The sequence below is a fragment of the Haliotis rufescens genome, unplaced genomic scaffold (genome assembly GCF_023055435.1).
Source record: "Haliotis rufescens isolate VD_foot unplaced genomic scaffold, xgHalRufe1.0.p SCAF_5, whole genome shotgun sequence".
NCBI classification, from domain to species: Eukaryota; Metazoa; Mollusca; class Gastropoda; order Lepetellida; family Haliotidae; genus Haliotis; species Haliotis rufescens.
The window spans coordinates 49,046,313-49,190,491 of NW_025964223.1; the positions used below are offsets into that span (position 1 = coordinate 49,046,313).

Consider the following 144,179-nt stretch of genomic DNA (forward strand, 5'->3'; position numbering starts at 1 on the left):
TTACAGTTATATCACGGCGTATCAGCTTAATGTGCGAGGAAAGCCCGAAATGCTGCAGGTCTCAGTCATTTACCACTTCGATGAAACCCACGAGCATGGGTATGGTGCTGACAAACCAAGAAACATTATCGGTGTGAACCGGGATTCGAACCCACAATTATAGGTTTCTCGTGTGCCCAAGGGACGCAACTTTGCACAGCGAATCGCCTTAGACGACTGTGTAAATACATTTATAACTTATGTATAACTTTGTCAAATCTTTTACGCCGCTTTTAGTAATATTCCAGTAATATTACGGTGGTGGACACCAGTAATGGGCTTTACACGTTGTACTCATGTCGGGGATCGAACCCGGGTCTTCGGCGTGATAATGATCATAATCTGTTTTTTAATGTTATATTGGTATTTTATGTTTCATTAGTGTTGAGCTTTGTGTGAGTTGTTTGTGATATGATGGTACTGGCTACAGGATGAATAAGGATGATATTTCTTGATTCTATCTTCAATGGCTTCAGATATGTTGGCTCTAGTATTGAACTCAATCATCTCTAGATTTTCCTTATTTATCCCTTTCCCGTTTTTTCCGTGTCTGTGGTTGTTACGTTTTATTATCTTTGTTTCCCAAAATACTCGAAATGTGTCTCATTGCCATCGTCGTTGTGGCCCACAGGCTGACAATTTCTTTAAAAGACACTCTATGAATCTGATGCCATACCCTCCAAGTCGGAATTCATTCATCACTTTAAGACACATTGCCGTATCCTCTTATTTTTTTATCAGACTTGTTGCAAAATGCAAGGTTTCGGAGGTGCAAGTGCAATTTCGTGTGATTGTGTCATTAAAATAATGCATCGTATTACGAGTATTGGAAATATAATCTGGGGTAATATATGTTGATTCATCCTTTTTAAGTTGAGGCAATATCTAAGTTTTTTTTCTCAACAGTGTGCAACTAATGATGTTACAGGAAGTATACCTGACCAGCTGCAGGGGACTATGAAATGATTAAATTAATCTGTTATTGTTTTGGGTAGAATATAATCTACTTAGATACATTATTTCGAGTATGATACGTTAATATATTGGATGTAAGTAAGTTAAATCCAGAAACGATTCAGTAGGATCATCCTGTAAGAGGTGTCTCCAACCCAGTGAGCCACATTGCTAGGAGAGGCGTTGGCAGGTGAGTCAGGATTCAAACTTGTAGAGGCGGCTTCAACTCCAGCGGTTCTATCGCTTGACGATATGATCACAAGTGAGTCAGGATTCAAACTTGTAGAGGCGGCTTCAACTCCAGCGGTTCTATCGCTTGACGATATGATCACAAGTGAGTCAGGATCTCTGCTTGTAGAGGTGGCTTCAAGTCCAGCTGATCTATCGCTTGACGATATGATCACAAGTGAGTCAGGATCTCTGCTTGTAGAGGTGGCTTCAACTCCAGCGGTTCTATCGCTTGACGATATGATCACAAGTTAGTCAGGATCTCTGCTTGTAGAGGTGGCTTCAAGTCCAGCTGATCTACTGCTAGAATATGTGTTAACAGGTCAGTCACGGTCTCTGCTTGTAGAGGTGGCTTCAACTCCAGCGGTTCTGCTGCTTGACGATATGATCACAAGTTAGTCAGGATCTCTGCCTGTCGATGTGGCTCCAACTCCAGCGGTTCTATCGCTTGACGATATGATCACAAGTGAGTCAGGATTCAAGCGTGTAGAGGTGGTTTCAACTCCAGCGGGTCTACCGCTTGACGATATGGTCACAAGTGAATAGGGATCTCTGCTTGTCGAGGTGGCTTCAACTCCAGCGGGTCTAACGCTTGGCGATATGTTCAGAAGTATATTGCTAGAAGATATGTTCAGAGCTGAGTCCGGATCTCTGCTTGTAGAGGTGGCCTCAACTCCAGCATCTGGATCAATTCAGGCTTTCCTCTCACATTAAGCTGACACGCCGCGATGAAACTGGAATACTGTTAAAAGGTAATGTACTTAAAACTTAACCAATCAGAGATTGCTATGCGTCCCTCCACTATATAAGTAGGTGCAGTTTGACTGCCAAGGCACACTGCATCTGTAAAAATCTTGGAACGCTAGCAACTCTGATGTCATCATTTATCCTCAATTCATCTATTCTATTTTAAGGTAAGACATTTTCATGCCTTGTTTCAATGGTCGTTTTCATATATGTTGAATGTGTTTTATGATTATTGTCTTAGATTTCTGGAACATAGTATATTTTCAACAACATGCGTTGGTTCATTGTCAAGTTATTGTTCAATGTATTTTTTAATCTTCTACAACTTTTTAGGAATGTTTTGAACACTAAAGTAATGCTCACTATTCCAACTATATGTGTCACATAAGGAGGTTGTAGTGTAAAGTAATTTCGATCACCAACATATGAAAATAAATATTCCTGATCAACATCTTGAGAACCATTTGATAAAAAAGAAATCTAGTCCAAGTATCAACAACATCGTAAAGTCATATCGTGAAAATGTGTAGATACATTGCTAGCAGTAATGCTTGACTTAGTTCCATCAGCTTTGTTCTTTATAGGAAATGATGAGATACCTATAACTTAATGTTTGTAGTTAAATGCGAGCTCTGCATAAAATACCTAATAACTCTTGTATTAGAAGAACTACAGTAATGCGTGAAACTGTATTACCGTAATACATCTACAAATACGTCCATCATTAATGTTGCATCATGTCAAGCTGACAATAGCATGGTGAATCATATGTGTTGTCTTGGTTATTGTACCGTTTTAAAAAAAATCCATTCTGATACTATTTATGTATAATGTAATGTATAATTATTTGATATGTTTAAAGGATTCATTGAAACGAAATGCTTATTGATATATGTTCTGCTTATCATGAGGAGTTACGTTATAAGAAACCAAGACGTTATGATCTTCTATCTGTAATAATGTGTTTTAGGATTATTAGATATGTTTGTACGATTAATTGAATTGAAATGTTTATTGAGTGTCACTCACTGCATCTGAATAAATCTTGGAACGCTAGCAACTCTGATGTCATTATTCATCCTCAATTCATCTTTTCTATTTTAAGGAAAAAATACCGTGAGACAGCACGTTCTCAGTATGTCTAAATATGCCTCGCCAGTAAACCACATTGACAAATTGTATATATCATAAATGCATGTGTGTTTTACTTCATAAGAAGCCTTAAAAGTACATGTACTCATCAAGATAAAGACTATATTTTAACCATGTGCTGTTTCCATGTATAACCAAATCGTCCTGTATTTTATATAACCACTAAGATTGATAAGAATTTTCCTTTCATGAGAATTTGTTTGTGGGAGTGAAGATATTTCATAGAACAGTGCCGGAAAAGTATGAATAAGGATACGAACATAATATTATATCCAGAACTTTAATACTGGGTGAGTGGACAGTGAGATAGAAGAATGTGCTGTAAAATTTGTGGTACATGCTTTTTTCGAATTACACAAATCAACACAAGCGTCAGATAAGTGGCATTAGACAGATTCTCTCTGAATATCAGGGTAGGCCATTTTGTCAATTACAAACGTAAAATAGGCGAAAGGCTTGTCTCTGCATTCAGATATATTAAATGCTTTTGCGATGCACAATGGATCTGTGTAGTCTGACATGTGGAGACAAGAAAATATACCTTATGTACACTATCTTATGTTTACAGCCTGAATACTTTCCGTTGTAATTTGTGAATTCCCTATTTTGCGTGCAACACATGCTCCCATGTTTGTTCAGTTGAACTTGGCTTGAACGCAATACAAACTCCAGGACCATAGTCAATTACGTACAGGCTTGTGTGGCAATGCTGGAATATTGCCTTCATAATGAACGAATAAAAATGTAAATATAGTTTAACCATTGTGCGTGTGGCTTAAAGTGTCTGGACACAAGTCATTACTTGAAGACAGTGTTTTGCCGACTGAGGTAATGCTTTGTAAACTTTGTAATGTGCGAAGGTGAAGCAAGGAAGAAGGCGTGTCTTAATCTCAAAGCTATCCGCGAAACACATTTGGCTGACCCTTACAAACTATAGTCGAGGGCGAGCACCGTATCAAACATACCAACCGTTATTTTATTGGTGTTTAGCCCGGCCTTAAGTCATAATCTTCTAAAGGGTTAAGTATCACGCTGTCCACTTTGTATTAGTCTGATTTTGTAGGTGTAAACGCGTTTTTCTCCATACAACAGCTGTACAAGTGAAGCGTGGTCATAGTTGATCCACGTTTGGTCGACAACGTCGGGGTAGTAGAAGTAGTTTTCAGAGAACAAGTGTTAATGTACAACAATGTTTTTATATATATTTTATGAACCTTCCCAATAATCATTACCCATATATTAACATATATAATACATATTGTAGATACAAGAAGGAGATATATTAACAACAGTGGGTTGACATAAGACACCACAATATACACCTCCATATTAGACACCACAATCTCACACAGGTGTCACCGGACAATTTATTGCTTCCATAACAGCAGTGCTATTTAAATATTTCTTCTTGAAGGTTAGTGAGTTAGTTGGTGTAATACCCAGTTTCAAAGATCAGCTGAACGGTTAACACAGTGCCAGGTATACATGTTCATGGTTTCAGTTGTCTTGAAAGACAGTTACATACCCTCTGTAATGTGATCATAGTCTACATGCGTGTATCTACGCCCGTATGTAGCCTGGTCTATCTAGCACCGCAAGAGCCAGAATGTAACGAACTGGGAGAAGGCGGCTGTTTCAAATGACATGGTCAGTTACCGCCAGATTCAAACATTAGTTCCCTGAAAACAGGAAAACACAGTTGGAAAAATGCTAGTTAGAAATGAAACCCGAAGACATAAAGTTGTGGAACCGAGGCGAGCGGGAAAAACAACAACAGGCGAGCGAGCCTTGTACGTTTGCTGTTTCATTCCTTCTCGGCCTTCGGTTTCAAAGGGTAGTTTGGACAATGAATATGCGTGAATGTCGCTAAATGTCCTGTGCATGACGATACACATGGGTAGAAAGGAAATTCCCTCAACTGGAATATTGGGATTCCCCGACATTCCGCATTAACAGTGAGTGAGTAAGGTTTTACACCGCTTCAAGCAATATTCCAGCAATATCACGGCGGGGACACCACGAATGGGCTTCACATCCGCAGTAATAAAAATAGTGCGCCTCGGTGGGCGTGGCTTAATGTTTGTACATTCATTGGGAAGTGAATGCAATAACACGTGACCAGTTCAGCTATTCAGTATGCAGACATTTCAATGAACACAAAGGAAATTCAATAATTGCATGACTTTTATGAGATTTGAAGAAAACTTAATACTATATGAATCCCACTAGGGCCCTGTACAGCTTATATATGTATAGTCGGCAGGCTTTATCAATGCATCTATGCAACCCTAATACAAAACACTGAAACAATATACACAAAGAACATAACTTTATTCTGATACACTTACGAAATAATAATGATGGTACAAGTAAATCAAGGATAATTATTCCTTTTCGAACTTTATACATATGAATTAAAACATGAATGATTAGGTAGTTCTTACTAACATGTATAGTTTTCACACTGGCAGAGTGTTTCTATTGAACGAATACATGTGTTTCCTATTAAGCATTGTAGAACTAGCTATGATACATTTACACATCACAGCTATATGCAAAAGACAAATATACTCCAAAGTACTGTAAAGTATATTAAAAATGAATGTTCCTTTTTTTTTTTGGAAACTCACCATATGCCCCCGAAGATTCTGACATTGACAAAATATACACAACCACTATTAATGACCACTTCATTATTTCATAATTCCTACCAATTACCCAATATTAACAACTTACAAAATATGCTGTGAAAATGTTACATTGGGTGAGGCTGACGAAACTAGACGGCACATCACATGACAAGGTGTCCATTGGTAGTAAGTATGGTTTGCGCTGTCTGGAATGGAATTTGGCGAAGAAGTTTGACTTAAGTTTCAGGTATATCGATGATTTGATCTCAATTGTGGTCAAAGAGTCAATTCCCTTCCACTGATTTACCCAGCTGTCTGGCAATACAAGAGACCAGTGAAACCACCTCGTCCGTTTTATAATTAGATCTACGCATAAAATACATACACATGAACATTGTACAAAACAGTTGTATAGCTTTGCTTAGTAAATAGTGAGTTCAGGAAACGCGAGACTACCAGAACACACAAAAAGATTATTTGAGATTTCGAAAACGATTTAAAGATCATGTCCAGATAGGCTTGACTTTTGTTTGTATTCAGATACAAATATGATAGTAATAAATGTATTTAACACCAACGTAAACTATGAAATTATGATTGTTGGTTCTGTATGAATTTGAGTTAAGTATAGTAAGAAAAACACCTAGCAGGTTTGACAGATTAATACATTTGCATTACATGGTGCTTTTGATGCTATGGTGCTTTTGATACTTTTGTATTGCACATGTTTAAGAAACTTGTGATACCACAAGCAGAAAGCGCTCACAAGATATTTTGGAAATTTACTGTTTACCCACAACATATTGATGCAAAATACATACATTAAAAAGGGTCACTACCCGACGTCAAGATCGTAAGATTGTGCGACAGCATCTTCAAGATCGCTTTGTTAGTCCTGCGGAAATTGCTCGACAGAACCTGGGGACACACCAGCGACACATTAGTGCGGACACCGTGCGTCGACGATTGACGAGCAGACACCTCCACTGTCACAGGCCACACCGAGGACCCAGTCTGACACCACGTCATCGCCGGGACCGTCTTCAGTTGGCAACACAGCACCAGCATTGGCGCCACCAGCGGACGAGCGCCGTTACTGTATCTCAACAGCAGATGGCAGAGAGAGAGAGAGAGAGAGAGAGAGTCTGGCGACGCTGAGGGGAACGTTATTCGGATGCTTGTGTTGTTGAGAGAGACTCGTGGGATGGTCCGAGCAGCATGGTGTGGGGTGGAATTGGTCTTCCACAGAGAGTCTGCCCTGTGGTCTTCCAGAACATCGGTACAGGGAGACGGCAATGGTGTCACAGTAGCTCGGTACATTGATCAATTCTTGAGACCACACACCATACCTCATTTGGCTAGTCACCGCAGCCACGAGTTTCAGCATGATAACGCCCGTGCCCACACTGCGAGAGCAAAAATAGACTTCCTCCAGCAGAATGGCATCAGAACCATGCAGTGACCTGCCCTCAGTCCCGATTTAAATCCCATTTAGCACCCGTGGGACGAGATTCAAAGACGGCTGAATGACGTCCGACCAAGGGTGACAACTGCAGCTGAACTGTGTCAGGCGTTCCCCAGAGTGTGGGCTCAAGTGCCTATGGCCATCATCAAACGCCTCATCTATTCCATGTATCGACGTTGCACAGCAGTCAGCAATGCACATGACGGACCAACGAGATACTGACTTGTGATGCCATTTTCTCAGAGACTAGTGTTGTGTTTCACTTTAAGAACATTTGACACTTAAATGTCTCACTTGATGATCGGTTTCGCCAAGTTTCATCTTATTAATATGTCTCAAAGTATGTTTACAGTGTTTGGACAAATAAGGTTTCTCACATTCACATATCTATCCATGGTGACGTTTCTTTTGCGCTTCAATATATATGTATTTTTGATAATCATTTTAACACTTTTACCACATATAAAATATCTGAAGACAAAATGTCTGAAGGTAATTGACATGTTGAAAGTCGTTTCTCATTCAAAATGGGGAGGGGATCAGACAACCCTCCTTAATTTATATCGTTCTCTCATCCGTTCCAAACTCGATTATGGCTCCATCATTTATGACGGAGCCTGTGAAAGCAACTTAAAATTATTAGATTCAGCACTTCATCATAGGCCTGAGGCTTTGTCTTGGTGCCTTTAGAACATCACCAGTTGATAGCTTATATGTAGAGGCTGATGAGCCATCTCTCAAACAACGTCCAATTAAACTGTCGTTGCAATATGTGACTAAATTACACTCGAATCCGTCGAATCCAGCATACGATTGTGTGTTTAATCCCATGTATGAACATTTATTCTAATCAAAACAAAAACTTGTTACTCCTCTAGGGTTCAGAATTAAGCCACATATTATCGCAGCTAATATTGATCTTTCTACTATCTCACCATACCGGTTACTGTCTACGCCTCCTTGGCAACCAGTCAAACCCGAGGTAGACCTAACACTAACTACCCTAAAAAAGCTGACACAAACCAATTTGACAAGAATATGCCCAAATGCGTTCAAAATATGATACTTATCGCTGTATTTTTACCGATGGCTCCAAGGATGGTGTCAAAGTTTCAAGTGCCACTGTCATTGGATCTAAAATGGTGTCTTCGAGAATCCCAGGTAATAGTTATATTTTTACAGCTGAGGCCAATGCTATTCTTATAGCACTGGACTACATTCAAAACCAATCATCTCAATAGTTCATCATCTTTTCTGATTCCTTGTCATGCCTTCGGGCAATATATAATTGTTCATCAATGACTAATTGACTGAAAACTTCTTCGTTTTAATATTGCTCAGGTTTGTTTTATGTCTACACTGTGATATTTACCTTACTGTTTTGCTGTCTTTTGTCGACGGGAATGTTCTAATAAAAAACTTCTTCTCATCGCGATATGGCTGCAATATTGCCGATGCGATGTAAACTTATAACTCACTCACTCAAGTATTAGATTGATATAAAGACAGGTGACATCGAACAAGTTTCTTTGTATAGCTGCAGATATATGGGGTTTTGTTACTTTAAGTGGATATTCAGGGAAACATTCCTCGAACAAGGAAATTTCCTGATATTATATAGATAACGTTGGTCGGTTGCAATTACGACATTTGGGGCGGTTGGGTAGTCTAGTGGTTAAGCGTTCGCTCGTCACGCTGAAGACCCGGGTTCGATTCCCGACATGGGTACAATGTGTGAAGCCCATTTCTGGTGTCCCCCGCCGTGATATTGCTGGAATATTGCTAAAAGCGGCGTAAAACCATACTCACTCACTCACTCACTCAATTACGACATTTACATTTTGTTTTCATTAATTTGCTGTCACATTGAACAGAATCATTCTTTTCGTTGGGAACTTCTTTGATGGAGACAGATAAGAGTAAGTCGCTGTTTTGACAAACCTTTTCATCACTGGGTGATGAAATTAAACATAAAATTGTTTTGAATTTGTTTTGTTTTCTGTCAATTTGTCAAATAACTAAATATTTAGGTGTTTGATAAAATGGCTAAGTGAAAATGTTTGTCATTTTACACATTAACTATAACAATTTACATACACACAAAAATAGCAATGCTCAGATAAAATATTTGGTTTGTGTGAGAACGTGCTGTCTCACGGTAATGTTTCCTTAAAATAGAATAGAAGAATTGAGAATAAATGATGACATCAGAGTTGCTAGCGTTCCAAGATTTATTCAGGTGCAGTGTGTTTAATAAACATTTCAATTCAATTAATCACATAATCATAAATTATATCATTACAAATACTTGTCATAACGTCGTGGTTTCTTATGACATAACTACTCAGGATATAAATCAATAAGCATTTGGCTTCAATAATCAAATAATCACCATTACATTATACACAAATAGATCAGGATGGAACTTTAAATAACGGCACAATAACAAAGACAACACATATGATTCACAATGCCAATGTCAGCTGAAATAATGCAACATTAATGGTAGACATATTTGTACATGTATTACGGTAATGCAGTTTCGCGCATTACCGTAGTTCTTCTAATACAAGTTTATCAAGAACAAAGCTGTCTGACTATTAACTAAGTCCAGCATTACTGCTAGCAATGAATCTACACATTTTGACGACATGACATATTTTACTTTACGATGTTGTTGATACTTGTACTAGATTTCTTATTTATCAAACGGTTATCAAGATGTTGATCAGGAATAATTAATTTCATATTTTGGTGATCGAAATTACTACAGCCTACATAAGTGATTACAACCTACATAAGTGATACCTATAGTGGCATAGTGCGCATTTAAAACATTCCTAATCGTTATCGAAGATTCAAAATACATTAAACAATAACTTAACAATGAACCAACGCATGTGGTTGAAAATATACAATGTTCAAGAAATCTAAGACAATAATCATGAAATACATTCAACATATTTGAAAACAACAATTAAAACAATCTGAGACAATAATCATAATACACATTCAACATGAATGAAAACAACCATTGAAACAACGCATGAAAATGTCTTACCTTAAAATAGAATAGAAGAATTGGGAATAAATGATGACATCAGAGTTGCTAGCGTTCCAAGATTTATTCAGGTGCAGTGTACTTGGTAGTCAAACTGCACCTACTTATATAGTGGAGGGACGCATCGCAAACTCTGATTGGTTTAGTTTTGAAAACATTATTTTAATTTATTGTCACCATTACTTCCTTTGTTATTTCATGTGTTGTTCCGGGTTGATACAATATTCTCATAGATTACCTAACTAATGTCTACCTATAGACCAAATAGCAAACTAATTACTATTTCCATATATCCACATGAATAAGGTAGCGACCATATATGAGATAACATTCATCAAGTCTGATGGTTTGACAGTGCCATTAGACCACAAGAGAATGTTATAGTTAACACAGAATGTTCTCTCACTGTAAAATGAAAACCGCCGGTCTTTGCCGAGCAGTGCCGGAAATATAGCCATAACAAGGTAAATTATGGCGACGGTGACACCGTGCTTCATAGTAAGTGGTATAAATGATAATTTATTGAAAATATCCCCATAATATACTCTCCTAAAAAGAAACGCACATGTGATTTTCTTTATACAAATTATGCATATTTCGCCTGAAATGCTTGATAAAGTTACTTATTTCACAAATGTTACCTTACAGTGTTTTCTGAATTTCACTTCTTTGGGACAGATACCAAAAGTATGGGTCTATAAGAGATCGCCAAAGATCTGGCAGACCAAGGATCACAGCTGCAGCTCAGGACAGGTTCATCCGGGTCTTCCATGTACGTCATCGGACCGTTACACCGCCTTCAGTCTACCTGGTCTGAACAGGGTGTCGACGCAAACAGTGCGTAATCGTCTTCGTGAGGTTCGACTTCGATCCCGAAGGTCGTATTGCGCTGTATACTTCGACGTCAGCACCGATGTGTACGTGTTCGATGGTGTGTGAACGCCCAGGCCTGCAATCTAAGACACTGATGTAGAGTTTGGTCCAGTGATAAATCTCGTTTTCTGATGCAGCGTCGAGAAAGGCGAACCAGTGTCTACAGAGTCTGACGTGGAAATGAACGTTTTGCTCAAAGGTGTGTTGTCGGAGTGGAAGATTATGAGGTGGCAGTGTCATGATGTTTGTACACCCGTAGAACCAACCTGGTGTACGTACAAGGCGATTTGACAGCATTACATTACCGAGATGCAATTCTCCAACGTCACCTGCTTCCCGTCAACGACCCTCAACGAGAGATTTTTTCATCAGGACAACGCCAGACCACATGTTGGACGTTTTACTAGTATGGAGTTCCATGGAGAACATTACTGTGCTTCCATGGCCATCAATATCGCCCGATTTAAACCCAATTGAATATCTGTCGATGTATCGACAGCGTTAACCGCTCATTCATTTATCTGAACAATGTTTTATTCTTAAAACATCATCGATACAACCCATACCTAGTACATGTAAGGGCAGACAGAGAGACACGCCATAAAAGAGGGGTGGTGTAACAACTCAATTAAAAATGTCAATATTGGGTGTGAACACCATTTGTGTAACAGGCGAGGCAGCAGCGGAGCATTGGAGACACAAGATGATTGAAAACAGCCAGGAGGATGTTGTTCCAAATGTCAACCAATGATTGGCCCAACTGAGCTTGCGTTACAAGTCCTGTCGGGGTCGTCTTTCCATCTCATCCCAGACATGTTCTATGGGGAAAAGGCCCTGAGAAACAGCCGGCCATGGTGGTACAGCAATGCTATGCTGTCTGAACAAGTCAGTTACAACACGTGCAACATGTAGGTGGGCATTATCCTGCTGCAACGTGACGTCGTGACCCTGAATTTGCACAAAGGGTACAACATTTATGAACAACGTTGTGACCTTCGATTGACTAGTTTTGGGCAACGACAAATATTTAAGTACAATTGTTCCGAAATTAGTATTAAAAGTCTCGTATTGTTGAAACTAAACTGCATCGCTTTTAACTCTCAAATGTTTGTCTCGTGTAATTAAGATATACTGGTTGTTTCCGGGTTACTGCTACGATGGGAAGTCAAAGACGTGATGTTTACATCTGTTGTGAACGGGTGGTGTCTTCGCTCTGACCAACGTGAGAACACCAAAATCTCAAGGCTGTGACCGACTCCGTGTTCCGGTGGATAACGCACCTACCAGAACAGCGGTAGGTCTGTGGTTCGCTCCCCTTCCGCGTCATATCAAGAACGTTAAAATATGGCACATGCTGTTTCCTTGCCTGAAAGCTCTCGGCATTAAGGCGATAAAACAAGGACAGGACGGCTGGGACCCAGCGTATTACATCTGAGTGGGGTATCCATTTTAATCTGCTACATGGTATCTCAGTGGGCTAGCACTATAAAACCGGGATTAGTCCGCACAAGTACAAGACTAGAACAATCAGACACACGCACGCACGCACGCACGCACGCACGCACGCACGCACGCACCATAAGTGCAATTATCTTGAACGCAACATTTAAACCTCATTTCACCTCACCTCACCTTAAAGACATCCAGTCATCGGGCACAGAGGCTTTAACTTGTAATACGCCAGTGTTCGTAGTTTCTGGTGAATGTCCAAATATTACAGAGTCGGTGCGAATGCATGATCCTTTAAAATATTCTTCATAGAAGTACATGATCAAAGTCGAATAATAGTAGTATACTAAAACACTATTACTTCAACTATTTAATTGCCTATTGAAAACCGAGCACACCGATGTAGTTGTCTGTTGTATAAATGTTCATATTTGCAACTCTGACATTTTTAAACAGCAGGTATTGTTGTAAACCCTGATCAAACACCTTTGGAGCAAGAGTAATTTCCAAACAAAATCCACTTGAATTGAGCCATTTTAATGATTATGCCTCGTTAATATTGTATGTGGGTACATGTCGTTGTCCAAAACTAATCGAGGTTATTGTCACGCGTTTCATGATTGTAACGAACATCAGTATAAATTCATGACAACATACATTTAAAATGTCTATGTTACCTACATATATTCTACAAACCAAATATGTGCTGACCAGGGACTTACCTACTGTGGCCGTTCCTGTCAATTATACACGATAAGCAGTGCAGGCATTGAACATATCCGACTAAATTTTCAATTGTGTTTGCTCCCTAATATCTAGTCCTGTGAAGCTTATCTCCTCGACAGGTACTGGGGCTACACATTGCTGGGTCAATGTGACCTGCTATTTCTAAGAAAGCCCTTGATTTCCTGGAATTGTCAGTGACTGACTCGCTGTGTATTTAGGTCAGCTCTACTACGTATAGCGCTATGTAAACACACCTTGTTATTCCCCGTTATTCCGCAACTATACAAAGGTCATATCCTTCCAAGCAACAGTGTAAATAATGCCCGCCGCAATGTCATGAACGTGATCTGCAATCGATATTTCAGCATTGTTGCACGCGATCTGCAATTGATACTTCAGAATTATAACGTCAGAAAGCGTCCTGGAACGGAGGTAGAAAGTCGCTGTCAAGAAGTATATGTGTAAACATATGTTAACAGAGTTAAGAGTTACATATGTAGACATTTGCATTTAAATAGTCTGAATTTGTATAACTTAATAACAAATGAATAAAGTGAACTCAATGCAATTGTTTTCCTAAACTCCTGGCATCATCACTCTTTGATAGTGATTCATAAACACACGCTTATGTTATGATCGGAATCATGCAATGGTCTCTGCTAACAGCAGAGATTGCGTCAGATTATGGAAAGAGTTTTGTCGCTTTGTTATGTCGATTTGAACTGTAGTTCAGGTATGTACTGGCGAGGAAATGTTGGAGGAGAGCTCAAAGAGACGCGGGTCGTTGATATTTTTGCGGCCCGACCAAGGGTTATAATAGGATGAGTACGAATCTGTCAGTCGCACCACAACCATGGAATTCTGGAACGGCTCTGCACAGCTACATATAAAGGCGCTGCCTTTAACCCCCAAGTCTACCATGCAACTTGACAACGCTGAAACTAAACAACATTTCTCCGTCAAACACAATTACTGTCGATCAGGCCCAGGGAGATTCGGCTGGGAGGATAGCAAAATAAACATACATAATTATTTGGGAGAGTTACAATGTTAGTCCATATGGATGAATAATCATTAGATTTTTATGTGTAAACTTAAGAACTAGAGATGACCCAATTTTATCAGTTTTGCAACTGACGGCATCATAAAGTAGTAAAAAAACCTGTCTATTTGAGATACACGTCTGTCTTTGTGCTCTTTAGCCTTTTGTAAACTGGACAGTAGTCTAACGTTCAGTCAGTTCAGCTCTTGTTAAAGTGGCGAATCTAATCAGAAACAATGTAACACAGTTACAATTATTGTTAAACAATTAATACACTGTCATATAACATTATACAGTCCAGAATTTTCTTTTGTTCAGTTTTCATGTTTTGAGTGATTGAGTGAGTTGGGTTTAACGCCGTTTTTAACAGTATTCCAGTTATATCACTTCGCATCAGCTTAAGGTGGGAGGAAAGACCGAAGTGATGCAGGTCCCAGATGTTTACCACTTCGGTGAAACCCATGAGCACGGCTATGGTGCTGACAAACCTAGAAACATAATCGCCCAAGGGACGCAACTCTGCACAGCGAATCGCGGCGCTTTAGACGAGTCGGCCACACGTGCCCCCTCACGTTTTGAATCGAGAACGTTTTCAAAATATTTTTAAAAAAGTAGTACCGGGAAGCTCGAGACAGTCGCTTAGTTATTGGCTAATGTCGACTTCCTGTTTGTCATTCCATTCAAAATACGCGAAACCTTGTTCTGACAAGACATGCAATGGGGGTGTTCTCAGATCTTTGTGTGTCGGTAGCGAGCGCCTAGGTCTGATTTTAATGAGATTGGGACTTGACCAGTTATGCGTTCATATGGTCATTAGTTTGTTCACACAACAATTTCAGACGTATTTCACGTATTCATGTATTCACGTATTCAATTGTAAAGCCATATGGGAAGGTTATAGCGTGCAGTTTTATTCGGAGTGGGGCGTCTTTAATAAGGACAAGCAGCAAAAAGCGTTTTGTGTAGTGATCTGTTACTTTTATTCGCATGTATACGCAGGTTTCATATAGTGACCGTTCTTGTAGCCGACTCCAAAAAGTCCTAGGGACTGACCAAACTATCCGTTAGTTTAACCTCGGCTGGCATGGTATGCTTAACAGGACATATACCATTCTGCCCAAGTTTCTCTGTTCCAGTTCAACTTAACAGTTCTGTCTCATTCACCATTCAAGTTCTAGGTGCCAAAGCTGCAAATTTTCCGTTCATTAAAAACAACTACGTACGACAGTACGGCTGCCTGTCTTTAACCCACTGTCCCACTGTAAAGCAATAGCATGTCCCCGTGAGGTCAGATGTGGCTTGTCATACAAGACCTGCATAAATGTTGAGAACAAACCGCTTCAAAGAGTCTAAGTATCAATGGATCTCAACGGTTTTCTTATCCCAAGATGCTTGATGATATAATGTGATCGTCTTTTAACGCTGATAACAGAAACAAATAATCCCAAACATAAGTTGAACTTTACATCTTCAAAATGTGTTCATGTGCTGTTCTTGTTATGAAATAATGGGTTTAAATACTTTGTGGTTTTCGCCCAGAATCAGTGACTGAGGAGGGAATCGGATCCCTTCTTATTTTATCTAAAAATGTTCAGATTCCCCAACTGTTTAGCCGGCGAACTGTCTCAGGTCTTCCAGCTGAGTGAGGTTGGCGAGGCGACTCAGAACATTACTTCAGCGGGTTCTCAAGGCTTTATCATATAAATAATTACAAATATCTAAATAACATTTTCCTCATAATAAAATAGTGAGTGAGTTGGGTTTAACGCCGCTTCTAACAGTATTCCAGTTATATCACGGCGTGTCAGCTTAATGTGGAGGAAAGCCCGAAGTGATGCAGGTCTCAGACGTTTACCACTTCGGTGAAACCCACGAGCACGGGCATGGCGCTGACAAACCTAGAAACATATGGATTCGAAACCACAATCATAAGTTCCTGGCGTGCCAAAGGGAAGCAACTCTGCAAAGCGAATCACGGCGTCTAAGACGACTTGGCATAATAAAATAATCATAAGGCATTACACAGTTCATACTGTGTGATAAAATGCCAAAACTACATCCAAACACTCACATACTTTGTATTTTACAGAAGTGAATAAACTGCTTCCAAGCTCAAGTCTATTTGTATATATAGCCATCAGCAACCAGGACCATCATATTGAATAAAATTAGAAAAATGATTATTGAAGAAATGGATTTCAGTGTAAAGTTATTTTTTAAATATATTGTTTGAGGTCAGTATTATGTAAAAATCTATTTATTCACTTTTGTTTCCACGTCTATGAACAGTTCTCATGGCAGAGACCATATGCTTGCATATGGTTACTGCTCATCAACCGACACATAAAAGTGCACATTGTATTAGTATAATCACTCGTTATAATAAGCAAGGCAGAATGTTTACATACATAAAATGAATGTAAAAAATATTTATTAACATACAGTGTATTGTCATTAACTGAACAGAATTTCACTTAATAGATACCTGTAGGGGTTAAAAACAGCCTCCATTCAATAATATTTGTTTGTTTAGTTTGTTGTTTAGCGCCGCACTCAGCACTATTTCAGCTATATGACGGCGGTCTGTACAGTATCATTATCCAGTGACTGACATCATGAACAAGCAATTGAAATACGATGACATGCATTAACTAAGTCAGCGACCCCGACACCCGATCCTGTTACGCGCCTCTTACGACAAGCACTGTCGCCTGTTACGGCAAGCATGGGTTGATGAAGACCTATTCTACCATGGATCTTCACGGGTTGCACCTATCTACATCACAATCATAACTACAATTCTATCAAAATGGACAGTTGAAGTCAGATTGTGAGATTTAAGAATTTAATATATTTACAAAATATAAATTACTTTTAATGCACGTAAATTATGAACTCTGAACAGATGGAAAAGAAACACACCACTGCATAACTGGATAAGAAAAGATAAGATAATTATTTCTTGATGTTCTATGAAGAGCAGTAAGTGAGAGAGAAAATAAAGTTTTACGCCGCTTTTAGCAATTGTTCAGCAATATCATGGCGATTCCATGAATATACAGAGGCAATATTCTTCAAATCACAAAATATATGCATAGTTAATACAAAACACACATATATTACAGATACAAAGGTGGTAAATTCTAACAGTGTCATTTTAGAACAAATGTAATATAATGATATCGAAACAATTGAGCAAAATGTGGTACTGTTGTACATATGGGAACTTATTTTAAAATGTATATGATAATAGATTTTGGAAATTGTTTTTAGATAACTGATAAATCAAAGACCTCGATGCTTTTACTGTGCTTACCAAGGATAACTTCATTGAATTTATTATGGTTGATATGTAGATTATTAATAGCGCAATATTGTGATAAATAGTTTACCGGTAAATCATTTATAGTTTATTGGTTGAATCTGATAACAAGAGACCATCAGTAAGTAATAAATAGCAAATTTTAATGTTGTCTTGTTTAAGTTCCATTACTTTTGACTTCAAATGTATGTATGTATGTATGTATGTATGTATGTATGTATGTATGTATGTATGTATGTATGTATGTATGTATGTATGTCTCAATCGCTATCTGAATCAGCAAATGCATTTATTACGAAATGGTATAACATAATATATATACAAAAACAGTATTTCTCTTGCTGAAATGTTGAGACATTTCTTTGTTTCCTCAGCAAATTTCGATGCTGTTCACATGATCCCATTATTGAAACTGGACCACAACATAGATATATAAGAGAAGAACTCATTTGTCAATTGCTCACTTTTACAAAATTTGTATATGTAAATTTATCACGCAATGAAATACAGGAAAAGTAACATGTAAGTTATGGACTCCTCTACTCTGAATGTACTGATTATAAGTGTACTATAGGCCTGTGGCCTACTCAGAACAGAAATGAAAAAATGTGACATAATGACAACACTACAATTAATGGATAGGGCTGCTATGAACTTCAATGTCTACAATGTCAGATAAGGGTCAATACATTTTCAACTGATCCTTTCGGAAACTTAATTTATTTGGTGACCCAAACATGGTTTAATCTAAAACTTACAGCCCGTATCTGACGATGTCAGTTGTTTCTCTATTGGTCCTTTCAGTGACATGGTCTGTTTATGTCTGGCAATTAAAGCCAACCAAATATAAATCCATAGACACTATGAAAAAGGAAACTTGTTGACATCGTACTATTGCCTGAAGACGAACAGTTTGCTAAAGTTGGTTGCTCAGCATGTGGGTTGTAACATTTCCAGTATGCTTTGATTGCCATTACTTTGCGCATACTCAATAGGTGATTGTCCGTGGCTATTCTGAGCATGAGCATCAAATCCACGACTAAGGAGTTCACCTACAATTTTGAGATTGTCATCTTTTGATATACATGCAAAGTGGAGACATGTTGACATGTCCCCACTTCTCAAATTTAGATCTGCTCCTTTGCTCAACATCCAATCAAACAGTGCTTTATGACCATTCTTGCAAGCTATCATGACTGGAGTCTGGCCAAGATCATCTCTCAGATTGATGTCGACTCCTGACTGGAGTAGAAATCCTGCCATGGAACAATGTCCTCCTAATTGTGCAACAACATGTAAACAAGAACTTCCATCTGCTGTTTTCTCATTCACATCAGCACCTCGCTCCGTCAAGAGATTGACAATGTGCGTTAGATATTTGTGATTGCTGGCAGCTACCATAAGGGGTGTTTTTCCTAGTTTGTCCTTACTGTCTGGGGATAGACCAAGGTCCAGTAGCATTGATGCAGCATGTATGTTGCCGCTCAATGCAGCATCGTGAAGACACGACGAGCCTGTATTATCTAGGGCGTTGATATCAGCCCCATATGAAACAAGAAGATAAATCACTTTAGGAGAATCAGCTTGAGTAGCATAAAAGAGAGGTGTTCTTCCACTATCATCTTCATCATTTACTCCAAAGCACGCCAGGGCCAGAAGTCTTTCGACAACATTCTCGTTGCCGCCTTTACAGGCAATATGCAGGTATGTTTGATTCAAGTCATTTCTATCATAAGTATCAACATCCAGTTTTAAAAGATACTCAACAATGTGGAGGTGTCCTTTGAGACAAGCATTTCTTAGAGGTGTTGCGCCATTTGTTGCTTTTCTATTAATATCCAGATCTGTGCTGTGTTGGAGTAAGTATTCCAATATGTCCAGATGTCCAGATAGGCAGGACGCATGGATACACGTGCGGCCCATATTGTCACTGCAATTTATGTTTGCCCCCTTCTCAAAAAGAAACTTGACAGTTTCCACGTTTCGTTTACATGCTGCAATCAAAGGAGTCCATTTATTTCTGGTCAAACAGTTTATATCCTGTCCAGTCGCCAAGCATTTCTCAATCAGGGGAATGTTGCCTGCACTCGCAGCAAAATAAATGCACGTAGAATCACCTTTGTCCTTCAGTGATATCTTTGCTCCATGATTTAGTAAGACATCTGCTGTGTCTCTAAAGCCATTGATCAAAGCTAACATTAGGGGTGTTCTATCATAATCAGACAATGGGTCAACCTCCAACCCCATACTTAACAACCATTCGACAACACGAGTGTGTCCCTGCATAGCTGCTACATGGAGACAAGTTAGCTTATTATCATCTGCAACGTCTCGTTTAGCTCCTTGACTGACAAGCTCCATTGCAGATTCAAGACTTCCATTTCTACAGGCAAAGATGATTGCAGTTCTTCCTCGTCCACCTCCTGCCTCAATGTTCATTCTCCCGTTTTTCAACAAAATCTTTACAATATCTATCTCGTTCTTAACACATGCCAAATGTAAACTGTTGTCCTTGTTTGCAAATGTTGACAGATCTGGTTCTGGTGTAGCTCCGCTCTCTAGCAGGAAAGTAACAGCATCGGCTTGTCCATAGTAGGATGCATACATTAAAGGTGTTCTTTCATGTTCACCATGACTGTTCAAGTCCATCTTTAGTGAACAGAATATTTCAATGGTATCCTTGAACCCTCCTCTTGCTGCTAGATGGAGGCAATTGTCCCCTTCTTGGTCTTGCAATGATGGATCAGCTCCCTTTTCAAGCAGCACTTGAACCAGCTTTATATGACCCCTGTAAGTTGCATACATAAGTGCAGTCATAGAGTTTCCCCCACGTATGTCAACCTCTGTTCCAAGCTTTATCAGTTCCATCACGATCTCAGTATGACCATTTGCTGCAGCAATATGGATACATTTATCTCGGCTATTGCCATGCATGCGGGGTGTTTCTTTCTCATGTGTTTTTTTAAGTTCTAATTGACTAAACGTATTTGAGAGACTCCAGTCATATTGCTTTCTTTCTGCCTGATAGTCAGCAATATCTCCAACACAAATTCCTTTTATTTCGTCAAGACATGGGTCAGGATACTGCATCAAAAATTTGAATGAATCTATTGTTCCACTCATGCAACATCCAACATATCCCTCCAGTAGTTCTTGAGTGCTGAATTTTGTAGATTTGAGGGCTCGTTTACAAACAGAATTAACACCTGAGAATGTTGTCCAAAAAAGAAATCCTAAGCCATGATCAGTATCTTTGCCATGTAGGACATCTTCTAGATCTTTGTCAAGTTGTTGAAACAGTTGATTAGCAATGTTTTCCAAGAGGAGTGATGGATGTGAGAGTGGCGGTGCAAGGTTAACAGAAACCAGTTCATGTACAAGGCGCGCAATAAGTACACGCATGCCAGACACGTCAAGGTAAATATTGAAGTCATAGTTGGTGCCACCACTAGGCTTAGAACTGGATCCATGCATGTCAACTTTCACCCTTTCCAATATGAACTGAATGCTACAATGTCTCACCACAAACACAGGGTTGTGATATCCCACCACATAGGCAACTGCATCGTTAATAGTCGGATGATCGAACTTGGTGATGTCCCCACCAGAAAGAAGCATTCCAATTTGACTTCGGGCAGCAATGTTCACTTTCACCGGCAGAGAATCTGAATAGGTAAGATGAGGAAGAGTTGTGCAAACCTTTTTCAGCATTTCCTGAAGTATGGCATGTCCACTTGCTTGGCTGTCCACAAGATCAATAAGGTTCAGACTTCCATCATTCAGCATCATGAGAAGGAACACAGCTGTTGTGCTGGTTTCTTCACAAATCTCTGTAAGCACCTGGACAAGATATGCCAATGGTTGCTGAAAAAACTGTATTGCTGATATTTTGGTCCAACGATTTTTCCCGTAGAGCTCACAAATATGTGGAAAACCTAAGAGGTTGTATTCTAAATTTGAGATTGCTCTGATGTCTTCATCTTTAAGAAATAGACTGGACAGTTCTAAATGTTTTCTCAGTATCCTTTCTTTCTCTTCTGCGTCAAGTTTGGTAAGAGACATTAACCTAGCTACTGTACTTGGCCTGAACAATGAGCTTTGATATTTCCTGATTTTTGGTTCAACTTCATTAAAGATGTTAGTTCTACTATTGAAAACAATTTTCAAAAGCCTTTCGTGCTGTTTGTTCTCTAAATGTTCGTCTTTTCCCGCCCTTTTAGGGGAGTTTTCTCTGTTTCTCTGATATTTAAAATGAGATTCAAGATCATTAAAGAGCTTTCTACAAAGGACAAACTCAGCTGTTGTTGGAGAGAAATGGCCAAAAAGATCATCAAATATCAGCAAGGTATGCCTTTTCAGACTTATGTCTTTAAAATCAAAATCTGAAAGACTTTCAATAAATCTGATATCATACTCTTTCAATCTGTACTTCTCCATCAACATGAGTGACATCACTGTCTTTCCTGATCCCGGAGACCCACAGATGGTCACAACACCCTCAGAAGACAATGTCGAAGAAACATAGTTGTAACCTTTCGTCTGCACAAAAGTCTGCTTGGCATTTGCCATTTTCTCTCTGACAATTTCTGTAATACAAAAAAACACTGATACAGTCTAGCCATATATTGTTTGTAATTGTAATATAAAGTGGGCGGCAAAAGAAAGTATAGGTCGAGTTCCATGATCGATAAAAAATAACAAGAAGAGGTTTTGTTGTGAATGTTCCCTGCTGTTGGTTTTGTAAGAATGGAAGCACAACTGGCTGCAACACTTGGTCTCTGTACTACACAGCGTTCAGGTTTCCCTGCATATTCACCAAATCAGTCTTCTGATCTCCACAAATACCGCCCCACACCATGACACATCCCCGCCAAATGGATGGACCTCTCGAATACACGCCGGAGCCAAACGTTCCCCTCTGCGTCGATAAACTCGTTCTCTGCCGTCATTTCGAAACAAGTTAAACCGACTTTCATCAGTAAGCAGCACTCGACGCCAATTTCTCACTTGCCAGCGTCGAACCTGCCTCGCCCATCGCAGTCTCAGGCGTCGATGTTGAGCAGTCACTACCATACCTCGGAAAGGACGATACGCTCGGATTCCAGCAGCACGAAGTCGTCGTAGTACTGTACGTTGGCTAATGGGATGTCCCAACGCTGTTGCTGCCGTCGCCGTCGCCGTCGCCGTTACGAATCTGTTTCGCAGGTGAATGAGCCGTATCTGACCCTCTTCCAGTGGTGTTGTCACTCGGGGTCGTCCGGTTCTAGGCCTGTCCAGTGTCCAACCTCTCTGCCTGTTCCGTTGAATCAGCTACTGTCAATGGTGTACAACCAAACCTTCTGGCAATTTGGACCTGTGTTGCCCCCATTTCGGCCATACCGATGGCTCCCTCTCTCTCTGCTCCTGTGACAGTCGTGGCATTTCTTTTGTGTGCTTTCATCACTTGTGGTTATACCCTGCAGACGAAACCTGTTTCATCATTTTTTTGTCACCGCACGAGCGCCGTCAAAGGGGGCGCGTTCGGGTGAGTTGTTTTTTGGTACCTGTTCCTGGGCAGTCATATTCCCAGTACCCACTTTCCACTAGTTATCGCTGTTTTTAGGGAAATTACAAATTGTCAAACTATCCTTTCTTTTGCCGCTTTGTTTAGTAAGTGTAATTTAATCGATGTCTCATACATGTGACAAGTGTAACCTCACTTGCTGAACTAATTTGCAACAATATATGATTTATTGAGAGCATTCTTCCAACTTTCAATATTACCGTCCGGTTGCTAGTAATTGTTTAGTTGTCAAGTATTACTGCTTCATAATATTTACAGTTATTTACGTATGTTTTTATTTCGCTATATTGATAGATAGGAATAACAAAATTACTTTAAATACAAAATTGTTTGAGGACTGGACAATAGGATTCCTCAATTATATTTCTAAATCACATAAATATCAGAATCAATTGTGGTAAATACCTGGAATCCCGAATTTTCTTTTGGCAGCTGGCATTTGAAGAACATTAGATACCTGCATTTCCTTGACAAGAGTAATCGATCTCGGGGCTGCAAAAATGTACAAAGTGAAAACATTATGAATGTTTGCTTGTAAATTAGTATAATAGCTATTATATCAGATCAGATGGAAGTGGGATCAAAAGGACTCAAAATCACAAACGCTGCCTCCTTTTCTGACATTATTTAACAATTTGAGATGGCACAAATAATCATTTCGAGCTGCAAAATAACTTTCATTTGGAAAACAATAATTCCGTAAAGGTTTCAAAACAAGCATAACTTTTCTCATCAAACCCTTAACATATGTTCATTGCCAATGTATTAATGAATGTATTCTGAGACAAAAAGTATCAATAGGTTACTTTTGACCAAATAGAGCCGAGAAATCATTTGTTGTGGTCACGAAAAAAATAATGAATTGCAGTAAACAGAAAATGAATGGACCATCGTTGTATCTATAATTGGTGGAAGGATTGATACTTCAAGACTGATATTATATCGTTGTGATGGCAACATAAATCTAACAAATATGTTAATAGTTTCCACAGTTGGCGGTAAGGTGGATATAGAATCTAACAGATGGTGAAGGAACATCTGTTTGTACAACAAAACATATCAATTTACTTAATATACCCATTCACTTTGTGTTAGGTTGCTCTTTTCTGATATATGACACTTTGTTTAAATGTATATTGATCTTTTTTCACGGCAGACATGTATCTTTCATGCAATATCATATTTCGGTTACAACCACAATCGTTTGATAATTATCTGTTATACTGCTATTTGATAGATAGTGATCGTCATATAAATTAATTTTCAATGCTTTAGTGAGGACTGTTTTGATTGTATGCATCGTCTACTAGGGTATAAGAGAAAGCTAATATCTTGGAACGTCTTAGAATTGCAGTGATGTTGTGTATCAGGTAAACGCGTGTCATTTTTGGTATACAAATTCGTTTCCTCAGACATCAGGTACTCATATGCAATGGTGTAAATGGTTTGTATGAACTGGAAGAAAACAAACACTGCTAACTAGTAATAAAGCCTTACTGTTAGCACATCTAAATATGTGAGGAGTGACTCTATATAATACTAAGCCTGCCAGTTTGTTATAGTTACCATCTACTGATTCATCAATTGTTAATAACAGCATCTAAGTAGCAGACTTACGCCTCCGAAAGATATCCATATCTGCGCCAGTATGCAAAACGTCTTCCTGTAACAACAAATATAGACAAACTGATATGCATTTGTCTATGCCCTCGGCTGAGAAAATAAAAACACACACTGACAAAAAAAATTATAATTTCCTTAAGACAACTTTTCTTAGTATGCTTACTTTTTGACACACAATTTCGCAATTAGGTTAGTCTGTATAAACCATGGTGTCATTATTTAGTCTCAGTGCAGATATATTAATGATGGACTCAATATTTTAGTTAATTTAAACAGCTGACAATGAAGACAGTACATAGATGTATTCAATTAAAGCACCGACATTTGAAAAAAAAGCAAGCGGGGTTGTAATGACACAATGTGGAGTTATCTAATGATAAACGCCATTGCCATGACACGATGTGGCGTTTTCTGTGAGGAAGCAGTTATTGTAATGGACATGATATGACGTTTTCTATGAGGAAGCAGTTATTGTAATGGGCATGATATGACGATTTCTGTGGGAAAGCAGTTATTGTGATGAACATGATATGACTTTTTCTGTGGGAAAGCAGTTATTGTAATGGGCATGATATGACTTTTTCTGTGGGAAAGCAGTTATTGTAATTAACATGATATGACTTTTTCTATGAGGAAGCAGTTATTGTGATGAACATGATATGACTTTTTCTGTGGGAAAGCAGTTATTGTGATGAACATGATATGACTTTTTCTGTGGGAAAGCAGTTATTGTAATGGGCATGATATGACGATTTCTGTGGGAAAGCAGTTATTGTAATTAACATGATATGACTTTTTCTGTGGGAAAGCAGTTATTGTGATGAACATGATATGACGTTTTCTGTGGGAAAGCAGTTATTGTGATTAACATGATATGAATTTTTCTGTGGGAAAGCAGTTATTGTGATGAACCTGATATGACCTTTTCTGTGAGGAAGCAGTTATTGTAATGGACATGATATGACTTTTTCTGTGGGAAAGCAGTTATTCTGATGAACATGATATGACTTTTCTATGAGGAAGCAGTTATTGTGATGAACATGATATGACTTTTTCTGTGGGAAAGCAGTTATTGTGATGAACATGATATGACTTTTTCTGTGGGAAAGCAGTTATTGTGATGAACATGATATGACGTTTTCTGTGGGAAAGCAGTTATTGTGATTAACATGATATGAATTTTTTTGTGGGAAAGCAGTTATTGTGATGAACCTGATATGACCTTTTCTGTGAGGAAGCAGTTATTGTAATGGACATGATATGACTTTTTCTGTGGGAAAGCAGTTATTGTGATGAACATGATATGACTTTTCTGTGGGAAAGCAGTTATTGTAATGAATATGATATGACTTTTTCTATGAGGAAGCAGTTGTAATGAGCATGATATGTCGTTTTCTGTGGGTGATAATATGCGGTTATATGTAAAGTAGTTATAATAAGTATATACTAATAATTGTATGGCGTTATCAATGGGGAAGAAGTTATTATGCCACAAACAGCAATTTGATCTTTAATGTTTTTAGACTGTTTCTGGACTACTTTAAACAGTTATCATGGTTTCAAATATAGACAGTGTATTTATAGTACTTACACGTGGAGAGACTGCCATGTTGCCAGCAGTGTGAGGAACCAAACTGGTGGCGGTGCTGTCATCATCTACAAAACGCGCATGAAACTGCGTGTCTGCGTCTACATATGCACCAGCTGCTCGTATTAAGGGAGTGTCTACGGTTGTATATGGCTGTCTATTTCTGGGGCTGTTCATATCTTTGTTTTCTAGTCTGCTTCGCCCCATGCCTACTCCGGGGCTGTCCACTTGCGTGTTTTCTTGATCGCTTGTCCAAGTGCCTACTCTGGGGTTGACTTTTGCTCGCCCCCTACCAAAGCGTCTCCATCCTTCTCTCTCTCCTTTGTTAGATTCGTCGTTTGTGTCGCGTCTCCCTCTACCCCTTCCTCTACCTCTACCTCTCCCAGTGCTGTCACCCACACTACCATCATCAGCAACTGCTGCAGTTCCGTCATTGTCTGTGACTCTGTGATCCATGTTAATGAAGAGGTCTGAAACATGCAAACATTCCATCAACTGAAAATGAAAGCAAAATTCAGTTTATCCTTGTATGCACGTCAATGTGAGCTTCTTTGATATTTTTTTTTTACCTTTTTATAGAATACATAACTATGATCCTCGTTCAGCATACTTGTGTTGGTAAGATTCACCAAAGTCGAAATGACTTGCGCTCACTTTGTTTTCAAAACGAAACTGACACGTCGCTTTATGACTGAAAAACTATTCTTTGCAATATTCTTACAGTTTTTACAACGTTATCTTAATAATTAACTCAATCTCAATAAAATTAGATCTAAGTTCTCGCTACCGCTAAACAAAGATCTGAGGACATCCCATTACGGGTCACGTCAGAACGCCCTTTCGCGAACTTTGACCGACCACTGAAATGAGGAGTTGATTTCTCAAGCTTGGTACCTCTCTCACAATTAGGCAAATGAAGCTCCGTAAAACAGGGGCAGTAACTCTGTCAAAATTAGTCGAAATGAAACGGGACTGCGATATGCGTATCATCAACATGCCGACATCTTGTGTGTAGAGTGTCAGGGATATTCTCTAAAAGCTGGAGGAGGAGTTGATTTCACAAGCTTAGTACCTCTCTCACAATTAGGCAAATGAAGCTCCGTAAAACAGGGGCAGTAACTCTGTCAAAATTAGTCGAAATGAAACGGGACTGCGATATGCGTATCATCAACATGCCGACATCTTGTGTGTAGAGTATCAGGGATATTCTCTGGAAACTGTAGGAGAAGTTGATTTCTCAAGCTTAGTACCTCTCTCACAATTAGGCAAATGAAGCTCCGTAAAACAGGGGCAGTAACTCTGTCAAAATTAGTCGAAATGAAACGGGACTGCGATATGCGTATCATCAACATGCCGACATCTTGTGTGTAGAGTATCAGGAATATTCTCTGGAAACTGTAGGAGAAGTTGATTTCACAAGCTTAGTACCTCTCTCACAATTAGGCAAATGAAGCTCCGTAAAACAGGGGCAGTAACTCTGTCAAAATTAGTCGAAATGAAACTGGACTGCGATATGCGTATCATCAACATGTCGACATCTTGTGCGTAGAGTGTCAGGGATATTCTCTAAAAGCTGGATGAGGAGTTGATTTCACAAGCTTAGTACCTCTCTCACAATTAGGCAAATGAAGCTCCGTAAAACAGGGGCAGTAACTCTGTCAAAATTAGTCGAAATGAAACGGGACTGCGATATGCGTATCATCAACATGCCGACATCTTGTGTGTAGAGTATCAGGGATATTCCCTGGAAACTGTAGGAGAAGTTGATTTCACAAGCTTAGTACCTCTCTCACAATTAGGCAAATGAAGCTCCGTAAAACAGGGGCAGTAACTCTGTCAAAATTAGTCGAAATGAAACGGGACTGCGATATGCGTATCATCAACATGCCGACATCTTGTGTGTAGAGTGTCAGGGATATTCTCTAAAAGCTGGAGGAGGAGTTGATTTCACAAGCTTAGTACCTCTCTCATAATTAGGCAAATGAAGCTCCGTAAAGCAGGGGCAGTAACTCTGTCAAAATTAGTCGAAATGAAACTGGACTGCGATATGCGTATCATCAACATGCCGACATCTTGTGTGTAGAGTGTCAGGGATATTCTCTAAAAGCTGGATGAGGAGTTGATTTCACAAGCTTAGTACCTCTCTCACAATTAGGCAAATGAAGCTCCGTAAAACAGGGGCAGTAACTCTGTCAAAATTAGTCGAAATGAAACTTGACTGCGATATGCGTATCATCAACATGTCGACATCTTGTGTGTAGAGTGTCAGGGATATTCTCTAAAAGCTGGATGAGGAGTTGATTTCTCAAGCTTAGTACCTCTCTCACAATTAGGCAAATGAAGCTCCGTAAAACAGGGGCAGTAACTCTGTCAAAATTAGTCGAAATGAAACGGGACTGCGATATGCGTATCATCAACATGCCGACATCTTGTGTGTAGAGTGTCAGGAATATTCTCTAAAAGCTTGAGGAGGAGTTGATTTCACAAGCTTAGTACCTCTCTCATAATTAGGCAAATGAAGCTCCGTAAAACAGGGACAGTAACTCTGTCAAAATTAGTCGAAATGAAACGGGACTGCGATATGCGTATCATCAACATGTCGACATCTTGTGTATAGAGTGTCAGGGATATTCTCTAAAAGCTGGATGAGGAGTTGATTTCTCAAGCTTAGTACCTCTCTCACAATTAGGCATATGAAGCTCCGTAAAACAGGGGCAGTAACTCTGTCAAAATTAGTCGAAATGAAACGGGACTGCGATATGCGTATCATCAACATGTCGACATCTTGTGTGTAGAGTGTCAGGGATATTCTCCGGAAACTGTAGGAGGAGTTGATTTCACAAGCTTAGTACCTCTCTCACAATTAGGCAAATGAAGCTCCGTAAAACAGGGGCAGTAACTCTGTCAAAATTAGTCGAAATGAAACGGGACTGCGATATGCGTATCATCAACATGAGGGATATTCTCTGGGAACTGTAGGAGGGGTTGATTTCACGTGCTTAGTGCCCTCTGTGGGACGGACAGACAGACGGACGGACAGACAGACAGACAGACGGACGGACTGCGCCACGACATAATCCCCCTTCGGCCATTCTGGCCCGGCGGGGGATAAAAACGCATTCCGACTGTCACTTTCATGATCTGGTTAGCGACGCTTTGATTAGTCGGATACAAGGTCGTTCTGACGTGACACGTAATGGGATGTCATCAGATCTTTGTTTAGCGAAAGCGAGAACTTACATCTGATTTTCATGAGATTGTAATTAACCTGGTCACAGTGCCACCTAGACGACACACAAATTAAGGGAAATATGAATATAACAGTGATTTGAGCCTTACCTTTATGAAATGTGTCGCTATCTCTATATCAATAATGCACCTATGTTCATGTTCAGGGTCCGAGCGTATTCAGTCGTAGAAATCTATTGTACACCTGAATAATGCATCGTGCCAACCGTCGGTTGTAGCAGCCACGTCTACACAACACTTGCGAAACGAATCAATAATAGTATCATCACAAGTAGTCGAATGCTAGTTACATTTGAAAGGGTATCACATATGAGCCCGGCGCAGCAGATAACAACAGGGTTGGCGCTTGTGCTTGTTTAAGAGATACAAAATACAAAGTACACTCACCAGATCGGTAGTATTCTTACTGCATGGGAGTCAGACGTCAGGAGCTGTCTGTTCACTCTGTCTACAGCCTCTCCATACTGTGTAATACCATGACGTCACCTGCCCCTTTATGTAATCGATACAAGAATAGCGAACGATTGAAATTATTCACTGTCAGCAATTCTCATTTCAGTTAGCCGTTCAAGGATATCGATAATCTCTGACCTACATTTAGATACGCATATCATACATGATCCGTGTGAATATAAAATAGTATGATAGTGTCGTTTCTCTCTTTGTGAAAGTTAAAGTGTACTCATACCTGTCAGTTGATTGTTTGTTTGTTTGTTTGTTTGCAGTTTAACGTCGCGCTCAGCAATATTTCAGATATATGACGACTGTGTGCAAATAATCAAGTCTGGACCAGACAATCCAGTGATTGATATCATGAGCATCGATCTACGTTATAGGGATACGATGGCATGCATCAAGGAAATCGGCGAACCTGACCACCGGATCCCGTTAGTCGCCTCTGACGGCAAGCATGGGTTGCTGAAGACCTATTCTCGGATCCTCATGGGTAAACTGTCATTTGAATCACAGTATTAAGAGCGATGGCATCAGTACTATGCCTATGGCCTATCATTACGATTAGATTCATAATGTGTCGGGGAATGCCAATTTTCATTTCAAAACAACCACAATATATTCTACGCCCTCCATGGACATGATGCCGCTGCGGTATTTCGTTTCTATCACGAGTATCATGGTATACTGGTGAATGATAGCCCAAAATGATGCAGGTCGTTGATGTTTACCCCTTTAATTTGTTGTAACCGACGAGTGGATGTATAGTGGTGATAAACCAAGAATCGGTGGTATGGAGGTACGGCACGAGTGGTCCAGTCGTAAAAAGATGCCGCAATTCGCTGAGTCCCATGGGCACGTCAGAAACCTGTGATCGTGGATGTGTATGTTTCTATGTTTGTCAGTACGATGCATTCCCGTGCTCGTGGGTTTCACCAAAGTGACAAACTTCTGGGACTTGCATAATTTCGGGCTTTCATCCCACATTAAGCTGCTGGTCGTGAAATAACCTGAATAGTTTTGAAAACGGCCTTAAACGTACTCACACACTCGAACCCATGGATTCTGGCACGATGAAGGGATGCAACACTTGCAACACTGCATGCATGAGAACTGTTATGTATAGTTCTGGTTGCAGAGGAGATTTTATTTTAGCACAATGGACTAAAAAAGAAGACGACTCTGGTACCATGATTGGAAATATATATCTTTTAAGCGTCTTCTAATGCAGATAAAAACATGTTCTTATCACCAGCATCTTGGAATAACCACACATACGCAAAACCGCTATTAAATAACATTTGCCTCACATACGATGCCCAACTGACTTTTCCATTCTCTTCTAATACTTTAAACATAACATAACTTTGGAAGGGGTAACAGACTGTTTGTATAAACAAATTCCTCTCTCGACTCTCTTAGCTGACTACCGTGTTTGGATTTCACTTTCAGGAACGTCTGTGTCCTTTCACATGTAATGCATTCTGTCTTGAGTTTGTTTCACACACCTGATATGAATCTTGTAAAATGTTCTGTCAAACATAGTTATTGATTAGTTACTAGACATTGGCTCATCTAAGAAATAGAGTCGATCATATTATCCTCGTTTGTCTGTGACTATACTGAATCAGCTATCATACATTTATAAATATGAATTACAGAGAAGATGATTAGTTAGGAACGTTAAATAGTGACTTGTCACGAATGGTCATAAATTGGAAAGGAAGGGAGATAACAATCTTTTGAATGAGAACTATGTACATATTCCTATATTCGTATTATATTAGTATTTGGATATGGAATCAGGTATAATCTTTGGTGCGTTTGTCAGAGTGATTCAGTATTGTTTTACGCCGCTTTTAGCAATATTCCAGCAATATCACGGAAATCAGAAATGGGCTTCACACATTGTACCCATGTCGGGAATCAAACCCGGGTCTCCGGCGTGACGAGCGAATGCTTTAACCACTAGGCTACCCGACCGCCCCGGTGCGTTTGTAATTACGTTTTGATCCCGAATCATATCATGTCATGTCATGTCCTATCGTATCTTATCCAACCTATCACGCCAGGCCAGGCCAGGCCATTCATCATGATGATTACATCCCACTTCTACCTAGTTGCCATTAATACAAGTGTCCTGTTTATTGGATATCAGGACACTTTTAAAAAAAAGGAACTTGATAACTGTCCTAAAACTGTTATCAGTACTTGTTTCGAATTCCTTCATGAAAATTGGAACAGTGATTAAATGTCTCCTTACGTCTTTTGTTTGTGGTTGGTCTGCCAAAATTAACTGCGTCATGACACTGATGCGAGCGTGTGTCACTCGCAGTTCTCGCAGTACTTTCCTGCTCGCAAAACTTTCCAGATTTACAGAGTTTAAACTGAAAACAATTTTTATGCCACATCAACAAGTTTTAGTCAGAAGAAAACGTTAACACAAAAGATATGTTCATATGCAAACAATGACAGAGAGGTAAGTGTTCGTCCAAGTTCGGAGCACAAACCTTGAAACATACTTGGGGTGAACCGGGATTCCAACCAACAATCATAAGTTTCTGGCGTGCCAAAAGGACGCAAATCTGGCCAGCGAATTGCGGCGCCTCAGAATACTGCGCCACCAGCGGCCCAGGTATTTATGATGTACTGTTTGTAGGCATGAAAGGTTATACCCATCGCCAATTTCTCAACAAAATTAACATTCAGCACATGTGGTATTTTCCTGTATTGTGTTCCCATGGGTGTACGAATATTTAATCGTAAATATAATATATTAAAAACAAAAACGATAAATATATTAGTATTCATGTAAAGTATGAATATATTTTTAGTCCTAATAATTATAATTATATGTTTATCTTCATGTTAGGGTGGTCTTAGACATTGAGGCAGGTTCTAAGATATTACACCATGTTTAACAATATTTCCCCAGTAAAACTAATCCAACGACCTGATATCTGAGTAAATATGTACAAGAGAGAGGATTGTTACAGTAAGTATGAGCTTATGAACGGTCAGCCCCTGGAAGCAACGCATCTGAAGCGTTTCCTTAAAAAACATAAGGCTGTGTGATGTTTGGTAAGAACCCTATCACAAACAAAAAAGAAAATTCTGATTTTTTACTTGAATCGTATCTTCTCTTTTGGCAATCTCACACCAACTTTCAGTGAGGGCGCCGATAATAAATTATAACAAATACTTCTACAAGCAATTAGTACCATTAAAACGGAAGATATTTCATGACATACACAAATATAATTCATGAAATTACATTTATTACATGATATTCATGAGATTTGAAGAAAACCTAATACTATATGAATCCCACTGGGGCCCTGTACAGCTTATATATAACAATAGTCGACAGGCTCTATCAAGGCATCTATGCAACCCTAATACAAAACACTGAAACAATATAAACAAAGAACATAACTTTATTCTGACACACTTACAAAATAACAATGATGGTACAAGTACATCAAGGGATAATTATTCCTTTTCGAACTTAACGACCCGTATTAAAACGAACCGTGAAGATCCGGGGTAGGATAGATCTTCAGCAACTCATGCTTGCCGTAAAAGGCGACCGTGCTTGTTGTAAGAGGCGACTAACGGGATCGGGTGGTCAGGCTCGCTGACATGGTTGAAGCATGTCATCGATCCCAATTGCGTTGATCGATGCTCATGATATCAATCATTGGATTGTCTGGTCCAGACTCGATAATTTACAGACCGCCGTCTGTTTCATAATTAGATCTACGCATAATATACACATATAAAATACATACACGTGAACATTGTTCAAAACATTTGGATAGCTTTGCTTTGTAAATAGTGAGTTCAGGCACCGCTAGACTACCAGAGCTCACAAAAAGATAACTTGAGATTTAAACAAGATTTAAAATCATGTCCAGATAAGCTTGAATTTTGACTGTATTCAGATACAAGTATGGTGGTGTTAAATCGTCTCTAACACCATCAGTAGCTATGAAAGCAGGTAGTTGTTTCTGTTTGAATTGAGTAAAGTGTAGTCCAGAGGAATAAAAACACCTAGCAGGTTTGCTCTGACAGATGGATACATGTACATTGAGTGATGCTTTTGATGCTAGTTTGCTTTTGTATTGCACATACTGATATTGATTGTATTGATACCAAAACCGCTCAAAAGATATTGTGGAGATTAACTGTTTAGCCACGACATATTGGTTGAAAATACATACATCATATTTTATATTTTGTGGGTGAAATTGAGATGAAGTAAGTAAAGAGGCTTGAGTCATAGATTTAAGTTTTTGTACATGAGATATAAATATAGTGAATCTCCAACTTCAATACGTCCATACCTTGTCTACAACAATGTCAAGTCATGTAACTAAAATCTGGTATTAAAAGTTAAAGCATTGTTATTTAGCTTAAACAGTAAACAGGTTTTGCATCTCCATTTGTTGTTCATCATCCTTCGGGATAGATGTAAAAGAGTCACGATCATGCAACAATGAAGCATTTTCCTAGCATTATTGCTATTCAAATTATTTTCTCCATTGCGCCTCTTTTAGCAGACTCAATATGGAGTAAGTCCATTTTCACCTCTTGTGTTGATATCAAAACCGGTGATTAAGTAGTTCATTTGAAATATGATGCATTGGTGTCTGACAAGTTTGCATATTACCATTCTAAACACAACATTAAACTTGAATGAATCCAGGACATGAAGCTGTGTTGATGTTTTCAAAGCGTATTTCAAGTATGGACCATGTCACAGGTGTTACAGCTATATGATGCATGTAGTATTTAAACAGTTTTTAACAGCAATGCAATGTATCAAGGTTGCTCATCTAGTATTTACGCTGTCAACAATGATTCCTAGACTTAAGGAAATAACACGTGCCCTTTCATCACTGCAAGAGGTAAACCTTGTTTCACCCTGGACTTTGGACATACACATACGTCATTCATATTTGAGACAAATAATCACCAAGTTCACAATGTCCATGAGTTTCAGCATGACTGATACAATCATGGCCATTCAGGTCAATTGCTTTTCGGTTCGCTCCTGCACTTATCAATAAGTCTACCACTGCCCGATTTCCTTGTCTTGCAGCACACATCAATGGCGTCACACCAAGCGTATTCGGAGCATTGACATGGAGACCCCTTTCAAGGAGCAGTTTGTGTGTCTCTATGCTGATATCTTGGATATCACATGCATAATGCAGCAAATTAGACTTGGTGCCACTGCTGTCCAATGTACTGACAGAAGCATTTCGGGACAGCAAGAGGCTCAAAATGTTCACGTTGTCCTTGCTGATGGCATACATGACTGGGGTCATGTTGTCATCATCCTCTTTATCAATATTTAGTCCATGATCAAGTAATTCATTTGGAATATGTGTGTCATTGGTGTCTGACATGCATGCTAAATGCAAACAACTGGCGCCATGATCGGTTAAGCAGTGCAGATCAGCACCTTTAACAAGCAGTAGGTCAAATTGCTCCTTGTTACCACTCCTGCAAGCAGACATGATTGGAGTATAGTCATGTGAACCTTTGGTGTTGATATCCAAACCACTGTCCAAAAGATATTCTGAGGTGGCAGTGTGACCACCAGATTTTGCGGCAATGTGCAGGCACACGTCACCATTTTCATCGCTCACGTTGATGTCTGCGTCTCTTTCAACAAGAATGTTGACAACTTCACTTCGATCATCTCTGTTCTTGGATACACACATGAGAGGGGTTCTGTTGGTAGAATCACGAATATCAACAAACATGCCCAAATCAAGGAGTTTGGCACAACCCAATGCATTTCCAAACCATGCTGAAGTGTGGAGGGTTGTTTGCCCATGATTGTTTCGAATATTCATGTTTGCACCATGTTCAACAAGGAAGTCAACCATATCAAAGCATTTGGATTTAACTGCAAACATCAAGGGTGTCATGCCATTGCAGTCAATGTCATCAATGGGAATTATCTCCAACAACCGCTCTGCTATTTCCACGTGGCCACTGCGACATGCCACATGAAGACACGTCTGTTCGAACTTATCTTTTGCTAAGATGTCTGCACCTTTTGACTGCAAATACTCCACAATATCAGTGTGACCATGAAAACATGCTGTCATAACCGGTGTTCTATTTTTTGGGCCGCATTTGTTGATGTCTATTTTTGGAAAAGTTGATATAAGATACTCAACCATTTCAAGGCTACCCCCAATGCAAGCAGCATTAAGGCAACCATTTCCCAAATTGACATTGGCGTCTTTCGCCACCAAACATTTAACAAGGTTCAAATCCCCTTGTTTGCAAGCACGCATGACTGGGGTTTGGTAACTATTTGAACATGAGTTGACATTTTGACCTTTTTCCAGGCAAAGTTCAACCAAAGGCAATCTCCCGGATTGTACAGCCATATGCACACATGAGACCATTGAATGATCTTTTAGAGCTATGTCAGAACCATGTTCAATAAGCCAGTCTACCATGTCAGCATGGCCATTCTGCAATGCAAACATCAAAGGTGTTCGCCCTGTATCATTAGTACAATCAACAACGATTCCTGGATTTAAGGAAAGGAGCCATTCAGCTGTGGGAACATGCCCTTTCATCGCTGCAAGATGTAGGCAAGAAAAGCTTGTTTCATCCAAGACACTGGTATTTGCATGCCTGGCTACTAGTTTCTTGGCAGTTTCAAACTGCCCATTCCTGCAAGCATACATCAATGGGGTTCTGTTTCGCTGACCCGTCACTTCAATGTCCATTTTGCCTTCATCAAGAAGAATCTGAACAATTCTTATTTCACCCTTCACACATGCAAGATGAAGACAGTTGTCTTTTTGGTCAATAGATGATACATCAGGATTTGGCAATGCTCCCTTCTCCAATAAGAGCTTCACAATATCCTCATGCCCATTGTATGAGGCATACATCAGTGGCGTGCGTCCATGTTCACCACGTTTGTTGACATCCAACGTTTCTGCAATTAGGGATTTAGCTAAGTCAACAGACCCCCCTCGACATGTAAGGTGAAGGCAGTTGTCACCTTCTTCGTCCAACAATTCCGGATTGGCCCCTCGTTTGAGCAATGTTACAGCTAAGTCAGTATGACCAAGGTAGCTTGAATACATGAGTGCTGTCATGTCATTGCCTCCCTTGACGTCAATTGGTGTACAAACCGTATCAAGGAGTAGTTCTACAATTTGAGTGAATCCATTTGCAGCTGCAATATGAATCAACTTATCTTTGTTGTCCCCATGCATGCGGGGGGTTACTTTCTCGGGACCTACATCAGTTTTAGTGGGGCTGCATGCTGTGGATAGGCTGCGTACAAATTGCCTTGTTTCTTTTCTTATACCCAGGATATCCCCAACACTGACTGTTGCTATTTGGTCATAAAAAAAATCTGATTTAGCAACAAGTACCTGCAGAGAAGAAACATTCCCACTCAAGCAACAACCTAGATATCCTTCAAGGATTTCAGAAACTTCAAATGAAGTATGCTGAAACAAAGATTTGCTCACAGGACCAATGCTAGCAAACGATGACCAGTATAAGAATCCAAGGCCATAACCCCTGTCATGGGAATGCAAAACTCCTTCAAAGTTCTCACGTCTTGAAAGATTTGAAAATAGACAGTCCACCATGCTTTCTAACATGAGACACTGATGTGACAAAGAAAGAGCAATATGACCATCAGTAATCTCCCGAGCAAGTCTCTCCACAAGCACCATGGCAGCATCTTGTTTAAGGTATATCATGAAGCTGGTGACATACCCACCACTGGGAGCCTCAGTCATGTAGTCTTCTGAAACCTTTGTCCTTTCAATGATGAACTTGAGACTGCAGTTTTCAAGAATGAAGACAGGGTTCATGTCCCCCACAACAAATGACACAACATCATGGATAGTCGGATGACTAAACTTGATGCAGTTTTTGTCAGATACCAAAAGCGTACGAATTTCGTTTTTGGCAGCTTCGCTTAAACGATGAGGATGAAGAATATCCGGCAGTATTTCTTGTACACTGGATAGCTTCTTCTCAAGTCCACTACTTTTTCGCTTTTCAGCACTCAACAAATTGATCAAGTTCAGTGTTCCATCATTGAGCACCATAAGCAGGAGCACAGCTGCTCCGTAGTTTGGATCCTCGGAGATGAATATGTTGCTTATTAAGTCATGTAAATACGTCCAGGGCTCCTTGAAGAATTGCACGGCCTATTCCTGTGAAGACCAATTGTCCACAAACAACTGACAGATATATGGAAATCCCAGTGTCCTGTATTTTAAATGTGCGATGTGTTCTACATCGACAGAAGTAACGCTTATGCACCCTTTTCTCACATGTTTGCGAAGTATGTTTTCTTTTTCACGATCTTTCAACTCTGTTATGGTTAGATCGGCAATAGTGCTGAATCTAAACAAGGATGTTCTGTATTTCTGTAACATCGTGGAGACAATGGGGTGTTTGGAAATGTTTGTCCTACTGCACATGATAATTTTGAGATTTCCTGAGATGTCATCACTTTTATATTTATCTCCAATTTGTCTTTTAGTCCTCTTTTCATCTAACCGTTTGAAGTGTGTTTCCAAATAATTGAATATATTTGTACAGCGAACCCTAATTTCTGATGTTGGAGAAAATCTACCAAACACGTCATCAAGAACAAGCAATGTTGGTTCACTCAAATTGACGTATTCTTCAACTTTAAAACTTGTCACTTCATCCACAAATTTCACCTTGTATTTCTGCTTTCTGTATGTACCCATTATGTAAAGAGCCATAGTTGTTTTTCCTGATCCCGGTGATCCAGTAATGAGAACATGTCCATGGTGAGCCAGAGCATCACAAACATTCAGGTAAGCATCCGTTTTTACAAAGATGTCTTTTGCAGATTTCAACCTCTCATTAACCATATCTGTAAGGCAAAAATGAATCTATAATTTAAACAGCAACACCTTGAACCACAAAGTACAAACAGTCAGAAAAGCATATGTGTGGTTGGATATTTGTTAGATTTACAATGGCTATAGTATATCTTGACACAATAATATGTACGGATTTGGGAGAGTAGGTATACCTGGAAGTTCACCATCACCGCTGACAGTTGTCCCTTGTGAAATGTTCAGGTTGCCAATAAAGTTCACAATGTTCAAATTTTCAAAATGTACACCTAAAACAGAAAATACAAGAGAAAACAATTATTCATTCAAAAACATCAGGATTGTTATTCATGTGTACACGGATAATCAATATACGTAATATGTTATATGTTCCTGGTAAACAATTGTAAAATGTCATATCTTAAGCTGCCATTGCTGACCCTACTTTTCGTGTATTTTCGTGTATTTTGTATGCAACACTCACCATCGGGAATTGACGCCAATGAGCATTCTGCCAGTGGTTGCTGTATTTCTGAAAATCAAATAATGTTGTAAATCGTCTGACATAGACCCAATATACGCAACCAGAAAGGCTGCCGGATCTCAAAGTTGACAACGTATCAGTGATACTGTTACAGAGGTAAACAATTTCCATAAAAAATAATAATGAAGAGTCCATTGCACGAGCCCGACTATATCATGAGTATGTGTCAGTGCATCACTATCAAATTTGCTGTTGAAAAGATTGGGATAAAGTTTCATGAACACTATACACTTCCCACTATACAAGCGTACATATACAAAAATAACGAAGCGTAGAAAGACGCGTTGAGATATTTTAAATGACATATTATTTGACTGTATCATGAAAATAGGACGAAGCTAATTATATCTCTTGGTGATATGTTCATATTTCATATTAACTGAACAAAAAGCAAACATTAATTCAATCCTCAGTGTGTGATAAACTGTTTCTACAAGAACCTTCACGGTTGATCTCTCGAGGCCCAATGTTCTCGACATATGTTATCCTCCGTCGTACAGGGTGTGCTGTATCCTCTGACTGACCATTGTCTGTTTGAGATAGCATGACTGACCCTCCAGTTGTGTCTTCATATCCTGAAGGTTGATCCTGCAGGATAAAAGTAGCACACGTTAATGGTTGGTTGGTTGGTTGGTTTGTTGTTTAATGCCGCACTCAGCAATATTCCAGCTATATGACGGCGGTCTGTAAATAATCGAGTCTGGACCAGACAATCCAGTGATTAATATCATGAGCATCGATCCATGCAATTGGGATCGATGACATGCATCAACCAAGTCACCTTGCCTGACCACCCGATCCCGTTAGTCGCCTTTTACGACAAGCATAGTCACCTTGTACGGCAAGCATGGGTTGCTGAAGACCTATTCTACCCCGGAATCTTCACGGGTCCACACATTAATGGAACAGAAGCATTTATCAAATGTTTTACAACAATTTGTAACGCATGCCTTCATTTATGGTTTCTGTTAGTAGGTTCAGTCGTACAAAATAAGCCGTGTTCATCATGTCTATAACCGTATCAACGTGATGCCATCTTTCTATTGTTTTCGTTAAAAGGATAGAATATTTCCATGTCCTACCTGATCACTATCATTAGGACCGCTGCCCCCACTTTCTGCCATTGTTGGTCTGTTAAATGAAATTGAGAAAAGGTTCAGTGTTAATTATGGATACAGTACGTTACTCGAAACACAAACACATGGCTGCAAGTATGGGCGTCAGGTTGTCAGAGAGATAAAAGATGTCAAAAACGTTTTAAGGTAGACATGTAGAGGGTTTTTCCTAATGTGACGCATCAGTGACCGAAATGATTTCCAGTGCAATTCCCTACACTTACTTATACATTTATATGTAAATGGGGTTCTTGAGGCGAGCACTTGCCTTTGCATGTGTTTGTGACGGGTGCGGGATACGCTAACGTTTTCGCAAACATCTGGTATCACCACTATTTAATAATGATTTATTAACACATGTTTATGATACAGTCGGAGTCGTAGAATGGACTCTGCTTTTAACAGAGATTTCTTATGATTATGGGAAGGGTATTTTCGCTTTTATTTCTATTTATGGTGGATAAGGAGGACAATTGCTTTATCGACATAACTTCTACCCGATTTTGCGATATTGTGACGTGATAGTAAAATGTGACAGTTATACTTAGGTCCGACAGTGTGATGGTAAAATGTGACAGTGATATTGCGATGCGAAAGCGCGATCGTGAAATGTGACAGTGATATTGCGACGCGACAGAGCGTTAGTAAAATGTGACAGATATATTGCGGTGCGACCTAGCGGTAGTAAAATGTGGCAATGATATTGCGATGCCACAGAGCGATAGTAAAACGTAACAATGATAATACATAGCGACAGAGCGAAAGTAAAATACGAGAAAGTTGATATTGCGATGCGATATCAGATACCTATCACAGGAGTGAGTCAGCATGGATGTAGCAATGTCACGGCAGCGGACACCCAAAATAGCTATGATTGGACACTAAAGGCAATAACCCTCTCGATAATCATACCTGCATTCAACACACATTCTGTACATACAAATACACGGTGTTGGGGAGACAGATACTTCCGCAATGTGAGGTAAGCTTAGTATACATGTTTGTTGTCATCTTGGTGTCGAAAAAACCCACTTCCGTTTAACCGATGTATAAGCTTTTTCCGAATGAAACAGTATAATTGATGAAAAACATCTTTAGATTTTAAACACATATCTGAAAATATTCAGGATATTCATATGTGTAGGCCTCTAAACGCGATTATATTACATCATGGGTGAAAGACAATCTTAATACGGTTTAAAATGGAAGGTGCCACATGATGTTAAAGGGAAAGAGTACACACAACATTGGAACATGTCGAAGGAAACGAAAATGGGATTGTTATGTTTCTTTCATTATGGGTAAACACATTTTTTGCACCCAAGTTAACGCACAACCCACGTAACGGAAATCCGATATCTTATGACCCTAAAACAATGTGTTCGACGAACGACAATTTCAGTACATGAATGATCGGCCTTTCATATGAATAACAATCGTGCCAACAATTGCGAACGTATTGATCTGTTCTTTGAAAGTGACGTATTCGTTCACCTTAAAATTTGCGAAGCTTACTTTGGAGCAAATACTTATGATAAGGCTAAGATAAAATGTTGCAAAAGATTCTGCATATCAGATTTCATAATGACACATGCAAAAATAGATCAGTTACGGCCAAACATTACATTTCCATTTGTCCGCCATGGCGGCTATGTTTAAAATAGGATCGGAATTCTGTGAGCACTATTTAGAGAAATCACAGATGACAGTGCATTACAGATTGCATATAAAGGGAAGTAACTGCGTGACATAAATTGTTTTGCACTCTATTACAACAGTATGTGGCAGAACATACAACATGTATTGTGCATATGAAGTAACAGCTTAGCTACATTATTCTTGTGTTCGATAGTCGGAACGGTATCTATGTCCTTTATACATGGTTTCAAAGCAAGACTGAAAGGCTCTCATGATTGTACACCTAATCATGCATACACTCACACATATTATGAATGACTGATGATTAATAAAGTGATGATCTCCCGGGATCAACGAAAGACAACAAAAGCTATACATAATATTGGGGAAAATGGTTGACAGTATGCTAGTTCCAACATTGTATTATGGTGCTGAAATGTGGGAAAGTTCATACACAAAAATAATAGAACGTATGCAGATTTTATTCTACAAATGATTTGAAAAAACAACTTCCAATGACATAGTTCTTGGGAAGTGAGGCAGATTCCCTCTACAATTTACCTACATTCCAAGAGCAATAAAATACTGGAATAAATAAATTAGCCTCAACAATAATAGACAGCCATATCGGCATCATGCTTAAATCTCTTGATGCTGCTGGAACATACACAGGTGCTACTCCAATTAAGATTTTTTTACTTCACATAGAATGTAGTAGAGTCTATATTCAGCAAGATATAGGTAATGCTGAAATGTTTTATGTGTATTTCAACACAGGCTCTCAGATACTTGATAACAAGAATCGCGCATTCATATTTGGAAAGTTAATATAAGTACAACAACTACCAACGACATAAATCACTGCTCAATGTTGAATCATATCTAGCAACAAACATACCTCAATATATAAAGTGGCATTTATCAAAATTTAGGTGTAATAACTTGAGATAGGAAGACAGCCGAGTTCTAATTGTGGCAGATTAATCGTGAGTGTGTAGAATTTTCGGTAACAACCGAAAACAGTGGTTAATCCTTTTTCTCCCATAACAATACGCCATAAAAAGTCGAGCTCGTAGTTGAAGATTTCCCGTGTTTAGAAACCACTCGGGATTTCCCCCAGCCTCGTTTTCGAATATGCTCAGTAAGACAACTGCACCATAAACAGGTAAAAAGGATCTCGCGCAGACAACCCACACGAGTTTTCCCGTGACAGGCAAGCCACTTGTTAGCATTCATGTTATGTTTTTCGTTAACTATTAACAGCTGATTGGAGTAACGTTTTGAGAATTAGTAAAGTGATTTGATATTGTTAATGGTTCTGGATTACTCGGCCCATAACTTTATTTGTATTTGTCTCGCCGTGACTATCATTCTCAATGCGCAACACTAAATAGGCCCACCTTTTTAGTGTATGTAAATACGTTATTCGTTTATTTGTCCGCTAGAAACAAATGTTATAAACCCAATTAAGAGGAAATTAAATATTCTCTTAAATATTGTGAAATATTGTTAACGGAAAACAAGGGCCCAAGGAACTGTCAGCAGGATTGATCAGGCACGATTCTATTAATACCAACTCAGGCATCTGATCAGCTGATTACTGCTAGGTAAATCTTCTCAAATCCATCAATGGATTGTAATATTTTTTAACGAATTTTCCTCTTTAAAACTAATTTTGCAGTGAATAATTTGATAGGTAAAATGATGATTATTTCATGTCATCTTTTTTTTGTTTTTTTGTTGTTCCTTAACATGGTGAGCACATGTGTTTTTATCATATAAAAGAAATAAACTTATTCAGTGGACAAATTTTCTTTTGAACATAATATTTAACATCAAAACATGTGAATGACAAGGAACAATGTGAATTTGACAAGCACAATACTTTATTGTGTGTGAAAAATAAATACATAGGATGTATGTAAACAATAAATTATCATTTCAATAGTTTTCAATAGTTTGAGTTTCAATATTTGCCTTTTAATACCCTTGTAATGTTACATTGTTTTTTTTACTGCAACAGTTACCTCCAAATTTTATTCTTTCTTATTTTATCAGAAATAAAGACTTACTGGTGATAGGTAATTTAAAATTAACATTTTCTTCTTTTTATCTTCATGAAAACAAGACTCATAATAAATATATATTTTAGTGACCTGTTCATATATGAATTTTTGTAAAAAGTATTAAAATTAAAATAAGACATTGCTAATGTTAAGAAATGAGGTTTATGGTGAAATATTATAAGACGACCTCTTGTTGGTCATTTCTGTCATCACCCATAAATTTGAGTTTTTCTTTACTTACCATGTTCTGAAAATTTACACATTACACATTAGAATAATTTAAGGTCTCTGATTAAAATAACGCAACATCTTTCCACTCTCAGGCAGCCAATTAGATTATGTGAAAAAAATAAACCACTGTAAACCTTCTAATGGGAGAAACAATAATATTCCTCATGATGAGAGATAATGTGAATTTTGTTGAAAGAAAATTGTCGTTTGTGAAAGATTAATACAATGTGATTATATGCGAACGCTGCTCCCGTCAAGAAACATATGCATCCATATTACACAGACTATAATAATTATCAACCTCATGATATCAACTGACAGACTTTCTATATATAATCGGAACGATATTTAGCTAAAGTTTTTTTAATGCAAAACGAGACAAAACTGATATAATATAAACACCCGTGTATGCAGGATATGAAGTTTTAAATGGTATTGTTATGTGTGCCGATGACCTTTATTACTGAATATATAGGCATATGCAATATACATACATACATACATACATACATACATACATACATACATACATACATACATACATACATACATACATACATACATACATACATACATACATACATACATACATATGCCTGTAGTATTATCGACCTCCAAGTCACGATATTATTTCATAGGTCGTTGTATTGTTATTAAATGATAACATAAATGGTCAATGCAATAATCTGTCTATATTATCCACCGAAATGATAAGATATACTTACAGTGGATGTATGCAGCGGATATAAACCCATCTAGCTATCATAGGTCTACCAGAGAAACACAACTGCACTGACAACAACGAGAATACACAGTCTGTCCGTCAGACGCAGTTCGCGGAAATGAGACCTGCTTTCGTTGAAATACCAGGTTACCTTGACCTAAAAGTCACATAAATCGCTGCGGTTAAACAGCGCAGTGACACCATGTCAATGCCGACCTGACACCTCGAGCGTGACATATACTAGGCTGTTAATATAATAGATGCGTTTAGAGATGAACAGATTCTCGCTGTATATAACGGACACCCTATGATACCGAAATAAAATACCGACGATAAATGTCGTAACGTAATACCACTAGTGCTATGGACATGCACATCTGACGATGTGTACATATTATACAGTTCAATGACGACATCAGCACGAGCATCGTTCAGGTAAGAGCATCTTCTCATTTGGATATGTTTCAATTCCAAAAGGAATTAGATGTTCATAGTGCATGCGTGTAAATTGTGTTTGTGGTATTTTGGGTCTCTCCGCTTTGTAACACATGTAGGATTTAAGTATGAATTTGAAAGATTTTTTTCGAATATCCTTGTTAGTTACCGCATGGTCATTAATGTCTGTGTGATCGTGTACGGCATGGCGTCTGCAATGTAGGAATATAATGGGCAGGGGGGGAGGAAAAGGTTTTCTTTCGAGACAATATATTTCGTAGTAATTAAATTCGACATAGATGATCGACTGTCAGAATTTCTTTCGAAATCAAGATAAATATCTATTTTTTCATCATAAACTGAAACTGAATTTAACATGAGCTGTGCGAGGAACACGGGCAGTAAACATTCGTCAACATGTCAGCTATATCGCCGCTTGGGCACCAGCAATCCTATTACTGTCACGCAAGCATGGATGCGCTCGGGCTATGACAGTGTTTTCTAAGCTGTAGGTCTACTCATCACCTTAATAAAGTCGTGAAATTTGGATAATGCACATTATTAAGACCGTTGTTTCTTGACGTGATAATGACAGCCAGAATCAAAATAAACCTTGCACATATCATAATGTGTTATACCAACTACCAGTTAATGATCCTTCCTTTGGGAATTTATGCATATATGATTCATAACGTATTTGTAACTTTTCTTACCTCTGTTCAGACAATTCCTTCCTGTATTTTTCGCTGAAGACGATTCTAGATGTTTATATTGAATGCTGCACACGGCTGTGGGGGAACCCCGCTTGGGAAATTTACATTATACTGAGCATGCGCCACAGTCGATCACATGACCAGTGTGTACGAAGTGACAGTTAAATGGCAACAGCAACCGTGAAACATTCAGGGATGTTGTGCACCCTATTAGTATTACATACTTTTAAAAGCAGTTGAAATCACTTGCATAACGGGTGTTATATTGTCCGTATATCAAAATAAACGCATTGTTTTACATTATGCTAAATTTTAAAACTCTGTATCCTATCTTTACATACATCTATACACCTTATTCTATATTTGGGGTTTATATATTTCATTTGGAAAATATTTTGTAAATACTGAAAAACAGATTTTACGAAAAGTGATTTCCCCCCAAAATGATTGTTTATTGATTGCCCAGAAAAATGTGTTGTGTGTTTTCAAATAAATTGTTTGACGCCTCCCTCTTTGAGAAAAGATTTCTTCTTGGTGGGGTAGCGGTGGAGTAGCCCAGTTGTTAAAGCGATTCCCCACATTGGTACCATGTGTAAAGCCCTTTTCTGGTGTCCCCCACCGTGATATTGATGAAATGTTGCTAAAAGCGGCGTAAAGCCCAACTCACTCACTCACTCACTCACCCTTGTTTTAAAGTAAGTCGTCTGTCAACGCACTACCCATGTTCTTGGTCTTTACGTAACTGGTAAACGTCTTAAGGCCTACAGCACTTTGTGTTTTCCTCCCTCATTATCTGACACGGAGTGATATAATTGAAAAACTGCAGTCTAAAATCTCAACACACTCACTCGATTTAAAGTAATCGCAAACCTCATTCAAAGTGTACATACATGTGGTATGATGGACAGAGAGATATGGAAAAGTGATCCCACAATTCAGGAACACTGTCCTTCATGAAGAGGGATTGACATTGTTGGAATATTCAAACCGAATCGATTCGGCTGTGCATTTGGAAACTCTATGCAAATATCAGACAGGGCGTGTATTACTAGTTCGCATTGTAGGACGTCATTTAGCGCAGGTGATTTGTAGACATGTAGACAGGTACAGGAATGTTAACGTTGTATGCAACTGCCACGTTCTCCCTACGCGGATCATAAAAGCTGACTAATATGAAGATCAAGTTGTCACTTATCTTCATGGCTGGCTGGGGGCATATTATTTCGTAGGCTGTTTTTATATAGTACGTGCGTACGTACGTATACAATTTTTCTCTCTCACATTATTTATCTGTACCACATGTCGGGCAGTGACAAGAAACCTATCAAAGACACGCCTCTCTAATGTGTATAATCGTCAGTAGGGCTGACAGATGAATATCAATTGAGTAAGTTAACCATAATTCTAATGTGGGGGGATTTGCTTACATTTCAGATAACTATAACTGTAACTATAAAAAAACACATTACATGAAAATTGAAAGCATAATTATTTGTTGTTATTCATCTTCATGTGTCATACCACAGCAAAGACATCAATGTGTTCTTTGATCCTCAGGTATTGATAGTTTTTTTTATGTCACAGAAACATTTCTAAACGTCCCTCAAAACGGGTTGCATACATGTCAGGAATATTATGTATTATTTCATGAAGTTCCCTGTTTTTAACTTGGGTCAGGACACACTCACTTCTTCACTAACACTTTGTGATTTCTTTTTTTTATGGTTTTACGCCGTTTTTAGCAGTATTCCAGCAATATCACGGAGACACCTGAAATAGGCTGCACGTATGGGCTGTACTCATGCGTGGAATAAAACCCGGGCCTTGGAAGTGACAAGTGAAGTTATCATCACTATTTGAATAGAAGGTATCATAAACACATTAAACACAAGGCTCTTTTATTTATTATCTTAGTTTGAAACAACAGGGTTCCGGGGTCGAATAGATCACCGGTACCCCATGCCTGCGGAGCTCAATATTGAAAATCCAAAGGGACGGCCAGAATCATCGTTTCATTGTTTCAACCACTGGATTGCCTGCCCAACGCTACAGCTGAAACAGTTTTGACTGTTGTGTAAAACACCATCCACCCACTATGGCGTGAAACAACATTCACTCGAATGTTTTCGAGACAGACTGAAATATGTTAAGGCGTCAGGTATTCACTAGATACTTATCGATTTCAATTGTAAATATACTTTCTTAATTACTTAATGCACAATACATTCAGGTACTAGATATTCAATATTGTGTTAAACCATAACACATGCCATAGACAGTGAACACTTCACAAAGAGGATATAAACTTACGCACGGAGAATCTCGTTTCCAATTGTATAGGACGTTATTCAAGGAATCAACCCACAAGGAAATGTATATCTCAGTAAAACTAATGACTGAATCATGTTACTGTTGCATCATTAATGCAGAAATGTAACACTGATGTCACATTCCTTCCATGTCTTTGTCCCAGGTTTGTTTAGACAAGGTAACTATAACCGCAACAGTCTTCATAATAAGACATACATAATCCTGTAAACGCTGGAGCCCGTTTGAGGTAATACCTACCCACTGCACCCCATTTTAAACTTGATACCTGGTGTTCGCGAAAATGTTAGCGTATCCTGCCCCATCGGTGGCACCCGCCACAAACACATCCACAGGCAAGTCGTGTTTTTATGTGAACAAACACGAGAACAAAGTAAAAGAAAGGAATTGCACATGATATCATTTTGGTCACTGATGCGTCAAATTTGGAAATGTTTGTTAAGTACATTTGGTGGGCAAGTCATGCATATAGTTTTGCGGAGCTATTGGATATATACAAGGCTAACGAGAAACAACAGTAACCCTGAAAGGCGGGTTATTGCTTTCGTCTATGCTTGCCTCCTCATGTTGGTCAAGTCGTGGTTGAGGTCGTCTGGTTACACGCAAACCCATTTCAGCAGCTCCTGGACCATTTCTCTTCAAGTGGAGCAGATAAGCAGAAGAATCGTGCATTTGATGATTAAGGCAAGCCATTTTGCATAAAGTTTGAAAAATTAGCTATTTATAAGTTACAAAATTAGCTATAGTCCATCAAAAGAATGACTTTTTGCGGCCATGGCGGCCATTTTGGAAAAATAGCCACCAAAAAGTACGATGTATTTCCAGACAAGGATTATTAACTTTGACATTGCTTTTCATCCACTAAAGTAACTTACTATAAAGTAGACACAATTTATGGATAACAACTTCTTTAATTACTGTAAAGGCGACGTTTCCGTATATATCCTTATACCGTTGTCAAGCAAGACTGGATCCTTATACATCATCATCATCACGTTGGAGATTTAACGTGCGCTTTCTGACTGATGGCGTATTTCGCACACGGGGTTGCACTTATACTATTGGGGTAAAAAAGCGCAATGAATAAATAAAGAAGTGCAACCCCCAAAAATATAAACTTTACAGACCTAAGCGTGGGAAGGCACGGCGTCGGCTGGCGGGCGTGTGTGGTTAGGAGTCTAGCGGCGGTTTACTTGAAGAAGTCTCTTGGTCAGCTTCTCTTCCTGGGGGTCGGGAATCTGGTAGAGACTCTTTGCAAGGAGGGCGGCGGTATTGGCGATAAAGTGGTTGGAGGACGGTACACCACTACTCTGGAAGAAGTGGGACAAGTCTGGGAAGCTGGTGATGTCGTGCTCGTACTCCTGCCCAACCTTCTTATGCACCATGACGAAAGGGACTCCTTGTTTGGCGTAGAGCTGTTCCATGGGGGTGGTGATTACCTCAGCCTGGAGGTCCGGGGTGGCCTTGAAGTGGTTTATCAGAATATCCGATTTTTCCACTAGGATGTCGCGGAAGCTTTTTCTCCTAGGAGGGGCCTCGACAGGGGTGGTCTGGGTCTGGCTTTCGCTAAGGGATGGGGGCTCTGGTGCGATTGCCTGAACGCTGGAGTCGTTCAGGGCGGGCGTCGAGGTCTGGGACTGGTGGTGGTGGTTGGTCGGGAGGCTGGTTCGGGAGAGGGGATGTCTCTCCACTTCCCCTTCTTTCTCCCCGTGGCCCGTTCCCTCAGGCGAGCGGAAGGTCTCCTCCTCTCTGGATTCGAGGGGGGCGAGTTCCAGCGCAGTTGCTGGGGGTGGGGTGGGGGGTTGACGGAAAGGTCTCCTTAATCTCCATGAATAGGACTGGAGGGGGGGGGGGGTCTTCTTCTTCTTTGCAGGCCTGGCTTTTTGCACGGGGGTGGTGGTGGTGGTGGTGGTGCAGGAAGGGTTGGGGCCGTTGTGGTGCCAACTGAGGCTTGGGCTTAGCCAGAGCTTTGCCCTTAGGCCTCTTCAGGGTGGACTTATTAGACTTGAGGGAGTAGTCACCAACCCGGTAAGCCAGCAGGGGCTCCAGGATGGCAACCAGCTCCCTCGGAAGTGACTTGGAGAGGTCTCTCATTGTAGAGCGTGGGGAAGCGAGCTTGGGAGGACACGTCTGCACGGGGCGAGTGTCCAAGCCTTATACAGTTGTCAAGCAAGGTCATGTATGAACCGACCTTCAGCGAATAAATATTGCTCTTATTGGTGTACAACGTCAGCATCCGGTCTCTGCAATGAGCATCCCTAAAAGACCTTCGCGTGACATATTCAGTTATGGAATTCAGTTATTAAGCAGTGATCACCAGTGTGGGCGTGAAATCATGATTTCTAGGGTCTATTGGATCAATGTACAGGTAATGCACGAGCGCCGATGAAGTAGAGCATAAATAAGATAACCCCTCATATTCTATATTCTCCGTGTATGACAATGACGTACATCACATAAAAAGGCAGAATACAAAACACAATGTTATTAAGCACCGAAGACAACAGTATTACTATCTCAGGTCATGTTATATTTACTGAGTTTTCCGAAATTTACTGAAAAAACCCACCAAATATATGAAATACTGGATTCCTTCATAGATAACATTTGTGAAATTTGGAAACCAATCGTGCTCCCCGTCATGCTGATATGTTTCTTTATGCGTATACATGTAAATCAAAGTTGTTGTTTTTCCAAAGTGTTTTATTCACTTCAAGGGTGGTTACATGGCAAGATAAACATCTTTGGTAGACAATAAACATTTGTGGTACAGACGTCAAGTGATGGCAAAAGATGTACATTCTTGGTATTATTTTAAATGTACATTAGGTATTATTAAATAGGTATTATTGACCTTAAATATATGTATAGTGCAAAGGATGTACAAGAAAGTAATAAAAATAGTCAATTAATTCTTAAGAAGTATCTCCATTTCTTTTCAAACATATTCAATTTATTGATTCTTCTTTTAATAAGCTTTCAACAGCAAATACCTCTTTCAGGATAGTTATAAAACACTGTAATTCAAGTTGTTTGTTTTTTATACTTGATAAATAAATATGTCATTTTGCTAAAATTATGACACGGTTTAAAAGTTTGTCACCTGATACTGAACCAATAAAAACTTATATTTCATCTGGGATTATTGGATGATCATAAATTTGAATCCATATACTCATAAGTCTAGCCAAAATTTTCTTACTTGAACACTTGTGTTCTGAGATAGAGGATAGTATTAGAAAAGATTTCCAAAACACCAATGAAAATAAATTAAATGAATTAAGCCAGTTGAAAAATAAATTTGAAAAAATTAAAGAAGAAGAAATTCAAAGAATTAATATAAGAAATAGAATTAACTGGTATGATGAGGGCGAAAAACCAACAAAAAATGTTTGTAAATTAAAAACTAGAGTTTATACTTTTAAAACAAATTATTCAATGTTAAATGATGATGGAGACATAATAACTAACTGTAAACAAATAATTGATTGAAGAACAAAAACAATTCTACCATTCACTTTATTCAATATCATCTGAGGTTGAACATAACGACTTAAGAGACCTTGAAGATATAATCACTCCCGAATTTGATAATGAAATGTTTGATGAACTTGAATTACCCTTACAAAAAAAATAATAGCAGAAGTAGTTCATAAAATGAAAAATAATAAATCCCCAGGTATAGATGGGTTCTCAGTTGAATTTTTAAAACTTTTCTGGAAAAATATCTCTGTTAGGGTTTAAAGATTTACAAAGGATACCTTTGTGAAAATATTAGGCTATATTATAATACGTCGGGAATCGAACCCGGGTCTTCGGCGTGACGAGCGAACGCTTTAACCACTAGGCTACCCGACCGCCCCATATAAAAATAAAGGAATCAGACTAAATGATAATGAATAAAAATTGATCAATATGCTGATGATACAGATTTTGTTTAGATGGATCTGAACAAAGTTTATGTAATGCAGTCGATTAAGTCGATGGCAGGCAGTGATATTAAACGACCTTTGGGTAATTAATACCCATAAGACACTAGAAAATATAAAACGATTATTAGCAAACTGGAGAAAAAGAAACTTAACTTTAATTAGTAAAATAACAGTAGTTAAATCATTAGCAATGTCAACATTAATCCATATCTTTAAAGCTCTTCCCAATCCACCTGAAGATTTTATGAATGCCTTAACATAATATTTTATGATTTCATTTGGAATAATAAAAAGGATAAGATAAAAAGATCAATATTGACAAATATATATTAAATGGTGGTTTAAGAATGATTGATAGTAGTAAATTCAATAACGCTTTAAAACTTTCATCACTTAAGAAATATATAAATAAACAAAAGTATAGCAACCCAAGCAATTTCCACCTGATAGATGTTCTACAACTTGGTGCTAATGTTAAAGACTATTTCAACATTGAAAATCCTTTTTGGAAAGATGTGTTGACAGCTTGGTCAAATATTATAAATGTTTTGTCATTAGTGATGAATAGTGTGATATATTGTCACAACCGCTGTGGCTTAACCCTAAATGTTTTTATTTCGTGTAACACATCTCCTTTAAGAATTTATAGGAAATGGGAAGATGTATTAGAACAGACTATTCAATTGAACAAAGTTTTTTTTATATATATTTACACATTGTACCAAAGATATAAAAGTGTAAGATTTTCATTATAGATTTTTGCATAGGGCAATTAAAACTAAGAAAGAATTACTAAAAATGAAATTAGTTGACGATGATATTTGTTGCTTTTGTCAATCTAGTAAAGAAATGTTACAACATATAAATTAGAGGTACAGCTCGGATCGCCAAAAACACCGAAACTTGCCAAAAACGTTCAACTAAAGTTTAAGGTATTTCAATGATCTGATATCTTTTAATAATGAAATAATTCGCTTTCACTGATTTACCCACCTTGGCTAGGAATAAAAGAGATCAGAGAAATAACCTTATCTGGTTCATATTTAGCTCTATGTATAAAGATTCACAGTGTCAACAAACTATCCACAAGACTGTATGACAAAGAGGGGTGAATTCAACTTGTGTGGGTGTCAGGTTGCCTAGTACATGATTGGACATATACACGAATACACATTCCATTATTTACAATATTCAAGTGGAGAAATACGATAAAACAACTCATTTCACTATACCAGTATGCATATTCAATCACTCAATGATATACTTTTAATGGAGACGTAGAAGTATACCGTGTAAAAAGAAGTTGACATTTCCTTAAAGGTCTTTCTTTACAACATTTCAAAATTGATGTTTGTTTAACACAAATTTTGTAACAATATTCAATATGAATCGTGACGAATGTACACAATAATCAATACATGCATGTATATGTAACTGTATTTGGTATATATGAACAAGAACAGAGAACGGAACATATACATAATAATTAAATTCCTGTTATGGTACATGTGAATGGATACAAAGATGTGATGAGATACTAGAGAAACAGGCCATACCTAGGTACACTAACACAATGTTATTTTTGCTATCCTGAACAATGTGTTGAATTAAATATGATAAAGAGTTACTATATATAAAGGATACCATGTATTTCAATGTTTTGGAAATGTAAATTAATGTTTGAATTTGTAATTCATACAACAAAGTCATCATATTTTGGATTGTGTTCATTGTTTTTAATTTTGACTACCAAATAAAATATAGTATGGAAATAGGTTTGGTCTTCTTTCAACAAGAATGCAATGCTTTGTACTGTCCTACCATCAAGTTTAATATGTTAAATACGTTTGTGTTCAGTCGACATAGTACACATATTTTGTATTTAAATAGGTTGGATCTTCTTTCAACAAGAACGCAGGGATATTTGTTCATGTCTAGAAAACTGTAGTCCTGTCCATTGCACAGTGCAATGTTTTTGTACTGTATTACCAACAAGTACAATATGTTACATAAACTTTGTATCCAGTAGATGTGTGTCATAGTACACATATGTACTATTAACGTGTTTCACGTATACATGTTGTAGGCATTTCAATACCTATCGTATCTTCTTCTTGATTGATTGGCCAGGTACTTAGCCAATTCATGATGACCTTGCCTTTTAGCATACCAGACACAATTTCTGCCATTCTTATCAACCTTTCTTGGATCAGCTCTTGAATTTAACAGTAGATCTACAACAGCCCGATTTCCTTGTTTTGCTGCAAGCATCAATGGCGTCTCGCAGTAGTACATGTTAGCTTCATTTACACCTCTTTTCTTAAGCAGTAACTCTATTTTCTCTGTGATCATGCCTTGAAGGTTGCATGCATAATATAGCAAACTGGTCTGATTTCCTCTTTTATCAAATGCAGTGAGCGATGCATTCCGTGCCAAAAGGAGTCCCAAGATGTGGACGCTGCCTTTGCTGATGGCATACATAGCTGGAGTTTTGTTCTGTTCGTCTTGTGCATTGATGTCAGCCCGACGATCAAGTAGTTCATTAACAATGTGAGCATCATCGGTGTTGGCCATGCATGCCAAATGTAGACAACTTGCTCCATTAGCATTTGTGAGATGAAGCTGAGCTCCGTTGGCTAGGTATAAGTCAAAGGCTACTGTATTGCCACTTCTGCATGCAAACATGATGGGAGTGTGATCATAAGCGCCTAGCGTATTGACATTCATATCCCTATCTAGTATATACTTTGCAAATGCTGGATGACCATCCGATTTAGCTGAAACATGCAATACTGTATTATCATCCTGATCTCTCACATTTATATCTGCTCCTCTTTCAACTAGAAGTTTTGCAATTACTGTGCAATCTTTCTTGTTTTTAGCAAGAGTCATCAGGGGGGTTCTGTTTATAGAATCAAGAACATCCACATCCATGCCAAGATCAAGAAGTTTAGCACATGCATTTCTATTCCCAAACCAGCAAGCTGTATGGATATTGGTTTGTCCATGACTGTCTTTTGTATGAATGTTTGCACCATTTCGTACGAGGCAACCTATCAAGTCAGGGGAGTCAGACCTTACTGCATACATGAGAGGTGATATCCTGTTTGCATCAAGGGCATCGATACGCAGAAGTTTTACCAGCTTTTCAACAAGCTGTAAGTTGGCACTCTTTCGACAGGCTGCATGAAGACACGTTTCTTTAAATTCATCTTTACACGTCATATCTGCACCACAAGACTGCAAATATTCCACAATGTCAATGTACCCGTGAAAACAGGCTGTCATGACAGCTGTTCTGTTCTTTGGTCCACGTTCATTGATGTCTATATCTTGGCCATATGACACAAGATATTTGACCATTTCAAGACAGTTCTCGGTACATGCGGCGTATAGGCAACCACCTCCAAAGTTGACTTTGGCTCCTCTCGCAACCAATGCTTTGACAAGATCTACCTGTCCCCCTTTACATGCCATCATGACCGGTGTCCAACCAGATTCCGTGAGCGAGTTGACATCTAGACTATTTTGGAAACAAATTGCCAACAGGTGCCACATTCCTGATTTTGCTGCCATGTGAAAACATGTAGATTTTCTATGATCTGTGATTGCAATGTTTGCGCCTTTTTCTATCAAAAAGTCAACCATTTCAGTGTGACCATTTCTCATTGCATACATCAAGGGTGTTCTCCCATCTGAATTAACACAGTCAACCTTGAGTCCAACATTCAAACCAAGGAGCAACTCAACAGTTGGTATATGTCCTTTCATCGCTGCAAGATGTAAACAATTCATATTGCCTTCGTCTAAAACATTTGCTCTGGCATTCCTGTCTACCAGTTCTTTGGCAGTTTCTAGCCGTCCATGCCTGCAAGCATACATCAGTGGTGTTCTTTTTCTTTGACCAATAACTTCAATGCCCATAGCGCCTTGATCGAGAAGGATCCGAACTACACCTGTTTCACCCGTAACACAAGCAAGGTGGAGACAATTTTCCCTTTGTACCATAGAAGATACATCAGGCTCTGCCTCTGCTCCATTCTTCAGTAGAAAGCTCACAAGGTCACCGTAACCTTTGTACGATGCATACATCAAAGGTGTACGTGCAACTTTACCTTCTTTGTTGACATCCATATTTTTTTCAAGGAGGAGTTTTACAATAGCTATGGGTCCTCCTCGGCATGCAAGATGAAGACAGTTATCGCCTTCTTCATTCAGCAGTTCCAGGTCAGCCTGTCTTTGGAGAAGGATTTCTGCTAACTCCTTGTGTCCAAGGTGGCAAGCATACATAATTGCAGTCATGTCATTTCCTCCTCGAACATCAATATGTATACCAACACGATCGAGCAGTAGTTCTACTATTGCAGTGAATCCATACGCAGTTGCTATATGAATTAGTTTATCTTTGTTGTCACCATGCGATCGAGGTGTTTCAATATCAGATGGCACTTCTGTTTTGGTAGGGCTGCAAGCTGTAGATAAGGAGCGAACTAGCTGTCTTGTTTCTTGTTTGATACCGAAGATGTCTCCAACATCAGTGGAGGCAACTTTGTCCAATATGTCCTTTGAGTTTTCAATGAGAACTCGTAATGAAGACATGTTTCCACTCATACAGCAACCAAGATATCCTTCACGGATTTCATGAACAGAAAATTTGGTGTGCTCAAATGACATTTTGCTTACAGGACCAGTACTGGAGAATGATGACCAGTACAAGAAGCCCATGCCATGCTGCATATCACAAGAATGCAAATATTGTTCAATGTTGCCATGTGACGAGAGATTTGTAAACAGATATTCGGCCATATCTGCTCGCGAGAAACATTGATGTGACAATGGAAGAGCAATATAACCGTCAACAATCTCTCTTGTGAGTCTTTCCACCAGCCCCACAGCAGCATCTTGTCTAAGATTTATCATGAAGCTGTGTATATCACCACCACTTGGATGATCTGTCTTGTGGTCCTCTGAAACCTTTGTCCTTTCGATGATGAATTTGAGACTGCAGTTTTCAAGGACAAAGTCGGGATTCATGTCCCCTACAACAAACGCGACAACATCATAGATAGTTGGGTGACTAAATGTCATCATGTCACCCTCAGACACCAAAAGAGTGCGAATCTCGTTTTTGGCAGCTTCGTTTAACCGATTTGGATGAAATATATATGGCAGTATTTCCTCAACCTTTGCTATTTTGTGTCGAAGTTCAATATTCCTCCCACTTGGTCGAGCCTGTTGGAGCTGAATCAAATTCAGTGTTCCATCATTGAGGACCATAAGCATTAGCACCGCAGCTCTGTAGTTTGGGTCATCAGATGAGAATATGTTGCTTATCAAGTCATACAGATATGCCCAGGGCTCCATGAAGAATTTCACAGCAACGGCCTTTGACGAACAATTGTCTGCAAACAACTGACAGATGTATGGAAAACCCAGTGTCTTATATTCCAATCGTGTATTGGTGTATGTCATGTTCAGTGAGATCCAATCTCGATTTGACCAAATGTTTTCGAAGTATCGATTCTTTCTCATGTTCTTTCAGCTCAGATATTTTCAGCTCAGCTATCGTGCTTTGTCTGAACAAGGATGTTTTGTATTTGTTTAACATAGTAGTGACAATTTGATGCTTGCAAATGTTTGTCCTGCTGCTCATGATAATCTTAAGAGATATTTCAGGAGTTCCAGATGCCTCATCACCTTTAGTTTTATCCTCATCTTGTGTTTTCCTTCTCTTTTCCTCCAAACGTTTGAAATGTGTTTCCAAATAATCAAATATCTTTGTACAACGAACTTTCACTTCAGATGTAGGAGCAAAGCGACCAAACACATCATCTAAGACAAGCAGTGTTGGAACTTTCAGATTAACATAAAGTTCAACTTTGAAACCTGCAACATCATCTATAAATTTCACATTGTATTTCTTTTTCCGGTATCTACCCATGATGTAAAGTGCCATTGTTGTTTTACCTGAACCAGGTGATCCAGAAATGAGAACATGTCCGACGTTTTCAAGAGCATCATAAACATTTTCATAAGCTGTTGTTTTTACAAAAATGTCTTTTGCAGATTTCATTTTCTCTCTGACCATATCTGCAAGGATATAATATAATGATATGAATAAGGACAGGTACACTAATCAACTTGTAACTGTCAGTTGTATATGTTTTCTCTCTTTAAAATGATCAAATAGAGTACAGTCTATATAATGTCCGTTGTTGTACACATATTTGTACAAATGAACATTGTGGTTTTTGAAAGTATGCACACCTGGAATATCTTCCACAGCACCGTGTGAGGTCCCTGTTGCAACAATCACGTTGTCAGTGTCGTCAGTGATGTTCAACCTATCAGGGTGCGCACCTGCAACGTTAAAGCAATTCCAGCTTTAAAATTTCATGACATTATTAACCAGTTTCGCACATAGCACAAATGAATACTTTTTAAACAATTCCGCCAACATTAATTACATATCGTTGCGTCCTCACCTCACCCTTATCCCAACCCACACTTAATCCCTTACAACATATAATACTCACCACTAGGAACCGATAACAGTGAAATGTATGCCATCTTTTGCTGAATATCAGCGAGTCAATGAAAAATTCTATTTAGATAAATATACTGAAGTAGTACTTCACTATGTTTATTTAGAATGAAGTACATTTGAAAAATAAATGTATTTAAGTTATTGGTTGACATTGTGGTCGATGTACACACTGGCGCTTGTACACTCACCTGGATGAGTGATTTGTGGCGGGCCAATTTTTTGTTCTGATGCTGTTCGACCATGTTCAGAAGCTGTTGCCCCGTCTAGTATGAGCTGATCAGTGACTCTCATGGATGCCATGACCGTCTCATCTGATGTTCGACGATACAGTACTGTTTGAGTCTGAAGGAAATTGATAGAAAACAACTGACCTTCAAAGACTGATTTCTTCATCATTGAAAGTATGGCACATTCGTGAGCATATTTATTCACGATTGCAACATGATGTTATCAATATCGTTGTTTTTACGCTCTTCATCAATATATCCCCGTATCTAGGATTCACCTATGATTTTTTCTTACCTGATTACCGTCGTCAGGCCTGCTGCCATCTCTCTCTGTGATACCGTCTGGTTCTGCCATCGTCGGTGGTCAGTTTACAGAACAGAGGTTTCTTGTTCTGGAAGGTGGTACGTGTCAGAAATGAAAAAAAAAAACCAACTTAATAGACACATACACTTCATTCATGTATGAGTCACAAAATGGATACCCTTTTTGTTAAAGACAAGGTGTCACACAGGATATATAAAGACCAGTCCCAAAATGTGTGCTCTTGCTCCAGGATTCATCATCACAGTACATCGGCACTGTACAGTCACTCGGATGTATTTTTATTCAGTGTTATAATGTTACTATGAGAAATACTTCACGTTTTGTTCTGTTACAACTTATAAAGTCCACCAGGTATATACAAAAGTGATAAAAACAAATGTGTGTTTGAATCAGTCAGAAAAATACATATGGAAATAGGTTGCCTATCTATTTCTTCTGTTGCTGTTTCGGCGTCCTTCAAGAGGATCAATTATCACTGCTCCTATTTTCTGTGTGAAGATCCGGGGTAGAATAAGTCTTCAGCAACCCATGCTTGCCGTAAAAGGCGACTATGCTTGTCGTAAAAGGCGACTAACGGGTTGATGCATGTCATCGATCCTAATTTCGTGGATCGATGCTCATGATGTCAATCACTGGATTGGTCCAGACTCGATTATTTACAGACCGCCGACAAACGTTATTAACAATACTGTAGATTGTAAAAAGTTTTTTATTTTTCCTTCTATAAGGTAGTGATTCCCATCCGTCTCGATATATAAACTCGATCTTGAGGAGAATTTAGGGAGACCTGTTACTATGCGAGCGGCTTCGAGTTGAATCATTTCAAGTTTTTCGGAATTTTCTTGACTGCAGTTGTTCCATACCTCTGAAGCATATTCTAATATAGGTCTTATGAAAACAAGATAGACTTTAGACAGGGTTGGTCTGTCAAGTAAATATTTAACGGTTCTTAACGAACAAATCATTATTGAAGCTGAGCGGCAAATGTTATCAGCGTGAGTTTTTTTTTTTTAAATCTTTTTTATTATTATTCCATTTCATGTATATTGTTACAAGTGTAGGTATTAACATGTATATATATGACAGTATTAACACAAGTTATAGTTTTCATAGGTGAAGACAGGCAGGTTGTGTAGGATATGTCGTCTTCTCAAACTGAGAGGGAGATTATAAATATTTGTTTACAAGAAATAGATGATTACTAATTAACAGGTAGTATGTTTCATCTGCTTCGTGAGATTATGAGATGTAAGTTTTGCCATTTCTGAGCATATTGGTTAAATTGATTATTTTTTTTAGCGATAAAACTTTCCAAACAAATTGTGTCTTTTAGTAGTGAAAGAAATTGCTCGAAAGATAAATCTTGTTGTTTTATGTTTGATATGTAGATGAATCTTTTTGCTAATATAATAATATGATTTGTTACATGGTTTTGAGTGGAAATACCAAAAAAGATATTAAGTTTCGAAAGGTTAAAAATTTGTTTGCAGGTTGTTATTTAGGAAGTTTTCAACTTTAAGCCAAAATTGTTGAACAAATTGGCAATCGAAATATACATGAGACATATCTTCAGAAGCAGTTTTACAGAATGTACAAATATCTTCATCGACAAGTTTCATCTTGAATAATTCTTTCTTAGTGTAAATTATTCTGTTTATAAATCGATATTGAAAATCTAAAAGTTTACAATCGCGCGTGCATTTTCTATAACAGGTTTGAGAACTATGCACATAATTGTAGAATATCACATGCAACTAGAAACAAACAAAACGGTTTCACTGACGTTTGACTGTGACGAGAACATAGGGAGTCAGTCACTGACAGTTCCAGGAAATAGAGGGCTTCGTAGAAATTAGAGGTCATGTTGACCCACTAATGTCAAGCCTCACTAACAGTGCAATCGTGAATGCAGTTAGTTTCGAGTGAAACATGACGAGATGGTTATATTTCGTGTGGACTTCACGTGCGGAAATGAAGTTGGATATGCTTAATGTCTGCGATGGTAAATGCATATCATATAAATGACACCTCATGCAAGCGAACAGACCGACCTGAAGGTGAGTACAAGGCCCTGGTTTGCGCACGTTCGGTGTTGAGGCATGCATTTTCTTTCATAATAATAGTTCACGTTTATTTAACGTTTGCTGACTTTCAACGCAATCATGTTAAATGGTTGTGGAAATAACTTCGATTAATCAGAAACGACATATTTTTACCTACAATTGTAACGAAACATGATCATTAATAATGAAAGCCTCTTAATTGTTGCGAAACTAATCTGCATCGGCTTTTAAGTCTTTACATTTTTTGTCTCGAATAACGAGATTCACGAGTTGTGTCTTGGTCATTCTTCTTCTGGTAAGTCAAAAGCCTTTCTTCAAATTTTATGGTATGTGATAATTTGAAGATAAACAATTAGACATTGTTTCATTTTATAAGTAATTTAGGTATGTCACATAGCGGTGAGCAATTATCCAAGACATATTTCGTAACTTTCCTCACCAAACCACCAAACACCGCGGTAAAAGTACAGTGGAATTAGAAACGAATGTTCAATACATTCTGTACTTACCTTTTAATCCAATTGTAAATGACAATTTGTATTGTGTTGAACAGCGAGAGTAGACATGAGTTAAAACATGGCGTCAATTCCTCCTCCACCCACCCCGTACTAAGTGGAGATGTTCAACACTGGGTCTCTTCTCGTGTTACTGGGAGGTGACACGGTGTTATGGTCGCAGTATAATGAGGTATACTCATATGGTGGTGGTTTATAGAGAGGTAAATCTACTTCACAATACGATCGGGGGGGGGGGGGGGGGGGGGGGGGGGGCACACAGGTTTGAGAACTATGCATATTAATGTCGAATACCACATGCAACTAGAATGAACAACACGGTTTCACTGGCGTTTGACTGTGGCGAGAACAGTTCCAGGAAATGGGGGGCTTCGCAGTAGTCCTAGTAGGTCATGTTGACCAACTAATGTCAAGCGTCACTAACAGTTCCGTGAATGCAGTTAGTTACGAGTGAAACATGACGACATGGTTATATTCCGCGTGGACTTCACGTGCGGAAATGAAGTTGGATATGCTTAATGTCTGCGATAGTAAATGTATATCATATAATTGGCACCTCATGCAAGCGAACCGACCGACATGAGGGTGAGTACAAGACCCTGGTTTGCGCACTTTTGGTGTTGAGGCATGCTTTTTCTTTCATAGAAATAGTTCACGTTTATTTAACGACTTTCGATTAATTAGAAACGACATATATTTACCTACAGTTGTAACGAAACATAATTATTGATACTGAAAGCCTGTTGTTGCAAAACTATTCTGCATCGGCTTTTAAATCTTTACATTTTTTGTCTCGAATAACGAGATTTACGAGTTGTGTCTTTGGCCTTCTTCTTCTGGTAAGTCAAAAGCCTTTCTTCAAATTGTATGGTTTATGGTATTTTGAAGGCAAACAATTAGACAGTGTTTCATTCTATAGGTATTTAGGTATTACGTTCACTCCAAGGCTCAAACATTTTTTCACCCTTCAGGAAAATAAAGCTGTTGTCTGTACATATATATGTATATATTCTTTTTTTCATAGAAACTTTGGTGGTATTTCAAGTGCTGATCTGGGAGATTACCATTTCAGTGCACTTAAAAGTCAAGGGCAGTTAAATTTAAGTGTAGAATAATTCATCTAGAATCATTCAGATTAACTCGCCAGTGTAAGCTTATGTTAGAATCTCTTCATGGATCAGGTCGAACAACATGGTTTACTTACATCAGTGCTGTTCTCTTTAAGTTTGGGTTTGGTTATGGGTGGCTTCCAGAGGATGTTGGTGATTCTAAGTTACTTTCGCAGCAGTTTAAGCTTCGTCTTTCAGGCAATCTGAGACAAGCATGATATGAATCCATTGACAGTTTATCTCATTCTTATAGTTGTAAAAGGTACAAGTCACTTCTGCACAGAGTGTTGTATTCCTTCACAAGAAATATTTCTTTAAAATAATTATTAGCTAGATTTAGATGTTGTAACTTTACAGCCATGTTTTGTTTGTTTTAGTAAATTATGTAATGATGTAAAGTATACTTTTATCATTCCTTATGTACATAATTTAGAAAAAAAACAAATTATCAGTAACAAAAATGAAAATGTCCCAACAAATCTATGCTCTTTTGCAAATTATGTAAATTAACTTAAAAACACTGTATTGTAAATTATAGATGTCATTTATGGTAATGGAGACCTGCTGACCAGATGAATTTCTGAATGCGTTCTGATTTAGACAGAGGAAATCTATTGTGTTATAATAATCTCCGTTTGCTGATGTTTAACATGTAAATATTGTAAAATATTTACAATATTTTAAACGTGTAATTGGATGCACGCAATGCTTTGTGAGTACGGAAACATGAAGGCGCGCGGTTATAGTTATAGTGCGATAGATGTAAGGGAATGGCAGGAGAGTGTATGTATGTAAGCACGGATACGGATACATGAGGGCGGATATAGTTATAGTACGGAGGGTGTATTTAAGTAAGCATGAACGGGTGCAATGGGGCTGGTGTAGATATAGTGGAGTGGAGTGAGAGGGGTGTGAATGTATGTAAGGATGAGTACGGATACATGAGGACGGATATAGTAACAGATGCTGTGTATGGCGGAGAATGGCGGGTGTAGTGGGAGGAGGGAGTATGTATGTAAGCATGCGCATGGTGGACCAATGAGGGCTGACGTAGACATAGTAAGATGATTGTAGGGATATGGTTGGGAAAGATTTTACGCTTGAAAAACTCGACGCTTTTCCGGACACTTTCTAGACGCTCACCAATTAAACCATTTTTATGAATTTTAGTCGTTTTTCCGTCGAATGACCATATACGGAAAATCGACGTTTTCGTGTTTGCAGTGTAAATGCCATGTTATTATAAATTGTCCAATGTTGAACAAGATAGTCTCTCAAACAAGTCACTGAGAAACGTGTGTGATGTGCTGAAAACAGCCTATATTTTGTCAAATAATATTTTATGTCCTTTTAACGCCAAAACCTGCAATCATATTTTACTTGAATTAATTTGAATTGGTTTCTGACCTTACCTGTGGTATTGATTATTGGTTCAATTTATTTCCTGTTAACAAGTTATATTTCCTGATACGCTTGGTGGCGTGCTTGACCTCTGTCACTTCTCACGTAAGCTGATAAGAGATTGAGTGACATATGTGTAGTCCTTTGTAAAAGCCTACACGTCCATAAATCTCTTTGGACAAAGGATATTGGACAATATGAACAAATGCAACACAAATTAACAACTATATTGTTCATTTTGTTAGTTGAGACATATTAAAACGAGGTTGACTTGGTGAATAATTGATACCTAAAAGAGGTGGAATGAAAACAAAATATGCCACAGCAAAATGAAGCATTCTTATTGAAATATATCAAAATTATATACATTCCTGTTCGGGGTAAAAGCTATAGCAGATGCACAAGTATGTATTTCGTAAAATAATCTACAAAATTCAAAGCATATTCAAAAACATGGTTTATAATATTTTTTTAATATTTCTTGTTTTGCTTTTTGTGTGTGTAGATATCTCTGTGTGCCCCATTTCAGGTACTGTATGCGTAAAGTTAGTCATCCCCCAAGCAGTATTAGATACTTTGCCATCTTCTGAATAATTACTATCTTTTCATTCCTAAGATATAGAGGGTTTTAAACATATCTTACGTAAAATAGGTTTCGCCCTTCGGTAACTGTGGTGTTGTTGTACAGCGTCTGTCGCGTTATACCCAAAGACATTAAGCGATGGTAATTTGTGTTACTTCGCCTGGCCTCGGCATTACAAGGATGAAACAAGGACCAGTCGGCTCAGTACAGTACAGTACACAGTACACTGTGTCTAAGTGGGGTATCAAGGTATCAAGGTTAAACTACACAATGGCATCTCACTGGGTTAGCATAACTCCAATTTCACCTCATCTTCAGTAGCTGATCATTTGTGAAGTGAGACAATGAGTACGAACGATGACATGCATGTGATGATAATGAAACCCTTTTGGCAAGAATTTGTATTTGCGCAACAAGTACCATTAGCAACGTTGGATATGCTTATGTGAATGTTCATACCTTTTTCAAGAGCCGAATGTCATTTGCACAATGCGTAGTTTGCCTTGGTTCGAAAAGAAAGAATACTATTTTATTTCACGTGGGTTGTCAGTGGGTTGAAATGTATATAATGTAGTTGAATAATGTTTCACAACAATCGTGTGTTGTAGCAAAGAAGGCTACACTGAATTTGTGAAACGATTCAATAATGTTAACCTAACAAGTAGCTGAATGCTAGTCACGTTTGAAAGCTTTCCTAAAATGAACCCGTCGCGCAAAATATACTACCAGGTAGGAGCTTATATTGTGTTTAGAAATATAAAATACAAACTACTCTCATCAGATCAGTAGTATTCTTAATGCTTGAGGGTCAGACGTCAGGAGCTGTTTGCTCTCAGTCTACAGCCGCCCTTGACTGAATCGTACTGGTCATGACGCCACTTGTCCATTGTTATCGGTAGAGGAAGAGCGAACGAGCAAAACTATTCACCGTTATCAATGCTTATTTCAGGAAGTATTTTCAGGGATATGGGTCTTATCTCTGAACTACATTAAGATACGCATATAATACACGAAACATGTAAATATACAAACAAAGTATGATAGCGGTGTCTCTCTAATGTGAAAGTTAATTTTAACCTCATATCTGTCTTTTGAATTACAGTTTGAAGAGCGATGGCACCTGTAGTACATGTATGGCCTATCATAACGATGAGATTTATGATGTGTTAGAGAATGGCTATTTTCATATCAAAACAACCACAGTATGTTCCACACCCTTCAGGGACATGATACCGCTACGCGATTTCGGTTCCATCACGAGTATCATGGTATAATGTTGGATGGTAGCCCAAAATGATACAGGTGGTTGAGGTTTACCACTTTGTTGTATAGTGGTAACAAACCTAGAATCGAGGGTATGGAGGTAAAGCACGAGAGGCTCAGTCGTCTAAGGCGTCGCGATGCGCTGTGCAGAGTCCTATGGGCATGCCAGAAACCTATGATCCTGGGTTCGAATCTCGGCTCACCCCAATTATGGTTCTAGGTTTGTCAGCACCATACCCTTGATCGTGGGTTACACTAAGGTAGTAAACGTCTGAGACCTGCATCACTTCGGGCTTTCCTTCCACATTCAGCTGACACGTCGTTATATAACTGGAATAATGTTCAAAACGGCGTTAAAACCAACTTACTTACTCGAACTCATGGATTCTGGCACGATGAAGGGATGCAACTGTGCAACGATTTCCCGTCCCACATGTTGGTTGGTTGGTTGGTTGGTTGGTTATTTAACGCCGCACTCAGAAATATTCCAGCTATATGACAGCGGTCTGTAAATAATCGAGTATGGACCAGACAATCCAGTGATTGATATCATGAGCATCAATCCACGCATTTGGGATCGATGACATGCATCAACCAAGTCAGCGTGCCTGACCACCCGATCCCGTTAGTCGTCTTTTACGACAAGCATAGTCACCTTTTACGGCAAGCATGGGCTGCTGAAGACCTATTCTACCCCGGAATCTTCACGGGTCCAGTCCCACATGTGGACGTTCAGAATGTGCCACATGCTCCAGTTGGAATGTTCATGTTTCTTGGCTGACTGTACCATGCGTCACATTCGTGATGTGTATATACGAATTCCACCCTCGACGGCTGTGTCCTTTCACATGTAATGTATGCTGTTTTGAGTTTGTTTGCTCATTTAAAATATACCGGATAGGAATCGCGCAAAAGGTTCTGTCAAACACTTGATTAGTTACTAGACATTGGTTCATATAATAAATGGAATCGATCACATCATCATCGTTGGCGTGTTGACTATACTGCGTCAGCTGTCATAAGTTTATAAATATAAATTACAGGAGGAAGGAAGACAGCAATATGTTGCATGAGAGCTATGTACACATGCTTTTATTTGGTTAAAATCAAGTATCATCTTTGGTGCGTCTGTAATTACGTTTTGATCCCTAAACAATATCATGTCATGTCATTTTCCTTGCTTATCGTATCCTATCATGCCATTCTATGCCATATCACGCCATTCATTAACCATCTTCCCGAGGCAAGAGAGTTAACTGACTCTAAAAGTCCAGTTTCATCCCCTTGCCGAACTAGGTTGGTATTATGAAGTTACATTTTGGCTGTGCTAACGAGTCTATGCATAGTCCAATCACAATCGCGCACCGAAATCGAAAACCGGTTCGTAAACTGTCGTGCAGATTTCGGTCGATTGCAGGATTTGCAAAGCATGTGCACCGCCAACTCGTTGTCAACAGATATTTTTCAAATCATTTCATGTTTTTAATCAAGGTGCTCGCGTGATTTGATGCACTTCGTGATGTAAAACCCGTTTTATCACAATATAGGTCTTCATTATCGATCAGATCGTCTTGACCGGGCGCCGCCATTTCGTTTGAAACAAATGCAAGTGGTACGAGAGGTGGAATCTGATTGGTCCATAGGAGAGGTGTAGAATGGACATAACTTGTAATAACCACAGGTGGCGCTACGATCGAGCCCAGGAATTCCAGCCTAGTTCGGCAAGGTGGGAAACTGGACTTTTAAAGTCAGTCAACTCTCTTGCCTCGGGAAGATGTTTATTATCAGGATTCTATCATTTGAAAACAGAAATTGATTGTGAAAGGGGAGAGCAGGTTCACCAATCATCTTTTCTGCATTGGTATACTGACAAATGATATATTTCTATTTTTAAAAATTCAAGATGAAAAACGTGTTATGGTTTATTTGTGAATGTGTGTGACTTATACCTTAACATATCTAACCCTTTAAGTATTTTAATGATTAATAATTTAGAAATGTCATTGAAATCCTTTTTGGTTTTGATTGTTTAGACGGCAGTCAGCAATGTTCAATAATATCATAGCGGCCTCTAAAACCCAAGGCTGGATCCCGCAAACCATTGTTTGTTAGCCTGGTCAACAAAGCAGGGCACGATAACGCACTATCAGCCAAGTCACTGACTCCCCGATCACAATTCTAGTCAGCCCGAACGACACACCTGTGGCGTTAAGTTGTACTTAGATTACTGAACACGTACTGTATACCAAAGTATACATCCTAAAAGTGTTTTTCTCCTGTCCAAGATACATGTAGCTGACCATGATGTGATGTGTATAACGTCCACAATGACAGTTTCTAATTGATAGTGAGGTCATGTTATTGATGATACATGATATATATGTACAGTGTAAGTATTAGATACAACGGAAATGTTTTCGACTACCTCAAAGTTCCCTACACTAGGACTTAAATAGTAGTAATAGGGCTTCTGAGCAAACATCCAAGATAATTTAATAGTGATTTTTTAAACAGTAATTATTTTGTTAGCCATATGAACATGTTTCAGTCTTTCGGAAAAAAACTTTAACATGTTATTATTATCTTTAAAATCCTCTCACTTTCCAGTTTCAAGTAGGTTTTCATAAGTGTGTGGGTGAGTGGCTACTGAGTCGGGTTTAACGCCGCTTTGTTCCAGTTACATTTCTAAACGTCCCTAAATATATTTTATCTTTTAACATTTCATGATGTTAACACGTGGTCATTTGGTGAGGCAGTGAGTGAGTGAGTTAGTCGTTTTTAGCAAAATGCCAACAATATCGCGGCGGGAGGCACCAGACAGGGCTGCACACATTGTACTAATGTGGGGAATAGAACCCGGTCGTTGCGTGTGACGAGCGGACGCTTTAACCACCAGGCCATCCAACCGCCTCGCTCACACCCGTTTTAATAAAACATAAGCATAAACACTCGTGATATAGTCGGAATCGTCCAATGGTAAATATCTTTTATGATTATGGAAATGTTTTTGTTTCTTTTATTTACTATTTTAGTTTGAAACTACGGGGTTCCGGGCTAACACATATGGCCATATGTGGTAACATATATGGTAACATATCTAAGGCGTGAAACAACATTCTCCCACTATGGCGTGAAACAACATTCACTCACTAGCTCCTGTAATAGTGTTTTCGAGACAGACTGAAATTTGTTGGGGCGTAAGGTGTTCACTAGATACTTATCGATTTCATTTCAAAAATTTTTTTTTTCATCCTTTAATGCGTAATACATTCTGGTACTAGATATTCAATATTGTGTTAAATCATAACACATGCCATAGGCAGTTAACACTTCATAATGAGGATATAAACTTACGCACGGAGAACCTCGTTTCCAGTTGAATAGGACGTTATTCAAGGAATTAACACATAAGGAAATGTATATCACAGTAAAATTAAGTTCTGAATCATGTTACTGTTGCATCATTAATGTAGAAATGTAACAATGATGTGGCACATTCCTTCCATTTCTTAGTCCCAGGTTTGTTTAGACAAGGTAACTATTACCGAAACAGTCTTCATAATAAGACTTCATACATAATCCTGTAAATGGTAGAGCCCGTTTGAGGTAATACCTACCCACTACATCCCGTTTTAAACTTGATACCTGGTGTTCGCGAAAATGTTAGCGTATCCTGCCCCATCGGTGGCACCCGTCACAAACACATCCACAGGCAAGTCAAGTTTTTATCTGAACAAACACCAGAACAAAGAACAGAAAGGAATTGCACAGGATATCATTTTGGTCGCTGATGCGTCAAATATGGAAATGTTTGTGAAGTACATTTGGTGGGAAAGTAATGCATATAGTTTTGCGGAGCTATTGGATATATAAAAGGCTAAAGAGAAACGTTATTGCTTTCGTCTATGCTTGCCTCCTCAAATTGTCGAAGGTCAAGTAGTGGTTGAGGTCGTCTGGTTATACGCAAACCAATTTCAGCAGCTCCTGGACCATTCTCTTCAAGTGGAGCAGAAAAGCAGAAGTATCGTGCATTTGATGATTAAGACAAAACATTTTGCATAAAGTTTCAAAATTAGCTATTGTCCATCGAAAGTGTGACCTGTGGCGGTCATGGCGGCCATTTTGGAAAATAGCCACCAAAAAGTATTTCCAGACAAGGATTATTAACTTTGACAATAGTTGATCACCCACTAAAGTGATTAACTATAAAGTAGACACAATTTATGGATAACAACTTCTTTAATTACTGTAAAGGCGACGTTTCCGTACATGTCCTTATACCGTTGTCAAGCAAGACTGGATCCTTATACCGTTGTCAAGCAGGGTAACGGTATAAGGATCTATACCGAAACGTCACCTTTACAGAAATTAAATAACTTGTTATCCATAAAGTGTGTCTATTTTGTCACCCGTCAACTTCTAAGTGATGCCTATCAAACAGTTGTTTATGTATAGTCAGAATAAATGGTCCTGTATCAGCACAGCTATTTCAGACACCCAGCCTCCGTCGTCCGTCGTTATGATAACTTTAACCATTAGTTATCTATGAAAACAACAACACCGTGAATCTGTCATAGTGACTGAACATTGATTGTTGATAGCTTTAACAAATCAACTCAGGGTTATGGTTGTCACGGATTCCTGTCAAGTTCCACTACATGGTAACGCCAGTTAAAAATATATGTTTTTTTCCACTGTACGTTTCCATTTCCATGACTCAGCAATTTCTACGGCATTCACCGATCCTACGGTCAACTATGAACCGACCATCAGCGATTAAATATTGCTCTTATTGTTGTACAACGTCAGCATCCTGTCTCTGCAGTTAACATCCCTGAAAGACCTTCGCGTTTCATATTCAGCTATGGAATTCAGTTACTTACTGTAATTGAGCGGTGATCGCCAGTGTGGGCGTGAAATCATGATTACTAGTGTTTATGGGATCAATGGACAGGTAATGCACGAGCGCCGATGAAATAAAGCATAATAAAGATAATAATTATTCTTTATTATCTGTGTATGACAATGACACCATCACACAAAAAGGCAGAATACAAAACACAATGTTATTAAGCACTGAAGACAACAGTATTACTCTCTCAGGTCATGGTATATTTACTGAGTTTTCCGAAGTTTACTGAAAAAATAACAATATGTGAAATACTGGATTTCCTCATAGAAACGAAATTTGTGAAATTTGGACACCAACTGTGCTCCCCGTCATGCTGATCTGTTTCTTTATGCATATAAATGTAAATCAGAATTACTGCTCGGATTGGCAAAGTCAAAATACCGAAACTTGCCAAAACGTTCAACTAAAGTTTAAGGTATTTCAGTGATCTGATATCTTTTAATAATTACATAATTCCCTTCCACTGATTTACCCACCTCAGCTAGAAATAAAAGAGATCAGTGAAATAACCTTATCTGGTTCATATTTAGCTCTATGTATAAAGATTCACAGTGTCAACAAACTATCCACAAGACTGTATGACAAAGAGGGGTGAATTCAACTTGTGTCGGTGTCAGGTTGCCTAGTACATGATTGGACATATACACGAATACACATTCCATTATTTACAATATTCAAGTGGAGAAATATGATAAAACAATTCATTTCACTATACCAGTATGCATATGCAATCATTCATTGATACACATTTAATGGAGACGTTAAAGTATACCGTGTGAAAAAAAGTTTACAAATCATCAAAAATTATTCTTTACAACATTTCAAACTTGATGTTTGTTTGACACAAGTTTTGTAAGAATATTCAGTATGAATCGTGAAGAATGTACACAATAATCAATACATGCATGTATATGTAATTGTATTTGGTATATATGAACAAGAACAGAAAACGGAGATATACATAATAAATATACAAAATTTCTGTTATGATACATGTGAATGTATACAAAGATGTGATGAGATACTAGAGAAACAGGCCATACCTAGGTACACTTATACAATGTTTTTTTTCTATCCTGAATAATGTGTTAAATTAAGTATAATAAAGGATACCATGTGTTTCAACGTTTTGGAATTGTAAATCAATGTTTGAATTTGTAATTTATACAACAAAGTCATCACATTTTGAATTGTGTTCATTGTTTTTAATTCTGAATATCAAATATGAATATCTGGTATGGAAATAGGTTTTCTCTTCTTTCAACAAGAACGCAGGGATATTTGTCCATGTCTCGAAAACTGTAGTCCCGTCCATTGCACGCTGCAATGTTTTGTACTGTATTACCAACAAGTACAATTTGTTACATAAACTTTGTTTCCAGTAGAACGTGGTATGATGACATAGCACATATGTACTATTAATGTGTTCCACATATACATGTTTGTAGGCATTTCAATACCTATGGTATCTTCTTCTTAACCGATCGGCCAAGTACTCGGCCAATTCATGATGACCTTGGCTTTGAGCATGGTAGACACAATTTCTGCGATTCCTATCAACCTTTCTTGGATCAGCTCCTGAATTTAACAGTAGATCTACAACGGCCTGATTTCCTTGTCTTGCTGCAAGCATCAATGGCGTCTGGGAGTGGTACATGGTAGGTTCATTTACACGTAGACCTCTTTTTTGAAGAAGTAACTCTATTTTCTCTGTGGTCATGCCTTGAAGGTTGCATGCATAATGAAGCAAACTGGTCGCATTTCCTCTTTTATCAAATGCAGTGAGCGATGCATTCCGTGCCAAAAGGAGTCCCAAGATGTGGACGCTGCCTTTGCTGATGGCATACATAGCTGGTGTTTTGTTCTGTTCGTCTTGTGCATTGATGTCAGCCCGACGATCGAGTAGTTCATTAACAATGTGAGCATCATCGGTGTCAACCATGCATGCCAAATGTAGACAGCTTGCTCCATGAGCATTTGTAAGATGCAGCAGAGCTCCGTTGGCTAGGTATAAGTCAAAGGCTAATGTGTTGCCACTTCGGCATGCAGACATCACGGGACTGTGATCATAAGCACCTAGCGTATTGACATCCATACCTTTCTCTAGTATATACCTTGCAAATGCTGGATGACCGCCCCATTTAGCTGAAACATGCAATACTGTATTATCATCCTGATCTCTCACGTTAATATCTGCTCTCCGTTCTACTAAAAGTTTTTCAATTACTGTGCAATCTTTCTTGCTTTTAGCAAGAGACATCAGGGGAGTTCTTTTCATAGAATCAAGAACATCCACATCCATGCCAAGATCAAGAAGTTTAGCACATGCATTTCTATTCCCAAACCAGCAGGCTGTGTGGAGATTGGTTTGCCAACGGCTGTCTGTTGTATTTGTTGTATAAATGTTTGCACCATTTCGTACGAGGCAACCTATCAATTCAGGGGAGTCTGACCTCACTGCATACATAAGAGGTGTTATGCCGTTGGCATCAACGTCATCAATAGGGAGAAGTTTTACCAGCTTTTCAACAAGCTGCAGGTTGGCACTGCTTCGACAGACTACATGAAGACATGTTTGTTCATATTCATCTTTACATGTCATATCTGCACCACAAGACTGCAAATATTCCACAATGTCAATGTACCCGTGAAAACAGGCTGTCATAACAGCTGTTCTGTTCTTTGGTCCACGTTCATTGATGTCTTGGACATTGGACACAATATACTTGACCATTTCAAGACAGTTCTGGGTACATGCGGCGTATAGGCAACCACCTCCAAGATTGACATTGGCTCCTCTCGCAACTAATCCTTTGACAAGATCTATCTGTCCTCCTTTACATGCCCCCATAACTGGTGTCCAACCAGGTTCCGTGAGCGAGTTGACATCTAGCCCGTTTTGCAAGCATACTTCCAACAAGTGCCACATCCCTGACATCGCTGCCATGTGTAAACATGTAAATTTCTTATGATCTTTTATTGCAATTTTTGCACCGTTTGCAATAAAAAAGTCAACCATTTCAGCCTGACCATTTTTCATTGCATACATCAAGGGTGTTCTCCCAACAGAGTTAACAGAGTCAACAGTGAGTCCAACATTCAAACCAAGGAGCCACTCAGCAGTTGGTATATGTCCTTTCATTGCTGCAAGATGTAAGCAATTCATATTGCCTTCATCTAAAACATTTGGTCTGGCATTCCTGTCAACGAGTTCTTTGGCAGTTTCTAGACGTCCATGCCTGCAAGCATACATTAGCGGTGTTCTTTCTCTTCCGCCAATCACTTCAATGCCCATAGCACCCTGATCGAGAAGGATCCGAACTACACCTGTTTCACCTTTCACACACGCAAGATGGAGACAAGTGTCCTTTTGTTCTATTGAAGACAGATCAGGCTCTGCCTTCGCTCCATACTTCAGTAGAAGCCTCACCAGGTCCCCATGGCCATTGTATGAGGCATACATCAAAGGTGTACGTGCATGCTCACCGTGTTTGTTGATGTCCATGTTTTTGTCAAGAAGGAGTTGTACAATAGCTATGGATCCTCCTCGACATGCAAGATGAAGACAGTTATCACCTTCTTCATCAAGCAGTTCCAGGTCAGCCTGTCTTTGGAGTAGGATTTGTGCTAACTCCTTGTGTCCAAGGTAGCAAGCATACATAATTGCAGTCATGTCGTTTCCTCCTCGAGCATCAATATGTATACCAACAAGATCAAGCAGTAGTTCTACAATTGCAGTGAATCCATACGCAGTTGCTATATGAATCAATTTATCTTTGTTGTCACCATGCGATCGAGGTGTTTCAATAGCAGATGGCACTTCTGTTTTGGTTGGGCTGCAAGCTGATAAGGAGCGAACTAACTGTCTTGTTTCTTGTTTGATACCGAGGATGTCTCCAACATCAGTGGAGGCAACTTTGTCCAATATGTTCTTTGAGTTTTCAATGAGAACTCGTAATGAAGACAAGTTTCCACTCATACAGCAACCAAGATATCCTTCTCGGATTTCATGAACAGAAAAGTCGGTGTGCTCAAATGACATTTTGCTCACAGGACCAGTACTGGAGAATGATGACCAGTACAGGAAGCCCATGCCATGCTGCTTATCACAAGAATGCAAATATTGTTCAATGTTGCCATGTGACGAGAGATTTGTAAACAGATATTCAGCCATATCTGCTCGCGAGAAACATTGATGTGACAATGGAAGAGCAATATAACCGTCAACAATCTCTCTTGTGAGCCTTTCCACCAGCCCGACAGCAGCACCTTGTCTAAGATTTATCATGAAGCTGTGTATATCCCCTCCACTTGGATGGTCTGTCTTGTGGTCCTCTGAAACCTTTGTCCTTTCGATGATGAATTTGAGACTGCAGTTTTCAAGGACAAAGTCGGGATTCGTGTCCCCTACAGCAAACGCGACAACATCATAGATAGTTGGGTGACTAAATGACATCGTGTCACCTTCAGACACCAAAAGAGTGCGAATCTCGTTTTTTGCAGCTTTGTTTAACTGATTTGGATGACATACACCCGGGAGTATTTCCTCAACCTTTGCTATTTTGTGTCGAAGTTCAATATTCCTCCCACTTGGTCGAGCCTGTTGGAGCTGAATCAAATTCAGTGTTCCGTCATTGAGGACCATAAGCAGTAGCACTGCAGCTCTGTAGTTTGGGTCATCAGATGAGAATATGTTGCTTATCAAGTCATACAGATATGCCCAGGGCTCCATGAAGAATTTCACAGCTTCGTCCTTTGACGAAAAACTGTCTGCAAACAACTGACAGATGTATGGAAAACCCAGTGTCTTATATTCCAACCGTGTAATGGTTTTTATGTCATGTTCAGTGAGATCCAATTTCGATTTGACCAAATGTTTTCGAAGTATCGATTCTTTCTCATGTTCTTTCAGCTCAGATATTGTCAGATCAGCTATAGTGCTTTGTCTGAACAAGGATGTTTTGTATTTGTTTAACATAGTAGTGACAATTTGATGCTTGCAAATGTTTGTCCTACTGCTCATGATAACCTTCAGAGTGATTTCAGATGCCTCGACACCTTTAGTTTTATCCTCATCTTGTGTTTTCTTTCTCTTTTCCTCTAAACTTTTGAAATGTGTTTTCAAATAATCAAATATCTTTGTACAACGAACTTTCTTTTCAGATGTAGGCGCAAAGCGACCAAACACATCATCTAAGACAAGCAGAGTTGGTACTTTCAGATTAACATGATCTTCAACTTTGAAATCCGCCACATCATCTTCAAATTGCACATGGTATTTCTTTCTTCGGTATTTATCCATGATGTAAAGAGCCATTGTTGTTTTACCTGAACCGGGCGATCCAGAAATGAGCACATGTCCGTCGTGTTCAAGGGCATCATAGACATTTTCATAAGCTTCTGTTTCTACAAAAATGTCTTTTGCAGATTTCATTTTCTCTCTGACCATATCTACAAGGAAATAATATATGGATATGAATATGCACGGTAACACTCATCAACATATAACATTTGTATAATTTATCTCTCGTTAAATTAAGTACATTCTAATATATTTTCTGTTGTTTTACACATATTTCAACAAATGTACATTTTACGTCATGAAAGTACACATACCTGGAATTTCGTTCACAGCACCGTATGAAGTTTCTCTTGTTACAGTCACGTCGTTAAAAACGTTCATGATGTTAATCTCCCCATGGTTCACACCTCGAAAAGAGACATTAAAGCATTTCCAATTTTAGAATAATAATCAAAATATTTAAAATCAATTTCCACCTGGCGCAAATCTATATGTTAGTTGAAAAAAAGTATAACCTAACTACCCTTTCATGCATTTTATCGTTTGAAGGCCCTTCTCAAAAGCAATGTCAACTTTCAGTGCCTACCCCTTTGATATCAGAAGAGTGTTATGGCAGAAGTACTGCTGTGCATCGTTAAGCAACGAACAAACACTTACTTTTTCATGCAAATTGTTTGAGTGACGGGTGTTACCTGTCAAGCTGGGCATGCTTACCTTTTTTTTGCAAACACCTGGTGTCATCACTGATTTTCAGTGATCCATCCATATAATTGTATTAATTTGCATTTTATGTTCAATTGAATCTGTTTCGGCAGATAATCGAAAATGATTATTCTCTGGCCTTGACATTTTATATTACCTTACAGTATTATAGACAGTATCAACAAGTTAACTGCAGAACAACTCTCCATTCATTTACACCCACATTATTATAAATTGTAGCGTCCCCCTCCTCATCCTTAGCCCAACACACACGTAATCCCTCCCATCGCATAATACTCACCACTAGGAACCGATAACAGTGAAAGTCTTTGCATCGCTTGCTGAAAATCTGCGAGTCAATGAAAAAAAATCTATTTAGATAAGTTTGCTAAAGTTACATTATACTCTGTTTATTTAGAATTAAATGTATTTAAGTTTTTGGTTGACATTTTGGTCGACGTACGCACTGACTCTTGTACACTCACCTGGATCAGTGATTTGTGGCGGGCCAATATTTTGTATTGAAGCTATTCGACCATGTGCCCCATCTGGTATGTGCGGATCAGTCACTGTCATGGATGTCATCACGGTCTCATCTGATGTCCGATAATACAGTACTGTTTGAGTCTGAAGGAAATTAAAAGACACAATTGACCTTCAAATATGTATTTCTTCATCATCAAAGGTCCAATAAAAATACCTCTAAATGTACATATACATTCGTTACCATCTTTATCCTCGTCAGAAACATGCTGTTTGTCATCAATATCGTTGTAATAACATTCTTCGTCAATATATCCCCAGTATCTATGATTCCTCTGCGAATATCTCCTACCTGATCACCATCGTCAGGCCTGCTGCCATGGCTCTCTGTGATAGCCTCTGGTTCTGCCATCGTCGGTGTCAGTTTATAAAACAGAAGTTTCTTGTGCTGGGAGGTGGTACATACCTAGAAATACAAGAATACTTGATTGAGTTACACAATGGATACCTCTTTGTGTTAAAGACAGGGAGTCATACTGGGTGTTAATGGACCAGTCACAAATACATCCGCTTTTACTCTTTGATTCCTCACAACAATACATTGTCACTGTACAGTCACTCGGGTGTATTATTTGTCAGTGTTATAATGTTACAATGAATAAAGACCTTAATAATTAGTTAGCATTTCATTATTGTTTAATATGCATAATATGTTTGATAACGTATACATAGATGACATTTAAGAAGTCGGATCATGTATAGTCATAAGTAATGACAAAGTGTTTGAAGAAGGGTTAGGTATAAAACAATGTTTGGTCCCTAATTACGGCATACCACACTGTTCCTTTATCTATAAAAAAATATGAAAAAAACAGATGTGTGTCTTAATTAATCATAATAATTAAGTATATGAAATTTTGTGACTGTAAAGTTAGCCTACATATGTTTTCAGATGCTGTTTCAGTGTCCTTCAGGGGGTCAATTATCTTCACTCCTATTTTCTGTTACTATAGAGTATATTTTGGACTATATATTCTACCTACATGTACATTGTTGGAGTATGACAACCAAACATGTATCAGTAAAACTAGGTATGCAGTTGTTTACTGATTACATTATCATTATTGATAGCACAGTGCCCAGGTTAGAGTAAAGAGTGGTAAGTTGTCCATATATTCTACAACTGACAGTTACTGATAAATAAGGATAAAAGTAAAATTATAATTGTAAAGAAAGATAGACCTCTAAAAAATATGAAAAGGATGGCCCAGTCTTCTAAGGCGCTGCAATTCGCCGTGCAGAGGTGCGTCCCTTGGGCATGTCAGAAAGCTATGAGCGTGGGATCGTATCCTGGTTTGCCCCGATTATGTTTCTCGCTGCGTTATCACCATACCCGTCCGGAACCCGCATCAGTTCTGGCTTACCTCCTACATCGCGCTGACAAGTCGTGAACACTGACACTGGAGTACTGTTCAAAGCGGTGTTAAACCCAACTCACCCACGTTGATGACATTAGCATAACATTGATTCAGTAGCTAACGTTTGACTGCGGCGAGTACACAGCAAGGTAGTCGCAAATAAGATTATTCATTTCTTATTCAAGTTAACTTTCACAAGGAAAAATGTTTTCTATAAAAAATCCAGGGGGGCAACTGCCCCTCCTGCCCCCCGGCTGGCTACGGCACTGCCAGTAGTTTTGAACAAGGCCCCTAGTCTGCGCATGTGTGGTGTTCAGGCCGGCTCTTTCTTTCATTAGAATAGATCACAGCTACAGTGAGACTAGCTGCAGTGTAGTGCAGTTCATAGCTACAGTGAGACTAGCTGCAATGTAGTGCAGTTCACAGCTACAGCATGACATTCAATCTAAATTTCCTACAACTTCACTCACGAAATACCAATTATTTACAACATAAATACAAACGACTGAACTACGTATGCCTAAACGTGTCATACAGGTAGTTTTTAGTTTGTGGGACGAGGAGGTATATGCTATAATTTCAGTGGCAGTCTTGTGAAATACACTCTCTCAAAAAAGAAACGCAACCCCTATATTTTCAAGATGTTTATCTCAATACTCAAGTTATTATAACACATTTATTATTGAAGACAACAATATGAAATTTGGCATGGTGGCAGTACAGTTATGCAAGTTGAAGTCCAGACTTCGACAGTTCTCTCACTAAGATTGACTTGACGCAGGGGGCGTCTTTCTCAGTACCTCGTATGAGCGTCACGAGCTGCGATCACAGCATTACACCTCCTAGGAACAGAACGGATTAGACGCCGGATTCTTTCCCGAGGGATTGCTCTCCACTCCTCCTGCAGTGCAACGGCTAGTGCATCCAACGTCTGCGGCGGCGGTGTACGTGCACGTACTCGTCGGTCCAGATAATCCCAAAGATGTTCGATTGGGTTGATGTCTGGTGATCGTGAGGGCCATGGTAACACGTTGACGTTAGAATTCTGGAGAAAATTCACTGTTGCATGAACAGTGTGCGTCCGGGCGTTGTCGTGTTGATAGAGCTCCCTCTGTTGGTCGATAATCGGCAGAAGATGAGGCTGTAAAACGTCATTGATATAGCGCTGGACTGTCAAATTGCCACAAATGATCACCAAGTCTGATCTTTGGTTGTAACACATAGCTCCCCACACCATGACGCTCCCTCCACCAAATCTGTCGACCTGCCGAACACATTTCGGGGCAAAACGTTAGTTTCCTCTTTTATAGACACGCTGTCTTCCGTCACGGCGTTGAAAGAGAAAACGTGATTCGTCACTAAACCAGACGCGCCTCCAGTTTCTGAGGGTCCATATCCGAACGTTGGTGCACCACCTGAGTCGTTGGCGTCGATGTTCGTGGCGTAAAACAGGTCCAATAAGTGGTCTTCTTGCACGTAGACCGGCCTCTCGTAGACGGTTCCTAATTGTTTGTGCGGACACTCTTCTCAAACCTGGCACCTATGTTGCAGTGACGGTAGGTGTGGCTAGCCGATTACGTAGGTGGGTGACCCGGATGAATCGATCCTGAGGTGGTGTGGTAACCCTTGGCCTACCACTTCTGGGGCGATCTTCAGTTGCATGAAACTGGGTGTATTGGCTCCAAAGTCGGGAAACCGTTGTTTTACGAATATTGAGGTGCCGGGCAACGTTTCCAAAGCTTTGTCCGGCCTCAATACGACCAATGGCGATATTTCGATCTGCAGCACTCCACCGTGGCATATTCGACCTTGTCTTTCGGTGAAAACGATAGAGTGAATTGCTAATCAACACGTGCTTTTATAAACCCATACACGTGCATGAGGCTTTTGGCATGGGCCACGTGAAAATTTTGCTCACTATGATAAAAGTAACAATAAAATGCCCTTGTGCACGAAAATTGGTGTGTTTGGGCGCTTACGTTAATAAACAGTGTACATGGTATACGTGCATATCAGAAAAACTGTATTTACAATCAACATTTTTCTTCTTGGGGCTTTCTAACATTTTCACTCTGGGGTTGCGTTTCTTTTTTGAGAGAGTGTATGTAGATTACATTGTCAATAGTAACATAGTTACTTCCTTCAAATATGTTCTTTATCAAAACAAATCACACCTGAAATCAATCAACTAAACTACCTAAATATTTAAAATTAATAAAAATATAATCTTCAAATTGTATATACCTATGATATATTATTCAGATATGATATAGTTTTTTCATATAATATATGTTATACGATACTATCTTTTCAAAACATGCATCTTTATGATCTCCAAATATTTTATTCAATGATATTATCTCGAAATATGATATAGCTATAGAATAATCTGTCAATATTACATATCGATAATATACCCTCCATACATTAAAAACCGTAGGCTTTTGCAAATGATAATGCCCTGAAAAATATCGTTACCGTTAGTATAGATAAAATGGATAGAATTAATTATAGCTAATCCCAAAATGAACAAACAACAAACAGCGGCAGAGGTGAAGTGGCTGTATTAAAAAACCTACAACGGAGGTAATTGATTTGCAAATGGCAACATCATAGAACAATAATGGAGGACGTCACAATCAAAATACATGACGCCATTCGACCATGGCCTTGATCGGGTGACGTCACATAACTATAGACTAGGCAACATGCAGTCCGTCGTAAGGGAATATGCGTCATGCCATCTAGTCACAGTGGCCCGCAGATTTCTAACATGCGGGTATTTGTATTATAATTCTATCCATTTTAGCTGTAATATACTATTATTACGGTTGCCCATAAGGGACATTGAGTCTGTTTTTCAATATTTGGATATTTGACTTACTTTTATCGTAACCTTTTGCAAATTAACACAATTTGCCATACAAATATGTGATAAATCATGTATAAAAACAACCGAAAACATGGAAAATGTACTTTCAAGTAGCTATTGAATCGCTGAAATGTGAAGCGAAAATGTCAAAAACTAAAAAGGAAATGTCAAAAACAAAAACGAAAAGGTCAAAAGCTAAAATAAAAATGTCAAAAACAAAAACGAAAATGTCAAAAACTAAAATAAAAATGTCAAAAACAAAAACGAAAATGTCAAAAACTAAAATGCTATAATACTATTTATAGATAATATAACCTCTATTTACTATACTATAACATAATTTGAGAATAATCTGCAAATATTACATGACAATAATATAACCTCTATATACTATGCTATGCTATGCTATGCTAGAGAATAATCTCCAAATATTACATATCGACACTATAACCTCCATATATTATGACATTTCTATGGAATATTCTGCATATATTACATATCGATAGTATAACCTCCATATATTACAATATATCTAGAGTACAATTTCACAAAAGTACCTGCAAAAAATAACCTGCAAAATAGTTTACAAAATCTTCAAATATTTAATAAATAGCATAAAATATCCAAATACTCTGGCTTACTCGTCATATGATATACATCTGAAATATTATATATAGCCTCATTACATAACCTTCTGACCGTATCATCTCATGACTTCGATGCGGCTGATGCTGATGTGACTCAAGGTCGGGTCCACAAATCATACGTTAATACAAAAAGCATGATTCCTACTGACCTGAAGAGTTCCCGCCGTCACTCACCCCGTAACAACTCAATACATGCAAACAATCCCCTACATCTCTTCCCGTGTTACGTATAAATAATGACGGGAGTTGACACTGTGTTAAGGTTGCAGTATAATGAGGTATACTCACGGTAGGGGTATAGAGGGCTATGTCAAGTTCATTAGTTGATCCCAGAGGGTGCAAATAGGTTTCAAAACTATGCACATAATTGTAGAATACAAATCACTAGAAACAAATACCATTGATTCAGTAGCTAACGTTTGACTGCGGCGAGTACACAGCGAGGTAGTCGCTTATTTTCCAGGAAATCGAGGGCTTTCATAGAACTAGAAAGTCATGTTGACCCAGCAGTGATGATCGAGCCTCACTATAGCAGCTAGTTCAAGCACGAGTGAGTGAGTTTATGTTTTACGTCACATCGGTGTTCAAGCACGAGGGCCGCTAGGGTCTGCCCACCGTGCAGGTCTGAGCATCCCATCACAACTGGAAATGCAGTTGGACATACTTATGGACGCAAATTGCATATACCGGACACCTTGTGAGAGCGAACCGACCGACCAGTAGGTTAGTACAAGGCCCCTGGTCTGCGCATGTGTAGTGTTCAGGCAGGCTCTTTCTTTCATTAGAATAGTTCACAGTTACAGTGAGACTAGCTGTAGTGTAGTGCAGTTCACAGCTACAGTGAGAGTAGCTGCAGTGTAGTGCAGTTCACAGCTACAGTGAGAATAGCTGTGGTGTAGTGCAGTTCACAGCTACAGTGAGAGTAGCTGCAGTGTGGTGCAGGTCACAGCTACAGTGAGACTAGGAGCAATGTAGTGCAGTTCACAGCTACAGTGAGACTAGCTGCAATGTAGTGCAGTTCACAGCTACAGTGAGACAAGCTGCAGTGTAGTGCAGTTCACAGCTACAGTGAGACTAGCTGCAGTGTAGTGCAGTTCACAGCTACAGTGAGGCTAGCTGCAGTGTAGTGCAGTTCACAGCTACAGCGAGACTAGCTACAGCGTAGTGCAGTTCAAAGCTACAGTGAGACTAGCTGCAGTGTAGTGCAGTTCACAGCTACAGTGAGACTAGCTGCAGTGTAGTGCAGTTCAAAGCTACAGTGAGACTAGGAGCAATATAGTGCAGTTCACAACTACAGTGAGACTAGCTGCAATGTAGTGCAGTTCACAGCTACAGTGAGACAAGCTGCAGTGTAGTGCAGTTCACAGCTACAGTGAGAGTAGCTGCAATATAGTGCAGTTCACAGCTACAGTGAGACTAGCTGCAGTGTAGTGCAGTTCACAGCTACAGTGAGACTAGCTACAGCGTAGTGCAGTCACAGCTACAGTGAGACTAGCTGCAGTGTAGTGCAGTTTACAGCTTCAGTGAGACTAGCTGCAGTGTAGTACAGTTCGCAGTTACAGTGGGACTAGCTGCAGTGTAGTGCAGTTCACAGCTACAGTGAGACTAGCTGCAGTGTAGTGCAGTTCACAGCTACAGTGAGGCTAGCTGCAGTGTAGTGCAGTTCACAGCTACAGTGAGACTAGCTACAGCGTAGTGCAGTCACAGCTACAGCGAGACAAGCTGCAGTGTAGTGAAGTTCACAGCTACAGTGAGACTAGCTGCAGTGTAGTTCAGTTCAAAGCTACAGTGAGACTAGGAGCAATATAGTGATTTCACAACAACAGTGAGACTAGCTGCAATGTAGTGCAGTTCACAGCTACAGTGAGACAAGCTGCAGTGTAGTGGAGTTCACAGCTACAGTGAGACTAGCTGCAGTGTAGTGCAGTTCACAGCTACAGTGAGACTAGCTGCAGTGTAGTGCAGTTCACAGCTACAGTGAGACTAGCTACAGCGTAGTGCAGTCACAGCTACAGTGAGACTAGCTGCAGTGTAGTGCAGTTTACAGCTTCAGTGAGACTAGCTGCAGTGTAGTACAGTTTGCAGTTACAGTGGGACTAGCTGCAGTGTAGTGCAGTTCACAGCTACAGTGAGACTAGCTGCAGTGTAGTGCAGTTCACAGCTACAGTGAGACTAGCTGCAGTGTAGTGCAGTTCACAGCTACAGTGAGACAAGCTGCAGTGTAGTGCAGTTCACAGCTACAGTGAGACTAGCTGCAATGTAGTGCAGTTCATAGCTACAGTGAGAGTAGCTACAGTGTAGTGCAGTTCACAGCTACAGTGAGACTAGGAGCAATGTAGTGACAATGATATGTCTAGTTTAAATAAATATCAATATAATACATGGGGTTACATTCATCTGGCGCTAATATCTCCTTGCTGATTTGTGGGCCCAGGATTGAGGTGGTTTTGTAAGACGCCAATTTCTGACACGTTTGTGACAGTGTAACTCTCTAAGATACATATGACGTTTGTCTACGAATACGTCCAAGTAAATGACACATACATAACATTCTTTTCATAGTTCAATAATGAGGAATAAACGTTTGTAATGTTACCATACTTACCTTTGCTGACAAGAGTTCGTCCTAGTTGTTTCAGCAATGCCTAAGTCTAGATACTTCTATTAAGTTTTAGTCCGGGAAAGTCCAATGGGGAATCCCCGCTTGTGAACTTTACTCGATGAGATCATGCGCCTCGGTTGGTCACGTGATTATGATTAACTTGCCTCAGCTGATGAGATCTAAAGCACGATTGTCAAAAAGCATATGACCATAGTTTATCTGCACAGATTTTAACGAGGGTTAGCTAACCTACCATGAACGACTTGCGGCACACCGTGTATACATGACCATGTACAATGTAGCTTCCTTTGTCCGGACCCCCATTAGTCCGGAAACTCGCCTTTCGGAAGTTTGCTGTTTGCAATGTCTAAATAATTACAAATGGACATTTCTTCATATTAAATCAAACTATTTATTCTCTTGAACAAGTACCTATTTGCATAGCGTGTGTATTTACTTGGTAGGAGACAACCTCCGTGGCGTAGTGGATAGAGCGGAGGGCGAGAGGTCGGCGGTTTGATTCCTGGGCACGTTTACCAACATGCCTTAAAAGATGACGCTTGTTGTTACCCTGTCTGGCGCTCGACAGTAAGGGGATAGAACATAATATATATGTTTTAGGCAACAGTGGGTATTTTTACAAATGTTAGTATTTCCATTAAATGTTATAATAACACCCTTTATTGGTGTTCTTGACACTAGTTCTTCAGTGTTGTCAATATTGGTCTCTTAACGCATATTCTATACCTGCTGCTTTGGAATGAGAACATGGAGTCCAATAGGGATTATAGTGAGTGAGTATGATTTTACGCCGCCTTTAGCAAAATTCCAGCAATATCACGGCGGAGGACACCAGAAATGGGCTTCACACATTGTACTTATGTCGGGAATCGAACCCGGGTCTTCGGCGTGACGAGCTAACGCTTTAACCACGAGGCTACCCGACCGCCCCAAAAGAGATTATAAAAACAAATTAAAGTGCACCTTTTTCAAGTGTATCTATATTGTTTTCGTGTGCCTATATTTCAGAACCACATAACAATGTATAGGTACAGACATGAAATCAACGTGTTTTCATCATCATGGTTTACTTCAGCATGGATGGGGGCGGTCGGGTAGCCTAGTGGTTAAAGCGTTCGCTCGTCACGCCGAAGACCCGGGTTCAATTCCCGACATGGGTACAATTCGTGAAACCCATTTCTGGTGTCCCCCGCCGTGATACTGCTGGAATATTGCAATTTTGATCAGTTTACCAAATCTAAGGCGACCAACTGACTGTAAGAAAAATTAATTATCCAAAAATTAGGATAACCCTTGCGGAAGCGACACTGCGATTCTGAAAGTTTTTATACATCTCACATCAAAATTATAAGCTATTATTCACAATTTAAATAATTATTTTCCTCAGAATGTTCAGGATTGTAATACCTCTGTAATTAGATTTACAATTTACCCCCTCCCTTGTGTGTAGTGGTACTATATATCAATCATATAGACTAACGCTTAGTCTCTGAAAATATATGTTGTCCATAGAAACAAAGAACTCCATTTAAATTGAAAAAGGTGTCCCAGTGAGACGGTGGATTGAAGAAAATCTAGACTTGCTTCATTTAGAGTTTTTGCGTTACAGGGCTGGGCTGGGGAATAATATGTTTCAGGGACGGTGAGGCAGACCAATCATATGGCCCATATGATGATGGAAGTACACATCCCTACAGTCCACTTAGTAAGACTGTAAGATAAGGCAATAAAATATTACTAGGCAATAAAATATGTTATCCATATTTTTTGTCTATTCGTTATTTTGTCTTCTATATATTTTGTTATTTGTCAAATTCTAAGAAATCTCTATCAAACCATACAATATCACTACATTTTAATTTTAAACACCTGTTCCAAATCAAGTTAAACCCATGAACAGATACATTATGTATCGTTAGTGAGTCAACAAGTCAATTAATTGTGATTCAATTATTTAAAAACAAGATATTTTACATTCTCGCATATTAACGACCTTCATGCACATACCAGATTAAATTTTAATCATGCATTTCATATTTCATAGTTGTCGATACTTTTCAGAAATAGTTCTTATTGCAGTGCATAAAATAATTTCTTTTTTCACTGTTAATGTCAATCTAAATATTCCTGCGGTAAGATTTTTGCTAAGTTCGGCGAATCATTGGGAGAGTGAAAGCGCAAACCAAACTCAAATGTGTATATATCAGCTGTTCTTGACAGATATGAATAACTTTATGCAAGCACGGGTGTACATATATATACAGTAGACCTACGTCATCCATCACTGCCTATAGTTACATCAGAGACCATTATTTTATGGTCTCCGGTTACATAGAGCATAATTTCATTTAAGATTTCTATAGTTCGGAGATTAATGATTCTGTCGCGATGATTGGTGATTACTAAAACCCTTTCACCGGGATCATTCAATTGACTCCACGCGTTGACAGTTTTGACAGGTGCGCTACGAGTCAACGAGCAGTGACCTAAAAATAGATCACAGCGCTGCATCCTGGGATAGGTGAAGGTGGCAATTTCAAATCAAAGAAATGGCTGTATCGGATTCATCGCCTGAACTTAGGCGCTTTGAAAGAACTATCCCTTTGAGGCAATCGCGTGGGAATATAGGTAAGGCAAAACACAGTGTAATTATCTATATTCAGACATTAATATGCCCAGGATCTGATGTCGTGTTCCAACACAATAGTTGAAACAACGTTGTGTTTACAACATCCACACGTGGCAGCCATTTTTGTTTTATCAACACAGGTCCCTTTATAATAAACAAATAATAAACGCCTTCAGTAGCCTAGGGACTGTTATGTTCACAAGTCGGTTTACCGAATAAATGTAATAATTTTCAATACAGAGCTGATTGATGCATCATCGTGTTTGCAGTAGGAAAAAACCAAACATTTGTGCTATGACTCAACACTAACCCACATATGTTAACTATTGGTGCTATATATTGCACATTGTTTAACACCAGTGGCTAGTTAAACATACTTATTCCATGTTTTATTTCCTTTTATTCCATAGGTTGTTGCATGTTTTTCATGAGTAGGGTCAATTTTGTGCTAAATTGCTATTTTACACATGTTCGTGGCCAAAATGAAGGATGCAAACAATAAAAGTCACAATTTAATTCACAAGAATTAAAACTTAATTTCAAGTAAACTTGTTACATGAAGCGATATTTCACGATATTATTTTGGAAAACGTTGGTAAGCAAAAATAAGTTTTAAAGTTTCCCCAAACATGTTTTTGAATAGTTTTTACTAGTTTGGGGAACCAGTGGTCATTGGTCATGATCAGTATGTTCCAACTTGATCAATCATTGATTATGATTGATTGATATTCTTTTCTGTATTTTTGATACATATATAAAATGTTGTATCATATATGTCAACCTGTTTGTACCATTAAATATTTTATGTCTTAACACAAATGGAAATACTTGATTGTTGCATATTGGTATTGTATATATGTTTTGTCATTTACAGATCAAAAGAATAATAATGTTGATGGATGATATATAATATAAAATTGAAATTAAATAGCATTTTTCTCTATAAATTGTTTAAAAAACAACACATTAATAAGCACACCACAGTCAATCATTATATATCGGCATGTTAAAAGATAATCATTGATTGTAATCAATCATTACAACATCACTATGGACCCGTAAAGATCTGGGGTAAAATAGGTCTTCAGCAACCCATGCTTGCTGTAAAAGGCGACCTACGGGATCGGGTGGTCAGGCTCGCTGACTTGGATGATGCATGTCATCTGTCATCTGTCAATTGCATGGAGCGATGCTTATGATGTCAATCCCTGGATTGTCTGGTCCAGACTCGATTATTTACAGACCGCCATCATATAGCTGGAATATTGCTGAGTGCTGCGTTAAACAACAAACCAACCAACAATGTGTGAAGCAATATCGGGTGTCCCTGTCATGATATTGCTTGAATATTGCTAAAAAGACTTACTCACTCCTCTTTAATGGCTCTGTTATCAGACTTCTGGCCGAGTATCTGTCAATAAGCAGGCCTAGATGAATCCCTGATCCTGAAATTTTATTATTTAATAGAGACAGTATTAACTGACACATTTGAGCTTCTATGTGTTCTGTCAATATGTTTCAGTGCAGGTAGTAGTACTACTAGTTATTATAGTAGCAATCACAGAGCTCCAGATAAGCTGCGTATCTGCGTAAAATACGCATCAGAAATGCAGAAATACGCAGTATAATAATATCCAAGCGTATCAAATACGCAACGAACATTACAGATACGCTACAAAAATAAAACTTGTGCATATCATCAAAATATTGTGAAGTGACCCTGCGTATTCGATCGGCAAATCAGCAACTTATTTTGAAATTATAAACGGGCATTCCGTCAACCTTGCCAAACTCCACGATGACGGTTACATCATGATCATTTGCCATCACACTTTCTTGTGGAAGTATTTTGGTATTTTTGAGTCCTATAAAGCTCTCGAACCCACACAACACCAGTTTGCAGGGACTAGATAAAAAGTGTTTTTAAATATTTAACTTTAATACCCACATGTGTAAAAACTGATGGGTACCAGAAATTTGAATACCCATATAGAATTACTGATACCCAGTGATTCTAAAATGCATGGGTAAAATACCCACAACACCAAAAGCTTATCTGGAGCTCTGAATCACATCCAGCAAAAAGCTGTATACGTGTAAAAAGGCACATGATGTATTATCTGAGGTAGCTTCTGAATATTGCACCAACTTACATTTACACTGTTCTTTAATTTGAACGCCAGATTGATGGCATTGGGCAGATACCACTCATCAAACACTTCAGTAGAGACTGATTTGAGTTGAAATTTAAAAAAAGTTTTGTCATTAGTCATAAGAGTATGTATAATTATGTCATTATGTAACCATGGTTACCTGACAAAGGACATGAGACGTGAATATTAGTGATAACTTGATTTATAACCTTGAAATTTGTTAACCAGTAAAATGGTTATGATGATGCAGTTATTTCTTGCATTGCACTCTGTTTGTTTCCTCAACAAACTCTGTTATATGTTTTTCCTTGGGTGGAATTTCTTCTTCGGCTCTCCATATTTTCTGAGTTTCCTATCTCCTGCCGCTGTGGAAAGCCCTGATGTGATAAAAAAAGATGTGACTCATAAAGAACTTAGAAGATAAGCTTGTAGTTTCTTCAGCTGTGTTTATTAAACATTCATTTCTGAAGCAAAGTGTGTGGATCTTCATCATAAATTGATTTAAAGACAGGTACCAAGTGTTTAAACTTTTAAATGTCATAAAATATGTTCCACAATTAGTGAAAACTGTTTTTTTAATACATTTTTTAAAACTGTTTTTTAATTTTTTTGGCCTGCCCTCTTGATTGTTGAGGATGGAGATGAGAAACACAAGAAAATATTGATGGCCTTATTTGAAAAGAAACAAATCATTGTGACCCCCTTATGCTTACAAGTATAAGGGGTAATACCTAGATGTACAGATGAATTTGTGCATCAATTTACGTCTGATGATATAAACAACATGCCGACCCATGACTCTATCATGGGTTTTCGGATATCATATGTTTTCGGATGGCCATGTTTATCACAATTACCTGCACTATAATGGGGGAGTTAGCATAACACAGACATTGTAAATACAAAAACTACATTTATAACAAATGCCCTTATATTATAAGCATGTTTGTTATAAACATAGTTTACTGTATAACAAACTGACAGATATACATTTATCATAATGCTATGGGAGTTTTACCATTTGACACAGTATTCATACTTGTAACAATAACATGTTTCGGGATAGCATAATCATGACATGGAAGTACCTCAACATGTTACTATTTGTATATTGTGTAACAGCGCACTCAGATATATTCCGGCTATGTGAAGGCAGTCTATAAATAATCAAGTCTAGAACCACCGTCATATGGCTGGAATATTGCTGAGTGTGGCGTTAAACAACAAACCAACCAATCAAGTCTAGACCAGACAATCTAGTGATTGACATCATGAGCATTGATTTCAGTTAGGATGTGATGACATGCAATCATCCTAGTCACATTGCCTGACCGTGAGCATGGGTTGCTATAGACCTACCGGTATATTCTGGAATTTTCAATGGTTGATTTTCACCAAAATATCGGAGACCTGCTTCACTTCAGGCTTTCATCCTGCATTAAGCTGACACATGATATAACCCAGGAACTGGAATACTGTCCAAAGTGGTGTTAAACCCAACTCGCTCACTCCAGAATGTTGAATGTAAAAATATTAGTCATCACAGGCATGATAAACAGTTTTTGATGCATTGTGATTCCTAATTGCAACAATACATCAGATACATGTCAGCTTCATTTCCTTATACATGTTAGCAACCCATATTTGCCGTAAAAGGCGACTATGCTTGTCGTAAAAGGCGACTAACAGGATCGGGTGGTCAGGCTTGCTGACTTGGTTGATACATGTCATCGATCCCAATTGCTTGGAACGATGTTCATGATGTCAATCACTGGATTGTCTGGTCCAGACAGTATTAGTGGTATAGTGTCTGTCTGGAGAACGGAAGGTTGGGGCTTCAGTCCTCGGACAAGTGATACTAAAGGACCACCTCATCCAAATGATCAACAGGTGCTTGTTGCTGAAGCTTGAAACCATGTACCATACATTGTGAGGGATCAGTCTCCAGAGATGATTATGAAGAGAATTAGTCTCTCACTGGTAAAACTCTCACTGAATTGGAGGAGACACCCTGCTTGTTGTGGCTAATAACTGCAAGTTTGCAAGCATTTGTGCTTTTTATTGTGTATTTGTATGATGTATCTGAATAATCAGTTCTTCATCGAGGAAAGTTTCCATTTCAGCAACACAGAATGGTACTAAAAACATTTGGCTGCATGTCGATCACAATAGCAACACATCAGTGTATTTTAAAGTCAGACATGCTATTTCCAGTCACACGATCCAGTCTTAAATCTAAAAGCACAATTCCAGCCTTGAGACTCAAACCATCATGATCATAGTGTTTTACATTTTGCCTGTTTCACAAAATATATATATATATACCAGAAATTATTTGCACATTATCAGAAACCACTCTCGTACAAAGCAAAAATTAATCAGTAATATCATGATTATATCATGTTATCATAGTTATATGGTTAGTATATAGTTATGTTATTCTACAGTTGAACCTGATTATTCCAGGCCAATCAATATTCTGTCAATCTGTTAGTATCAAGTACAAACTGTGATGAAATATGCTCTCTTTTGTTAAAGAAGGCATCATAATGTTTCCTTCCGGGTCAATTCCTGAGATACACTGGCTAAGGGATAGGTATTACCAGCTCAATCCATGAACAGGACATTTCTTTAATTCTGAATATTCACAGAAATAACTATTAACATTTTAGTCTGTGTTTGTGCATAAAAAAGCTATATGTCTCACTAATTGTTAATTGGACATGTTTATCATATGCCTATCAATGATATTATGTGTGATGGAGCCAGCATAGAGATGGTCAGGGGGTGTAATACAGGTCTGGTTTCTGGTTGATTGCTTGCTCCACCACTATAACTTTGATCAGACTTACAATAAGTAAATGATGAAAGTAAGTGATGAATGTTGGCAACTCAAGTTGGCAAAGAAGTGATGCCTGGGAAATCTAGCATTTGTGTTAGGCACTTGATGAAAAGGTTCCCACTCCAAGCAGGCTCAGTAGGGACTATTTGCAGCTGACTTCAGGCAACCAAGGTACACTTGTTACGGAATGTCCTGTGCATGGTATATATATGATTCACAATTCAATGATTTTGAATCGTCAGGAAAAAAGTACAACAAAAATGTACTAACAAGTGTTGGCAAACCCCATATAGTAAATGTTATTTATGGTCCATTTAATATCTGCATATTTTCAAACCATAGATATATATACCAAAAATATAGTCCCCAAAATGTCTCTCACAACAAATATCAGACACTTTGTACAAATACATGTAACAAAGGAATACATGAAATTTATATCATGGCTTGTGCTGCAATTGGGGATGACATTTTAAATTGTTTTCCATTATTTTTATCATGTTTATCCCCCGGCATGAAGTGGGGCAGGGGATAAAGGAACCGAGTTCTTCCATCTTCCGTTCACTTCTTAAAGGGGACAAATTTTACACACTGATATTACTGGTCATCATCTTTAATGAGTTCGAAAATTGGTGTCTTGAATTCATTCTTTACAGAGTTATCTCCCTTGATCTGTGGTTTTCAACTTAGTGCATACTGTGTGACAAGTTTTCTCAGAAACCACTGACATTACATGAATGAAAGTTTGCATGCTTATCTGAGATATACTTGTCAAGACTGAGTTTGAATATGGGAGTCGTAAATTTATTTTTTATGGAGTTATAGCCCAGCACCATGTTTTTCAAATAAGTGCATAGTGTCTGCAATTGGGACAAGTTTACTCAGAAACTCATCTAAGAGATACTTTTAATATCAAAATTGAATTCCAGTCTTGGTGCCATAAAAAGATTTTCCAGAGAAGGGGCTTTTTGTGTGTAATATTAATATCACATTTCATCATTTTTTCTGATGACTTAAAGCGACCCTAGTCCCTATCTCTTAAGGCTTATTGTATCTTTTTCTTTAGTTTATATTAACTTCTATATGAACAAACAAAATTCGAATATGCCCCATGGTGGGGGATAGGGATATTGCTGTTTTCATGTTTAATATGGAATCAATTTCAAACCATAAATTTAAAATCTCATAGGCAGAGGAAGTTTTCATATCTTAATTCTTGTACCCAAATCATTATCAGGCATAAACAGTTGGTGAAACCGCATTATCGGTGGTTCGAGAAGGGAGCTAATTCTGTTTGCCTAATCAAAAGTTCAAGGTGGGCCCACATTTGAAACTAAACGCACTTGTTCTTGAGAATATGTACTATGTAAACAAACCTGCTTTACGGACTGCTATTTTAACTATTTAAAATAAGTATTAAGACTTATAATTGGATTAGAAAGTACAAATGCGAAGACACTTGCAAAAGCGGACAGCATCAGTGATGCTTACAAGGAAATTCCACTACGGTATATGTCCAAGGACTGAATGATACCTTACAGAAAAATGCGTTGCATTAGCGCTGTGATGTCATAACTTTATGATAATGGAAGACATGTACATGATGAAGGAATCGGTAGAAATGAAAGGATATGCAAACAAAGTTACTTTGTATCGAGAATTAGTTTCATTCCCTCTTCATTTGGCCCAAATACGATCCTACATGTACTATGCGGTTTAAATATATCATTTTGAACACCAACATGTGTACATTGATGATGTTAATGTCAAACAAACAATTCTTTACACCTTGCCTATCAAACAGAATATAATATATAACCATGTACATAAACCTCCACGTTTGATATATATTATACCATATGAACCTTTGGCCTTTCAGAAAAATTGACTAAATGATTGACTGACTGAAGGCTTGAAGATGAAATTATGTTCAAATATAATAAATCTTAGTATCCGTATCTAGTGCCACACTTTACTTAATACTCTTGATCTTGTGAACTTTGTCATTGTTCAAATTGTTTAAATTTTAGAATGAACAAAATATGTTTGCCTGTATATTGCAGTCTCCTTGACTACTGGTAAAGATATGGTAAATAGCTTGTTGTTGTTGACTTTTATAAATGTAAGAAACAATATAATACGAAAGTCTGACATATTCCTTTGGTGGTTATAAATGAAAATTTCATTGATAATACATGTGTGGAAGATATGGCTGGGCTGTGGAGAAGCAATAAGCATTACATATCAGTCTAGACAACATAATATTGAGGCCATTCAAAAAAAGAGTATAAAGCAGGTTCAGAAAATATGTCAATGAAAAGGCTATATTCCAGTTTTTGGTGTGAATACTTGTACTTAGACTGATACATTAAGCTCCTGTATTACCTGCTGGGGCTGTTCACTTCACAGATACAGTTTCATGTCGGACAAGTGTTTAGGACAGATACTTAGATCTGTTACTAAGCTTGTTAACAACACTTGATCACCTTGTGAACTACACCAGTAAACCAGTTTTCTATGGGTAGGGGAAATCCCTTCTGGGGCCTTGTTAATCAGTAAATTCCCTCAGCAGAGAAATTACTACTGGTTGAACACTGCTAAGCCAATCTCAATATTTAGAAGCTGAAGGCAGTTTGTTCTGTATCTAAAGAACAAGAAAAACATCTTTTCACGGAAGAAAAACATTGCTTATGCTCAGGCAGTGTTACAACTAATTATGTGCTGGTGGGGATTTGGAATGCACCCATGTCACTGTCCTGATTAGTAGGAGATTAGCTTCACCAGGGAAACAATGGAAATAATTACAGGAAGCATAGGATTTGCCTTTATCCACTCTAAACTGGTGTTTGTACAAGTGACAAACATTTTAATTTGTGTTATGACAATATTGTATTAGCCCAGACAGAGGCTGAAGCACTGCCACATGTTGTATTGTTCAACCAGACTACTGTTGTATAACCCTCATCCCAACAGCCAATCAGAGGACAGGGTTTAATCCAGTCAGCCCAGGTGGGGATATGGGCTATATATACAACTTGCCCCCCAGTGATGGTAAACTGCAGATATCTCTCTCTCATACTTTGGATTACTACATGTGATATATACAATAATCATGGTGAATAATCGTTCAGGTAAGGAAACCTTGGCTAAATTTGATTTATTGTTAGTTTTCTGTTATTTGTTACTGGAATGTATGTTTTCCAGGTTGAACTTAAGTGAAACCTATTACATTTAGGATGTAGTAACTATGTATTTTCTAAAATAAGTTCAAACCGATATATTTTTTATATATTTCAATCTTAGGCTGTCGTAAATTGGACATATTAACAAAAAGTGTAATTCGTTAAATTGGTTTTCGCAGAATGGACAAAAACGCATATCCTTAGGAATAGAGGAGAAGTGACCCCTGTTGCACATCAAATCATTTAACCCTAGCCTAAGTTTAATAAATGTGTCTCTAATTTTTCTCTCTGTAATAGTATGCAGGTAAACCTCTGATGTTAGACAATATATAAAGGTTTTAGACGTCGTAGCGTGTACTGTTATCTAGTGACGACCTCCAGTTTTGAGTAAACATATCAATTGCTACCTGCTTAAAAGAGCTAAGAAAACACATTGGAGATCACTTGGAGATTATATATTATTCATTTTGCTTCAAAAGGATAAATATTCAATCAACTTATTTAGTTGATTTTAAAGTCATTTCATTTTTTCTTTACTGTGTCTAGGGTGTTTAATATGGCAAATACAGTAATAATTTAATAATGTGCTGATACTTATAATGGTGATCATATCAGTGTCAACATTGAGGGGCGGTCGGGTAGCCTAGTGGTTAAAGTGTTTGCTTGTCACGTCGAAGACCAGGTTTGATTCCTGACATAGTTACAATGTGTGAAGCCCATTTCTGGTGTCCCCCGCTGTGATATTGCTGGAATATTGCTAAAACCGGCGTAAAAGCACACTCACTCACTCAGTGTCAAAATGGTCAACAAATTTAATATTGTGACATGTGATTCAAATTTAAAAAATATATATATTGTTCTGGAATAATGTTGATGTTAAGGTGATCTTGAATTTAACCAAGAGTATATAATATTATACTTAACCTATAATTAGAGTTCCAGATAAAGATTTAATTTGGTTTAAACATATTTCAACTGAATATTAAGATATGTAAACAAGACAATGCATATTTTGTTACCTCTCCCTATAGTAATCAATTAACAATAGATAGTCAAAGTGTATATATAGTAATTACACAAGATATTCCTTGGTGGTCAGTCCAACAGTGTCCGATTTTGATAGTCACTATGATGGGTTTATACACAATATTAATTACTACATTAAGTGGACAAGATACATATATTATAATGTTATATGTAAGTGTTCAGAGTATATATTAAGTTTATATCCACCATAATGTGTAATGAAAGTGTGGACAGATAACAAAATTTCTTCTAATTTGATCCTAATGACAACAAACAAAGGAGTGTAGCAGGTCTTAATAGTATTGCATGACCACAAGGACATCTTGGGATGTCAGTTATGAATCGGTTGAAGTTATGTGTGTTTAGGTCACTACATCCGAGTCTTAAGCGGCAGTGGATAATTTGACAGAATCTGGTTTCATAATTATCTTAAGATTGTATGCCATTTTATAACATTCCAAAATGAAAAACAGTTCATTTTAGCATTGTATAGGACCAAACCAAGGATATATTTTGTTTTCTGTAATTAAAGTTCACCATCATAAACATTCAAACATGATTTACATTTGAGCCTTACCTAAACATGGCAGATTTATAAAAGTATAGAACACAACAAAATGGATTATATTTCAATCATTATTTCAAGAGCTTGAGGAATACATAATTCATTTGCAACAGAAGAATAAGGATGCCAGTATTATTGTCTGTAAAGAGCGCCGCATGTAGAAGATCCCATAGCCTTGTCCACTCTTTTCCCAATATCTTTAAGTAAAGTGTACAGAGGTAAAAGAAAAGATTCAATTATTATGATTGTTTTGAAATGTCAAGAAAATGTGTAATAGGTAAGATACTGAAATTATCAACCTGACATTAATAGTTGGTGCAATGAAACAGTAGAAGTAAACATGTGTCCTGTCACACATGGATAAGTTACATATTTATGTATCCTGTACATTTGTGAAAAGAATGTCAGCACAATTGTCCACTTATTGTCAACTGGTGGAACTGGTAAAGGTGTATCTGACATATATCTGTCATTGCTGTGGCACATTGTAGAAACAAGCGGACAGAGTTTTCTTGCCATCCCAAATTACAATCCAATCTGTAACACATGTCAGGCATCTGACATGTTGTTCCAGCAATTACCTCATCAATTGACACTCACTGACAGCACTCCTCATTGTTTCCTCGTTAGCTAATTGAGCTTACTGGAATTGACAACTTCTCTGCATTGTTTTAATTAACTTGATCGTTAAGTTGTTAAAGCAGTAGTTGACTTGTTTGGTGGCAATGAGTGAACTCATTTCACCTGGCACATGTAATTAATTAAAGCTGTGGGAGGTTAGCATCAGATGCATCCTGAACCTTCACACAGTCAACAACACATCATGGGTGGGTACTTTACTCTGAAGCTGAAGTTGGTGTTTGGCATCATGGTTTGGCTTTCATAAAGTGACTATGTGGTGTTGGTGTAGTGTCAGCATGTGTCAGTACTTTTGGACATTTGAAATTAATATATTAGCGTTGTCCTATGTTAATGTTCATTAGTATCAATACATGGAGAACTCCACATTCAAATTTAGCCATTAAGTGTAAATGATGAGGGCTTTTGAGAGAAGTGTCCCCACAGGGATGTTGAAAAAAGTGTAAGTATATGTACTAAGATAGAAATAGGGAGCTGTTCTATCTGTTATGCCAGAGTGATTTACACAAGGTCACAGTTGATTGATTGTACCATTATTCAACTAAATTTGAGATCATCTGAGAAAATCATTGTAGGTGGAAATGATGCAGAAATAATGTTGTTGAGAAACCTGTTTCATCCATGTTGTAAAAAAACCTAAATCCCTCATAAACCAGTAGCCTGTATTTACAGACCTTTTACTGTTGTAAAACTACAAAGGACTTAAACCATCAACCATGTAGTGTTGGTAATTACAGACAGTCCCAGCCAGTATGTTATAATTGACACTTGAGGTAATTAAGCCTGTAGTTGTTATAGCTCACAATACCCCAGGTACACCTCTCATTGTATGTAGGTGTTAATCCAGTCACAGTATGGGGGAAATAACAGTTCTCAGATTGCGCTGTAAGGATAACAATGTCCTGTCTGTCAGGGTGTTAAAGCAGATATCAACACACTGCATGTACAACCTGTTATTACTGGACATCCTGTGGAGATGAAGTATTGTGCCATTGTCACTGGGCCTTTGTAGTTCTTGATATGTGTGTTTGTACAGGTGAGCTGTTGAGCTCTATTTGAAGGATTAGGATTTAAAGTGTTGCCTTTGGTCCAGGATTTGTACAAGGATTTCTAGTTCTGTATGTTCTGTGAAGTCACTCAACTGGGCAAAATGGACGTTTGTCTATGTGCATGTTCAGCAGATGTGTGTATGATTAGAAAATCACAAAATCAGTTATGGAGACTTTCATTTCAGAACCATTTTATGCTCTTAGTATTTTGACTTGACATTGTAATATGATTGTTTTCAGGTCCTTTCCGTGCTACACAAATATGGAACGAGATAATCTCTCATGTAAAGAGCAAAGTGGAGCTGAAGCGTCGTCGCTACAAGATGAGACACTATGACAACACATTCACCGGGACAGATGCTGTGGACGTTGTCCTTCACTATCTCCTGAGTGACAAGGAAACATTCTGTACGGACCTGTCTCGGGACAAGGCAGTCAAGGTATGGCATGCATGCTTGGTGGGAACATCACATTGATTCTAAGGGAAAATATGTGGGGTAGAATAAGGAGAGGAAACTTTACATCCAGAGCTACTCCCATTGAACCATGTTCTTGATTCAAAGACTATGCTGACCTCTGAAGCTACAGTAGATACAAATTTGAGTCATCACTTCAACAGGCAATGAACAGCAAATTTGACTTCTGCTAGTACACACCAACCCTTAACACTTCAAATCATAATGTTGTGAGGTGGATGAGAATTAAAAATCAAATAAAGCAATTCCCATATTTTTGTATATTGTCCTTCATCAACGTCAATTCATGGATATTTGCCATTGATGAACATACAACCTGTACAAGTCCGCTGAATTATTTACAGTTCTGTATGACCCTTTACTGATTCCAGTAATGTCCTCTGTTTCAGGTGTGCCAGATGTTAATCAACCAGAATGTTTTTGAGCCAGCCAGCTGCAGGTCCAGTGAAGGCAAAAAACTGTTTGAGGACAGTAACAGTAAATTATACAGATTTGTGGACTCTGACAAGGAGAACAAGGATGATAGCCCACTTGACGACAGTGAGGCATCTACAATGGATGACTCTTCAGACTTCAAATCTGGGAAAGATCTGAGGTTAGCTCATGTTGTCCATCCAAGGGTGGTCAGACCCAGATCTATATTTCAAATTGCAACAGACAGACTGTCCGACACCTTATTGTAATTATATAAAAATGTAGTGTACAGAATGTATTGTTTTGTTTTAGGGTGTTTTCTTGAAACACTATAGCTTCAACTTATGGAAAAAATGACTTGTACAAGATCTATTTCATGTTGTAACAACGAAAGCAGCCACACACATTGTCACATATATTTTCTGTGCTTATGTATATTTTGAAAATATGTATTTATCTACATTGCATTGAATATAAATAAACATCTAATGTTGTAATTTGTCATTTGTTGTACTACTATAATTCAAGCAAAGATGCTGTTGGGAAGTGTAGTCACATTAAGCAAGCTAGTAGTTCATGAGAACATGCACTCACTGTCTGCTTGATTTCAGAATCAACCCAGCATTTGAGCCTGACCTACTTGAGGATGATCTATTGTGTAACCCGCTAGCATTGCAGCAGTCGGCCTCTGTCATGCAGGAACTCATCAAACTAGGCAGCTCTATACGATGTAAAAGTGCAAGCTCTCTCAAGTCAATTGATCTCAAACGTACACGATCGTCAGACAGTCAGGAAATATCACCAGAAGGTAAATGAGTGATGTGTGTTTAATATAAAAAATGGTTCACAGTGTTTGCTTAATATAGATTTGGGTAAAATGTTTGTTGGCCATTTTTATTGCCTCAATTGAGAAAGTTAATTTAGGATTGCAGCGAAAAAGGAGACATCCGGGGAAAACTATTTGGAATGACTGAAAAGGACCTTCTACACAGGCTCCAGAGATACCATTTGATATGTACATGTACTGACATTATTTTATGAATCCTAGACCAATATAGTAAAACTGATCCTTCTCCCAACAGTGGTGGAGGAGACCTGGAAGGAGATAGCCCTGGCTGAGCTTCTGACAATAGTGGACATCATGTTCCTTGATGGTATCCTCAGTGAGGAGAAGGAAAACAAGCGCCAGCAGCGTCGTAACATCATCATCTCAAACGTTGTTGCCAAACACAGTGTAATGCCCTTCTTGGAGGGTTCCGACACTACTGACTGCGTCATGCAGGCAGCCTTTGACTGTATTGAATGTCTACCTAAGGGAATGGCCCTCTTAGCAGATGATACCCTCAAACAGGCAGGGACACAAACAAAACTGAAACTGTTTAAAATTATATCCAAGTATTACCAAGACCTGTCAGACCCTCTGCTTCCAGAGAGGTTTTTTGATCTGCACATGGCCATACTGAACCTGATACTGACTGGGAGGGAGGAGACTGGGCTGCTGGCCCTGAAGCTAGACGTAGTGCTGTTGCCATGGGCTGTTCGGGAGGAGCTGCAGAGGTTACTCAAGTTTATGTTGGCAATTGCCAAGGACAACACCTTCAGGATTGATGTCCAGGTAGGCTGGAAAATATGATATATGTTTCCCCAGTGGTATTGTTAGATGCCATGTTATAAATACTTTATGCTCATTCTGGTTAGTGGTTCATGTGACATTACTAGTTATTAGGAGAAAGCTTGAAGTAAATCCACATTTTCACTTGTCCAGCTACAGTCTAGTAGCAATACCAAGCTACCAGCAAAAGCCATTTGAAATAATTCAGTATATTGCTTTGTTTTTCCAGGAGACAAATGAAGTGATAGTTTTGAGAACATTCAGCGGCTGCATTTTCAAGCACAAGGTGTTGTCATCCAGTGTTGGAGCAGAGTTGGTGCAGTTCTTCCTCAACCACCTCTCTGATATCTTCATCGTACCCCGTTCCATTAGACAGAAGGTTGCCTTCCGACTATATCAGGTCAAAACAGGCATTATGGAAATAGTCAGTGGTGAGGATCTCAATATTTTCTATAGTTTTAAGGAAATCTACATGTAGAAAAAACACATCAAGTTTAAGGTAATAATTAAGTTCTCAAGACTACCATACATATTTGTAAAAGATGTATCAGCAGAAAAATGAAAAATTTACTTTTACCTTTTTCCAAGGAGAAAGTTGTCATTACTATCTCATTTCTAAGTGGGGGGCACAGGCTGCCCAGTCATCTAAGGCATGGTGATTCGCTGTGCAGAGTTGCATCCCTTGGGCACGCCAGAAACCTATGATTGTGGGTTCGAATCCCGGTTCGCCCCGATTTTGTTTCTAGGTTTGTCAGCACCATACCCATACTCGTGGGTTTCAACAAAGTGGTAAAGATCTGAGACCTCTATCACTTCGGGCTTTCCTCCCACATTAAGCTGATACGCTGTGATATAACTGGAATACTGTTGATAGCGTTGTTAAACCAAACTCACTCACTCATTTCTAAGTGAATTCTAAGTGTGGTTGTAGGATGGATTAGTGGATAAAATGTTAGATCACCAGATGAATTCAATGAGCCTCACACTGGAATATTGCAGGGATATATTGATATATGTGCTGTCAAAGCTTTCCCTAGCCAATTTAATGAGTGTTGATTATTTTGTTCCTCCAGACTCGACATTCTGTAGCCGAGTGACCCAAGAGGAATATCAGAAGCAGTCTGAAGATGGAACAAAGGAAGCCCTCATAGAAATGATGAACTCAGTGTTAGACGATACACAAGTCCCACTTAAAGAAAAGAAACAGAGATTAAAATGTTTTCAAAAGATATATCCAGCTCTTTACGAAAAGTACTTCCAGGGCCTCATTTGAACAAGGGCTGAATGATATACTGATGGTGCTATAGACAGATGTGTATAAATGTATTTAACTGATTACACTGTCAGAAATGTTTTCACTGAAACTGAATATCCAAGTCTCCAGGCAACGAAAAGTTGTCTTTGAATGAAGCATGACAAGAGATACAAGTCATACAAGTATCAACTTCATCAACTGAAGAAAATGTTTTTTCTGAATATGTACTTGAAAGACATGAACAGTGCAGAAGAGTTTAGAATATGAAACAAACAAAAGTATATTTTCTGTGAGTGTGCTGATGGCGTCAAGGACCAAGTGTTTCTTTACATCAACTGGTGTTATCAAAACATGATTTGTGAGATAATTAGAATATTTATTCATCAAAGGTTGTGTTTATGGTTGTGCATTCTGCAGTTATAGATTTGATTTCCTCTGAGTGTCGAGGGGAATGAAATGTGTGTAGATGTTAGGTTTCTTGTTTCTGAAAGTAACAAACTCAACAAGCTCATTTACTGCATCCTCTCTAATATTGTGCAATTCCATAGCTGAGTGCAATATCCAGCCCTTGCCAAATAGCAGCAAATATGTTACTTTTCAATTCTAATGACCTTCCTGCAGGGAGAGTCCACTAGCTTGAGTTGGTTTCGCCTAATGTTAAAAATATCTCTCTGAGGGTCTAGTGGTCCTTTCTTATAAATATCTTTCTTTCAGTACAATTAAATACAATACTGTGGGAAACGTACCTGTAATCAATGGACATTAGAGAGTCACACTGAAACTAAGGCACCTTACCCGATGAGCATATTTTTAATAAGAGAAGCACCAATTGTAGACATCAGTATTTAACAATCATGACAATTTTGATTTCTTGTTTTGGGCTGACATGTTCCTGGGTCCACTTGTACCCCTGCTTTCATTATGCATTTTAAGAGGACATATGCCTTTTGACTTATCGGAGTAGAAGAGCTTGACACCTGTAACTTAGTGTATTTCTAGTCCTGTCTCAGACCTCTACCTTCACTTCGTTATTTCCATAAGATTTGAACTATTACCTTTGCTCATTACAAAAATATTCCACGTTTGGGATTTTGCAAAGTTAGTATTGTTCACTGATGATCATAGTGCAATAGCATTTACCTTCATGGATCAGTGTGTTATTTCATAAACTTCTGAAACTGGACATTCATTGAGCCGTACAAAATGGAGGAGTCATACTTTGTTCTTAGTTTCATTTAGGTTTCGTTCCTATTGGGATTCTCATACAAACTTTAGCCTTCATTTCTTTTGAAAATAAGAATCAATGATTTGAAGTGCTCATTTTCATCAGTCATAAAACACATCTAGTATCAGGTGTTGTTGATCTCACTGTACTAATACTCTGTCTCAAATTGAATTTTTAGAGCTCAATGTCCATTTTTGCTGACTTGTTTCAATCATTTATTTTGATATGATCAGCATATAACTTATAGGTGTCTGTACATATAAACTATTATTATTAGGGCATTTTATAGAAAACTGAAAATTTGTAAAAAAAAATCCTTGTGTTTATTTGAAAGGGATCTCAAAACTGTTGAAAATGTGGAGAACTGAGTGTGATATTTTCATAATCAAAACAATGTGTGATAAAGTGTAGAAATTGTATATACAAGTCTTGATTTGTAGTATATCATGTACAGGATTGACTGACTGTTTCAGTACCAATAGTGCTATTGTATTGTTTTTGTAAATAAAAGTATATTAACCAAAGGTTTGTAATCCCATCAGATATATATACATAGACATAATAAATGAATAACTGTACACTGTTTCATGATTCTTTATTTACCCCAGGTCACGGGTGGCCCAGTCGTCTAAGGCGCCGAAATTCGTTAAGTCCCTTGGGCATGCCAGAAACCTATGATTGTGGGTTCGAATCCCGGCTTCGCCCCAATTATGTTTCTAGGTTTGTCAGCACCATACCCGTGCTCGTGGGTTTCACCGAAGTGGTAAACGTCTTAGACCTGCATATCTTCGGGCTTTCCTCCCACATTAAGCTGACACGTTGTGAAATAACTGGAATACTGTCTAAAGCGGCTTTAAACCCAACTCACTCACCCACTCACTTTATTTACCCTAGCTTTTTCATAATTGTTTCTCTTTATGCTCTGGATCAGCCGGTCGTAATGAATATTGTTAGCCTTGGTTTGTCAGCTGTGTGCATGGACTTCAAAGAGGTACACTTCTACAACCTTTGTCACTGATGCGTTCCTTCAGCTTGATGTTGGAGGGAAGCCAGAAGTGTTGCAGTATTGGACTTTTACCAGTTTGGAGAATGGTTTACAAGCCTGAAGTGACATCATCCACACTGGACAAACTAAGCAGCTTGAACCTTTACACGTTGTTTGTTTGTTGTTGAATGGTGCACTCAGCAATATTCCAGAAATATGACAGCAGTCAGAAATTTTTTCCGAATCTGAACAAGACAATCCAGTGATTGATATTATGAGCAATGTACCACGTGGTTTTTAGAATAGGTCACCAACATCCCATGCTGGTCGTAAGAGGCGCCCCAAATGGATCAGGTGGTCAGCTGCAGTGATTTGGTTGATGGCATGACGTCATACCCATCGTAATAAGTGATTCAAGTTTTAAGACATTCAAGAGCAGACTGCACATGGCTCTTGCATTGACGAAAAGCCAATGAATGGTTATTAACATTATATAAAACGTATTGCAATATCTCTACAAGCCATCTATATGCAATTTATTTTTGATAAAACCTAAAAATCAAAAGCGTTGTTGGACATGAGTTCCGAAAAAAATGTTGCAACAAACAATATTGATACATACTGCCGACTTTCAATATTTTCTTTGCAGAAACTATAAAGTATATTTTATGAGAACATTTAAATGATATATGGGGAAACGGCTTGCAGTTTGATGTATTAAGTATGGAGATATTCTTTAGCAAGTTTAGAAGCATTTACAGTGCTAGGTTTAGAGGAGGTGCTTAAAACTAGGTAACATGCTCTCTGGAATTCTTGAGTCCAACGTGGCTGCCAAGCCAAGTTACCTTTAACATGCAACAAATGTCAAACAAATTGCATCATGCAAAGTTTCAATAATTTCTTTGAAGAACCTTACAAGATATGATTTCTGATTCACCAGGACATCCCAGTGTTGTCAGACGTCTGATCAGCAGCATGAGGAGACGCCTCGAGAATGTCATCCATGAGAGGGGTGGATACTCCCGATTACAGCATCGCGGTTATTCCAAGGTTGACAAATATCATTTTTCACTGCATGATGTGACAGCTGTATACGACTGTATGCTTGTACTTGTCTAAAACAGACTCGGCCGAAGTTACAGGGTGGCAGTCGACCTAAGGGCCTTGGACTTCCGGTCACACTGTGTGGTCGATGCCTACCAGTGTCCGCAAAATAAGGGCCCTGTCTTCAGTAAGAATTGTCTTGTGTTTTATTTCCTATGGTCAGTTTGTGACCTTGTTACGCCAAAGTAACAAAACACCACTTCACAAGAAGGGGGCCAAGAGACTCCTCCTCCTGCCAACAACACAACACCTTCAGCATAAGCAGGGAATTATACAGCAACGCCAGGCGACGCTGACGACGACAACAGCATGAACTGCCAAGTATTTCACCTGAACGTTTTGATGGCAATAGCCATCAATACGCCGAGCAGTTCAACACAAAACTGAAACACTGACACAGCCTCTGTCGTCTTCGTATTTGTTTAAGAAACGGAGGTCAGCAGGGACCTGGTCTGGTACCATTTGCTGCCCAACTCAACCATGACAAACTTGGGATAACTTAAATCTAACTAAAGATGGATAAACATTGAAAACACAAATATCAGATATACAATTATAATTGATTCTTTTTATGCGAAAATTATTACTTGAATTTTCAAGCTAATCACATTCAATGGAAATTTGGGTCATACACTAAAAAACATATATAAACAAACTGCATCTTAAAGTCCTAAAATTCTAAAATGCAAGTATCATGGAAAATAGCAATAGATAGTTCTTACGTCATTATGTTGCCAGTATAATACGATGGACGAGAAAAAATGTGGAAACGTACACGTACCACTGTTGCGCTTAATTATTGTATTTGCAATCAACCCAAACGAATCTTAAAAGCGCTAACGAGGGGGCGTGGCTTAATAAGCACGACCGGCTAGGCATGCAAGCTGATTGGGTATTATCACCAATATATCCAGAATATACGCGATCATTTGATTATGGGGAGACCTGTGTTGTATATATAATACCGGTAAGGATTCCATGTATAATCAATCAATTTTCACAGCCGAATTAATAGGGATAGTAACAGCCCTGCACAGCGATCAAATAAATTGACACAAAAAAACAACCTAATTCTTTCAGACTCATTAAGTGGGCTCCATGCCATAAAAGACAAAAACGCAAAAAGCGCCCAAAACTAATACAACATATAATTAAAAGCGCCAACAATCTACGTAAACTAAGTAACAGCATAGAAATAGTTTGGATCCCTGTCCACATTTGAGTGTTTGTCAACAAACACGCAGACAAACCAGCCAAATCAGCACTAAAATTAGAAGAAGTAAGCATCAACCTACCAATATAAAAAACGAAATTACAAGTATCACAAAGGAGAAAATCTTCCAAAAGTGAGTGAGTTAGTGAGTATGGTTTTACGCCGCTTTTAGCAATATTCCAGCAATATCACGGCGGGGGACACCAGAAATGGACTTCACACATTGTACCCATGTCGGGAATCGAACCCGGGTCTTCGGCGTGACGAGCGAACGCTTTAACCACTAGGCTACCCGACCGCCCCCCTCTCTTCCAAAAGTGGCAAAATAGCTATCAGAAATCTGATTGTATTTGCAATCAACCCAAACGAATCTTAAAAGCGCTAACGAGGGGGCAGAGTAATAACTAAACTACAAACAGGCCACACTAAGTTCAACTCCCACCTACACCAAATTAAAAAAACACCAAAACGGTAAATGTCCCCACTGCAACTTAAAAGAAACGTCTGACCACGTATTACTATATTGCACACATTACCAGCAACACAGAACAACACTCCAATCTACACTAAATTGCAACAATCACATGACACTAGCAACGGTACTAAACCACCTAAATGACTTACAAACCTTTAAAGCACTAGGCATATATCTAATCAAAACAGGCCTACTTGGCCGCATTTAAAAATAAAAGTACAACAAACAAGCTGCCAATAAACCCTAAAATTCTAAACCTATAAAAACACAAACTCCTCCCAGTCACACACAACGTCTGTGCAATACTTCAAATAACTCCCCAATACGTACCCTCCCAGTCACACACAACGTCTGTGCAATACTTCAAATAACTCCCCAATACGTACCCTCCCAGTCACACACAACTTCTGTGCAATACTTCAAATAACTCCCCAATACGTACCCTCCCAGTCACACCCAACGTCTGTGCAATACTTCAAATAACTCCCCAATACGTACCCTCCCAGTCACACATAACGTCTGTGCAATACTTCAAATAACTCCCCAATACGTACCCTCCCAGTCACACACAACGTCTGTGCAATACTTCAAATAACTCCCCAATACGTACCCTCCCAGTCACACATAACGTCTGTGCAATACTTCAAATAACTCCCCAATACGTACCCTCCCAGTCACACCCAACGTCTGTGCAATACTTCAAATAACTCCCCAATACGTACCCTCCCAGTCACACATAACGTCTGTGCAATACTTCAAATAACTCCCCAATACGTACCCTCCCAGTCACACCCAACGTCTGTGCAATACTTCAAATAACTCCCCAATACGTACCCTCCCAGTCACACACAACGTCTGTGCAATACTTCAATAAACTCGTTATTATATACCCTCCCTTCCATTCTTAACTTCTGTGCTATACCTCAACTCTCCAGCTCCCGCCCCAATACACTCATCCCATTTGCATAACTTAATCTCTCTAACAAGTACTATCCCATCCACACTCATCTCATTTACACCATTTTCAACACCCCGGTAGAGGTGAATATTTGATAATGATATGGACAACTGTTCAACATAATCGCTTCAGTATTCCCACATCACCGCTGCTGTCAATCCCATGGTTGGTTATTTAACTTTCGAGAATTAAGTGTATCGGCAAAATTATTGTATAATGGCATATAATATATAGCGTACTTATATAATCAGCATTTTAATAACCTCTGATACATCATCTTTCAATGGTATACATGTATATTCTATTCAATTCATTCTAGCACTATAGAACAACCATTGTGAAACATTTGATCTAAAGCAGGTTAAGAATTTAACAATAGTTAGTGTACCACTATGTCTTCCCGATATGTAAACCTCTTGTCAACGAATCAGTGTTTTATCTGGCACCTATTTGACGTATGTGTTGTATTTGAAAGGTTTGTTAAACAAAAGCTAACAAATAAATTAAGATTATTTTATGTTTGATCTGTTTCATTCATTTAATTATTGCATGGTATTAAGACTTTGTGATCATATGTGAGTGAAAGAGCTAATGACATATCCTTGGGACAGCCGAGGGTTACAACAACTGCTTTTGGAAGTATTTGTGGTCGTATCGGAAGCACCCAGGAGAATCCCTGGAAATTGGTCAAACTATTAGTTTCTGTTATGCAGTAACAGTCACAGTCCAAATGCATTTGTAACTTGTGGAAACTTTCAGCGCACATTTTAGCCGGCTAAAAGGTATAAGCACGGACTTCTTTTTTTTCCGTTGACCCTTTGTCCCATTCTCCCCTTGTCCTTTCTTTGTCTGTATAGAGATTACTGCCCAGGGCCTGTCCAGGGCCTGACACCATACTGGTAGGGGTTTTCAACAATGGTCTTGAAGAATAATGGGTAACACTGATAGTTAGAAATCACCGAAACTTTTGATTTGAACTCGGTTTGGACGTGCAGAGGAGATTTGTTTGGGGTGAATATGCATGCGTGAAAAACATTTTATATGTCCATATGTCCATATGACAATATTGTAATTTTTACATTACTCTATTTCTATTTCCTGGCCACCTTGTTAAGTTTGTACTGAATATCATAGAAAAGCAGCGTTGTCGATGCTGACAGCTTGTTTTGACCCTGTTGATTGTAAGGATCAGTTACATGATCATGTTACTAGATTGTCTGTCACATCACTATATGTACATAAAGAATTACTGAAAGACAAAGCCTTTCCAGGAATGTGTCGAGGGATTGCTTTGCAAAGCTATATCTTCGAAAGAAACTGACGGAATGCTAAACATGTGATATGGTGTCTTTATCTATGGTGAAACATAATTCGCCTGATACAACACAAGAAGATGAACTAACCTCAAAGGTATTTGAAATACTTTAAAGATTTCTTTTATTCATTGGGTCACGTCTTATGTGTCATATCAAGTATCTTCATTCCAAGGACAGAGAACAGCCGGATTGTCTTGTCTTTGTAAAGGTGCCCGTGAAGATTCCGGGGTAGAATAGGTCTTCAGCAACCCATGTTTGCCGTAAAAGGTGACTATGCTTGTCGTAAAAGGCAACTAACGGGATCGGGTGGTCAGGCTCGCTGACTTGGTTGATGCATGTCATCGATCCAAATTGCGTGGATCGATGCTCATGATATTAATCACTGGATTGTCTGGTCCATACTCGATTATTTACAGACCGCCGTCATATAGCTGGAATATAGCTGGAGTGCGGCGTTAAACAACCAACCAACCAATCTTTGTAAAGGAAACTTGGTGTTCAAAGGCCAAAGGTACAATCCAAAGTTTAGTGGCATGAGAATACACATTTTTTATGTTAAGCACATAAACTAAATGTACACACTTAAATTTAGTTATCCTGCAGGTTAATTACTAAATAAAAGCGACAAAACCCTTTCCTCAACCATAAGTATATTGCATTGTATGCATGTTATTTTACTAGAGTGCACACTTTATCATTTCGGTTGCATGGTATAAATAAAAGCGTCAAAACTCCATCATCATAAGGAACGATTCCAACTATACCATAGGCATGTCTTTATGAATCACTATTACAAAGTGATGAGTCCAAGTGTTCGCAAAATTATATTTCACGGACACATACAATTGATGCAAATGTGGGCAGACAGCTTAAACCATCGATTTCGCACAGTACTTCAGAAGCTAGGAAATAAACAAGCATGAATGTAACCCGTTGTCAAGATACCTAAGTGTAAAAAGCATGATTGTCATTGTAAATGATTACATATCGCAAGTATAATCCAGTAAATATTGATGAAAGTAATCATAACAATGGTACATGGACCTGTGATACCGATCACAAAAGCTGCACATGTGTTGAGGCCTTGCTACGAGTTGGCAGTTCTATGTATGAGTAAAATGTGTAATTTATAGTTTGACTTACAGTAATAAAAAAGTACATTACGACAACAGTCATTACAACCTTGACAAATCTGTGGCCGACATCTCGTCTGACCATTTTTAATGGGATATGCCAACTATGTCTGAAACATTTCACCAGTGTTCACCTGTATTTCATGAACATACTAGTACGTATTAACGTTAATGCTGTGTCAACCACGTCGCATCCTGTGCTCTCGACATATCACTTTCAGCGAACAGGAAACGTTACACGTGTCCTTTACAGGGCTCTGTCGACAGGTGCCAGGATATTTAGCTGCTGTGTAACAAATAGTCTCCACAATTCATAGACACTCCACTCCACACACAGGTTATGTGCGGCTGCTCCGAGAACTTCTGGTTCAAAAAGAATATATCACGTTAATTTGAATTGCTCCTCAATGCAATACTAACAATGTATTTTGTCATAAATGTGTTACATTTTATGTTGGCAACCAAAGATGCATTTATCAGAGATTTACAAGCAGTTTCCGGAAACATGTCGGCGATAAAATGTGGTCATGTGTGCCACCTTGACATGAAATGTCTTTCTTACTTTCACGATCAAAACTTCATGCAATGTTATCCTTACTTACGTATTCTTCCGTCTGGGACCAAAGAATTTCAAGAAACAAACGGAACAAACTATTATGTGAATATGGTCAATACCGATGGTTAGTATGTTTATAATATCTTGTTTGTTTTGTTTGTTTGTTTGTTGTTTAACGCCGCACTCAGCAATATTCCAGCTATATGACGGCGGTCTGTAAATAATCGAGTCTGGACCAGACAATCCAGTGATTGACAGCATGAACATCGATCCACGCAATTTGGATCGATGACATGTATCAACCAAGTCAGCGAGCCTGACCACCCGATCCCGTTAGTCGCCTTTTACGACAAGCATAGTCGCCCTTTACGGCAAGTATGGGTCGCTGAAGACCTATTCTACCCCGGAATCTTCACGGGTTTTATAATATCTTGATAAATAAGGTTCCACGGTGGCCCACTAGCCTAAGGTGCCCCAAGAGGAATCGAATACCCTCATAATGAAATGTTCTCAGAATCTATGTTAACAATGTCATGCCAATGGGTGACAATGTCATGCTAATAGTAAACTCTATTGCTCGAATAAGTAAGATATATTACGATTCCTTAATTTGATAAACATCCATTAAAATAATTAGACATAAAGACGAAAGAAAATGAAATGGAAGTAGAACTGAGACCAGAAGTTATTTTAGATTTACAATTTGAACGTAGCACAGGAGGCAAGGGAAGAATCAACAACTACTGTCACAAATTTAGGTAGGAGTAATTTTCAATAATAAAACTTTCATGGATAATGTATTATCAACACACATGTACGCCGATTTTTCAAATATTATTTTCACCCCAATTTACTCTGACATAAACAGTCCAGTGACATGTTTCCCCAGGAAATAAACCGTATTACTGATAGCCATGATCACACCACAGTGGACACGAATGCCGTACATCAAAATCCAACCTGCTCCGTCTCTAAAGGTAATAAACGTAAAACATATGCTGAAGGTATGTCCCCAATGAAACGCCAAATGTTGAACCTCGTTGTGTCGAACTCGAGGGGATCGGGGAAAAGGGTTCGAGTTAGCCGGTGTTCGAGACAACAAACAAAGTGAATTTCCGAAAACCAAACATCATGTTATAAGAGATTTTGACCTGTCATCCAATCATCTTTTTCATCACTTTATTTCTTTTTTTTCTTGGGTACAGATCTGACATTCTATTTCAATAGTATATACCATTATGTTGGTCAATATGAGTATATTCAGTTAATCTATTGTGATGCATATCAAATACATGATGGATAGGCACATTTGTTGATACAGTGTGGTTATACAAAGAGTGAGTCAGTAATTGTTGCTTTAAGCCACAACAGCATTATTCCAGCTATTCGCGACGAGGAAAACACAATCATAAAAATGATGACGAATATCACTAAAACTTCAGACCATTATCACAGTAAGGTTATGCAAAGAGGTTGTGCCATGACGACCAGATGGTCATAAATGTTTTGTTTTCACATTTCGTGTATGAGACATATTTTTGCGTATGATAGAGGCTAAATAGATATTTGTTTTAGTTCGGTAATATTAGGTAGAGAGAGAGAACATTCTTTTGAGTAGATATATTGCTTTGTTGCAATATAAATCAATGTGATTCTTATCTATATTTAGTGTGGTACCAGTTCTAGTCTCTATCCATTGCTGCAAGTGCTACCATATTTTTACATGTGTACATTCAAATAGTAAATGGAGGATATTTTCAATTTCAGTAGTGCACAACGTGAGGAAGTGATAAATTTATATTGGTACAAATCTTTATTAGTTGTCAGAATTCTGTGACTAATACGGTATTGGGACCATCTTAGCTTTGTGTTGTTTGTTGTTCTAAATGGTAAAAAGTTGCAAGTCCTTCCATTGTCTCTCGGCATTTCTGTGTTTATACCAATTTCCCATTTCAATTAACTCCGTATTTTTGTCTTTTAATGCATATTCGTTTAATAACGTGCCATTGACTAGTTTGTATCCCTTTTCTTCTTTATATAGAATTTTGAAATTACATGGAATTTTCTTATCTAATGATACAGATTTGTAATCTATGTATGATTTTGTAGATTTCATAAGACCTGCGTATTCTAAAAAAAATGATTTTAAAGTATAGTACTCTGTAATTTCTTTAAAAGTAAAGATCGTACCGTCTTCTTTCATCAGATGATTCATGCATTCTATATTTGCGTTTAGGTAGTGTTTGTATATAATTGGTTCATATTCAATCTGGATATTATTGTTAACCCATATATACTGTTTTCGTAATTCTGCGTTATAGTTTGTTTGAAGTGACTGTAACTGTAGACCATGCTTCATAGAGATCTTCCAAAAAGGATTTTTGATTTTAAGTATTTCGACCCCATTTCTGTTTGATGTGAGTTGCATGATAGGATTATTAGTTCAATGAGTTGTCTAAGCTTTGTAGTTTAGGTTCTTCGTATCCAAGTTATCTTTTGAGCTTGTATTGTTTCTAATATAAGTGGTACCTTCAGCCCTCCGTCTTTATATGTTTAAATACTACTGGTACTTTTGATCTTAGCAGGTTTGCCTTTCTAAATAAATTTAAAACATTTTTTTGCAGATTACTAATAGTGTCCATACCGGGATTAGGATGTGTTGTAAAAAGGTTAGAGATGGTAAAATTCGACTTTTGATGACAGTAATTCTACCAAAAGGTGTAAGGTCTCATTATTCTGTCAATTTGTTTTTGTTTGTCTTTATAGTTCCGTTCAACTATTTTTGTTTGTGTTGAAGCTGTATCCCTAGTAGAATAAAAGGTCGTTGGGACCAGTCTAGATTTAGTGATTTACCATAGTGTGTGCCTGATTATTGTTTCGAGTTTTTTCTAAGTTCATTTTCAGTCAAGAAGAAGATGCGTAGAAATGTTCAGGAGGGATATAGGTCGGTATTCTTTTTATTTCCTCTCTTGAGTTATCTTTCTTAGGTATACATGTTATAAGACTTTGCTTTTGACTGATCGAAAGTTAACCTCTTCGGTAGGCATAATTTATATACTTAATTAGGAATTTGTTGATATCTTTCCATTTTTTTAAAAGAATTAAGCCGTGAATCCTGATGGGCCGGGACTTTTGTCATTTTTCATATTTTCAAAGCCCCAAGCACTTCTTTATATTGAAATACCCCTTCAATCGATTGTAAGTCTGTGTCTGATACCTTAGGGATTTGTGATTCTTTGAACAAATATTCAAGATTAACATCTGTTATGTATTAAGTTGCAAATAAGCTGTGATAGTATTTCTGAACATGATCATTGATATCTTTAGTATCTGTCAAGAGTTTAATATCACTTTCAAGTGTAGAAAGAGTCTTATTTAGGAACTTTTGTTTTTCAAGTGATAAAAACTATTTTGTTTTGTAATTTGCTTTAATCTCATTATTATTCCGCCATTATTTTTAATTAGGTCAAATTCTTTTAAAGTGTTGATTTTTGAACTGTTCAAGCTTTTCATTATTTTCTTTTTGTCATTAGTTCTGTTACGTTTCTTGATTGATGAATATATTTTCGTGTATCCTTTTATATTGCATAGAAAAGTTCTTCGTAAAAGAGTTGTTCGTTAATAGTTAGTTGTTTTTCACCATTACTTTCTAATTTGTAGTATTGTTTAACTGTTTCTTTAATAATATTTTTGACACATTTTACATACACTCGATCGGAGAGCAAACTAGTATTGAATTTCCAAAAGCCTTTCCCCCTTTCAAGTTTTGTGAATTCTATTTCTTTTGATATCATTGAATGATCTGATCAATAGCCTGTTGTTACGTCAGTTGAAACAATTGATTTGTCAAGATTTCTACTCACTAGGAAGAAGTCTAGTCTGGCCTGTTTGAATGAATGGTTTGGGTTTTGGCCAAGAAAATCTTTTGATATCCAGATTACCTTACCACCATGGATCGTAAAGATTCAGTTCTTCTGACATTTCAAGAACACATTTTTTTATTTGGGGTTATTTAAATGTTTGTAATTGTCAGTATCTATTTCTTGATCCAGTACAAGGTTATAGTCTCAACAAATTATATTGGTTTCAGAATCTAGATCATATGTTAGATTCTTAATGTTTCGATAGAATTCTTGTGTATCCGCATTCGGACAATAAATGTTGGCTATGGTAAGAACTTCGTCAGCCGTCTTAATCTTAATTATCAAATAATATCTTTAAATAAAATGGCTACAATCTCTTGACCATTATAGTTATATTTTCTGTTCTATATCTTTCGTAAAATGCGTATCTATAACTGCAATAAACATATCTTATTTGATTTTCATTGTTTAACCCTTGACAGGTGGAGGAAAAAAACTTAATTTTGTCTGTACATTTTCTGATGGTTGATGTAGTTTTACTTAATTTGTTATTTTTATATTGTCTGAATTGTTGTGAAAACTGGAGTAGGTTAGTAAATATGTCCCACGTTTTTTAGATAAAATGGTTGCAACAAGAAACAAAGTGATTCTACAAAGAAAATGATAAAAAGAAAGGATAGACATAAACAACAGAGTAGCTTCCGTCATTAATTAGAAAGCAACCCACAGAATATTATTAAACATGTCTGTAGAGTAGTAATTTATAATTACCATAATATAACTACAATAAGGCATGAATGTTATTAGAAGCATAAATAGGTCGTTATTTTAATACATCGTAAGTCAAGTTAAGAAAAGACTCTTATGTCTTCCGAAGTATTTTGTTCCTACGTAACTCCAGTTAATCCACTATGAACCATTAATCCACGCCATCAAATATCACAAGCATGTCGGGGAAACTATGTTATGTATCAACATGTCCAACTGTCCATCCCTGTGGCTCAAAGTTCAACACGTGGTGACATGATCTGATACCCTTACCCGAATTGCACGCTCTTCCGTTGATACTGATGGTCGAACAACAGAGCACGAGTTTGATATTATTGACATAATAAATTTCTAAAAGTATCAGTTATAGTTAACATCACCTAGAGATAGTGAGACATGTGTAGTTAAAACAAAATACGTTTGATTTTGATTGTAACTTAAAAAGACATTGTAATTTTAAATGACCCACTTGGTTTATCAAACATGAATTAGCGTAATGTAAGTAGTATCGCCCGGGTACTACATTGTAAGCAAAGCCAGATGCCGGATTGATATTATGATCAAAGTTAATATTTCCTCCATGCTGAAGATGGATTATGGAGTTCTCAGTTTCGTGAAGTTTCATACTTTAGAAACGTTGGAGTCGTGCAATGAGTCGAAAAGCACGCAGCGGTGACTTTTGTTATATGAAACGCAATAAGGTATAGATATGACAGAAAATGATTATCTTATTGAAGCCTTTGATATCTTATGACCACTGTTTGTTGACATTTTATACCTTATATTCACTACTCACCGAAACATGGTAAACGGGTTTAATTAGATCAATATGGATTTGTTTGTTTGTTGTTTAACGCCGCTCTCAGGAATATTCCAGCTTTATGACGGCGGTCTGTAAATAATCGAGTTTGGACCAGACAATCCAGTGACTGACATCATGAGCATCGACCCACGCAATTGGGATACGATGACATGCATCAACCAAGTCAGGAAGCCTGACCCGATCCCGTTAGTCGCCTCTTACGACAAGCATAGTCGCCTGTTACAGCAAGCATGGGTTACTGAAGACATATTCTATCCCGGACCTTCACGGGTCCAAAAAGAAAGGAGATGTATTTGACACTAGGAGTTGACGTGTGTCACTACTGGGGTGTTCGGGATTTTACGAGCTGAATGGGCTTGCTTGTTTATGGTTTATTGTAGCACTCAGCAATATTTTAGATATATGACGCGACGGCGATCTGTAAAGTGAGTGAGTGAGTGAGTGAGTGAGTGAGTTAATATTTTAAGTCACATCGGCAATATTTTAGCCATATCGTGACTATCAAGGGTTAAACATATATGCATTACATAAAAAAACTTGCCAACGAAGCATAGTCAAATAACTAGACTTATCACAGAAATGTACTTCAAACTAGTATTGAATTATAAAATGGATAACACCATACATAACATCACATTATAAAAAACGGGCTATAGATCGCCAGCAACTGAAGATAGATCACCACACTAGGGACCATGGGGACATACAGTACTTTAGCTTCATGCATGGATCGATCTGTAAAGAATCGACAATTCAGTGATTGACATCATGAGCATGAACATACATTTCTCCCAGGCTTTTGAAAAGGACGGCAGGGTTGAACTATGGTTTATGATACCAGAATGTGGAATACAGGGTAAATTCTTCACCCTTTGGATAGTTACATTAACACACGAATAGCATTTAAAAATGACATTATTATTAGACTAGCCCCATTATCATTTCAATTATTTCCTGTGTTTAATACACACCGAAATAAGAGTAAGTCCCTGTGGCAGTGTGGGTATTGGGTCAATACAGCAAAGACAACAATTGTTAGTTCAAAAGCCTAATTCACTAATATTATTAGGTAGAGTACGATTTCATCAACTTGTATAGTTGTGTACAATATTCATAGCTATAGGTTCTTACGTCGTGTGGCTCCCCAGTCATATTTCACTGCCCAGAAGATTAAAACAGAGAACGACGCGTCTCAATAACAGAGCGGAGAAGATATTTTTGGCATAATACGGTTATATCAAGCTCAAACGTATATTGTATAAAAACAAAATGATGGCACAAAGTTAAATTACGAGGGTAAGTTTTAGCCAATTGGCTTTTCAGCTTAGCTTTTCATCACAAGAGTTTGTAAGCTTGAATACGAGAGCAATATTAAGCTGTTGAGCTCGTTCTTTCATGACAAGTATTTGTCAAACGATGCACACCAAATGTGTACGAATGTTTCAGGCAAGTGGTGTACTAGCCGAGGCCATGAATACGCTGATGTGGGGAGCATCTGTTACAGCAAGTCGCAGACACAAGCAACAAGGACGAACGCCGAGATTGACTGTAATCAGCGACATGGAAAGCTGTTCATCGTTGACAACGAAGCGGAACACATGTTCTTCGTGAATGTGGTGCAGAGAGAATGTGAGTTACGGCGTAATCTGCTGACCAGAATTTGAAATGTGAAACTGGTGGTTAATAATGTATTTTAACATGTATCATTGCGGATATTCACATACACTAGAATATCCCAGTACCACAGCCCGCCCACGTCACTCCTGGTTTTGATACTCGCTTTGTGAAGAAACAAACTGCCTGCTGTTGAAATATGTTATGCAAAGGAAATAATTTAGAAGATAAGAATTATTGTAGCGAAATATCTACAACTTCAGTATAAATACAGAGGAGTGATAGTTGTATACATGACGTAGTGTGTGTAACTAATAACTATACTGGTGTCACATTAAAGCAATACAGATATATAAAAAGTGGGTATCATTGCAATCGCTATGGTGAGAGACTGGGATAATTGATTCCCGTGAAAATGTTATAAATGCGATCAGTGGTCGATGATATTTCATGTGACTCAAGCCATATACTTGTATATTTTCAGTGAACGGAGATTCATGTTTTATTGGCGGGTGGAGACATCACTACAATCTTTTCTTCAAGGATAAGTGGAAATGGTTTAAGACAAGGAGAATATCAAAGTCTGAATTTAGATGGCATACAGACGAACCTACAAACTCAGTGTTTGGAAATCAGGATTGTATTCAGTACTATAGAAAACATGGTAAATACCTCTGGGATGACGTTGATTGTGACACTCCCAATAATTACTATTGTCATTATCCACAAATATAGTTTATACACTGTGGATATAACCTCGTGTATTTTCATTGGGGAGAAGACATGAACGCGTCTCTGTCTATTTCATATTATTTGTATAGGTGGATTGGAAGATATCCCATTTTCCAGTTTGTTTGATTATTCAATAAAATTGCTTTCCTGAAATCGCAAATGTATTACTCACAAGGGTTGGAAAGCGAATGAGTGTACGAGTTAAAATTTTACATTGCATCAACCATATCGCGATGATAACACGTTCGTTATTGTTAAATACTTGTCGACAGAGGACAGCACAACAGTAAGTTGAATATTACAGCTTATGTATAAAACAAACCAGGTCTGATTAAAACAATCACTTTTCAATAGATTCATTAGATATATTTAAAGCAGGCTATAGACCACTAGCATCCAAAGCTGGACCTGCGTACACGAGTGTCATGTGGTCTTACGGTGCTTTTACTTCCTGCATGATTCCCCAGCAGGATTTATAGCATGACCGTGGACACCAGTGTTTTATGGGAAGCTAACCAATATTAAAAACCAACTATAATAAAGGAATTAAAACAATTGTCAATGTTATAAACTTCAATAGAGATGGTCTCACGTGCCACTGTCAGGGGGATGATAATTTTACACTACGTTAACCCCCCGAGTGGCAGTTGGTGACAACATCACACTAATTTAAAACACAATTCAAGTATCAAAATTTATCAAACAATTCTTTTTCTAAAAAAAAGTCTTGAATTAAACGAGCATTGTTATTACTAAAAAGATCCTTTAACGTCGCGTCCAAGATTATTGCACAAGATTATAGCGACGTGCATGCACGTGTGTGTGTGGCTGCTTGTACTAGTCCGGACTGATGCCGATTTATAGTGCTAGCCCACTGAGATGCGATGCCGCAGTTTAACATGAATACCCCACTCAGACACAGTATACTGACTCCGAGCCGACCAGTCCTTGTTTTAGCCCCTTAATGCCGAGCGCCAGATAGGGTAACAACAAGTACCATCTTTGAACGTCTTTTGGTATGACTCGACCGGGCATCGAACCCTGGATCTTCCGCTCTCCGTGCGGACGCTCTACCACTAGACCACGGAGGCGGTCCCTTGTAAGATTCTCTCATGACAAGGGAAACAAAACGGAGGATCCTCACATTTTAACTAATATTCATGGGTGTAGCGACTGTCTGGACTGGCATCCCGAGTAGATGTAACCTAATTTGGGTTTAAATTCATGACATTTATTTCTACCTACTTGGGTGTCCCATCTTTTCTGCATCAAACTACGAATTTATTTCTTGGTGCATTGTTTAAAATCACTGTAAGGAATGGAAAGATGAGACACTGATTTATCAAGATCTGCTTTAGCTAGGCAACCAACAAAGGATGTCGTATTGGCCAGAGGCAAGAGTATGGTAAAATTCTAAAATATCAAGAACTAACGGATGATTCGAGTTGACTGTCTTAAGTTCCTGTAGGCATGATAAAGAATCATAGAAAATGATGGAGTGTTTACATGCAGTTTGTTTCTGAATATATGTGAAGTCTGTTTGAATTGCCTTTCGTGATATTGCTGGAATATTGCTAAAAGCGGTGTAAAACCATACTCACTCACTCAGCAGTTAATATTAAATTGTTATCTGGTAATCTCGAAGAAATAGTCTTTGAACCAATGATGGTGGCACTGGCAACTCTGCTGCCATCCTTGGATCAATCTGGGAAGATGGAGCTGTGTGAATTGAATTTGGAACGTAACTGGACATATTCTTGCCTGAGGATTAACTGGCTTGTATTGTTTTTTTTAAATGAGTAAGTGTAAGATCTACTTCTGGCTTGACCAATTGCCAAGGAGGCGTAGACAATAATCGGTAGTGTGCAATAATATCAAGGTCAATATGAGCTGCTGTTACATGTTGTTGTAATCCGATCCCCTGAGGTGGAATCAGTTTCGGTTTAGTTTGGAATAATATCTCGTAGGATTAATAATGCAACAATATGCTGGATTTGACGGTTAGATGTTTATTATGTGGAATATTGCAATGCAAGTTTTAAACGACGTTGTTTCAAAGACGGCTCATCAGCCTGTACATACAGACTATCAACATTAGAGTTCCTGAAAGATCCAAGACAGAGCATCAAGCCCTGATGATGAATTGAATCTAGTTTCTGTAATTTTGCAGGCTCCACCATAAATGATGGAACCGTAGTCCAATTTTGAGCGGATCAAAGATCTGTACAAAAGGAGGAGGGTTGTCTGATCCCCGCCCCACTGAGAATTTGATACGACTTTCAGCAAGTCTAGTGCTTACGGGGATTTTTCCTTGAGATATTTTATATGTGGCAAGAATGTCAGGTGGCGGTCGAAAATAAGCCCCAAGAACTTGGCCTCCTCAACTACTTTGATGGGTGTGCCAGAGAAAAATAGTTCTGGGTCTTTGTGCTGTCTATAAATTCTGTAGAAGTGTACACAATTAGTTTTAGTTTTAGAATATTTGAATCCGTTAACAAGAGACTTATTATGGATTTTACTGAGATACAATTTCCCTTTTTCTTTCAATAGTGTGCCTATTTTACTGCGACAAGAAATGTTAAAATCGTCCCTAAATAACGATCCATCAACTGAATCATTCAACACTTTTGACAGACTGTTAATCTTGATCCTAAATAATGTAACAGACAAAATACTGCCTTGTGGAACACCCTGGTCTTGATTATAATGGTCAGACAGGGTTGCGTGAGTGAGTTAAAATGTTAAGTCACATCGGCATATCGTGACTATCAAGGGTTAAACATAATAAATACATTGGGATTTACATAAAAACCTGCCCACGAAGGACAGTAAAACAACACGACTTATCACAGAAATATATTCTTTAAAAAAAAAACGCAATACGGATATTTTTTGCCATAAAAGGAACAATAGCGGACCAAGAGGTGCAAAATGAAGAGGTTTAATGCGTTGTAGTGTAGATTCAGAAAAAACGCACCCAGTGCATGAACAAAAGGTCGATGGAGCTGCACGTACTGCACGTACAGCAGCACTATGAACGGTATTAAAGTGCAGGGCTTTTGATTGCCTAGAATCTGCGTCAATCGAACAGTGACAGTTCAACAACATGCCAAAATTAACAGAAGTGTAAAGAAACAACGTCGGGACGACCAAGAGTAACCACCCAAGCTAAAGATCGCTACGTCCGACTGCGCCATCTAGGTGCAAGGACGACTACAGCTACCTCAACCCAAAGCTACCAGCATCCCAAATACCCGGACTGCGCAGAATCTCCGACGAGACCGTGCGAAAAGCCGTTTAAGAGCAACAGGTCTACGAGAAAGACGTCCTGTTCGACTCGTCATATCGAGTTGACACATCGTCAACAACGACTGCACTGGTGTCGTCAACACAGGGTATGGCCTCAACTGCGATGGAGAGATGTCTGGTTCAGCGACGAATCAAGATTTCTCCTCCGTCGAGGGGATGGAAGAGCACGGGTGTACAGACGTCGGAGAGAACGTTACGCCCGAAACTATGTACAGGAAGATATCAGGTTTGGTGGGGGTAGCGTTATGATGTGGGCGGGTATCTCTCATCATGGCAGGACAGGTTTGGTCCATAACCAGGGCAATCTTACGGCTCAACGATACTTCAATGACGTCCTCCAAATTGCAGCCAACGGCAACGGTGTATTCCAGCAGCACAACGCTCGACCGCATACAGCACGGATCACAAGAGCCTGTCCACACAACAACAACGTTAATGTTCTCTCCTTGCCCTCCAGATCCCCAGATTTGAATCCAATAGAGCACCTGTGGGGTGAATTGGATAGACGGCTACGCCGACGTCAACCACAGCCCCAGACGTTGCAGCAGTTGGCTTTTGCGTTGCACGCCGACTGGGCTACCATTCCCCAGGATGTGATTCGCATACTCGTCTCTTCCATGGACAGGAGATGTCAGTCCGCTGTCGATTCCAACGGGGGACATACGCGTTATTGATGGTAGCTGACCTTTACCTTGGACCTTTCCTATGTACCGGTAACTGAGATGACTACAACTACCAATTGTTCTCTCCACAGCATTTTGGCTCAATACCTTGTACAGTTCCCCGTATAAACGTATTTTCCTACCTCACACAAATCTGGCTTTGCGTTTCTTTTTTGAAGAGTTTATATTTAAAACTAGTATGGAATCTTAAAACGGAAAGCACTATACATAACATCACATTAAAAAAACGGGCTATAAATCGCCAGCAACTGAAGGTAGACCACCATCCTAGGGACCATGGGGACTTTTACTACCTGCATGGACCACAGCCAGATTTACATCATCCCTTCAGCTGTTGGCGATTATTAAGTTTAGCAAACATTAAAACAACAATACTTATATTTACTTTGAAAGACGTGGTCTCACATACCCTCTCAGGGGGACAATAATTTTACACTACATTAACCCCCTTCGAGGATACAGCCACTAACAATCTCAGTTATTAATTTTATTCACTATAAAACTAAAAAAACAACAAGAATATATCATTCTAAATGTATGTAATAATTCAATTTCCTTTAAAACACCTATGATGAAATGAGAACTAAGATCCTTGAAGAATGAAACTTTGAAATACTTATCCCTTGTGATGGAAAATTCAATACAGTCAAGCAGGACATGTTTGACTGTGATTCTTTCATCACAAGGGATGCAAAACGGAGGATCTTCACCTTTCAACAAATACTCGTGTGTATACGACATCGTTGCATAATGACTTCTTCAAATCTGGACTGACAACCCAACTAGGTGTAACCGATTTTTGGTTTTATTTCATGTAATTTATTGATACCTACCTGGGTGTCCCACTCTTTTGCTTCAGATCTCAGATGTAACATCTAATACTGGTCTAACAGTCAGTGTATGGGATCAGAAGTGGTGTCACAGATTTGTTGAGTGCTGCTTTTGCAGTAGCATCGGCCATTGTGTTACCAGTGATGCCAACATGGCTAGGTAACCAACAAAAGACGATGTCATATTGGCCAGTAGAAAGATCATTAATTAATTCAAGACTTTGGATTAAAAGTGGATGCTTAAATGGCATTTTTAATTGCCTGAAGGCATGAAAGAGAATCTAAAAAATAATGAACTGTTTTACATTTAGATTTGGAACTGTTAATAGGTAATAGTGAGGATATTGTTCTGGATCCAGTGACAGTGGCACTAGAAACAGCACCACCATCCTTGGATCCATCAGTAAATATAGATTTATAAGTGTCATAATTGTCTCTTAATTGATTGTATTTGTGTTGGTAAATTAGTTGATTGGTGTCTGATTTCTTTAACTTGGTTAATGTGAGGTCTACCTCTGGCCTTACCATTGGCCAAGGAGGTTTAATATTAGCAGCAGACATGGCAGACTAGATTCTGATTCCAAGTAATGGAACAAGAGATGACTTTTTATTGTAAATATCTTTATAAAGAGGATTAAAGACACAATTAAAAACTGGATTTGACTGATTCGAGTATAATTTAGTGACGTATTGTAAAGATAATTTCAGACGGCGTTGTTTAAGAGAAGGTTCATCCACTTCTACATACAGACTGTGAATGGGAGACATTCTAAAGGCTCCAAGGCAAAGTCTCAGGCCCTGATGATGGATAGTATCTAGTTTTTGAAATTACTTTTGCAGGCTCAACCATAGACGATGGAGCTGTAATCAATTTTTGAACGGATGAGTGACCTGTACAAGTGTAAGAGGGTTGTTTGATCCCCTCCCCACTTTGAATTAGAAACTACTTTCAATAAATCGAGTGCCTTCAGACATTTAGCTTCAAGGTATTTAATATGTGGAAGAAAAGTTAAATGGCATCGAAAATATAGCCCAAGACCTTGGCCTCCTTTACAACTTTGATAGGGGTGCCATTTAAAAATAGTTCAGGGTCCTTATGCGGCTTATATTTTCTGCAGTCATGTAGACAGTTTTTTATTTGGAAAATTTAAACCCGTTTTCAAGAGACCATTTATGAATTTTATTGAGACAGATTTGTAATTGCCTCTCTAATGTATGCATATTTTTTTCTACAGCAAGAAACATTAAAATCATCTTCAAAAAGCGATCCATCTACTGAATTACCTAAAACCTTTGAAAGACTGTCTGTCAGTTAAAAACTTGGACATAAATTGAGGCAAAAAGCCTCGCAATCTAAAATCATGTAAATCCTTTAAAATCCCATGTTTCCATGTAATGCCATACGCTTTTTCTAAATCGAAAAAGATAGACACTGCATGCTGGTTAATAATTATTGCATTCTTCACAAATGATTCGAGCCGAACCAAATGGTCAACAGTACTTCGATTCTTACGAAAGCCACACTTAATATTTGTAATTAAATTATTTGAAACGCAAATGGTCAATGAAATGGGTCTATAATTTGAGTGAGTTAAGATTTATAGTCACATCGGCAGTATTTCAGCCAGTATTTATATCGTGACTAAATCAAGTTGTACAGGAATAATGTATAAATACAGACTATATAATACCATAAAAATGTGACTATTCTCAACAATACATTATAAAACTGGGCTAGAGATCACCAGCAACCAAAGTTAGGCCAACATACTAGGGACCAAGGGGACTTACGGTACATCTGCTTCCTGCATGGTACCCCAGCAGGGTTTACATCATCCCTCTGGCTACTGGTGATTGTCAGGAAGTTTAAGCCAAATTATTAAAAAACCACAAGAATTCTACGATTAAAAACATGGAAAATGAAAAATACCCCCTTTGAAGGTACAGCCACCAATAATCTCAGTTATTAGTTCATTCTACTAATTTAAAATCACATACTTTTTACAATACATATCAAAAGTTATCAATCAACTCCATTTCTTATAAAAACCCAAGAATTAAACGAGAACTTACAGTAAAAAGATCCTTAATGTATGAAACCTGGAAATTATTATCCCTTGTGATGGAAAAATCGACACAGTCAAGCAGGACATGCTTGACTGTGATTCTTTCATAACAAGGGACACAAAATGGAGGATCTTCACCTTCCAACAAATACTCATGTGTGTAACACGAATGGCCACTACGACATCGTCGCATAATGACCTCTCAGCTGTGAAAATTGAGCTATGGTCTGGAAATCGGGATGATGCGTTTTTGGATCCAATGACTGCAGCACTGGACACTGTGCTACCATCCTTAGATCCATCTGTAAAAATGGAACGGTGGGATTCATATTTATTTCTACTGAGTGAGTGAGTTGGGTTGTAACGCCGCTTTTAACAGTGTTCCAGTTATATCACAGCGTGTCAGCTTAATGTGGGAGGAAAGCCCGAAGTGATGCAGGTCTCAGACGTTTACCACTTCGGTGAAACCCAAGAGCACGGGTATGGTGCTGACAAACCTAGAAACATAATCGTGGTGAACCTGGATTCGAACCCACAATCATAGATTTCTGGTGTGGCCAAGGGATGCAACTCTGCACAGCGAATCGCGGCGCCTTAGACGACTGGGCTACCCGTGCCCCCTAACTTGTATATTTTCTTGTTGATATATTAATTGATTTGAGTCTGATTTTTTAAAATGGGTAAGGGTAAAGTTTTCTTCCGGTTTGACAAGATGCCAAGGAGGAGAAGACAAAAGCCTGAAAGTAGCAATATTATCCAAGTCAACATTTGCAGCTGTAATGTGGGGTTGAACCTGAATGCCTAGTGGTGGGACCAGCTTAGGCTTACTGAGAAAAAGGTGTTCATAAAGGGGTTGAAAAACACAGTTGTATGCAGGGTTTGAATGAAATTTAGTAATGTATTGTAGCGATAATTTGATACGGCGTTGCTAGAGCGAAGGTTCATCAGCTTCTACATATAGATTGTCCACAGGAGATGCGGAATGCGCCAAGAGTCGTAGGCACTGATGGTGAATCGAATCTAATTTAGAGCGGATCAGAGACCTAAACAAGTGGAGGAGGGTTGGCTGATCACCGCCCCACTTTGCATTAGCAACAACTTTCAACAAATCTAGAGCCTTCAGGCATTTAGTTTTAAGATAATTGATATGTGGCTTAAAAGTCAAATTGTGATTGAAAATGAGACGCAGGAACTTGGCCTCTTCTACAACCTTGATAGAATTGCCATGTAAACATAGCTCTGGATCTTTGTGATGTTTGTATTTCCTACAAAAATGAATACAATTTGTTGAGACATAGCTGTAACTATCTCTCGATGGTATGCATATTTTTTTCCACGACATGAAATAATAAAATCATCCACAAAAATGGAACCATCAATGGAATCATTTAAAACCTTTGACAGACTATCAATCTTTATACTAAACAGAGTTACAGACAAAATACTGCCTTGTGGGACACCCTGATCCGGATTATTGTGGACAGATAGGGTGGAACCCACACGAACCTGAAATTGTCGGTCTGTTAAAAATTGGGATATCAATTGAGGCAAACGACCACTTTAACCCAAATCATGTAGATCTTTTAAAATACCATGCTTCCATGTGGTATCATACGCTTTTTCTTAATCAAGGAAGATAGATGCTGCATTCTGATTATTTACAATTGCATTTTTGACAAAAGATTCTAAACGTACCAGATGGTCAACGGTACTCCTATTTTGACGGTTGGTTGGTTTGTTGTTTAACGCTGCAATATTCCAGCTATATGACGGCGGTCTGTAAATAATTGAGTCCGGACCAGACAATCCAGTGATTAATATCATGAGCATCGATCCACGCAATTGGGATCGATGACATGCATCAACCAAGTCAGCGAGCCTAACCACCCGATCCCGTTAGTCGGCTCTTACGTCAAGTATAGTCACCTTGTACGGCAAGGATGCAGTTGCTGAAGACTATTCTACCCCGGATCTTCACGGGTCTCTTGTTTGGTAGTCTGGGCTGCCACTGGGTTGATACTGTGTTGGGTGGCTTATCAACGTTTGCCAGGGCAACTGGGCATGTTTTCACAGATGTTGGAGTGGGTAACGTTTGGAGATTTTGGTGAGTTTGCTTGGGGGATTTTATTGTTTGTTTATTGTGTTGTTTAACGCAGCACTCAGCAATATTCCAGCTATAAGATGGCGGTCATCATATATATTCATCATATAAATAATCGAGTCTGGGCCAGACAATTCAGTGATTGACATCATGAGCATCGTTGGTTGGTTGGTTTGTTGTTTTACGCCGCACTCAGCAATAATCCAGCTATAAGACGGCGGTCTGTAAATAATCGAATCTGGACCAGACAATCCAGTGATTAATATCATGAGCATCGATCCACAAAATTGGGATCGATGACATGCATCAACAAAGTCAGCTCATGAACATCGATCCACGCAATTGGGATACGATGACATGCATCAACCAAGTCACCGAGCTTGACCACCCGATCCCGTTAGTTGCCTTTTACAATAAGCATGGGTTGCTGAGGACCTATTCTACCCCGGATCTTTACGGGTGGGATTTTATTGATAGTACTGATTTGGAGGGAGGAGATTGATGGAGTTAGGGGAATGTTTGAGGTTTCTGTGGCACTTTGTTGTGTTGTTTTGTTGTTTAACGCCGCACTCAGCAATATTCCATCTACATGAGGCGGTCTGTAAATAATCGAGTCTGGATCAGACAATGCAGTGATTGACATCATGAACATCGATCCCAACAATTAGGATCGATGACATGCATCAACCAAGTCAGCGAGCCTGACCACCCGATCCCGTTAGTCGCCTCTTACGACATTGTGTTGACACTGGTGGTAGGTGGGTGATATGTGTAAGGAGAACTGTGTTAGGATGGTTTTTTTTACTGTTATCTTGACTTTTACTTGGCAGTTAAGATTCATAGTCGACTGGCTTTGGTACTTGCAGTAGGTGCAGAAGTTGTTATTGATAAACGTTTCCTTCGTTTTGTCCGTATTTTGTGCATCTCATAGTTATGGATTTGCTCTGTCCCGATTTTTTCCCCATGTTTTAAGCATTTAGTGCATTGTGTGGGTTGTTGGATGAAAGGCTCCACGGGATGAGCGCAGTTGCAGCCGAAATTGATTTCATATGGTAGGGTTGATCCCCCAAAGTGAGTTCGGCCACCGGAGTAGGGTTTGGCGTGTCGTTTACCTTGCTTGTGAGGCGCATACTGTAGTATTTTTTACTGTGTGTTAATCTTGTTGGCCTTGAGTAGTGTTTTAGTTCTGTGTCCGATTCCTCGGGGGATACTTTAATTATGACTTTTACCTGGATAATTTTGGGTTTTGGTTCGTTGTTGGTAAAATGAATTTAATTTATTTCATGGTTTTTTTAGCGTGGATTTGTGTTGTTTGTTTGATGTACAGTGATTATGTAGCCTTTGCCCGTGGGGACTACTTTGAAGCATCTGACATCTTAGGTAGCAAGGCCATAGGCTAATCCATATTTCGTTAGCCTTTGGTTGGTTTAGAGGGTGTGCTGGGGGTTGAGGCCTTTATGTTTGTGGATTTTTTGCATAGGTTTTAGAGTTTTTTTTGTTGAGGGTGTTTTAGGTGTGTGGTGTGATTTCGTCCCTGGGGGCTGTTGTGCGGTTAATTTGAATTTGGAAGCTTTTACTGCCGAACTGGTCTGGAATTAGAGATGCTGTACTCCTGTTGCTTTGAAATTGGATAGGTTGAGTTGGTTACCCGGGTTTCCATCTCTATTTCATATGTGGTGTATTTTAATTAAGTGCAATTACACAAGGGAGGTAAGCGAAACTTAACAGCCCATGGGACAGGAGTCAGATCAGTGCTGATGCAATGGGGATTTGGTCTGAATGATGATGCTTTGTGGGTGGTCATTCATTCTTGTGGTGATGACTGAGCTGGGTTGGTTCGCGTCTGCCCTCCAAGAAGCAGAGAGAGCAAATGATGTGACACTCCTTTCTTCCATTTGGGATGCTGTTACAAACCGATATTGCACCCAGGGCTAGATCTACACCAGATAGCAGGTATAATGATAAAAGGTGTGATTAGGACATAGTGGAAGCCAATAAAATCCTTTTTAGGAAAGAAAAATCGGAGGGGTGGGGGCAAGGTAAAAGAAAAGGGGAGGGAAGGCTGGTACTAAGGACGTGAGAAGGCAGGAGGCAGTCTAGATTCTGGATTTTAGGCTGCTCAACATCGACTTGAATTAGCTCATATCCTCGGGTGGGGAGGCTGGTTGGGGTGGTCTATTTACGTACATACAGGCTGTGTGCTTGGGGAGCTGTGGACTCAAGTCGTACCTCTCCATTTTGATCCCATGGCGGTAGTGGACGAGTGTCTGTATACATAATACTGGACCATGGTGTTGCTGGCTGGTGGCTTGGTGGACGTGTCGATCTAGTTCTCCGTCTATAGTCGTAGTTCTTGGAAACTCTTTGGGGCCAGTTGCAGGATTTCCTCGGTTGGGCTGTTGATGTTTCGGATCTGTGTGGCCATCTCTTTGTGGAGGAGATGATGCCATCTTGGGGAACGGTAGAAGAGGTGCCCGCCCGTGCTCTTCTGGCAGGTAAGAATGTAGCTAACCCTTTGTTGTTGGCCTTTGCTGGGCTGTTGATGTTTCGGATCTGTGTGGCCATCTCTTTGTGGAGGAGATGATGCCGTCTTGGGGAACGGTAGAAGAGGTGCAGCCCGTGCTCTTCTGGCAGGTAAGAATGTAGCTAACTCTTTGTTGGTGGCCTTTGCTTACTTTGATAAAGTTATTATGGTTAAGTTTATAGGTGTTGCATTAGTTTATAACGCGAGCATGCTGTTTTCATCGCTATGTCTGTTCACCAATGTTTAGTGTCTATGTAGCAATTATTCAAAAAAGGTATTTGAAAAGGACAAGATCAAAAACCAAGTTCTGCAGACACGTTTATCATGCTGTGTGCACTGTCCAGTATTCGATCACACCCGCAGAGTCGACGTCGAAGTCCCGTGCTCGGACATGGCTCAGTATCGGATGTGACCCCCTCCAGCAACGATACAGGCCCTAATATGACGTTGAACTGAGCACATGAGGCTCCTGACTTTCTGATTAGGAATCCTACGCCATTCTTCCTGCATCAATGGTGGCTGTTGACGTTTCCGAATCAATGTGACGACATGCAGTGAGATGTCCGTCGATGATGACCGTCGATGATGACCAGATCTGTCTTCTGGTCCCCGCAGATGCCACCTCAGACCATGACACTACCACCTCCATGAGGCTTCTTGGGCGCAACAACGTGCCGTCCGTTCACTACGTCGTCGATAGATTCGAAACCCGCCCATCAGACTTGAAGAGCTGGCACCTACTCTCGTCTCCTGCCACTGCTTTACAGTCCTGGCCCAGTCACGTCTGTGACGTTGGTGTAGAAACGTTAACGTCATGCCCTTACAGGAGCGATAGGCACGGAGATCATACAGGCTGAGTCGTCCAGCGACGGTCCTTCTGGTAACTGGATGTCCAAGGCTGTTTGCATATGATGACGTCACAGTTAGGAATATGGACCTAAGGTAAAGCACCCGTAAATACCGGTCTTCCTGTGGGGTCGTGACCTTGGGTCTTCCACTCCTCGGCCTGTCTGCAGTGTAGATGGCCACCAACTCCACAGTGAAGATTGACCATCAGGGAGCCTGTAGATCGTGTTTGTAGTTTTAGGGTTTAAGGAGTAGGTTCCAAAGCCTACTTGACCACTAGTTTGATTTTTGGACCCATCCGGGTCGATTTGGTGCCAGTCTCCCCATGTTTGGTTTATGTATTGGAGGGAGATGGCCTGGATTAAAGCTGGAAACCCGTCTTTGCTAGTGTAGTAGTTTAGCTTTGTATTTATGGTTGGAGTTGTTAGTTGTGGTGTAAAATTTTGTCACTGAGGATTTTCCGTTTTGATTTGGGTAAGCCCAAGTTCGTTTATTTTATTAAGAATGTAGCTAACGCTTGGTTGTTGGCCTTTGCTTACTTGAATGTTATTTTTTTATATGCGTTTTAGGATTTTAGGATTATTTAGTAGTTGTCGCACCAGTTTATTGTTGACGGGGCTGGTCCAGTTTTTTAGTGAGAGTTGGTCTCTTCAGAGCTCGAGGGGAAGCACTCCATGTCATGTGCCCATGTCGAATGCTTCAGATAAATTGAGGAAGAATTGCTACTGTATGTCTTTTTTATAGCTATGCTTCTAGCGGCATTCTGTTGGAGCCTGATGTGGTCTTTGCTGGCTCGGCCTACTCGGAAGCCACTTTGGACCTGTGATAGACTATCGTTTTGATTTAGTATGTGATTTAGCCTACGTTTGATTATGGATTCAAATGTTTTACATAGTTTGGAGGTTAGAGATATTGGTCGATATGAGTCTGCTTTATCTTTGGGCTTGCTTGGTTTAGGTACTGGTATGACAAGTGCTTCCTTCCAGGCTGAAGGAATGGTGGATGTTAGCCAAATGGCATTGAAGAGATTGAGAAGGGGAGTTTTGCAATTTGGAGGGATTAGCTTTAGCATTTGATAACTTGTTTGATTGATGGGGTCCTCCTCGTGAGGAAGTTGGGGGACATTCTGTGGATGTTTGGAAGCCTTTTCTTTGAAGGATTTTGGGTAGTTGGCGAAGTGTTTGGCTATGTTGTTGGCTTTTTGTTTTGGATCTGTACTTTTGTCTATATTGGGTCTTTTGCTATTATGTTTTATGCCTTTGTTTGCTTTCAGCTTTTTCTACATAGCCTTAGAGTCAGGGTTTCGGTTGAATTTGGAAGTGAACTTTCGCTAATGGGCGAGTTTTGTTTCTTTTATTGGTATTTTGTTTTGTTTTTGAGTATCCTTGCCTAAGGGAGCGTGGATGGATCCCTTTTGGCTTTATTGTATGCAGCTTTACGTTTTGCCCTGGCTATTTTTATTTCGGAAGTCCACATGGGGATGCTTTTTTTGTAGAGTTGGGGTTTAGTTTTAGGTATAGATTTATTACCATCATTAATATTTGCGTTGGTGAAGTTTGTGGCAAATTGATCGGCATTTGAGTCGGTGATATCTTCCGATTTTATTTGGGTGCACAGATTCTGAAAAAGTGGCCAGTTTGCTTTACGTAGATTAAACTTAGGTGAGCTGGTATTATTAGTATTAGCATTTGTGTATACGTTTCCTTCAGTTGTTAGAATGGGTAGGTTGTCACTGCCCCAGTGCTCCTCTGCCACTTCCCACTCGGTTGATTCAGCTAAATCACACGTACACAAAGTGATGTCAATAGCTGACATACTATTGCGATATGTGTCTATCCTAGTTGGTTGGTTATTGTTTAGAACAACTAGATTTTGATTGGTAATCCAGTCGGACAATAGTAGTCCGTGCTGGTCTTGTTTGTCTGCAATATCCCATAGAGGATGATGCGCAATGAAGTCACCTAGTATTTTGCTGTTTGAGCTAGTATGAGCGTTTTGTAGGTTTAAGTCCTCGGCTTGCAATGGATTAGTGACCCTGTGACAGATGTTTACAAGATTTATGTTTTTATTGTTAAGCTGGGCTTGGATGCCGTGGCATTCCCGGTGAGGGGTGTTAACTTTTATGTTTTTGTAATTTATATCTTCTTTGATGAAGATTGCTAGCTTCTTGTTTGGTAGCCTGGGCTGCCACTGGGTTGATGCTGTCTTGGTTTGTTTCATCAAATGTTGCTGAGGCCTCCGTTGGACATGATGGTTGTTTTTGTTAGCTTTTTTGGCTTAGGGGTTGAAGTTTGGGTTGGTCAATTTTTTGGAGATTTTGGTGGGTTTGCTTGTGGGGTTTCATTGATAATGCTGTGCTGGAGGGAGGAGATTACTGAGGGCGTTATGGAGATGTTTGAGGTTGGAGTTTAGGTGATGGGACTTTGAAGTTTGGGGGTGATTTATTGATTACCTGTGTTGGTTGCAGGGCATGTGTTTGTTGGGTTGGCGATGTGTTTAGAGAGAACTGCGTTAGGGTTTATTTTGGCTGTAATCTTGACTTTAGCTGGGCAGTTTAGATCCATGGCCGAGTGCCCTTGGTGATTGCAGTTTGTGCAGAATTTATTATTTATGCACGTTTCCTTTGTGTGGTCGTTTTGGCTACATTTTGTGCATCTCCTAGTTAGGGATTTGCACTTTCCCGATTTATGTCCGTGTTTTAAGCATTTAGTGCACTGTGTGGGTTGTTGGATGAAAGGCTACACGGGGCGAGCGCTGGTGGAGCCGAAGTGTATTTTATTTGGTAGGGTTGATCCCTCAAAGGTGAGTACGACCACCGGAGTAGGTTTCGGGGTGTCTTTAACTTTGCGTTTGAGACGCATGGTGTGTGTTATTTGGTGTGTATTAATCTGATTGGCCTGAACGGAGTAGTGTTGTAGTTCTATGTCCGATTCGTCTGGGGATACTTTGATTATGCCTTTTACCTGGATGGTTTTTGGTTTAGGTTTGTTTTACGTTACATTTGATTGGTGTTGTTCATTTGGTTTACTGTGATTATGTAGCCTTTGCCAGCTGGGACAACTTTAAAGCACCTGCCATCTTGGGTAGCAAGGCCATAGGCTAATCTGTCTTTCGTTAAAATTTGGTTTAGAGGGCGTGCTGGAGGTTGAGAAGATACATAAATGTTTATGTTTGTGGATTTGTTTTTTGAGGAAGTTTTATGTGTGTGGGGAGATTGAGCCCCAGGGTTGGTGTTTTGGGGTTTGTTTGACTTTGGAGGGGAAATTTTACTGCCGAATGTGCCTGGAATTAGTGATTCTGGACTCCTGTTAATTACAAGTTGAGGATAGGTTGAGTTGGTAACCTGCGTTTCATTCTCCGTTGTCAACGTGGTGGTGTTTAGTTAGAATTGATGGGTGTTTAACAGAGTGTAAATCCACGAGGAAAACAAGTGATACTTATCAGCCCTTGGAAGCAGGGGTGGGGTGTCAGTGATGCCGCAATTGGAATCCGGTACGGGTGATGGGAATGTGTGGCTCTAGCTCGAGAGCTGGGTTGGTTCGCGTCTGCACTCCGGGAAGGTGAGTTAAAGGTGGGGAGTAGTTTTGCATGTTTTGTCTGTATTGATTTTAAAACCCCATGTGTCAATATCACTGAGTGCTTGTTGGATGTGTTCCTGAGCTGTACCTAGTGTTTTGAGTGAAGTCCAAAGTGATGCGTCGTCTGCAAATTTAGCTGTTTTGATCGTTGAGCGGATGTCTATGAATATGTCATCGATCATAAGATTGAAAAGTGTTGGAGAAAGGACACTGCCTTGAGGTGTACCGTTTTGGATGGGATGTGGGTCAGAAAGTGGGTTGTTTACTTTTACAGTTATGGTGCGATTTTTGAGAAAGTTGTGTATGAAGTTTAGCATGCGTCCTGTAATATTTTTGTTTGACAATTTAGTGATTAGACCGTCATTCCAGATAGTCGATAAATACAGCTAGGAGATAGTGTTTGTTAGCCTGGGCTACTCTGATGTCGTGTTCAATTCGAATGATGTGATCTAGGGTGGTTCTGTTTGGCGTGAACCCGCTCTGGTCTGCATGTAAGAGATTGTTTGTGTCTATGTGGTGTTGAAGTCTTTTTTTATTATTGTTTCCATGATTTTGCACATATTTGATGTGAGTGATATGGGTCTATATGATTCTGTGTTCTGTGGGTTTTTAAAACAAATATTTTTATTGTGATTACAAGTGCTTGTTTCCATGTCGTAGGTATTTGTGCGGTATCCCAGACTGCATTGAGGAGTTTCAGTAGAAGAAGTTTTCCGTGCATGCTGAGGTTTTTGAGTAATATATAAGTTATGTCATCTGCTCCTGGAGCAGACGACGTGGTTTTGCTTTGGAGAGCGTGTGTCAGCTCGTGTATTGTTAAGGGTGCGTTGTAGGGGTGTCCTCCCAGATCGCCTTATTTCTCCCCACGAGGTACCAAAATACAATTAGGTGATGTGGGTATGCCATGCCTGGATGAGTTTTATAATTAGGTAATGTGGGTAGTTGGAACAGTCCACTTTACTGAATGAAGGGATGACAAGACTGCCAGAGATAATCATACATATTTTAATCAACAACATATTCTAACAAGTAGCCTCTATTAAGAACTATGTGTCTCTCAGTGTCTCTGATTGATCAATGTGATTTCCAGATGCACACCAGTTAGTTCCATTCACCGAGATTGAGTGAGTGAGTGAGTATGGTTTTACGCCGCTTTTAGCAATATTCCAGCAATATCACGGCGTGGGACACCAGCAATGGGCTTCACACATTGTACCCATGTCGGGAATCGAACCCGGGTCTTCGGCGTGACGAGCGAACGCTTTAACCACCAGGCTCACCAAGATTGTCAGCAGCCAGGTCAACATAGTCCATGATTGAAATGGTACCAGCATTCAAGTTGTCTTTAGCCCTTCTTAACCACCCGTAAAGATTCCGGGATAGAATACGTCTTCAGCAACCCATGCTTGTCGTAAAAGGCGACTAACGGGATCGGGTGGTCAGGCTTGCTGACTTGGTTGATGCATGTCATCGATCCGAATTGCGTGGATCGATGCTCATGATATCAATCACTGGATTGTCTGGTCCAGACTCGATTATTTACAGACCGCGCCGTCATATAGCTGGAATATTGCTGAGTGCGGCGTTAAACAACAAACCAACCAACTTACCAACCCTTCTTAACCATTGGTCAATGGCGATGTACTTTCTTTTCCTTCTCAGCTCACGCTGATGTCCATTTTGCTGTGCCAAATTCACCTCTGTCACAGACTGTTCTCTCTTGATCAGTTTCACAAAGTCATACCCATTTGGGTGGCATGTTGTAAGAGAGTTAAGCTTAAAGTGCCAGCCTTCTAAGTGTTTTTTAGTCCGGTGTCCATCATTAGTAAATTGGTTCCAAACTTGTGCTGACCAGTGCTGCTCCTCCACCCATGTTGTGACAGAGTTCATGAACTTGATGGCGGCAGCATCACCTGGTGCATCAGCAATAGCGTCCAACCAGACATTGTCGACCTGATGAAGGGGCACAAGAGGAAGAGCCTCAGCTCTCTCAGCTAGCTTCCGAAAGTCGGCATCATCCTTGTACCGAGAGACAAGTTCAAGGAGCTGAACTCTCCTCCACAGAGCCTGGGAAAAAAGAAAATTGGCTGTAATACCCAGATTTATTTTCTGTGTATGTTAACGACCTGGTTGAGGCTATTAACAATCTCAATTGTGGTGTCCTTGTTAATGAGTCTATGCTCTCCATTTTAATGTATGCTGGCGATATTGCATTAATTGCCCCTGATGAATGTTCATTACAATCCATGCTTAATGTACTGCATGAATGGTCAATACGTTGGCAACTGTCAGTGAATATGAATTAGACAAATGTAATTCATTTTAGAAATGTATCACAGCCTAGATCATCTGTTTCATTCCTCTACGATGGGCAAACACTGGTCTATGTAGAATCATATCGTTATCTGGGACTATGGGTTGACGAGCATCTAGATATAAAGAAAACTGTTAAAGAGTTGTACAAATCTGCCAGCCGTGCGTTGTCTTCGTTAATATCTAAGTTTTATTCTGCTGGGGGTATGTCTTATGATGTTTTTATGAAACTGTATGAAAGTCTTGTTGAGCGGGTAGGGTTTTATGGCTCTAGCATATAGGGATTGAACGTTAATAGAGAAGTTAATCTAATCCAAAATAGAGCCTGTAAATTCTTTCTTGGTGTTTGTAAAAGTACCTCCAATATTTCCACTAATGGGTCGCTCCTCCCCGTTTGTTAAATTACATGTTAATGTTTTAAGACTGTACATCAAGATTAACAACAGTACTTGTAACGATTTGATTAAGAAAATGTTTACTAAGTCTGAGTCTTATAAAAGTTCATGGAACACTAAAGTTGTTAAAATTGCCTGTAATCTCAATATCTATGATGTTCTAACTGCTCCAATGTCCCGGCAAAAGAAAATTGCCCATATTAAAAACGTTCTCATAAAAAAAGGATAAAACTGAGATGGATCTTTACTCTTGGCTATCGAAACGGGACGTTTTACAACTCCACCAACCCTTTTAGAAAATAGAATCTGCCCTCACTGTTTTAAATTTGTTCATCAAAAGTTTGTCGTAGATGAATTTCACTTTTTAATGTTATGTCCTTTATATGACAATCTTAGAAGTATTTTACTTAGAGAATGTATTGGTTTAAATCCGTTTTTCGAAAATATTAGCGTTGATAACGCTTTCATTTATATTTTAAAATGTAAAGAATTTCAGATAATAATTATGAATGATCTTGTGCTAATTCATTTGCAGATTGTAAGAAAACAAATTGTAAAGCAGAAAAGTCTGCAACATGGGTCTTCAAAAGGCTGAACAGTCTTCTGTATGTTGTCATCTGGCGGTCGGGTAGCAAACCATAAACTACAGGATAGCTGGCAGATCCACTTCTGACGTGAAGTATATACACTTGATCCCAAAGGGCAGGGCAGGAGGTAAAGGTACCATCCATGAATATCGTTTCAGCACCTTGCAGGATATGTAGCTGCTCATCTATGGCAAAGGCAAGGGTCTTATTTTCTTCTCCATCGCTGAATAGGATGAAGCGGTCCCCATCTGATGTATGGCTTCAGGCATCATCTAGGTCCACTTGGGCTCTGGTTTAGGGCAGGACGGGTATGGTCTTCCTTCTGTTGCGGTAAAGGGCACTGCTCATGCTGGGGAAGGCATGTAGGGCTCGGGCTTGGTCATCATCTTCTTCAGCGAGCTGTTGGTTGTAGAGCTGCTGTATCGGGGTTGTTTCCTCTCTTGCTCTCTTCCTCATGTTGCTGACAAAACGAAATCGGTTTGAATTCTCGGGGGGGGGGGGGGGGGGGGGGGGGGAGGGTTGTGCTCTGACACATTCCTCACATAATCACCAACAGCAGTGCACTTGCCGGAGCAAGATTTAATTACACAACGCCAGTGTTGTGCTGTCTGTCTTGTTGCATTCTTGTTGAACAAGAATCCTTCAAAGAGAACCTGCTGGGTACCGCGCGGTCTGACGTAACTTATTCTACAAGTCGCAGAGCCATGATTGTGAATGATGTAAAAGCAATTGATACAGTATTTACACATATGTTTGTGATCACAAAATACATGTCATCAGTTAAACAGTTTCTCATCTCAAACATCTCTAGTCTTCTTTCATAGGATTACATGAATTACATTTATTAACCTCAAAGGGCAAAGTATTTATTAAAAGAAATATTAAATATTTGTTAGTAAAAGAACTTACAGTGACTTTGATCATTTTAACACCCTCTTCTCACAAGATAACCAGCTCACAACAACTCACCCTTTATGAATTTAACATTGTTGTTGCAACAAGGACTTAACTCAGAGTGTTGGGTCATACCATTACAGCTTAAGGTGAGTGCTCTAATTACCCCCCTACTCAACTGTATGACGATTTGCAATAACAAGGTGTATGACAAATTGCCTGTCTGAGTAATTGGAGGGAACCACCCCGTGACGACGCTAGACTTGCAGAGCGACCTGAGCTTGGTGCTCTTGGCTTGGTCATCCTGGGTTGGCGACGGGGTGGTCTATTTGGGGGTGGTGGGAGGTCGTCGTCTTCGTCGTCATGTGAGGATGCGTAGGATAAAGGTGGGGGTCAAAATCCCTGTCGTACCAGTTGTAGATTTTGGAGTTTGGGTTCCTTGCAGGGGCAGGGAGGTCAGATGCTGTAATGTGTGTACTTATTGATAGGATTTGGTTTTGGCGGACTGGGCAGGTGTTTGAAAAGGCGGTATGATCATATTGGTCACAGTTTATACCGTAGGGTTGTGCTATTATGGAACTCGGAGCTGCATTTGGAACATCTGTCCAGGTTTTTACAATTTGATTGTGCGTATCCAAAAAGGTGACAGATGGTACATTGGACAGTTTTTTTTTCTCGTTTTGTGCACTTTACAATATATTGATCCAAAAGGAAGTTTGGTTCCTTTGAAAGTCAGGATGATAGTGGAGGTGTTTGTTGGGGAACCTTGTAGTTTATTTTCTGGTGATCCTTAGAAGATTAGTTATTTGAGGCTTGGTTTGGAGTTTATTTGATTCAATTACGTAAGCTTGTAGGTCGTGGTCAGACTCTGCAGGGTCGGTGTAAATGACCCCTTTTGTTTCAGATAGCCAAAGAGGAGTCTGCCACGACAGATTGATGCCATCTATTGATGTTTGTTCCATTGCCACATTGAGGTCATATTGCAGGTTAAAGTTTATTTTGAAGGCCCTGCCGCAGCTGTTTATAAATTTGAATTTTAGATGGGCTTGCTTTAGTATAAGCCCAAATCTGTTTTGGTGTACAATGAAGTGAGTAGGGTGGGACCTGTATTGGATGCCAGAAGTATTAGATGTTGATTGTTGTTTGAGTTAGGTTGTGTACAACTCTGTCGTTTCTGTATCTTCGATTGCGTTTCAAGATCTTCGGGGGATTGTAGAGGGCATACTCACTTCTCAATCAAGGAAAGATTCAATTTCAACAATACAGTTAGGTAGTAAAAACATTTGGCTACATTTCGGTTACAATAGCAACGCTCACGGGTGAAGTTCAAAGCCACACGTGCTGTTTCCAATGAAGCGACCCAGTCTAAAATGTAGACATCGCTACTTTCAAAAGCACATTTTTAGCCTTGAGACTCAAGTTTTTGCATTTTAAACGTTGCCTGTCAGTTCTCAATATATCTAACTATGAAAGTAAAACACAACACTCATCAGTATTGCCTATGATAAGCTAGAACAAGCGTTCAAACAACGACAATGAAGCACGTTTTTCTGACGACTTCGCCATTTTGCAACCGAAAAAATCTGGAAACATAATTTTGGTCACTTCTGTTAGAGTTGAAACTAACTTTGTCATAACAAGTAAGTAACGGGGATTTTACTTTCAGGAAAACAGTCTACTAAGACGATGATCTCGGGACACAAGCAGGGCGCGAAGCCCCGAGCAGTAACATATATACATAGGTGTTCACTCGATCGGTCGTCACAGATTAAGTATTTTTGCCTGTCTTAATAGCATGATATTAGTAGGGGTCTTCGTCGTTTGGATGTTAATGTTGCAGCATCTGCTGGTCGGGTTAAATGAGGACCAAGGCGGCGGGATGTGATACACCTGTTTATTCTTGCTATGTAACGTGGCTATTACATGACACTCTGTAATAACAATAAAATAGGCAATAAGTATTCCTAAACACATCTGGCACTCGTGAAGAGCAACCTCCTCGTGGTGAGTGCTGGGTAGCGCTAATAGCTCTTCCCCCGTGTGGAACCGGGGTAGAATATTTCCACAGCACCCCATTGCTGGTCGTAAGAGGCGACCAAAGTGGGAAGCCCGTTTGCCGTGGGTTGCGTCCCTGTGTCGGCGGAGGACGGGAGTCTGGTAGTTGAGGGCACTGGTTCCTGGAACTGTGTTCCTTTGCCCAACACACTACTTCGACCCTTACTTCGCCTAGACGGGTGGTAAGATGGGCCCGGTCTTATCAATCGGCTGGTCATGCCATGCCCTGTGCGTAATATTGTATATGCACACCTGTGTTGTATTTTACTGTATATTTTGGTCTTGGCCATGCACACCTTGTGTATGTTCTCAATTTTGGATTGTATATACATTGCCTAGATTCTTACGCCAGAAGGCGGTGGCTCATAGGCCAATCTGGTACTTTCGACCTCTGAGTTCTGTATGTCTTCAATTTCTTGCCATGGGCCGAACCAGCCTGACATTTTATTTGATAGACAAATACAGCTATTCATGTTGTTCTTACTGGAGTACAACACCTCTGTATCCCTGATGTTTGCATGTTGGAGATCCGGTGCAATAAAACATCGCTCTTTGTAGCACTCCATGGTGGGTGGGGAGCAGGGGTGCTGAATCAATTACTTTCATCATGGCTCACAATCACTCTGGTTCGAACCGCAATGAAAATGAATGAATGAATGAATATTGTTTTACGCCGCATCAGCAATTTTCCAGCCATTCACGGCGAGAACCATGTAAACTATCAAACATGTATTGAAAAAGAGCAACCATAAAAGTATGATATCGAAGATCATATAAAATATCAGTCATATATCACAGACAAATGGAAAAAAACTGACTATTTGGGTTAAAACCTAAATCTTGTCATAAAGATGGATTTCTTTCAAAAATGCTATAATTGTGTGGCTAGGAACTTGAGTAAAAAGTTGTTTCAAAGTAGAAACATTAAAATATGTTGCACGTATTAAATCAGTATCCACACAGTCTAAAAGTATGTGTTTCATTGTAACTTGACATTGACAAGGAATACACAGGGGAGCATCTTCTCCCTTTAAAAGGAAAGCATGAGTAAAATGTGAATGTCCTATACGGCATCGGCTTAAAACAACGTCATCTCTACGACAACCAACACTGATATTGTTATGACATATAAGTGGTTGAATATTGTACAGCTTGTTATTGGTTTGAGTATCCCAATGTGACTGCCAACATTTATTAACATATTGCCTAATAACCGCTTTACAATCAGTATAAGGGAATTTAGTCTTTGTTACTCTTTGGTCAATAGCAGCTTTCGCTTCTGCATCAGCTTTGTTGTTACCTTTTATTCCAACATGGCTTGGAAGCCAACAAAAGGTAATATCATTATCGGCCACTGATAAATTCAGGTTTCGTTCTAAAATTTCAGCCAAATAAGGATGATCAGATTTCCGACCATTTATCGCCTGCAAGCAGGAAAAACTATCAGAAAAAATAATAAATTGTCTGTTCGGCGAGTGCTCAATATACTGCAAAGCTAACAAAATAGCCTTTGCCTCTGCAGTGAAAATGGAACTGTCATTAGTCAGTCTCAGCGAAAACGTACCATCAGGTGTTACTGCAGCAGCAGATACTTTCTCCCCTTCTTTTGAGCCATCTGTGTAAATGCATG

At 38.9% G+C, this 144,179-nt stretch overlaps 5 protein-coding genes across 16 annotated transcripts; 1 reads left to right on the forward strand and 4 right to left on the reverse strand.

Annotated features, from left to right (window-relative positions):
* Positions 1 to 17,009: 17,009 nt before the first annotated feature.
* On the reverse strand, positions 17,010 to 30,453 carry LOC124137100. 3 transcript variants are annotated; one of them, XM_048383967.1, is made up of 5 exons: positions 30,099 to 30,453; positions 26,466 to 26,932; positions 24,869 to 24,914; positions 23,657 to 23,743; positions 17,010 to 22,274 (listed from the first exon to the last, which is right to left on the reverse strand). In XM_048383967.1, the coding sequence occupies exons 2-5, from the start codon at positions 26,916 to 26,918 to the stop codon at positions 18,619 to 18,621; spliced, it is 4,242 nt and encodes a 1,413-aa protein (XP_048239924.1). In that variant the 5' UTR covers positions 26,919 to 26,932; positions 30,099 to 30,453; the 3' UTR covers positions 17,010 to 18,618. The 3 variants fall into 3 exon arrangements, with proteins under 3 accessions (XP_048239924.1, XP_048239925.1, XP_048239923.1); XM_048383968.1 differs by lacking the exon at positions 30,099 to 30,453 and adding an exon at positions 29,802 to 30,088; XM_048383966.1 differs by lacking the exon at positions 30,099 to 30,453 and having other exon boundaries at positions 26,466 to 27,337.
* Positions 30,454 to 33,583: 3,130 nt separating this feature from the next.
* Positions 33,584 to 46,625, reverse strand: LOC124137098 (ankyrin-3-like). 3 transcript variants are annotated; one of them, XM_046503255.2, is made up of 6 exons: positions 46,510 to 46,625; positions 40,670 to 40,718; positions 40,028 to 40,175; positions 39,528 to 39,575; positions 39,241 to 39,333; positions 33,584 to 39,078 (listed from the first exon to the last, which is right to left on the reverse strand). In XM_046503255.2, the coding sequence occupies exon 6, from the start codon at positions 38,273 to 38,275 to the stop codon at positions 35,120 to 35,122; it is 3,156 nt and encodes a 1,051-aa protein (XP_046359211.2). In that variant the 5' UTR covers positions 38,276 to 39,078; positions 39,241 to 39,333; positions 39,528 to 39,575; positions 40,028 to 40,175; positions 40,670 to 40,718; positions 46,510 to 46,625; the 3' UTR covers positions 33,584 to 35,119. The 3 variants fall into 3 exon arrangements, with proteins under 3 accessions (XP_046359211.2, XP_046359210.2, XP_048239785.1); XM_046503254.2 differs by lacking the exon at positions 46,510 to 46,625 and adding an exon at positions 45,363 to 45,531; XM_048383828.1 differs by having other exon boundaries at positions 38,285 to 39,078.
* Positions 45,674 to 105,417, forward strand: LOC124137102 (DEP domain-containing protein 7-like). Of its 5 annotated transcripts, none has more exons than XM_048383830.1 (7): positions 45,674 to 45,796; positions 100,087 to 100,286; positions 100,712 to 100,917; positions 101,348 to 101,544; positions 101,819 to 102,351; positions 102,578 to 102,779; positions 103,422 to 105,417. In XM_048383830.1, the coding sequence occupies exons 2-7, from the start codon at positions 100,170 to 100,172 to the stop codon at positions 103,619 to 103,621; spliced, it is 1,455 nt and encodes a 484-aa protein (XP_048239787.1). In that variant the 5' UTR covers positions 45,674 to 45,796; positions 100,087 to 100,169; the 3' UTR covers positions 103,622 to 105,417. The 5 variants fall into 5 exon arrangements, with proteins under 5 accessions (XP_048239787.1, XP_048239786.1, XP_046359217.2 ...); XM_048383829.1 differs by lacking the exon at positions 45,674 to 45,796 and adding an exon at positions 61,746 to 61,925; XM_046503261.2 differs by lacking the exon at positions 45,674 to 45,796 and adding an exon at positions 62,870 to 63,031.
* LOC125371595 lies at positions 57,995 to 62,630 on the reverse strand. Its single transcript, XM_048383831.1, has 5 exons — positions 62,441 to 62,630; positions 59,839 to 59,935; positions 59,505 to 59,658; positions 59,037 to 59,129; positions 57,995 to 58,859 (listed from the first exon to the last, which is right to left on the reverse strand). The coding sequence occupies exons 2-5, from the start codon at positions 59,896 to 59,898 to the stop codon at positions 58,210 to 58,212; spliced, it is 957 nt and encodes a 318-aa protein (XP_048239788.1). The 5' UTR covers positions 59,899 to 59,935; positions 62,441 to 62,630; the 3' UTR covers positions 57,995 to 58,209.
* LOC124137097 (serine/threonine-protein phosphatase 6 regulatory ankyrin repeat subunit A-like) lies at positions 71,790 to 85,856 on the reverse strand. 4 transcript variants are annotated; one of them, XM_048383826.1, is made up of 6 exons: positions 85,744 to 85,856; positions 78,554 to 78,667; positions 78,204 to 78,345; positions 78,020 to 78,067; positions 77,331 to 77,423; positions 71,790 to 77,165 (listed from the first exon to the last, which is right to left on the reverse strand). In XM_048383826.1, the coding sequence occupies exons 2-6, from the start codon at positions 78,611 to 78,613 to the stop codon at positions 73,168 to 73,170; spliced, it is 4,341 nt and encodes a 1,446-aa protein (XP_048239783.1). In that variant the 5' UTR covers positions 78,614 to 78,667; positions 85,744 to 85,856; the 3' UTR covers positions 71,790 to 73,167. The 4 variants fall into 4 exon arrangements, with proteins under 4 accessions (XP_048239783.1, XP_048239781.1, XP_048239782.1 ...); XM_048383824.1 differs by lacking the exon at positions 85,744 to 85,856 and adding an exon at positions 83,537 to 83,659; XM_048383825.1 differs by lacking the exon at positions 85,744 to 85,856 and adding an exon at positions 83,427 to 83,653.
* Positions 105,418 to 144,179: the final 38,762 nt, after the last annotated feature.

Bases quoted from the DNA above. Each gene is read 5' to 3' on its own strand.
- LOC124137100 (XM_048383966.1), bottom strand. From the start codon at position 26,954: ATGGAATGTTTGCATGTTTCAGACCTCTTCATTAACATGGATCACAGA. The intron at 24,915-26,465 runs GTAAGTACTATA...TTGTTGTTACAG, and splicing joins ACATGGCAGTCTCTCCACGT to GAAGACGTTTTGCATACTGG. The intron at 23,744-24,868 runs GTAAGTCTGCTA...ACATTTTTGCAG, and splicing joins TATGGATATCTTTCGGAGGC to CCCCGAGATCGATTACTCTT.
- LOC124137098 (XM_046503255.2), bottom strand. From the start codon at position 38,275: ATGGTGCTCAATGATGGAACACTGAACTTGATCAATTTGTTGAGTGCT.
- LOC125371595 (XM_048383831.1), bottom strand. From the start codon at position 59,898: ATGGCAGAACCAGACGGTATCACAGAGAGAGATGGCAGCAGGCCTGAC. The intron at 59,659-59,838 runs GTAAGAAAAAAT...AATTTCCTTCAG, and splicing joins GGCCTGACGACGGTAATCAG to ACTCAAACAGTACTGTATCG. The intron at 59,130-59,504 runs GTGAGTGTACAA...TTAACGTTGCAG, and splicing joins GCCACAAATCACTCATCCAG to GTGCGCACCCTGATAGGTTG.
- LOC124137097 (XM_048383824.1), bottom strand. The intron at 78,346-78,553 runs GTAGGAGATATT...AATTTCCTTCAG, and splicing joins GGCCTGACGATGGTGATCAG to ACTCAAACAGTACTGTATTA. The intron at 77,166-77,330 runs GTATGTGTACTT...ATTTCCTTGTAG, and splicing joins TGCTGTGAACGAAATTCCAG to ATATGGTCAGAGAGAAAATG.
- LOC124137102 (XM_046503260.2), top strand. From the start codon at position 88,311: ATGGCTGTATCGGATTCATCGCCTGAACTTAGGCGCTTTGAAAGAACT. The intron at 100,287-100,711 runs GTATGGCATGCA...CCTCTGTTTCAG, and splicing joins CTCGGGACAAGGCAGTCAAG to GTGTGCCAGATGTTAATCAA. The intron at 102,352-102,577 runs GTAGGCTGGAAA...TTGTTTTTCCAG, and splicing joins CCTTCAGGATTGATGTCCAG to GAGACAAATGAAGTGATAGT.